Source organism: Neltuma alba, unplaced genomic scaffold (genome assembly GCF_004799145.2).
Source record: "Neltuma alba isolate B1F8T4 unplaced genomic scaffold, ASM479914v2 tig00011773_pilon, whole genome shotgun sequence".
In the NCBI taxonomy this organism is placed as follows: Eukaryota; Viridiplantae; Streptophyta; class Magnoliopsida; order Fabales; family Fabaceae; genus Neltuma; species Neltuma alba.
Window position 1 is genome coordinate 65,079 of NW_021636396.1, and position 144,179 is coordinate 209,257.

Genomic DNA, 144,179 nt, shown 5'->3' on the forward strand with positions numbered 1-144,179 from the left:
AAACGCCACATACTGAGCAGGTGGTCACGGAGCTTCTTATACCCAATCGGCCGTCCCAGAATCTTTAGCACTACTGAGTATTTCATACTTTCATCAAGTATTTTATGCACTCTTTGGGAGAAGTTTATGGAAGGGAACAGTCCACTTCTATCAATCATTATATTATTTTCATCAAGTTGAAGTTCGTCTTCATCTCGAGTTTCCCTGTCTCGATTCATGAGCTTGTCGCGGAAGGATGTGGCTAGTAGCTGCGACGTGGCGTCAGGTGCTCCGGTGCCTTCTGTTGTTCCCTCATGGCTACCGTTGTCGTTACAGGTATCAGCATCCATGCTTTCGCCTTCCTCCTTCGGTATGTGTTAACCGTCAAGTAGCATGTCTTCATTTGGTTCACTCTGGTAGGATGATCCTATCTTGACCTTCTTCGTGGATCTATTATCGTCGGGATGCGAAGGAGCTGCCTCCTTTTTAGAGAGTGCAAGAGGTAGAGCATGTTCCATTTCAAGTTCTGGGTACCTTTGCCAATATAGATTTTGAGCTTCCTCCTTATACATTGGGTTTTTAAGAATTAGCCAGACTCTTTTATTGTTTTGGTTGGCAAATGTCTCTTCAATGGTCAGCTCCTCTGTTTCAAAGTCCTTTCTTCTTCTTCTTCTCTCTCGCATAGTTCCAGTAAACCAAAGGGGTGATTCCAGTTCTAGCAAACCAAAAGGCTGATTCCAGTTCTAGCAAACCAAAAGGCTGATTCCAGTTCCAGATACTGAGCTAGAGAACACTAGCCGTTAAGTTCCAATGCTTCATCTCTCCTCCAGTGTTTGGCCCTCTTCCTCTTTATCATCTTCTTCTTCTTCAACTCTATGCATTTTAGTTTGAAATATTCTACCAGCTGCTTCTTGCTCATGCTCTTCTTTTCCTATCTTCTTCTTAGTCGGCCATCAAGCTGGAAGTTTCGTTCTTATGAAACTCCAGTGGTGTCTCCGTGCTAGTCCCATTGTGCCGTAATCTTCTCTTTCGCTGTTTCCAATCGTTCCCTTGGCCGCGGGTCCATCTAGTCCGTTTGTCTCAGCATCAAATGATAAGCATGTTTTTCCCCTTTTCTCAATTTGTTTTGTCCATCTGATTGATTTCTTGGTTTTTTCTCTTCTGGGTGGGTGTCTTTCGTTTCTTGGTTTGAAAGTGGCTTCCTGCCTTCAATATCATTATTCTATTGCCTTAGATAGCTAATGGACTCTTTAGTGTAGTTGGTTTTACTTTTGATTGTTTCGATCTGTTGAGCTATTTACTACACTTCGATACGAGATGATGACTTTTAGTTGAAACTTGGATTTGGAATTTACTTTCCTTAAATTTAAACATATGTGCATTTTGTCTTCAAAAAACATATATATGTGCATTTCATTTGTTAAATTACATTTAATAATAATTATTATTACGAGAAATTAATTTGGAGCCCTTATAGTTTGCCTTAATTTCAGTCACTAAAGTAAGTCTCCACATAAATGATGCCATTTTGATAGATACACACACACACACAAACATATATATATTTTAGAAGAACGATTTTATTTTAATTTAATTTAAAGAAAACATAAAACATGAAAATAAACAAGATTCAAAACGGAACACAACACAACTATATACATAAGCCATCAGTGAATGCCACATATATGGGTATACATATACATGTACATATATACATATATGTATATGGATAACTTGTATTCTCAGTTCCTGGATTTTGAATGTGTTGTCGTGGAGATGAATGAAAGATTTCATATATGCTGGCCAAAAAAAGAAAAAAACTCTTCTTCGCACTCCCCATAATTATGTGTTTTTTCTTATAATTTGTGTTTTAAAAATGTTATCATTTCCATTCTTATATTAAAGCACTCCTAAATTTACAAGTATTCATTAAAAAAGTTAAAAATAGTTCATTAAAAGGATTAAAAATTATTACTGGTTTTCAAAATTACTCTCCAAGTATTAAAATCAAGAAATCTTAATTACTTTTAATTTTGCTTTTACATAATATTTCTCTACAATGCAATTAATATGGATATTTGTGAAATAGGAAGAATTGAGTGCTATATATTTAGCGTCATTCACACGAACTCTCTTGCTCTCTAATTTACTCGGACAGACGTGTTGGATTCTCTTAGCTAGTCTGCCTTGTTCCGTGTTAACTTTAATGCCTACTAATGATGAATTCAAATTACCTCAAGGTATATGTATGTGTATACTGTATACATTCAAATTAAATCCATTGCAATTACGCTAGTAAATGTGTTCCTGATAAGCGCTATGTATGGCTTTTCATGATCAAATGTAGTTTTTTTAAGACTTGAAAGCTCTGCGGCTAACTAAGTTGTTTCTACCCTGTTTTGTTGTCTTGCCATGAAAAAATGTAGTTTTGCTTCTTTATTCTTTCTTGTTTTGCTCTTTCAAAAGCTCTTTTTTTTTAATGCTAAATGGAATAAGAAAGTTGTTTGAATGATTTTAATGTCGCTAAATACAATTTTTTTAATATTTACAACTAAATACTTCAAGAAAGTGAAACAAATAGAGAATTATCAGGACGAGTGCTATCAATATTGTGGCCACATAGGCCTTCAGAGCAAAGATGATGGTTTTTTCTATTGTGTGCGATGCTTTTCTCAAGCTTTAAAATGAGTGGTGAATCACCTCATTTGGATGTGTATACGAAGAGATATGAATTTTCAAAGTTAAGGAGGAGAATCTGGAAAGTCCAGATTTTACCAAACGAATAGTAATCTTAATCTAATAAACTGTACATTTTCAGTGAAGGTGAGTTCAGTTGAATATTTTTCCCTTAAAGAGCATAGAAAGAGATTTCTGTAGAATTTTGGAACACCTCCATACGATTTTTTTAGAATTAGTTATGATTTTTCAAAGCTGAACCTGTAATCTGAAAACTGGACAGTGAACAGTAATTTTCCGAAAATTAACGTCCAAATTAAAATTTTTAAGTGTAAGACCATCCAACATGGTTTGGAATGATTCTAAATGAATGCTAAGGTACTATATAAGTAAGGTGTGACACCCTAAGGGTCTTTTAGTGATTAGTGGCTGTAAAAATGTTTATGTCATCATCTGTGTAATGGTGAGAGCTTCAAGACATAGACAATAATGTGTCGCAACTGGTCTCATACTACTTGCATATAGCTTCGCTTGGGCTGACAGCTTATAGCAATCATCTATAAATTCATAGACACTACTGTGAAGTAGCTTTATCGCTGCACATGCATGAACACAAGGTACTACGCTCATTTGCCATGCTAAGCAAGTGTATTTGTGTGTCGTGAGATCAACAGTGACACAAATTATTTCAGTGGGAGATGTAGTATGAACTTCAACTTGGTTATCTCCATAATATACAATATGCTAATTCTCCGCTCTTGCTATTTTTCCTTGCAACTTGGACTCAATATTTGGCCCAATGCCATTTGTCCAATTTTCCATTGTCATTTTGCTTGTAATCATCTTCTTCGCTAATTTCTCCATATGCTTATGTATGAGAACCGACACATTATATTTCCTCTCCTTCAAAATCCAGGTATTAAACAACTCCGCAACATTAGTGGTGATATTATCTCATCGTTTAAACAAAAATTTGCTTAAAGTCCATTGATCTACATCTCCTTGAGTCTCAACCCAATCAGCTAATTGTGGATAAAATACTCTAAGTTTTCCCATTGCAGCAACATATTCATCCTCAATCCTTGTGTAGGTGATTCCATCCAGTATTTTCAATGCAACCTCCTTTGAAGTACTTGAAACTCGTCCCTTGCCTTAGTTAATTTTTAAATAATGTACACTAAAATTTTCTTTCACATGCCTGTAGCAAAAATCATGTCTCTCGTCACCAAACACTGTTTGCACAGCACCTATAATGGCATTATTTTGATATGAAACTATAGTTGTCTCCACTGATCTTGTAATGTCTTTGACATTATGGAGAAACCAAGTCCAATCATCATATGTCTCCCCACTGACTATAGCATATGCTAATAGAAACAATTCATTGTTCGCATCATATGCATTAGCTAAAATCAATATCCCCTATAAGGACCACTTAAATGACATCCGTCTATATAGAGTATATTTTGACACCCTTTGAAAAATCCATTAATTGAGTATTCATAAGCAATGAACATCATCTCAAATCTGTTACTAACCAACCCTTCTCATTGAGCAGTTGTGTTGGGATGAGTTTCAATAAGCCTTTCACAAATCCAAAGAATCACTATGTATAAATCCTGTGCATAACCATGTATTTCCCTCAATGCTCTTTCTCTACCCCTGTATGCTTGACTATAATTCAGTCACACTTCATATTCTCTGTATAAATCTCTTCTAATTTTATTGCATTCATATTCTCTGTAAAACTTAACATCATGATTGATGATGTTAAGTTTGACCTTCCAGAGTGAGATACAACCAAGCTGTCTTGTGTATAAAGCACATGCTCACTTCTTAATGTTTTTATTATTAAGAACTCAGAATCTTGTCTTTGTCCCATTGAGTATGCACCTATGTATCATGGGCATTCCTCTGCCATACACTTCACAATGATCTTTTGTTGATTGTTCTTCATAAATTTGTATGAAAACTTCTCAGAAATACTGTACCTATATAGTGCTTGCTTAAGAGCCACTGTATTAGGAAAAATTTATCCTTCTCCAATAACCAAATCCTTTTACTTTGTTGAATCTATATATACAATAAATAAAAATCAAAGCCAAGCTAAGCCATTTTCTTATTCACAATGGCTACTCACTCATTTTACTGTGCCATGAACAGTAATAGCTCTATGAACAGTACCAGCTCATGCATGGGGCTCGTGTACCTTTATTATGAGATTGCATGGATCCGTCAGATGAACTTTTTCCATTTTTAATTTTCTCTCTCCTGTTGGCTAAGAAAGTGCAAATATTGTTCACATCTGTCATATTTTCGGCCTCCATGAAGAGCGTTTCAGCTTCCTTTCTTTTTACTTTGCTTGTGTGTCAGGCTGTTAGTTTCTTGTATACTCATTACACGTCTACACCTACTCCACTTTAAATTTAAAATTCAAATTTTATTTGTTTCTTTTCCCTCTTATTTTCTTCTTTTCTTCACCAAACCTGACAAGGGAGAAGGGAAGAAGGGAGGAAATTTTCTACATAAGTAATATTTTCTGCATAGATGGGAAAGGATTTCACATAAAACCTTCTCCCTCACATTGCTGGAAAAGAGGAGAATTAGTGGTTGTGCCTAGCTCCTTCTTTCAATCTAAGGATGAGAAGAGGCCCAGACTTAGGATTGAAAGAGAGATCTCTTTCCTTCTTACACATCAGTTGTGCATCTTCGCTCTCCATAGGCTTCTCTTTATCTCTTTCTCTCTCACTATTGCTTTATTGTCTCTTCTTGTGGAATCAGTTATAGATGGAAAACGTGAGGATGGTCTTAGATGAGAAGCAGAAAAGGCAAGCCAAGAGGATTTTAGAGGCAATTGAAGTGGGGATGATGAAGAGGTTGAGGATGAAAGGAGAAGAGACAGCCAAGATTGGGAATTGAACTGAACTATGGAAGAGAAGTTGAAGTCCCCCTATGTGAGAATCAAATATCACGAGATTTGAAGCAGACCAACAAGGCCACGACCACTGCTCTCCACACAAATCTTCTGCTTGATTCCTATGGGTTTAGTTCTTCTGTTGTTAAATTGCTATTCTCACTTTGCTATATTCAGCTAACTTAATTTTTATGTTGTCATATGCTTGGTTCTTCTAGATTGAATTTTTTTTTGGGGGTAGAATATAGCTTATTCTAAAATATGCTTGCTTGATGGGTGTTTGTTAAAATACATGTGAGAAATTTTTGCGTGGGTGGTGCTTTTTTTTTTTTCTTTTGGTATATCCTCTCTATTCTGTTTTTCCACTTGACTAATATGGTGTAATAATTTGTAATCTTTGATATTTGGGAATAAAAGATTATTGAGTGAATGTAATAATTTGCTGTCAATGAAAAGGAGTCCCATGTAAATAGGGTCTCATTGGGTGATTGAAGATGAAGATTATTTTGATGGATGCATATTTTGTTGCTTTTTGTGGCTACCTGAAGCTGAATGATTGCTCACCTACGGGATGCTTTGTTTCTCATCCGCATCCCCTTGTGTATCATCTGTTCAATTTTAATATTCTGTTTGTGGTTGGATTTGAATCTAAAATAAGATGGCAATCAGGCCTGCCAAAGCTGCATTGAGTGAAAAACTTGATGAAGCTGATTTTAATTTGTGGTTGGTAAATGTGCACCATTATTTTTTGATTCATGTGTTTCTTAAAGTTGGTTATTGACCTTTTTATTTTTTGCAAATTGCACTCTACCAACTTAGCAGCTTTGCCGTTGAATAAGGAACAAGGAAGCTGAACAATGAGGTGGTTTTTACACAATGGTAAAAACTGTTCTAGACTGGCAACCTTTTATGTTTTTGAAAAATTATGCACAATCCACACGCATGGTGCAATTTGGACCATGAAATGGTGCATGTTTTTTCTTGGTTAACTTACCTGAATTATGTTTCATAAAAAAAAAAGACATATATGAATTTAACTGACACTTATTGGGTTTTTTCTTATTTGTGCACTTTTTGTGTATTGTTACTTTGTTAAATCTAAAACATAATATCATATCTCACCCATGTTTATATTTCCTCAGATATACTTGGTGAATAATGTTTACATTAATTGTACATAAATTATATGCAATTTTGTTTTGCTAAAGTTGATTTACATTTATTTAGAATTACTGATTTTGTTAGAGTTGTTTTAATTTGTTTATGATTATTGATTTTAGTAATGTTAATGCATCTGCGCGGGGTAAATGCTAGTTCATTTTCAGAATTGGGGTTGGCTTATTTCTGAACCACATGGTAATGATAGTGGGTCTTCACTAACCACATTGGGTGGAGACATGGATAATGCATCTGAAACTTTGAACAAGTCTTCCATCCTACATAACAGGACAGGTCATGGGGTTATTAATGACAACCTTCGATCACTGTAATAACAACTTATGCACAACAATTAACAATAGTCAACATTACTTCAAAATTTAAATAATACAACTCACACATGTTGCTATTCTATTGGAACATTCCTTATTAGTTGTGAATTTTGATCTCCATTTTCTCCTATATATACATGACCACTGTCACGATTGAAGTTAATCAAATGTTCCACTCCTTCATCATCTACAAGGTCCACAAATTTACACTCATCAAAGGTTACTGTGAATTTTATAACCATTCTATTACTTTCTTTTCCTACAATTGATACTACCATTATTCTAAACTAGCACCGGCTACCCCGTGCAACATTAGTTGTTGTGGCAAATTTTAAGTGCCTAGAGTGTGAGATATTAAATTGAACAACATATACAAACTTCTAAGATGAAATATTCCTCATCAATTACTTTTGCAAACATCTACAGGGTATGGCATACAATCCAATTAGACACACAAATTATGGAAGATTTCTTTGTAAACAACATTAGTTTTTGTGGCCTTCATGTTATTCCCATCTTCATCAATAATAATCTTCAAACTATCAATTGATTTTACTCTTGAAAGTACAACATATAGCTGGCCATGTGCAAAAACAGGCTTCGCAAAGGTAGACTCAACACAATCTCCATGGAAAAGGAAAGTTGTCTGCTTCTTCTCCCTATGAAATAACAACTTAATTATAAGTTCAATATGGTTATAGCATAGGAATAACAAAAGAGATGTTCTCTAAGTAGAGTAACCAAAACCTCCTGTCCTTAATGACAAACATTAGTTCCTTGGTGAAACAACCCCTCTATGGTTCTATTGATGGCTTTCCATAGGACTTCAATATCCCACAGACATTTGTTACCATTAAGAATATGACATTAACTCAACCTTCTTATCATAAAGCCATAAATTAACCAAATAACTTACCCACTAACTGTGTATTGGGATCACAGAGTCGAAGAGGCTGATCAGTAGCTCTTAAGACGAATGAACGGTCAGAGAAAGGCTCCCATGACTTGCATATGATTGTCTCAGGTCCAAACATAATATGGAAGCATTCGTGTAGTCCTTCACCTCCACTTCTCACAGTAAAACCAGTAATCCAATAACACCTATGCTCCCCAAGATGCCATAATAGCCTCTCTTGCACTTTCACATCCTTCACTCTTGCCATAATCCGCACCCTCTGTGCATAGAGAACACACGTCAGCTTCCACTTCACTAATACATAGTAATGCAGAAGGTGAGAGCAAAAAAAAATGATGATGGTTCACACTAAACATAATGGTACCTAATAGTCAAATAGTACAAGGTTGATAGAAACTGTTTCAAGGATAGGCCTCCTCCTTCTTTGTGTGAATTTAACAGAGGTCCTTGTGACTATGCGGTCCTCCTTCACAAACAGGGTACCATCACATGGACCAAGACGAAGTTCGGAGAGCAAAATAGATCTTCCACGAAAAACCTAGAAGGCAATAACATCAGACATGATAATAAACCAAATCCTACATCCTTTTATGTCAACAAAGACAATGGGATGAGAACTGAAAGGGAATGGACTGTATTTATAACCTGAGAATTGGTTATAAATGATGCTAAGAATAAGTAGTTGAATGAAAAACTGAGCAATAAATTGAGGAGTGAAGGTAACTATGATTGAGCATTTAATCCTATCACCAACCTTTACCTATGTCTGCCAACAGCCCAACACTATATATATAATGACTTAGCTCTATTGTCAAATAATAAATGCAGAAATATACCTTGGAATGTTTCTTTGATTGTTGGGGAATTTCTCCAATGGGTAATACTTGCCCTCTACTACAAACATGGGTGGAAGTGATAGAAAGAGAACACAGCCAGGAAGAAAGGCTTTCCACATTTGAAGGCTCAGTTTTGGCAAACAAATTCAAATATGCACAAGTACAACTCACACCCTTCATTACATTATGCTCATGAAGCTAGAGGATGTTAAATGGAGTTGGATCAACCCTTGTGAACAGTAAACTATGTATGTAGCCAACATAGAGCTGGCAATAGGGATCAGCTTGTTTGGAAGAAATTGATAAGTTATATTGATTCTTCATATGATGTGCCTTTCTTTATCATTCTTATCCTCACAGCACCTTTAACATACTGTGTTTCACCCTCCATATCATTAATAAATTGTCCTCCTATATGGAGGTAACAAAACAAATGCTTCTCACTTGATGTTGCCATCCTTCATATCAACTTGTCACAATCACTCAGTGATAACAAGTCATACAATTATATTAACAACCTTCGATATACCCATTAACAACACATTTAACCATCGCATTACAGGGCTTACAATAATAAAAATCTATTATTTACCATTCATTTTCATCAACATATATTAATAACATTCGATATACCCATTAACAACACATTTAACCATCGCATTACAGGGGTTACAACAATAAAAATCTGCTTCTTGCTCACGCTCCTCTTTTCCTATCTTCTTCTTAGTCGATCGTTAAGCTGGAAGCTTCGTTCTTATGAAACTCCAGTGGTGTCTCCGTGCTAGTCTTATCGTGCCGTAATCTTCTCTTCTGCTGTTTCCAACCGTTCTCTTGGCCGCGGGTCCATCTAGTCCGTTTATCTCAGCATCAACCGGTAACCATGTTTTTCCCCTTTTCTCAATTTGTTTTGTCCATCTGATTGATTTCTTGGTTTTTCTCTTTTGGGTGGGTGTCTTTGGTTTCTTTGTCTGAAAGTGGCTTCTTGCCTTCAATATCATTATTCCATTGCCTTAGATAGCTAATGCACTCTTTAGTGTAGTTGATTTTACTTTTGATTGTTTCGGTCTGTTGAGCTATTTATTACACTTTGATACGAGATGATGACTTTTAGTTGAAACTTGGATTCGGAATTTACTTTCCTTAAATTTAAATATATGTGCATTTTGTCATTGAAAAATATATATATGTGCATTTCATTTGTTAAATCACATTTAATAATAATAATTATTACGAGAAATTAATTTGGAGCCTTTATAGTTTGTCTTAATTTCAGTCACTAAAGTAAGTCTCCACATAAATGATGCCATTTTGATAGATACACACACACACACACAAACATATATATATTTTAGAAGAACAATTTTATTTTAATTTAAGTTAAAGAAAACAGAAAACATAAAAATAAACAAGATTCAAAATAGAACACAACACAACTATATACATAAGCCATCAGTGAATGCCACATATATGGGTATACATATACATGTACATATATATATGTATATGGATAACTTGTATTCTCCGTTCCCAGATTTTGAATGTGTTGCCGTGGAGATGAATGAAAGATTTCATATATGCTGGCCAAAAAAAAGAAAAAAACTCTTCTTCGCACTCCCCATAATGGTGTGTTTTTTCTTATAATTTGTGTTTTAAAAATGTTATCATTTCCATTCTTATATTAAAGCACTCCTAAATTTACAAGCATTCATTAAAAAAGTTAAAAATAGTTCATTAAAAGGATTAAAAATTATTACTGGTTTTCAAAATTACTCTCCAAGTATTAAAATCAAGAAATCTTAATTACTTTTAATTTTGCTTTTATATAATATTTCTCTACAATGCAATTAATATGGATATTTGTGAAATAGGAAGAATTGAGTGCTATATATTTAGCGTCATTCACACGAGCTCTCTTGCTCTCTAATTTACTCGGACAGACGTGTTGGATTCTCTTAGCTAGTTTGCCTTGTTCCGTGTTAACTTTAATGTCTACTAATGATGAATTCAAATTAGCTCAAGGTATATTTATGTGTATACTGTATACATTCAAATTAAATCCATTGCAATTACGCTAGTAAATGTGTTCCTGATAAGCACTATGTATGGTTTTTCATGATCAAATGTAGTTTGTTTTTAAGACCTGAAAGCTCTGCATCTAACTAAGTCGTTGCTACCTTGTTTTGTTGTCTTGCCATGAAAAAAATGTAGTTTTGCTTCTTTATTCTTTCTTGTTTTGCTCTTTCAAAAGCTCTTTTTTTTAATGCTAAATGGAATAAGTAAGTTGTTTGAATGATTTTAATGTCACTAAATACAATTTTTTTAGTATTTGCAGCTAAATACTTTAAAAAAGTGAAACAAATAGAGAATTATCAGGACGAGTGCTGTCAATATTGTGGCCACATAGGCCTTCAGAGCGGAGATGATGGTTTTTTCTATTGTGTGTGATGCTTTTCTCAATTGGAGGACTTAATTGAAACAGGTATGGCTGACGAGGATATGGCTCCTGGCAGCATCTACTCGGTCAGGCACCGCCATAAGCGTACTAATGTAATGGAAGTCATGCCTGTTTCTCAGCATGATCCCTTGTACGATTCCCAACCTCAATTGTTGAAGGCCCTGGGGTTGGAAGATTAGTTCCCTCAACAAAGAGATGACCCCTCGGTTCTCGATGATTTTGGATGTTCGAGTAATGCAAGAGCTCTAAGCTATGAAGATTACTACAATAGCGTGAGGTTCAAGTATCTAATAGGCTTGTAGATTATGTTGCAGCTTCAGTGCGAAACATTAGTAAAAGTGTTCAAGGTGAATTCTCATATATGTAATTTGGCTGCGGAATATTGGTTGAAGTATGTAGAGAAGACTAATATTTTCGGTTGTGACTTGGCTGATGTAGTTGTTCTTGAGTCTAAAATGTAACAAGTTGTAGATAATACTTATTTTTACTGCTACACTTAGATTGAGTGAAATAATTTCTTTAGTGATATCATAAGTGTGTGTCGCATTCTTGTGCAAGCTCTTTAAACCATTTAAACACCGTATCATGAACGATATGTTGTAGCACACTAATTCCAAACGATTGAATCCATATTTTTTTTAGGGTTTGGATCTCCAAACTTCTTTAGCTTAATAAGAATAAGACCATGCATACTCACCTATTATCTCATTGGTTGGGATGGAGGAAGCAAAATCTACTTTAGTTTTTAATGCATTCACATGTATACATGTACATAGCTACGCTATACACATGGGAGAGAAAGAGTAGTTGGATTGAACAGACTAAAATTTTGAGTATGGAAGTTGTTTGTTTTGTCGTGTGCATATAACAAATCTACTTTCCCTCTTTTTGTACAAGTGTCCCCAACATACAAAAACTCCCTTCTATTTAATAATGGCTATATTACATATATCTCATGTTGTTTTTTATTTCTATTTATGCCCTACCTGAAATAAGCTAAGTTTATCCATCAAGAATGGACTTATAGGCTTTTTCTAACCGTTTATGATCATTGATTATTAGAAGTACTGATCATTGGAGATAATATGCATATTTTGCAACTATATCAATTGCTTTCTAATTTTTGAGACTTCCCTATCATCGTGCATGTCTATGCTTCTCATTTTCATTGCTTATTTAGGGTCTGAAGACAATGTTCCAAAACTACATGTGAAACACAAAAGAGAATTTCACAATATCTTTGGTGAACGTGTTGTAATGATATGGTACAAATCTTTAAACAAGATGATTCCATTGGATAGTACTGTAGCAATTTTACTCTTCGCTTGTCACATAACTAATGAGGCAGTGTTGCATATAGACATCTCATAGTGGGCTGATGAAGGAAAACTTCCATATTTATCTACCTTTGTTGAAATCAAGCGCATGGGGCCATCTGACAGTTCATGTCCTATAGATTTATATCAAATGTTCAAACCTTCACGGTATGTTTTGCCACAAAAGATTGAGACTTTAGCTGCAACAATTGTTGATTCTATAGGCTTGGAGATGCCTCCTATGAACTTTTTTGAGATAGCTAGTCGATATATTCGATAGTTAAAGCTTCCTTATGAAAAGATTCTGCCTAAAGCAATGCTTATCTATGAATGGTCTTTGTCTCCCGGTTTATGGTTATCCACAAATCAGTCAAGGTTTCCAACTCGCTTATGTGTTCTTTCAATTATAATTGTAGCTATTCGGATGTTGTATAACATTAATGGTTTTGGATTTTGGGAGAGGAGTTTGTCCACTAATGCAGCTCCAAGTGATTCCAGAGACAAAAAATGTTTAATGGATTTAAATCTTGAGCGGGATCAACTTGAAGAGGAAGCTGCCAAGCTGCTTTGCCACCTTCATTCCTTGTACACTAGGGTTCTAAAACAATATGGTGTGAACTTCTTGAAGCTTTTTATTTCAGTTTTTTATTTCATAAGTTACGTATAAACAAAAGTATGCATTTAGTTTTCTAACAAATTAAGTTTAATTTTAAAAAAATCAAAAATGATTATATTAAAATATCATTATTTGATAACTTTTTGTCTACATTTAATGGTGTAGTGTAAATATTTTTGGGGTAATGTAACTAATATTGTTAGGGTTAGAAGATTCTTAACACTATTTTGTGTGAAATTAGTAGATGGAATGTGCACTTTTAGTTTATTTATATATGAACTTTCCTTTTATGGTAACTTTGTTAAAGAACTTGATGTTTTTGGGTATGTGGAGTCAGAGTATGTAAAGGACTTGCAAACATATCTCGAATATTGTGAGGATTTTGTCTTTGCTAGATTGGAACAACCTTTTGAAGACTACAAAGAGAACATGATGGTTAAAGATGGGGAGGTAAAATAAAAGCCTTAATATTCTTGTAAAGTTTATTTCCAACTTATTAATTTTGAAATAGATTCTCAAAAACTTAATGAGAGAAAGGTTTACTTTTGACAAATTACTAAGTTGAGAAAGCATTTCAAAATATTGGAATTGGTTCAGAATTTGAAACATAATTCATTGATTTTTCTCATTGATTTCAGGATTCATAGGTGTCAAAGGTGTCAGAACCCAAAACTGATGAGCAAAAATTTGCAGGAATCGAAGAAAATGAAGCTATCAAAATATTGAAATTGGACATGCAAGAGAAGGGAATTAATTACCTACCTCCAAGGATAAAACCAAGAAAATTCAATTACATTTACTATGGGAGAAAGAAGGATGATGGTATGTTGGCTTATATTGCTCATGCTGATTATTACATTTTACTTCGTGTTTGTGCTCAGCTTGCACAAGTGATATTCGGATCATGCATATGGCGGTAATAAAGTTTGAGAAAAGGTTGGATTGGATCGAAAAAAAGATTGAAAACATCTTGTCTTTTGAATCCACAAAGTGTGAGCACTGCTGTCACTGATTTGGGCGTTGCGAATTGATGTTTTTTTGGCTTTTATATTTATAGTGCTTTTATATGAATATTGCTAGTTGAAGCCCCCAAGTTAGTCTCGTTTTATAGTTTGTTTTTGGATTAAATGTGTTAGCATGGCTTTTGTTACTATTACTTGTTAGTCATGATAATGCTTATTAGCTTACCTTATTTTGATTACAACTTTATAATGTTTTCAAGGTAAAATTGTTTAATAAAATGGTTGTTTTATTATTTTGGTTCATGATAATATTGAATGGCAATTATGCTATATTGGCTTAATACAACATTTTTTTTGGGTTCTATGGATAATCTTGAAATGCTAGATTTGTGATTTATAATTTTTTTCCCCTTATTACTTTAGTTCACATATAGAGCTACGTATTTTGATATTAGACTTAAGATAACTAGTTATATGATTGACATTTTTAATATTTTCATATTCCCAAGTGACTGCATATGATTGGATCTTGTCTGGGAATAAAGATTTGACAATAGAATTTGCTTCATCAACCTCATAAGTTCAGATTTTGCTGATGAGTATTATCATAAACTATCAAGGAATAGAAAAGATGGAGATGACTAGTTTTTTCACCAAAAACAGTTTTTATTATTCAATAAATACATTACTTTATGTAGTTTATTTGTTGTAATTTAATCTTTCCGCTAATCTGAGTTTAGTTTTTTGATTTCAGGAATATTGGATGAACTTGAACTTTTGCCTTTATCACTTTTTTTTTAATATGTGTGTGTGTATATATGTATAATCGAAATGACATTAATACTAAATACATATACATAAGCCATAAAATAGAAAAAAATGGGGGAATACATAATGCTAGAAAATTATTAAAATAAAAAGGTCTGATTGGCTTTTGGGCGTGCTTTGAATGGCACAAATAGAGGTTGTGATTGGACATTGTGTAGGTTGTGACTGTATGCTGTGCATGTTGTCATTCGGTTAAGTGCGGGTTCTGATTGGCTTCTGTGCATATTGTGAATGTGTCAAACATAGGTTGTGATTAGCTACTTTGTAGGTTGTGACTGTATGCTATCTATGTTGTCTTTCGGTTAAATGTGGGTTCTGATTGGCTTCTGTGCATGTTGTGAATACACAAATGTAGGTTGTGATTGGATGTTGTGCATGTTGTGATTCAATTAAGAGTGGGTTGTGATTAGCTTCTGTGCATGTTGTGAATTGATCAAATGTAGGTTGTGATTGGTTACTGTGTAGGATGTATTGTATGCTGTGCATACTATTATTCGGTTAAGTGTGGGTTCTGATTGGCTTCTGTGCATGTTATCAATGGCTCAAATGTAGGTTGTGATTGACTACTATGTAGGTTGTCACTGTATGCTGTATACGCTATCATTCGGTTAAGTGTGGGTTTTGATTGGCTTCTATGCATGTTGTTAATGGCTCAAATATGGGTGGTGATTGGCTGATGTGTTGGTTGTGACTGTATGCGTAGCATGTTGTCATTGGTTAAGTATGGGTTGTGAATGGCTTCTGTGCATGTTGTGAATGGTAGAAATGTAGGTTGTCATTAGCTGCTGTGTAGGTTGTGATTGGCCTGTGTGTATATTGTCAGTGGCCTCTCTGCATGTTGTGATTGTTGTATAGCTAAGTTATTATTTATTTGATATACAGATTTATTGCTTACAACACTTTCCTTTGGGAAAAGAAAAGGTTTCAAAAAATGAGAATGCCATTATCTATTGGGATGAGGAAAAAGTAAAGGCAACAGTAAAATCATAAAAGAGTAGTGACAGAGGCTTATTACATGGTGTTATCAATGTCAGTGGGGCTTCATCTAGCGCATCTGATATAGAAATAAAGCTAACCTACTCGGTAAGTAAATAATGTCTTGCTGATTTTGGTGCTGTGTACAATTTAGAGTAATGCTTACTTTAATTATTGTTATTTTGCAGGAAATAAAGATAACGTATGAAAGGTTGGTGACCATGGTTGAAGGGTTGGTGTCAATAATTGGAGAAGAGTTGACTTCCTTGCAGTTGAGGTTAACAGATAAGAGTGACAAGGAGGATGTGGTGGAAGCAGTAAGTAGCAAAGATGATGAAGAGAACTCAAGTGAAGATGAAGATACTAGTGGAGATGGTAAAGGAAGCCCAAAAGGTTCAATACATGAGAAAGAACAGAGTAAACCTGAAAAAGATGATAAGGAAGAGGAAAAAAGTGGTCTGCTTGAAGAAGAAAGTAAATCTCAACATGAAGAGAAAGGAGAAGGGAGTGAACGAGAAAAAGATGATAAAGAAGAGGAGAAAAGTGCTCCGTTTAAAGAAGAGAGTCAATCTCAACATGAAGAGAAAGGAGAAGGGAGTGGCTCTGGATCATAGGATAATGGAGAAGAACAAACTGAAGACAAGTCTAGTGATGCAGCAACAGAAGAGGATAAGGGGGAAGGCAATGATGAGGAGGGAAAGGATGAAATGAACAAGAAATTATAATAGGAAATGGAAGTAAGAAGATCAACACGGGTGTAATCAAATCTCCCTGGTTAGAAGAGGTGAAAAATACCTGTGGCAAGAGAAAACTTGATGATAAAGAGGAATTATTCTGGATTTTGACAATAAGATGGGATAAAGATAAAGGTGGCAAGTAAGTGTTGGGACTGATTCTAATTGGGACAACTAGTCGGTAATAATTTTAGACATACAACTAAATTGTTGATTGTTTCTTTTGGTGTAGGTACATTATAGAGATATATGGGTACTTCTTGATACATGCTGAGCTTTGCTGCCTACAAGACAGGAAATGAATGAATGAAAGGGTAAGACAATTGTTTACATAGATACAGAAGTAGCAATGTCATTATGATTATGACTAATTATTTGTGTTTATGATATAGTTCATGTAACTATGGTGGCGAGAACTTTGGTGAGAGATGAGAAAGAGAACTACGATCGTGTCAGCAGGTACATATTTTCACCAGAGTTGATGCAAACAATGGTCGCTAATTCTCTTACGTGGAGCATGGGGAACCATGAACATGAAATCTTACCAAAGTACTTAGGATATAACATTAGAGGCTGTGACTTCATATTTGGCCCCACCCTTTTCAATTACCATTGGTTCTGTTATGTGCTGGATGTGAGAACCATGCGTTTTTATGCCCTTGATTCATTGGTCGATAATTTGACTATGTTGAGAATACAAAGAGAGGAAGAAGATGCAATCAAAACATGGGAAGAAACCAAAGAGGAAGCAAGGGTTTAGGAAAGGATAGATAGATCCTAAGCAATTCATGGCAAGAGGGATTATATGTACAACTTTTCATTCATTCTATTACTTGTTAATGTGTTATGGTTGCTTGTCTGCGTAACTGTCCTAGTTGTTAATGCCTGCTGATTACTTGTCATTGGCTACTATCAAGGTTGTTAATGCTTCCTCATAACTTGTTATTCACTACTGTCAAACCTATTTCTTTTTTTCTTTATTTTTTGTAGAAAGATTGTTTCTACCACGTACTTCATGGAGCGAAGTCAGCACTATTTAAGGAAGAGGACAAAATTGACAAGAATGTCATATGGACAAAAGTTCATGTGTAATCTAACACGTGAGTTGTTGTTGTGCACTGCAAGTTTGCGTGTTTGAGCTTTTAGGAGCTAGTGTTCATTTACTAAAGTATTGGTTTTTCCTTTGTAGGGACTCTTATGGGGTTCATGTTTTAAGTTGGCTACAAACATGAGACTGCACAAAGCATGGTGATGATGGCTACACAATGCCTAAGTACTCCCCTCAAGAAATCGATGACTTGAATGTTTGGTGCTTGTAGTGGCTCGTAACTCATTGGAACAACTTGCATGGTGATCAAGTGCTGTCTTTGCTACGAGGAAGCCCCCAAAGCAAGAGGAAGAAATAAACGACAAGCATAGATTATATTTAGTTTTTTTTTTCTAGTTGACAGCATAATGACACTTGAATGTAAAGTTCAGATTTCATTTTGTTATTTGACCATCTAATGATAGATGGATGTTAAGATATCTTAATGTGTATTGACATCGTTTACTAGTTATAAAATTTTTGTAATGACATTCATGTGCTTTAACAAGAAAGGAAATTTCTCTCTACCACATCTATTTACAACCTCAACGGGGGTTACTGACAACCCGAACACAAGGGGTTAAGAACCTAGGCAGTGCCCCTGACAACTCACTCTGTGGGGCACCACAGCTTCTAAATAGATTGTATGTCAACACATATAATGATTTTAACCAAAAAAATTGGGAGCATTTTCAAGTCATTAACAGCTTTAACTATCAGCAATAGGATTACACCAGATTTTTACTACATAAGTTTATTTACAACCTCAACTGGAGTTGTTCACAACCTAAACACAAGTAGTTAACAACATGGGCAATGCCCCTAACAACTATATATTAGTAACATAATTCAGACTGCCAATAACAACCTCCATGAAGTTTGGTGACAAGTCCATTATAACATATTCACAACTACATCAAAATACAGATATGATCTTATATCACATTACAACCAGATTTCATTTACCACTTGATATATATGTACAATGTAACTATATCAAATTGATAACCCATTCAAAAAAGCATACGAGTTGAGGTGTAGGTTATGACATTTACAAAACAATTCTGTCACAAGCATTCACAAAAAGGAATATAAACAAGCCACCAACAAAGCTCAACTTGGATGGGGGTTCTGATAAGTCTTCACAGTGTGGCTTGACTCATGGCATCTTTCGCAGTGATAAAGTTTTTTGTTTTGAAATTGAAATTCAATCCTTCTTTTCTTTGGCCTCCCTAAGGGTCTTTTAGTGATTGGTGGCTGTAAAAATGTTTATGTCATCATCTGTGTAATGGTGAGAGCTTCAAGACATGAACAATAATGTGTCACAACTGACCTCATACTACTTGCATATAACTTCTCTTAGGCTAACAGCTTATAGCAATCATCTACAAATTCCTAGACACCACTGTGAAGTAGCTTTTATCGCTGCACATACATGAACACAAAGTACTACGCTCATTTGCCATGCTAAGCAAGTGTATTTTTGTGTTGTGAGATCAACAGTGACACAAATTATTTCAGTAGGAGATGTAGTATGAACTTGAACTGGGTTATCTCCATAATATACACTATGCATATTCTCCGCTCTTGCTATTTTTTCTTGCAACTTGGACTCAATATTTGGCCCAATGCCATTTGTCCAATTTCTCATTGTCATTTTGCTTGTAATCATCTTCTTCACTAATTTCTCCATATGCTTATGTATGAGAACCGACACATTATATTTCTTCTCCTTCAAAATCCAGGTATTAAACGACTCCGCTACATTAGTGGTGATGTTATCTCATCGTTTAAACAGAAATTTGCTTAAAGCCCATTGATCTACATCTTGAGTCTCAACCCAATCAGTTCATTGTGGATAAAATAATCTAAATTTTCCCATTGCAGCAACATATTCATCCTCAATCCTTGCGTAGGCGATTCCGTCCAGTATTTTCAATGCGACCTCTTTTGAAGTACTTGAAACTCATCCCTTGCCTTAGTTAATTTTTAAATAATGTATACTAAAATTTTCTTTCACATGCCTGTAGCAAAAAGCATGTCTCTCGTTACCAAACACTGTTTGCACAACACCTATAATGGCATTATTTTGATATGAAACTATCGTTGTCTCCACTGATCTTGTGATGTCTTTGACATTATGGAGAAACTAAGTCCAATCATCATATATCTTCCCACTGACTATAGCATATGCTAATAGAAACAATCCATTGTTCGCATCATATGCATTAGCTAAAATCAATATCCCCCTAGAAGGACCACTTAGATAACATCCGTCTATATAGAGTATATTTTAACACCCTTTGAAAAATCCATTAATTGAGTATTCATAAGCAATGAACATCCTCTCAAATCTGTTACTAACCAACCCTTCTCATCGAGCAGTTGTGTTGGGATGAGTTTCAATAAGCCTTTCACAAATCCAAAGAATCACCATGTATGAATCCTATGCATAACCATGTATTTCCCTCAATGCTCTTTCTCTACCCCTGTATGCTTGACTATAATTCAGTCGCACTTCATGTTCTCTGTATAAATCTCTTCTAATTTCATTACACTCATATTCTCTGTAAAACTTAACATCATGATTGATGATGTTAAGTTTGACCTTCTAGAGTAAGATACAACCAAGCAATCCTGTGTATAAAGCACATGCTCACTTCTTAATGTTTTTATTATTAAGAACTTAGAATCTTGTCTTTGTCCCATTGAGTATGCACCTATGTATCATGGGCATCCCTCTGCCATGCACTTCATAATGATCTTTTGTTGATTGTTCTTCATAAATTTGTATGAAAACTTCTCAGAAATGTTGTACCTATATAGTGCTTGCTCAAGAGCCACTGTATTAGGAAAAATTTATCCTTCTCCAATAACCAAACCCTTTTACTTTGTTGAATTCATTTTCAGAATTGGGGTTGGCATCATTTCTGAACCACATGGTAATGATAGTGGGTCTTCACTAACCACATTGGGTGGAGACATGGATAATGCATCTGAAACTTTGAACAAGTCTTCCATCTTACATAATAGGACAGGCCATGGGGTTGTTAATGACAACCTTCGATCGCTGTAATAACAACTTATGCACAACAATTGACAATAGTCAACATTACTTTAAAATTTAAATAATACAACTCACACATGTCGCTCTTCTATTGGAACATTCCTTATTAGTTGTGAATTTTGATCTCCATTTTCTCCTATATATACATAACCACTGTCACCATTGAAGTTAATCAAATGTTCCACTCCTTCATCATCTACAAGGTCCACAAATTTACACTCATCAAATGTTACTGTGAATTTTATAACCATTCTATTACTTTCTTTTCCTACAATTGATACTACCATTATTCTAAACTAACACCGGCTACCCTGTGCAACATTAGTTGTTGTGGCAAATTTTAAGTGCCTAGAGTGTGAGACATTAAAGTAAACAACATATACAAACTTCTAAGATGAAATATTCCTCATCAATTACTTTTGCAAACATCTACAGGATATGGCATACCATCCAATTAGACACACAAATTATGGAAGATTTCTTTGTAAACAACATTAGTTTTTGTGGCCTTCATGTTATTCCCATCTTCATCAACAATAATCTTCAAACTATTAATTGATTTTACTCTTGAAAGTACAACATATAGCTGGCCATGTGCAAAAACAGGCTTCGTAAAGGTAGACTCAACACAATCTCCATGAACATGGAAAGTTGTCTGCTTCTTCTTCCTATGAAATAACAACTTAATTATAAGTTCAATATGGTTATAGCATAGGAATAACAACAGAGATGTTCTCTAAGTGGAGTGACCAAAACCTCCTGTCCTTAATGACAAACATTAGTTCCTTAGTGAAACAACCCCTCTATGGTTCTATTGATGGCTTCCCATAGGACTTCAATATCCCACAGACATTTATAACCATTAGTAATATGACATTAACTCAACCTTCTTATCATAAAGCCATAAATTAACCAAATAACTTACCCACTAATTGTGTATTGGGATCATAGAGTCAAAGAGGCTTATCAGTAGCTCTTAAGGCGAATGAACGGTCAGAGAAAGGCTCCCATGACTTGCATATGATTGTCTCAGGTCCAAACATAATATGGAAGCATTCGTGTAGTCCTTCACCTCCACTTCTCACAGTAAAACCAGTAATCTAATAACACCTACGCTCCCCAAGATGTCATAATAGCCTCTCTTGCACTTCCACATCCTTCACTCTTACCATAATCCACACCCTCTGTGCATAGAGAACACACGTCAACTTCCACTTCACTAATACGTAGTAATGTAGAAGGTGAGAACAAAAAAAAAATGATGATGGTTCACGCTAAACATAATGGTACCTAATAGTCAAATAGTACAAGGTTGATAGAAACTGTTTCAAGGATAGGCCTCCTCCTTCTCTGTGTGAATTTAACATAGGCCCTTGTGATTATGCAGTCCACCTTCACATATAGGGTACCATCACATGGACCAAGACGAAGTTCGGAGAGCAAAATAGGTCTTCCACGAAGAACCTAGAAGGCAATAACGTCAGACATGATAATAAACCAAATCTTACAACCTTATATGTCAACAAAGAGAATGGGATGAGAACTAAAAGGGAATTGACCATATTTATAACCTGAGAATTGGTTATAAATGATGCTAAGAATAGGTAGTTGAATGAAAAACTGAGCAATAAATTGAGGAGTGAAGGTAACTATGATTGAGCATTTAATCCTATCACCAACCTTTACCTATGTCTGCCAACAGCCCAACACTATATATATAATGACTTAGCTCTATTGCCAAATAATAAATGCAGAAATATACCTTGGAATGTTTCTTTGATTGTTGGGGAATTTCTCCAGTGGGTAATACTTGCCCTCTACTACAAACATGGGTGGAAGTGATAGAAAGAGAACATGGCTAGGAAGAAAGGCTTTCCACATTTGAAGGCTCAGTTTTGGCAAGCAAATTCAAATATGCACAAGTACAACTCACACCCGTCATTACATTATGCTCATGAAGCCAGAGGATGTTAAATGGAGTTGGATCAACCCTTGAGAACAGTAAACTATGTATGTAGCCAACATAGAGCTGACAATAGGGATCAGCTTGTTTGGAAGAAATTGATAAGTTATATTGATTCTTCGTATGATGTGCCTTTCTTTATCATTCTTATTCTCACACCACCTTCAACATACTGTGTTTCACCCTTCACATCATTAATAAATTGTCCTCCTATATGAAGGTAACAAAACAAATGCTTCTCACTTGATGTTGCCATCCTTCATTGATAACAAGTCATACAGTTATATTAACAACCTTTGATACACCCATTAACAACACATTTAACCATCCATTATAGGGGTTACAACAATAAAAATATGTTATTTTCCATTCATTTTCATCAACATATATTAATAACATTCGATATACCCATTAACAACACATTTAACCATCGTATTACATGGGTTACAACAATAAAAATCCGTTATTTTCCATTCATTTTCATCAGCAACACAGCATCAATGACTGAAAAGCAAAGCATTATTCATTGAAAAACAGAGCATTGCTTTATAACCCTATCCACACATAACAAAACCACACATAAGATGATTAAAACCACATATGACTAAAATGAGCCTCCCTTGATAGTTGTAGTGAGTTGAATCACATCCTTAATACCCACACACCCACAACCAATCAACGTTTCAAACCAATATTAAATTTGAGACTGGTTGTGTACAAAAGAAGAGAAATGTTGTCAATGATGAGACCTACAATGAAGATGAAGAAAAAATATGGCCTGCCTGCAATAATAGAGCACCAGCGCAGACCTCCATTTCTTCTTTCAAAAGGTTCTCTTCCTCGTGCATGCTAAAAACCCAGCGCACCAACTGAGCCAATCAGCTTCTCTTTGTCTTTTTTTTTCTTCCCTTTTTCAATCAGTCAGGGCGAGTAGGTAATTTCACAATTTTAATTTTTACCTCTAAGATCCCTGGGGACTTAGGAAGCATTTGGGGATTTCCTGGGACTTTTTCAGAATTAATTGTCTTCTATGATATCAGTGTGTAATTTTTCCTAGATTCATTGCAAAGGATATTAGACGGAAATACATTAGAAACCCAAAAACCACAAACTTAACTAAGAGGCTTGTGGGCTGGCCAACGCGTTTTTGTTTTAATGTTTACTTCCTGCTGTACAAAAAAATCTATCTTAAAAATAATATTTTTTGTTTACTAAAACAACTTCAAGATTCTTTTCTTCTGAGATTGATACGTTTATGATTTTTTTTCGTGGTCATAATCATTTAATGGTAAGCAACTTTAAAATTATATGAAATATGAGAACCAAGAAAAATTTAAATTTTTTTTAAGTCTGCTTTCAATTTGTTGCTTATTTGATATACACACAGTTTTTAAGAAGATAACAATATACACAATAATAAATAAAAGGTAAAACAGTGTAAAATATTTGGCCAAAAAAAGTACAGGACAAAAAAAAAAATCTTTCCGCCTTATTAATAGAATAGAACATAAGACCACATATGAAAATGTTGCAAGTAAAGCAAAGATAAACTGAAAAATATAAAAGATATAAAGATTTTTTAAAAGAGGATTAAAAATATGCTTGATTAATAAATAAAGACTTGATAATATCATATGCACGACCAATTGATATTTCAAAGGTTTTATAACCTAAAACAACTATATATAACAATAATATGAAATAATAAAACAACTACTACCTCCGATCATAATTATAAGAGCTATTTGACTAATTTGAGTAGATTAAGAAAACAAATTAAGTTAGTTATTTATAATAAATAGGTGTTGTCTTTCCTAAAATATCTTTACTAATTAAGGTTATTGGTTAGAATTACCATTATTAGAAGAATTATCTTGGAAAAAAATGAATAAATATTAGAAGTAAAGTGAATTGAGATCTTATATTTAGAACTAAAATGAAAGTCAAATGAGATCTTATATTAAGGACCGGAGGTAATATATATAACAACAATACGAAATAACGAAAACAATCAAATCACAATATAATTTCTTACACACATTGCATGAGTTAAAAATTAAACTGCATAAAGAACCATTGAAGATAGCCTCAAGCAATAATCCAACCCAGAATAATTGGTGGTCCAAATCCCACTGAAAATATGCAATACTTAGCTTGGTTCTGTACCAGTTCGTACGTAATTACAGATATGTGTGTGTATGAGATAGTTGTAAAAACAACATAAAAGGGAATCATTTATTTATCGTCGGAAAACTAAACCAGCCAAGACCTCCAAGTCCTCCAGTTCGCTAGCCATTTCTTGCAAAACCTCTAAAGGATAGCCATCCAGAAAAGAAAAATAGTCATCATCATCATCATGATCTTGAGGAGTAGGCATTAATGCAGAAACCAAATGGTTATTATTATAATAATCCTGATAAAGTTCTTCTTGATGCATAAGAAGCTTTTCATCATATGTTATTTTTCTTTCTTTATTCTGGTTCTTCAGAACATGACGACGATGAGGAACTCTCTTGTAAATCTTGCACAAGACAAAGTCACGTAACTACTCAAAATCACATAAAATTATAAAAGAACTTATTAGTTGGATTATTAAAATGGCAAGAAATAAACAGATCAGATCATAGATTATTATACGCGCAGTATATTAATTATGAACTAACCTTCATATTAGTGTTACTGATCGTTCTTTGATGAGGCAAGTCAACAAGTGAATATTCTTTCATGTTCCAGGTCGTCTTTGTTCCAGTGGGACTCTTTCCTTGGAAATATGTTAAGATCCTCCATTTTCCCACAATTCTCTTCTTTGAATAGATTGACTTGTTACTAACGCCATAATTTTTCCAATAGCCCTCATTTGTGGATCTCTTTGCCCTTGACCAAGTCAGGTATTTTCTTTCTCTTGGTGAGAAGAAATACCATGCTTTCTCATCCATGCCTTTGTAGTTTTCTGCAAGTTATATATGAGTGAAAAATGTTACACACACACACACACATATTTATATAAACAAGATAGAGAATTAAGTTTTTGGGGTTATTATTACCACATAGAATTGCAGGATCGTATTGATATATATCAACCTCTGGTATGATCAGATTTGGTGGCAGTGGTTCATTCTTGACCTTCTTCATCAGATACTTCACAATGAGTTCTTCTTCTGTGGGGCAAAATCTATACCCGGGCGGGAACTTTTTAATCCTTACAATTCCATTATCTATGATAGATAAAAACTGTTGGTTCTCATCACACTTCATGTACGTCTTCTGAAAACAATGGAAACAGCTAGTAGCTTAATGAACGATGTATATTTTCCACCAAGAAAAGATCAATAATATAGCCAACAAGAAGAAGAAGATGAAGGTAGAAGAAGACGAAATGATCAAGAAAAGGAAAGCCGTACCCGCAAGATTCGTTTGATGGGGCTAAGAAGAAGAATATGAGAGGTGGTTTTGTGGGTGCACGTAGCAATTGGAGGGTCAGACTTAAGAGTATATATAAATGCACGAGCTCTCTTCTCGTTCTATCTTTTTTCTTTTTGGGGAAGGGGGGTAATGCAATAGCAAGTTAGCTTTTAAACACGACACGTCAGCATCTTCATTCGTTTATTTATTAACATTGTTAAGAATAAATAATAACTGATTATTGATTATTTACATGACGTTTATATAGTAAGGAAATCAATGAAGCAGTGCACGTATGGAAATTATATAATTGACTGTGACTTGTGGGGCTGCTTTTTGGGCTGTTATCTAGCCATTTCTCTTTTTCGCCTTTGAATTTACCTTTTTTTTTAGCATATATTTTTTAATTAATGTCTCAATGATATTTTGATGTAAGAATCAAATCACTAAATCCACTTTGCAATCATTCTTTTTATCGTATAAATCTGCTCTGGCTCACTATTTTACCAAGAGGGCTGTGGAAGTTGCCCCTTCTAAGATTCCCAAGACAACATGAAAGTTGGAATTGCCGTGGGTTTAGGAAGACCACAACAGTTTAAAGGTACAGACGACTAGCTGACTTGCACAAACCTTCATTCATTTTCTTATCCCAAAAAAGAAATTGTTGTATTTGATGCCTTGAAACCTATTTTAGATATAGGCTTCCTTTGTTATGTTGGCATAGATGCTCTTAGGAAGGGAGGCAAGGTACCATTATGACTTGGATCCCTGATTTTGTGATTTGATATCTCTCTCACACACACATGCCACGCAATAGTGGTGTACTGCGATTGATGTGGCTGATTAAAGCTAACATTTGAACTAAGCATCTAAGTTCACAACAACTTTTAAGAAACTCATTTGTAAGTTGGGAATGATACGACTATACTTCTTTCTTAATTTATAGGGGTCTTGAATGTTACTATTCATGTAGCGCCAACCGATTTGTTTGTTGAGCTTAGGTCCAAAAGTCTTTGTACCACTTATTCAGACTTTGTAATATTTCTAATTGTTTGTAATTATCATTTTGTCTTGATATCAAAAAAAAAATTTGGGTTAAGATACAAATTTGCTCTGAAAATTCACTCACGAGCAACGTTGCCTAGAAAGTTTTTTTTTGAGTTTAAAGTTATCTTAAAAGTGTTAAAATTGAACTATAGATAGTATCTTTTGTATTGTGATATTTTTAATTCTCAATCCCAATAATTCAATTCCTTCTTAGTTCTTGAGATTGTTCTCGTTTGTTTCATGAACGTGATTAAAATGCAATAGGCAAATTGTTTTCCTCTTGATAATTTGATAATAATCTCTTACAAAAAATATATATAACTTCCCAAATCTTCATTTTTTCACAATCTTTATGTAATAGTTCAAGGCTTATTTTCTGCCTCATAACAACATATTTTTGAGACTTAGTTTATTCCCTGCCTCCTTGTTCCATAATTTCTTCTACATGAGACCTCCAACTCGAAGCTTGTAGGTCACCAACATTTAATCTCTAAACAGTTGGCTTAAAACTTGACAAATTTCTTCTTCTTCAAACTTTCAACAGTCTCCTTGAGACTCACATCCAAAGGAACAAATTCAATTCCCAAACTCTTTGCCTTCTCTTTTGAAATCTTATGCTTTGGCATAAAGGGTTTATCATCCACACACCTGACAATTTTGGAAAGTAAATAAAAATGAAATCAGTATGAGTCAAATGAATTGAATAAGAAGCTAGAAACCTTAGAAAAGTCAGAATTGCAATCCATGGTACATCTAATATCATCGAATTTGTCCAACTCAGCATAATGTTATGTATTTCTAAGCCACGTATGATGTATGAAAACATGTTTTCATTACCTAGTTTGACATGCTTATGGTTTAGGAAGCATTAAAACAATTTAGAATAATGCAGGACTCAATGAAAATCATAAAATATGTATGACAAATTCACTTCAGACTTGAAGTGACAGAAAAAGTTCAGTCTATATAAAAGAAGGATGGGCTGTTTCAGCTCAATGAATATTGGCATTCATGTGTGTGTGTGTACGCATTTGATACTGTATAATATACAAACTTACCTCTCTGGAAGTTTAAACTTTGGGTACAATTCATGCAAAATCTTCACAACATCTGCGTAGTGTGCTACCGTCTCAACCAAACAATATCTTCCATTAGCTAAAGGAATCTCAAATGCCTGAATATGGGCATTTGCAACATCTTTTACGTTGATCCATTCTAAAGCAAAATTTGGAAATGTTTGTGCACCTACATCAATCAAACAAGCAAGTGATCAGTCCATTTATGAAGCAACATCATTATAATCTTCCAAAGTGCTAATTCCCATATATTTGCCAATATAGCAACTTAAATATATCTCCGAATGATAATAAGAAACTGTGTAGACAGTGACTAGCTTGGTTTCTGTGAAACATGACAACTGTAGTTTTCAACGAGTTGTGTTCTACTGAGGTCAAATTCAAATTCCAAATAAATGGTTCACGTCACATCTTCTATAGGTTAAAATGGTTTATTGACTTCTTGATGGGAACCTCTCGACAGTTTCAATCCATGGTTTCCTTTGCCTCCTCAAACCCCTAAACTTTAATTCAGTATAGCCAGAAAAAAACTATTCAGTTGAAATTGCCAAGTAATCCAGATGCACACAGGCACACAACAGGATTCCTGTAAGGATGAATCATGCCAATAAATTAAATTTACCATTTATTAGGTTTAAAATTGCAGCGGCACTTGCATTAAGCGTAGGTTGCAAGAGTGGCCCTATTACCATTCCTGGGTTGATAGAAACCATGTCCATGTTGTTTTCTTTTACAAATTTCCAGGCAGCATCTTCAGCTAAAGTCTTGGAAAGTACATACCAGAGCTGAAAGAACAAAACAAAAGAGAGCAGAAAACTTGAAAGTCATTATAGATTATGGTGACAACGACAATCATCATAATTTCGAGCACTGAAATTTGGAATAAATGCACTGACGCTATTCCTCAGCAGCATTTGTCAAGTGCGTGCAAGGTTGAAAGTGTTATACTGCTATGACATGAACTTAGTAAGGAAAGCAGCTGAAGCAGTTTAGCAACTTTACTGGACCATCTCTACATCAGAATTATGAGTGCGAGCTCTCAAAATCACAGTCTTTGTTCAGAATCAAGTTATGAAGAAAAATTGATTGCATGACCATATATTGATGCGGATATCAAAACATGATTGCATATCTAAGTTGCAGACAGTCTGCAAACTAATAAAGAATCCAAAGATATAAAACTTTGACTAAATAAACCTTATTAAAGTGATTGTTATGGGGAGGCGGTAAACTTGATTTAATCTGATTGGCAACAAAGAAGATGGTTCTCAATCGAAAGTTCTAAATGACCATAAGCACTGTTGATAGATGGTTTTGAAGCATAAGTCTCAAATGACTATCTTCCTCCTCCTCCACATCTTCTTTGTTTCAAGTATGATTTTATTATGATCTTCTTTTAACATTTTGGTATACTTGTCAACCAACTTTCTTTCATCTATTTCTTCTGGAAAAAGAGTGCTTTTCATTTTATTTTAAATGTGACAATTCAGCAAATGTGAAGACACCACTGCCCACGGAGTCCACTTGACCAAGCAATGCAAAGACATGCAGAAAGCATTTTATAGTTAAAACTTGCTATCAAAATGTTATGCAGCATTTGCTACTATCATATATTCAATCCACACAAACTGCTGGTTTGAAAATCTTTGCTAAGTATAATAAAAGACTGTGCATACCTTAGATTCCTTACAGAATTCAGGATTTGAAAACCATGTCTCATCAACTACATCTTCAGGTTTTCTAGGCTTCCCAGTATACGTAACTGCAGCCATAGAAGATGTTAAAACAATTCTCTTCACAGATGGCGATTTCGCACATGATCTAAGAACATTGAGAGTTCCCTTGACCGCTGGGTCAATTAATTCGGTCTGAAATGAGTAAACCAATAATTAGAAGCTAGTAATAAGGCAACTGTTCTTTTGGATTAATAGTTTGATGACAAAACTAATTAGGGTAAGTTACTCTTTCCTTTCCGGGAGATGATTTAAATGCTCTCTCTTCTATAAAAATTTCTCTTACCAAAACTCCCCCCCCCCCCCGGGTAGACAATGTAATTGTAATTCAGGTGGTTGTCAAACTTGTGAGTTTTATTCACACTCGTGGAGAGCTAAAATAGCTCAAACCCAAATTGGACTTGTATATTACAAGCTAAATAGCTGATAAGAATTCATGTAACCAATAACTGGTCCAAGGAAGAAACAATAATAAGTAATATGACTGATCATGTGCATTACAAACATTGGCAGTAAAAGTTAACAGTTCAAAATAAAAAATGTTAAATGAAAAATGAGCCTAAAAGGCGAAGCCCTAAACTACACTTTCTTAGCCTCAACTATAAAGAATGACAGTAGTCATACCTCTCTTCAATTTTCTCGTTTGTAAACCATGTACATCATGGATAACACGAAATTAAGGCAGGGTAAAATGATACTCTGTTCTTTACAGTAGTCTTCTCAAAACCAAACCACAATGACCGGAAAAACAGCTCAATGTTTAATACGTGGGACAAATTGTTTCGAGTTATAATATTTGAAATACGATTTTTGAAGTGTAAAACCATTATGGTTAAACAATCCTTTATAAGTAATATAAAAGTACATTGAAAATAATACATGATACACAGGATGAAATTACCACAAAATTTATCATTAAGCTACTTCAAAATTAACAAATATAATTAACACTATAACATCAGTCTCACTGGATATTTTTTGCTCAAGTAGAGATTTTGCCATTTTTCAGCAATATCTATTCAGAGTAAATACATTGAAATGAATACTCAAAAGACTCGTTTTGGATTCATTTATCTTTATGGGGTAAAACTATATATATATATATATATATATATATATTTTGGTAAGTGAAAAATATTAGATTATCGATTAAAAAAGTTCTCGTATCAATAGTTGGATCCTAACACATGCCCGTATGAAGTATGAGTCACATCTTTACCAACTAGGTTAACATTCATTCACTTTGAACTATATTATCTTATTATGATATATATATATATATAGAGTATGTTTATATGTAAGTGCAAGAGCGTGTGTGGGTTTTTGTGGGGGCATGCACTTGTGCATGTGGGTCTGTGTGTCTCTTTAGTCTCCACTAACAGAATTAAAATGGCTGAGCCACATGGTGATGGTAGTTCTATGTTCCCTGTTTCTGAAACTCGTAGTTCTACTTGGTTCACAACCAACATTGACCAAGTAAACTACACATTGATCTGGTCTGGTTCTAATAATACCGCTGTATAGAATAATTGCATATATTCCAAAGCTTTGCCTAACGAGGAGTACAGAGTGAACTAATGCAGATATCTACTAGCTAATGACTAATGTTAAAACATGCTGAGGACAAAAAGGGGCGTGTCAATATGACAATCTATATAAATTTGAAAAATAAAAAATTAGCTTATCATCTTAAATAAATAAATAAATAAATAAACTTGTCCTCATATTAGAGGGCCTTTTGGGTATCAAAGCAAGAATTCCATTTTAATTTTTCATTTGGAAATGAAAAAGAAAAAAGAAAAAAGACCCCAATATATCACACCTTCACCCACAATCATAAAGAGATAATTAAATGGTTCTACAAACTAATTAAAGGATTAAAAATTTAGTTGCTGTAGGCAGACTGCATTCGATTATTTATCAATAGCTTTAGAATGGGATGAACCTGTGGATCTCTGACATTATGATAAAAGGGGGATGCAGTATGAAAGACGCCCTTACAACCCTCAACAACCTGGTCAAAGGAACCTTCCTCCAGAAGATTTGCTTTAACCAGGTTCAGTCTCTCCTTTGCACCATCAAGTTTACGCAAATGGTCTACCTTTCTTGGATCACCTGCATGGAAATACAACCATAACAGATTGATAACTCAAACTGCTATTGAATGGCACATAAGATAGCACTGGTTCATTTAAAAAATATAGAAAATTAGATGGCAATAAAAAAAATCTTTTACAAATTCATGGACCAAATCTTCCCTGATATCTGTCTGCATTTTATTCATTCATAACTACTGCATTAATATTTTTTTTCCCCAGTTGTGAGCACATACATTCACTTTCATGTTAAGATAGAAATGTTCTTGTTCACCGGGGAATAAAAGAAAAGAAAAGAAAAGAAATGTTCTTGAAAGCCAAAAGGATACGGCCGGAATTTTAATTGATGAACACAATGCCCACAGCAAAAGAAATATCAGAGCCATAGACCTGGAGTGATATGCTTGGTGTAAGCCAAAATAGAAGACATGGGGAGATAAACGAATGAAAATGATTAACATATCTAGCTGATGTGTTGTATATCTAGTTGCTCCTAAACTAGGTTTCAGGATTGTTAGAGGTAAACAGAGAGAGAAGAGGGAAAATAGAGTAAACAGTAAAAATGCATTCACTAGACACCCATTACAAACCTCAACACTCCGATTTACAGACTTAATATGACCCCAAATTACCCACACTACCCCTTTACCCCTAATTCCCATGTACCAAGGATCTAAATAATTCCAAGGTGTCTCAAGACAAACTGAGAGCTCCCAGCAATTATACCCTTTTGCTCCTAAGTAATTGAAATACTTTACTTTCTAAGTCAGATTCTTGCATAGTTTAAGATGGGATTCAACTCTATAGATCATGCCCTCATTCAAGACCATGGAGAAGCGTAATGCTACTTTGATCGCATAGTTTCTCTGAGGGGATTGACATAGGCCCAAAGACCTCTCACAGTACCCAAATACCACCCTCAGGGGCCTTCGTGTCCTTCTATGTTGGCTTACCTCTTTACCCTTTATTTCATTATATGTTGAGAATTGATTAGGCTTCATTCTGTGCTCCACTTCCTCTATATATTGCAGCTTCAATTTTGGAATAAAATAAAAAATTTCATATTGAAATTCTTCAGCTAATTGTTGATTACAAACCACATTGCGTCAGCTTTTTGACGAACTAAAAAGCAAGCCTTGCTAGTCCCTCTTATTACCCACAACTATTATTTCTTCACTTCTCAAAATCAAAACATCTTTATTTCTCTTCTCTTTTCCGCCTCATAAATCTTTAACACAACTTCTGGGGCAAACAGAGCCCACCTGCAATCCCCAATCGTAGCATGCCTTCCCTGTTATGCTATGCATGCCTTGCATGGCTCAGCTCCACTTGTCACATCTATTTGCATCACATGCCAGTCCACCTTTCCCGTACAATAAATGGAACTTCCTCAGTCTCAACATTCAATGTCCATAGTTACAAACTTTCCATTATCCCGTCAAAATGATTCCTCAATCATGAGTGATTTCTCTTCTATTTTTAAGCTCAGACAAAACCACCTTAAACCATTGAAGATCCTTTGTGTTTAACCTCTCAAGACAATTTGAAGCACTCCACCAAAGGAGGTAAAATAGAAGTAAGTTTACACCCACCTCTTTATTTCAGATGCAGGTCATTCTAACTAACGCTTCATTCTTCTCATGTTAGTCCTTTCATGAATGTTTCCAGAATACTCTGTAGATGCTCACACTTTTGTGTCCCCCAATTCAGGCAAAATTAATAAGACTTCGCCTCAATTATTCGCATTTCCATCTCAATTCAGCAAATTTTTGACGTTTTTATCTCTCCATGCAAACCCCGTTACCTTCCCCTAATATTTCCAATTGCCGAATTACCATTACAGAACATTACATTGGTTCCCCTTTAATGACTACCAATAAAAATTCCGAAAATACGCATAGAGAAGCTCAATTACAGAAAAGTCGCAACAAGAAATTCGAAACACAATAAAGCAATGAATACAAATTTGGGCAAACTAATGGAGATAAACGGGAGGATATATATAAAAGTCCAATCCCTCACCTGGGTCGCGAACAGTGGCCTTGACCGTGTAACCACGATGAAGGAGGAGCTTGACGAGCCAGGAAGCGATGTAGCCATTGGCACCAGTGACGCAGACGAGGGTTCCTTCGTTGCTGTTGTTGCCGCCGCCGCTGCTCATTCTCTCTCTTTCTCCTTCATCCCCTCTGCTTGAATTGGTAATCAAACCGTTTCGTGCTATTTTGCCGCATTTGACGTCCACCAATTCCTACGATTATTTCTGGCTTGACCATTCTTTTTTTCTTCATCAAGACAGAAATCAAATTGGTACTATTATATTTACCCAAGAGCTTTGAATTTATATGCATAGTTCTTAGAAGACCCATGCAACATTCATATCTCGCATTGCATTGCATGCATCCATGCAAGGCTTGGTTTGGCCGCATGCACAGCGCATTTTATTGAACAAATTATTGTATGTAAGATTAAATTATTCTGTAAAATCTAATTTCAAAATGATAATAATAACTAAATATTCAAAATATCATTAACAATATAAAAACTTAATAATATTAAAATTAAAAAAATAAAAACTTATAAAAAGATAAAACGAGTCGGTACATTTAAGCTCTCAGCCCTGTAAAGCCAATCTATTTAAACATGTTTCCCATTTGAAGAAAAAAAATTTTCAAACCCGGTCTACACACCTTTTGGGCTTGATAACTAAGCTCGACGTGTTTTTCCGGCTCTACATGTGCCCATTGGATTGCCCAAATTTTTTAAATTAAATTTTTCAAAGAAAAATTCCCCATAAAAATTGTTACTAATGACTGGATAAATCAATTTTATATATAGAAAGTATCAGTACTGTGAAAATATGCACATACAAAGTATCGATATTATAATTTAGGTCTTATTCACCAATAAAAGTTTTAATGAGGGACTTTTTCCTAGTTTTTTCTATCAACAATTTAGGTCTTATTGACAGATTGATAGTTAAAACAATATTTTTCTTTTAATTCTACATTTATTTATACAAATTTATTAATTTCCGGATGTTAATCACATATATAGAGATGGATAATGGGCTATCAAATTAATGTTTTAATTACCCCACAAAAACTATAGGGAGAATTTCAGTAAAATCTCACTAAAGAGACTTACAATGAAATTACTCTGCATTATTAAAAAACCAAAATAGAATTACATGGAGCTCCCGAAAGCTACTCGCTAGTGATTGAAGCGTTGCCACCGATCACCGAAGAAAAAATGTTTTAACAAGGTGAGCAAGGAAGGGTTTAAATCTATAACTCCTTAGCTTAATTACCAAATACTTATCCGGTCCTTAATATATGAGCTAATTAGGGAGTTAATGTTGATTATATATATAAGACTTCTTTCACATGTTTATCATTTTTTTTTCAAGCTAACCCTATTAATATTCTCCCAATAATAATAAAGTAGAAGAGAAAGGAAGGAAATTAAGGAAGCTCCTTAGCATGTTTTAGAAAAAATATATCATATTAACTAATTTAATTAATATTTTTAACCTACTTAAATTAGTTAATTACATCTTATATTAAATATCAAAAGAGTAATTTATTTACCACCAAGCCATAAAACCCCTCTAATTACATGTACACAAATTTATATATGTAGTAAACTTGGCTTCCAAACCACTTGCTTGCTACAGTGTCTTGTTAAAATTCTAACATAACTTGTCATTTCAGTCATGCTTGCTTGTCATAGACTCATAGTACCCTTTGCATACTCAGTCATGTTTACTTATTACAACATAAAGTGCACTTGTTAAAATTATAACAGGACTTGTTATTTTGGTTATGCTTACTTGTTAATTAGCTATGGAAACTTGTCATAACAATATATCCTTTGTATGTACATATATTTAATATTGTTCACTTGTTACACTGTGAAATCCACTTGTTAAATCTCCAACTGAATTTGTCGTTTCAATTATGCTTGTTATCAATTCTCTCTCTCTCTCTCCACACACACACACACACACACATATTCTTTTCACATCGTGCTCAATCTTTCTTAAACTCAATTCCCAAGAAGCGATGCTATAAACTAACTAGGGCGCTTTCTCATATATACACACTATATTTAATCCGATCCTTAATATAAAATCTACTTTGTAGCTCAGAGCTAGAATATATGAAGCTAGTGATGTATGTGGTGCATGAAGCCAAGCTTTAGGAGCTTGTTTAAGTCCATATATAAATTGCTTTCTTCAACATGCAAATAAGAGGTTTTATATATTCCAATAGCATCAATACAAAGCCGGTGGTTATGCTTGTTCTATAAAGACTTGTTCAGCGAGAGATCACCATTCACCCAATACATGAAGCACTATCACACCCAAAATTACAATAATAAACGAAAGAGACATTCATGCCAGCTTACTGGACATAGTTAAAACTAGAAAATAATCCACTTGCAAAGAAGAAGTGATCAATCTTGTTTGAGCATTCTCTCTAACTCCTTCACAAATCTCTCCATGGCTTCACCAGGTAAACATAAAAGTACTATTACACCTTCTTGTCCTTGAGCATTCTTATAAGGCATATAGAAGCTTCCAAAGCCATATGCTCTGGCCGCACCGCCATACATGGCCTTTCCCCACCCAAAATCGACGTCGCCAAAGCCGGATCGGGTCAAGTTTGACATACCATACAACCCTGCCCTCTTATAAGGAGGCCGTCCCTTAATTGCCATGAAATCTGCCAAAGAGTGCATGTACTCCTCACTCACTTCACCTTTCAACTTCTTCACCAACTCTAAAGCATATCCTAATGGGTTCCTTCGTAATTCCCCGGCAGTGGTCACGGCGATCGGCATGGCGATGGCATTGCCGTAATAACCGTCCGGCAAAGGAGGGTTGAATTTGGAACGAACATTCACAGCATATAATAGAGGAACTCTATCGTCATCATTAAATTGTAGAGCCATTGTACGACACCGCCATATAAATGCAGTGATGATTTCAAACTTAGTAGAACATTCACGAAGATGGTTAGGAATTTGAGTGCGAATCGAAGCAAGTTCATTAGGTCCAAAGAAAAAAGAACGTTGAATCATGTTGCGCATTGGGACAATAGTTTGTTTTGTGGTATTAGAGCCCCCTTCTTCTTCTTCGTATTCATCATGCATGCACGTTACCCGTGGTGGGTCCCTTGCGCTAAGAAGCTCCCTGCGCCAAACTGGTAAAGTCAAAGGCTTCCGCGCACCACGAGCGATCTCTCCTAACGCGCTCAGGAATTGAACTATACCAGCAGCATCACTCATGGTGTGATTAACACGTAGAGCGAAAATAAAACCATTGCACTTCAGGCGTGTTACCTATAGATTTGGAGAGTTGTTAAAATGTTGGGGGGGGGGGGAATAGGGTTAATAACATTTTTAATTCCTAAAATTTTATCTCATTGGTTTTAGTTTTGTAAATTTGAAAATAATATTTGGTGTGAAACTTCATTTCATTTTGATTTAAGTCCCCAAAATTTAACCTTATTTTGATTTTAGTCAAACGACAACCAATGGTTCAAAATTTCGGGGATCAAAGATCAGATTTTTAAAACTAAAAATAATATTAACTCTACAAAATATATAATTTGAATCTCATCGCAGCCAAAAGCATCACGGCACAAGTACTTACACTAGTTTCATGTTAAATGCAAACTCTCCTTTAAGAAAACAAAATGCTTAGCCTTACATGCTTAAAGTAATACTCCTCCGGTCCTTAATATAAGACCCATTTAACTAATTTGATTAGATTAAGGAAGTTAGGTAAGTTAGTTAATTATAAGAAATGTGACACGTTTTTCTTAAAATACCATAATCATCTTTTTTAATACCTCATTTTCCTCTTCTACTTGATTATGGTTGAAAGAGTATTTATAGGGGTAATTTAGAGAAAATTGATAAATATGAGAAATGGGTCCTATATTTAAGACCAAAACCAACTCACCAATTGGGTCCTATATTAAGGACCGGAGGAGTAATACTATTATCAGTAAAAGTTCTTAGCATTTTATAACATAACATATAAAAAATTTATATAACTTGATTTGTTTTGAAACACGTATACTTATATTTATATTTTTTTTCTTCAATACAACTGTAGATATTTGGTCATGCATCATAAAGTTTCTTTGTTGTAAAAAGTGCGGCAAATTTCTTATCTGAAAAGTTTTTTTTATGTATATCCAAGTCTATGGAAAATAAAAGACATGCAATCTCAAAACATGAAGGGCTAATTATACTATCCAAGATCCACTTTGTAATGTAATTTACGTTTTATACTAACATCTAATCTTTAGTTCTTCAAAAAGGAAGAAGTGGAGTGTTAAGAAGATCTGCATATATAACGTAAAGTTTAGGTCTACATATAACTTTCCCTTTATTTTAATATATGGGAAGTTCAAATTCTTTGGAACAGAGGTATTTCTTGGAATCAATGGCGGGAATTAGCATTATTATGTCGAGAGCCACGTTTTTTTCCCTGAGTTTTGCTATTTAAATATTATAAAAATATTATAATTTTCCTATTTCTTAATTTTATTAATCAGTGTTAATATATATGCACATACACACTAAAAAAAATTTAATTAATTGCTAACCATAGATCTGAATCTTTATTTTTTTTTTCCTTTTGGTTTCATTTTCGGGGGAAAAAAGATTTTGTTTCATGTTCTAAATCTTTTAACCTAATCAAAATACTAACTCTGATCCTTAATATAAAACTTCGTTTAACTTTTATTCTAGTCCTAAATATAAGACCTCAATCCACTTTGTCTTTTATATTCATGCAATTTTTTTCTTAGATAGTCCTTCTAATAATTAGAGTTTTAGTCAACACGCTTGATTAATAAGGATATTTTAAGAAAGACAACACATATTTATTACAAATAACTAACTTAACTTATTTTCTTAATCTCTCCAAATTAGTCAACTAGCTCTTATAATTAGGAGTGAATATAGTATAAAAAATAAAAAATAAAAATAGCACCCTCATGTCCTTAATATAGAACCCAATTGTTGAGTTGGTTTTGGTTCTAAATATAAGACCCATTTATCATATTTATCAATTTTCTCTAAATTACCCCTATGGATATTTCCTCAACCATAATTAAGTAGAAGAAGAAAAGGAGTATTAAGAAAGATGATTATGGTGTTTTAGGAAAAACGTGTCACATTTTTTATAATTAACTAACTTACCTAACTTTTTTAAGATAATCAAATTAGTTAAATAGGTCTTATATTAAGGACCGGAAGTGTATATTAGTTAATAAGATCCGATCAATTTGACTCAATGTATATATGTTGTCAATCCTTTTGATGTTTAAATGTTTAAAATCATGGTTTACAACATGAATGTTAAAAGTACTATGAGGCAAGCTCTCTCTCCAATAAATATTGAAAAACTTGGGGATCAATCCGTTAATGAAAAATTAATTGGTAAATAATTGCGTAAAGGAAGATAAGTTACACATAAGCAAAGTTAAGTTTGATTGGTTTGCATAAAATATTATTTGGACATAAGAGATAATTTGCAAATAAGAAATGTTCGATTGCATAAAGGAAAGATATCACACAAGAGAGGATGATTATAAAAGAAGATAGATTGAATATAAAGAAAGTTAATATGTACACACACAAAAATTAAGTTGCATAAAATCCTTAAAAATATTTGCCAATTAATTTATGGATTATACTGTCCGTTTTATTTGGATCATTGTCTCTTCTTTTTTTTTCCTCTCTCTCACTCTCTATCATTTTTCATTAACGGCTAAAAGAAATCATTTTGTAAAACAAAATCGTTTTTTGTGCAAGACGTAAACTATTCTTTTCCCAAGACTTAAATGTTATTAAAATAGATTTTAGATCTACTGTATTGTACACCTCCTGTACTTTATTAACCACTTAATAATAATTTTACACAAGTCAATAAGATTAGTTAGAATAAATTATTTCTAGTAAAATATCAAAATTATCCTCGATAAAAATTATTAGTTACAAGAATTTGGTTAATGAGTTAGACAGTTTATAGTCAGTTAGAGATACTGAGTAAAAAAAACTAATACTTTAGACAAAACATATTATATATCATAAAACATGTTGTAATTACTTTGTAATAAGGACTAGATTGAGGAAATCTCACTAGAAAATGAGCTAATAGAGTTAGAGATGGTAAGACAAATATGTTTCACGACGACAAAAAAAAAAATTTCACAGTTTACAAAAAATATGAATAACCGATTAATACGGATTTTATGTATCCCAAAATTTTTTTAAAAAAATGAATGCTTAGCCTTATATGCCTAATATACTTAAATCCAATAAATCAAAATAAGTAAATTTAAAGTAATAATGATGTTAGTAATAAGAGCTTATCTATAAGATTATCATAGAATAAATAATATATGAAAAATTTACAAACTTCTGATCTGAGAAGTTTTTAGGTAGATCCAAGTCGATTGTGGAAAATAAAAGACATGCAATATCAAAATATAGAAAGCTATTACCATATAAATGTGAGTGTTTGTGTGTGTGTGTGTCTATATATATATATATAGGTTGAAGAAGAAGAAATACCTGAATAAGGAGAAGTGGAGTGTTGAGAAGATCTAAGGTTCCTGGGACATCGTAAAGAAGCTCTTCAAAGCAAGGAAAAGGAGGATGAAGATCACCGAATTCCTCCAGAGTGACATCGGCGTCGGCCTCGATGAAAACGACCCCGTCGCCATTACAGTCCATCATGATCTTCCGGTTAGGCCCTTCCCGGAGTCTGCCGGCGAAGGGATAGTAAAACACCAGAGTCTCGGCCAATGCTTTTCTGATAACCTCAACAGGATCTCTTCCTCTCATCGAAGGATCGCCGCGATAGAACTGGATCACCGGCACATGGAACCGAAGGCTCCCTTGGTCGTCAATGTCCGACAAAAGCTTCACCTCGTGCGGCGTTGCTTTTGCCGGAGCTACCAGCTCTGGCTGACGCCGACGCACTGTGAATGAAAGACCTGACGGTGCCAATGCCATTATGGAATATGGATATAAATTAAAAGTCCAAGAAATTATTTATTTGGTTGGTTACAGAATAGCATGCGCTTATATATATAGGGCTGATAGGAATAGAAACTTCATGTGAATTAAAAATTTGAAAAGAAAATCAAAATACTTAAAAACATATTATACGACTATATCTAATTTAATACAATTTTAAAATGAGTAGTTGGAATGATGATGTTTTGTCATAAAAACACATTTAAAAAAGATCTCACAAACACAGAACCCGCATATTAGGGAACAATGTTAATTTTAAGACGTAAAAAAATTAAACAAATTGAATGTTCTTGTGTTGGGGGGAAAAAAATCTAATGAAGAAAGCTGTAAAAGAAATCTAGTTATTTTTCTTCGTATTCTGAGCGAACTAATTAATAAACCAAATTAATTATATAAATAACAAAGAGTTGTGATTGCATGAAGGCCACCAACTTTGAATTTGGGTGATAATTACTAAATTTTAACCACATTCAAATTTAAATTAATTAGATTTTTTTTTTATTATAACCAACATATCAATTATACCTTCCATAAAAAGGTTCGAATGGACTCTCAGTCTCTCACCATAATCATCTTCTTATTTTTGTTTGCTTCATCAAACAAATAATTGATGGTATTTTGATTAGGATCATGCATTGTTTAATACAAAAGTACTTAATGCTCTTAATTTGGACATTATGCCAAATTGAGATTATTATAAGCAGGCCAACTGTGATGAGCATAAGCCCAAAGGGAGAGCCCAATCCCAAAAGACTAGCCTATTGGGAGGGAGAGCCCCTTGAATTTATAAATCCCACAATACTTGTGAAATTCCTCAATGTGGGACTCATAACACCAACTCTCACATATATAGACTCTGATTAATCCAGCTTTAAATTAATACTATTTCTTATTCTTAGTATAATATTTAGTTAAAGATTCAATTTGGTTTTAAATATAAAGTTTCAATTCACTTTATTTTTAATATTTATGCATTTTGTCCCCAAATGATCCCTCCAAGTAATCCCTATAGTGATTATACGTGTTAAGGAGTATTTATCAACGGGTAATTTCACTACACTTGATTTGTATAAGTATTTTAGAGAATACAATATTTATATTTGTTATAAATAACTAATTGAATTAATTTTTTTTAATATCGCCAATTAGTTTTTCATCTCTTATACTAAGGACCACAACTGGTAGCATTCAATGATCAGTTTGAATTTGGGTTTTTCAAAGTTTGAACTATCTGATATGTAAGGGCCTCGAAAGATCAGAATCGAAGATATGCAAATCTATTCAAGGGTTTTTTTTATTGGAGATCACACACAATTTAAAGGTGCCATTATATGTTTGCATCAAAAGTTAGTTGCCAACTCTTGTACGTGTGTGTATAGCGTTATGTAATTATTTATAAGGCGTCTTTTTTTTGAAAAAAAAAAACACGATAGATTTTCCCTGTTTAAAATCTCATTATGAATTTGACGATATTTTAATATGTGCAGATCTAGCACTTAAATAGAAGTTATTTCTAAAATATCCATTTTTAAAAAATGAGTTTTTTATTTAAAAATTATTAGCTGAAAATTTTAAATCTTAAATGTGAAAAATATATTTGGACATTAATATAGATTTTACTGTTGTGATAAATGCCGTTGTGATTTGCAATGAACATTGAAACTAACGATGAAATTACGCATCTATTAATGAAATTAGGTTTAATATTATAATTTACTTATTGAACCATGATAATTTATTTTTTACCTCATGTCATAGACAACTAACTTTTGTTGGCCAAAAAAGACATTTTGGAGTAAAATATTCTTACCTCCCTTATATTTTGCCATAATAACACGGATCTATTATCTGTTTTGAGAATATACACTTAAGTCCAAATCATTAACTCCATTAAAAGTAAGGGTGGAAACAGGTTAGGTCAGGCCACACCTATTTTGTAGCCTATTGGCCTGAGGCTAGCCTGTAGCCTATTACAGGCTTATTTTTCAGCCTAAGCCTGGTCTGTATAAAGGCTTGGCCTAACCTGAAACCTGTTAAAAAACCTATATTTTTAAAAAATTCAAATTACTATTATATATGTTTTTTTAAAAAAGCATACATAATAATTAATTTGTTTAGTCTTGTCTTTCATTTAAATTTTAGTATTATAAGTACTATTTTAAATCTTAATTACAATTTACAAGGATATTATTGAAAACTAGTTGTAATTGCATGTTAAAATTTGGACCAAGACTATGTTTAAGTACACACAAAAAAAATTAAGACAAATAAATAAAGAGAAAAAACTATTAACTTTACAATGAATAAAGAAGGTTTTATAATTTAATTAACATAACACATAAGTTAATTAATTTATCATTCTTGAAACACAATTTTTCTTTCCTATTTTATTAATATTTTTAAGATTTAAAGATCACATTATTTATTGATATTATTATTTTAAATTATATTTTTATCTTTACTTGTCAACTAAACTTCAAAATCTAAGAAAGGATTAAGCTATTAACTATATATTAAAATTAAAAAATAAATTAAAAAAACACATTAACAATAGTACTATTAACTAATTTTTTTATATATTATAATTATAAATTTCTAATAGGCCTAAACCGGCCTAACAGGCTTTTTAGAGAACCTAAACATGACATGTTTAACTAAACGAGCCTTCAAACAAGTTTCAGCCTACCTCTTTTGGAAGTGAAGCCAAGCTAGGCCAGATTAGCCATAGGCCCCTAACAGGCCACCTAGCCTATTTTCACCTCTAGTTAAAAGTATTCTAAAAGATACTTTTTAAACTAAAATTTATATTAAAATATTTTTTATTTACTAATTTACCCTTCATAATACTAAATGCCTAAATTTTGGTTAACAATTTTTGAAAAATTTTAAATTTTTTCCTTTGCCTTAATTTTATTTTTCTATTTTTTGTAAATAGATTTTTTTAATGTTTTTATCATATTAGGATAGAAAATTAAGTAATTTAGTTAACGTAGATGTAAAAAATGAAAATTTGATTAATTTTTTAAGTAAATGTATAATTGACTAAATAAGTTATAAATTTTTCTAAAAAAATTTATTTAAAAATTCTAAATTATAAATTTAAATGATTTCTATAATCTCTCAAACTTAGATAACTTATATTATATGATGAAAAAATATGTATTCATTTTATTTTCTAGCCATTTAAAGAAACCTAAATAAATAAGTTTAATTATATGTGATGAAAGATTAAATTAAAATTATAAAATTTTATAATATAATCAAAATTAATAAATTTTGTTATATTTGAAAATTTTTGAAAATACATGTGTTAAAATTATTTTTTGTTATGTCAATTTTTTTGAAAAATATAAATGTTTAAATAACTTTTATGTTGAGCAGGGGTATTTTGGCCAATACAAAATTTTAAAAGTCAAACTTAATGGTCAACTAACGGTTGGATGAATAGAAATCAAAAAACAAATATACAATGGAGGTTGGTGTAATATATGTTTTAATTTCAAAACAAGTTTATATACATTTTCAAAAATAGAAGAGAGGTTTCTATAGTTTAGATCAAATAGATGGATGGTCAGTATATTTTACCCTAATTTTTTACAAATAATTGACAATTAAATGTTGCATAAATGACAACTTCATTATTTACATTTTTTATACTAAATGATTTGGAATTTGAGTTTTTTCAATACAAAAAATCATGTGAAAGATGTGCGAAGGGATAAAAATGAAAAAGTCGACGTTAAATCGGCAAGGAGGCAAATTAAAGGACACGATAATATCAATAAAATTCTAATGAAGTAAAGAAGGCAAAGAGTGAATTATTAAAACAAGGTCTCCAATAAGCAATATATAAAGTTTGTTCAAAAGTGATGATTTTTAGTCATTATGTTAGTAAAGATCATCGTTTTAAAAGTTCGGTTGAGTTAAATTATGTCTGTACAAGTATTCCTAGTGGAGTTATGGATTATGAAGTAATATAACACACAATATTCTATTAAATTAGTGCAATATGATTCTTTTCAACCATAAATTAATAGTAAGAATGGGCGAAGAAACATTTTTTGCTCTAAGGTTGACATAAAAATGATTTTTTTAAAAAAGAAAAAAATTAGGTCAAGTTACTTAAATCTATTAAAAATGGATAAAAGTATAGTGAGTTTGAAAAATTGTTTGCTATGCAAATTAATCTATAATTTTCTTTAAGAAGTCTATGATTCTTTTTTTTTTTTTTAAGAAAATCATTAGGAATTAAAAGTTTCCTTAACTGTTAAAGATTTTAAAAATATGTCAATTTTATTTTTCTCATTCATAGTTTGAGATTAAATTTATCATTTAAACTTGTAAAACAAAAAAAATCATTTAAATTAATTATTTGGATATTCTATTGTTTGTGGTCATAATTATTTTAAAAAATATTTAATTACCCATTATAAAGGGGCGCATGAGAAATTGCAACAATATTCTCTTTTCGTTAATTATTTTGCAATAATAAATTATTTTTGTATATAGTGCAATTAAAAAAAATGAGTAAAGACAAGAAATAACTGGCCCGTACTGGTTTCTTGGGCAAGATCTTCCTTGACTAATTCCTTATAAGTTTTCATTTAAATGTGATAACAAGAGAACAAGAACGATAATTCGTGAATAAAAACAGGAACAAGATTATCACAAGGCGCGCGCACACATATTGGAGTCGTTGGCAGGGAAAAAACAAAAAAAGACAAATCGGAGTTTTGTTAATGTTCATAAGATCATGCCATCTTTATTTTTATGACCGATTATTATTCCCAATTTTGCTTTGGCTGCTAGCTTTGTTAAATTCATAACTTTATTTCCCCCTAAAGATGCTGAATCAATTAAAATATTTTTCTCGGTTAAGTAGTGTTTAGTTGGGTTTGGTGATTTAAAAAGGGAAAATTATGAATGAGCTTTGTCGCAATAGAGGGACTTATTTATAAATATATTTTGCCAACGACTCCAATATATATGTCTATGCCTTGATGTGATAATCCTAAGTCATTGTTCTTGTTTTTATTCATGAATTATTGTTCTCTTACCATCACATTTATGTGAAACCTTAATTTATAAGAATTTAGTGGAGAGATCTTGTCCACGAAACCGTATGAGATTATTTCAATATAAATTGATATTGAAATACGACCATAATTATATTAATTAAACAACTTCTCAACGTCAAAATGCGATTCCAATTCTACAATCAGAAAATAAATGAAGAAACTATATGTGTCCTCATCAGGAATATAGAAGATCCACTGTGACCAAAATGATGTTTTAGTCCTTAGTATATATATGTCAACCCAAAAGCCAAGGGGAAATCAAGGATCATGCATTTCCTGATTAGGTTATACTAAACGAAGTAGAAATGTTCCCGACTTTGGATAAAACAAAAATTTTTTTCCCTAGTAATACTTTTTAGCCTCGCATAGATTAAGAGTTAAGGAGGAGAATCTAGGTTTTCTACAAATAAACTCATGTACTTTCTAGGGTTAAGATGCAAATATACCTTTGAATTTATATGAATGTGCACTTGACATCATAAACAAATCTTAAGTACAAAATGCACATGAAAATTTTAAAAAGTTATAAAAATGTTATGACTATTAACTATTGTAATGTTGACCGTTTGTTTGACCGAAGACTATGACGTGGATGATGATGTAGCTTAAAGAGTCTGATAAAAAAGAGTGAAAGAACAAATATACTAATGACATTTTGTCAAATGTGCGCCAAATACTATAAACAAACTTTGAATGCAAAAATACCTACAATCATTCCCAAAAAAAAAATTCCTAAAACGCTATAGTTATTTAATTATTAAGGATGACTGTCTAACTCAAATTGTTGACCAAATAAGGCAGCACAGACACCAAGTTAAGTTTTAGTCTTCATCAATGAGTAATTAGAGGAGAGGTAACAAGAGTAACTAAGAGAGAGAGAGAGAAAGTATCTTTGTTCTCTTAGAAAAAGAGAGAATTAGACAAGTGAAATGAAGGAGTAAGTTTCGTAGAGAATCTCAGCTTGTCTTCTTTTCAATGAAGGTGGTACAGTGATGAGAGAATGTTGTTTGAATCAAAGAGAAACTGAAACGCAATTGATTGGAAGGAGAAAGGAATTGCACTTGAAGGAGGGAGACTAAAATGCTAGCTGAGTGTCTATGTTGCCTTCTTTGGTATCAGAAGGTCAACTTTAATGAATTAAATAATTGCAGCATTTTAGGTTCTTTTCGAATGATTATGAGTATTTTTGCACCTAACGCTTGTTTATGGTGCTAGATGCACATTCGAAAAAAGTTTATAGGTATATTTATACCGTTACTTTTTTTCATCAGACCATCTGATGCAATTAAGGTGTTAAGTAGCCATTATATACAATCAAGTGACTTAGGCCTCATAAACAAATAACCATAAGATTATACGCACGTAGCAGAAATCAAGGTTCTAGATGATTGTGGTTTGTGGAGAACGTAAGAATTTTTCATTCAAAATTGTACAAGGAAAGGGTTTTACAGTTTATCTACTCAAAACTGTATATATGGAGAAAGTTTTATAATTTCTCCATTCAAAATTGTATCAAGAAGCTAGAGTTCACAATTTTTTTAGTTCAAAGTTGCAAGCGTTATTATAAATTTGTCCATCAAAATTGTCTTTGGGTTTGTTCTAGAGATTTCTTTTTAGTACTCTAAGGTCCCATTTGGTACAAAGTATTGAAAATGTGATATATGAATTAGAATTATAATTAAAAAAAATCATTAAAGAAGTCTATAACATGAGTAATTGCTTATTACATAGGATTAGGCAAAACCCATGAAGGTAGAATTGGAGAATACCATTTCTCCCATGGTATTCCTCAATCCCACATACATGGGTTTCTTTAATCCCATGTAATAAGTAATCTCTCATGTTAAATATTCTAAGATAGATTTTCTTAATACCAATCCCAATCCTAATCTCTATCTCTCATTTTTAATACTTTATACCAAATGGTACCACCTCAGGGATACCCATGTCTTAACCGTAATAGTCAATAGCGGCAAATTTTGATGGCTTTTGCTCCACACTATTTCTAATGCAATAAATGCTTGTGGTCATCCTATTTTTCTGCAACATCATGCACAGCGGCAAAGGTAAGGGTTGGTATAAAGCATCCGTGCTCCGTTTTGTGGTTGGATGCCAGACTTCAGCGTGGGATGGCTTTATTTCTGGGAATATTTATGTCTTAGATAGGTTTGGGTTGCATGTACTATTCCCTCTGCATCGGGCGAATGTGCTTTCTATTATTTGATCTTATAAAAGCCCAACGTTGCTTTTTATGTATCTTTGAATAACATTGTCCTTTTATAAAAAGAGCATTGCGTGTCGGTTTATTTGAGGAATCAAAACTACATCAAATTAAACATTTGTGTTGTTTTTATCATTTCCTTCTCTCATATGTAGTAACGAATTTCAATGATCATGAGCTAATCAAAATCAAACTCGTCATAAAAAATAAAAAAAATTTTAAAAAATACTTCTTGAATTTAAAAATTCCTAATCAGCCTTGTTTCTTACTGCTGAACCCATGAATGAAGGGTGGCAAACATATTAGGTAATTGTTATATATTGGGCTAAGTTATTTAATAGGCTCATTTGTTGACCTTGGACTAAGTCGTGGGAGCGTAACTTATCTACACTTGACCATAGGAGTGGAAGTAAGGTTGGCCCTTATTCTTAGTACAAGGACATGTGGTTTAACCTACTTTGGATTTGACATAACTTATTTAGGATGTTTGGATGAAACCAAATCATGGTTTAAAGAATAACTTCTGGAGAATAAATTTTTAGAAGAATAGGTTTTGTGAAGAATAAATTTTGTAAAAAAGTGATTATGATAAAATAAGAGTGTTTGGATAGTTGTTATCAGAAGCACTTTTTATATATGCAAATTATTTAAAAAGGCATAGGCTAATATGATAATTACATAAAAGATAGATTTTATAACATATTTTAATTTGAAGGAATAAAATTGTTAATAATATATTTTTCACCAACATAATTAATAATATATAAGACAATGTAATTAATAAATAATTAATATGTGTATACATATTTATAAAAAAATATAAGATTAAATATGTTTATAAAAAAAATAATTGAGGGGTATTAAAGTCATATTATCATTAAGATCTATTCTGACATGCATAATCATATTCTTTAATTTGAGCCAGAAGTAGAATAGATTCACTTCTTCTGAAACCATGGTTTTGAGCTCAAAATCATGGTTTGTTAATTTTTGCCCTGTTTGGCAAATTTGAAACCCAAATTATAGTTTGAGTTCCAAAACCATGGTTTCATCATATTAACAAACTGGCCCAAGCTCAGGCCTATCTAAGTAAATAAGCTGAGCTTATTTTTAGAAGGCCTAATCTACAAGTCTATAGGTCTTATCTATTTTTTTTTTTAATTTTCACTATTATTATAATTATATATATGATAAAAATCAATGTAATAAATTATTTTTCGAATTACCAATTCAGCCTTAACCGAACATTTCAGACATGTCATTATTTACCCATAAGTTCCACCTTGTCATTCATCAATTGCACATCTCTCCATTTCTTCTATTCAGTCGCTCAAGACGACAGTACTAGATCACTCGCTCTACCCTATGTAACACTTCACATAATTAACCATATACTAAATAAAAATCATATACTAAATAAACATACTTCATTAGCCCATAAGTATTTCTCCATACAAATCCTTAAGATAACTTAAATAACACAAAACATTGAAGTTTTATAGTTGTGCAAATAAAATATTACATAGCATGTGCTTGAAGAGCAGAGAAGCTCTCATGGCTCACTCTACCAGTGTTTTCCTTTGATTTCTACTAGATCCCTCATCTGAAAATGTTAATAGAAGGGATGAAATCTAACGTATCAGTAACTACTGAAATTCTCACATATACAAACAAACCATATATGATTAATAAAAATTTAGACATATGTATATATATTTATGTGTGGGTATTATAGATTTTTTTCATTCAGCTCATTTTTACTTTTAATTCAACGATATACTAATTTCAATTTGCAATATATCCCAAAAACAATATAATATGCAGCCTTCCTTATATCACCATCTATCTTTATACTGCTGACTAGAGCCATAGGCTAACACATAGTCGAAAAGAAACTAATCCATTTTACTAAATTATTTCAAGCTCACCAATACCTGAAATACATCCAACAAAAAATATAGAGCTCAAGTTCAGACTATGGCTTCTCTCTTTCAAAAGTAAAACTAAAGAAGCATCACATGTCTCATAGCTCTAATGAATTCCTGGCCAAAGAAAAACATTGAAGAAGAGGTTTTGACAAATGCCATCCACTGTGCACCGTAATGATATATCACGTGGTAATTGTATATCCATACATATCTTCTACTTTTAGCCTAATAATGTATATGTCATATTTTAGATAATGTTACATAAAAAAATACCTCTGCAAATATATTATTATTCTAAATAAGAGAACAATAAAATTTCAGTACAATTTAATAGTACAACTTAGTATATTATAATTTAATCAAAATATTCAAATATTAATTATAATTTATAGCAATAATCTTGAATTAAATAAAATAAAAGTAAATTTATTAAAACTCTATTTAGTTGGAAAAAAACTCAATATATATAGACATATAATTTAGTATAATTTAATTGGATCAAAAAGTATTTATCCTCAATTGTATAATCACACACAATTTATGTGTACATAAAAGAATTTTCAGAATTACCTACTACTCGTTAGTTTACAAATAATCACATAATGATGAATCTAAAATTTTAAACAAGAGTCTACAAAATTACACATAAATATTTATTAATATATAACTCAAAACTATTCTAAAATTATTTTAAAATTCTAAGACTATTTTCTAAACCAAAGTTATATAAACATATTAACTCTCATAGATCTAACTATATGTAATAGATACAGTATTATTTGGAAGTAAAAATTTTTCTTATAAGACAATATTTAAATTTAATTAAATAAATATATTTATTACCCAAAATCTAAATATTTCACATTAAAATCTCAATTATTCGTTATTGTCTCATTTAAAATTTTTTCTCAACCCAAATAACTCCTTTGACTTATAAATAAACTTTAATTTTATTTACTTTCATAAAATTCAATTAACAATTTAAGTTTCAAGCTTAAAAAAATTAATAGTATATCTTTAATCTATTCAATAAGGGTGTTCACAAGGTGCATCCTATCCCAGATGGGACTAGGACATCTCGTCTTTTTTTTCCCCCTTAAGTTTTGGGTTTGCGAAAAATGGTTGAAAATTCCTTCTTATTTCCTCTCTTTGGCCTTGAAACTATTGCCATAAGAAAATATGGACATAGAATTTCTAGGCCTTTAAAAAGCGACCAAAAAAATTAATTTGTTCCAGAATGCAATTGGACTACTCTGCGGTTGTTTTCCCCGCCTCTCCTTCAACATCAGCATTACCAAATGACAATAATTCTGTTTCAACTCTCAAACATCACATTTCATCCACATTTGTGGGATTTGTGCGCAAAAAAAAAAAAAAGATAAAAAATCTATTTAAAGTTTAAACCCCTAATATTTTAAACCATAGCACTAAACACTGTTAAATTTCATTGTCAAATCCAAGACAACCATTAGCCAATTTCAATCACAACACAAATAACAATTTAAGAGTCCAAGACAGCCATAAAACAATTGTATCAATCCATAACATTTAAGTCCAAACTGAAAAAATCACAACACAATTGTGTAAAATTTAAATCCATGACGTTAAGGCTAAATCAAGCCAACCACAAATCAATTTAACATTGTCATCCTTCATTTAAGATATTTGAAATTGAAGTTGCTAATTGTTCTTCTACAAAGAAACACAAGAAAAAGACCAATTTGTTGGTACTATTTTAACAAAGTTGAAAAAATAAATTAAATAAAAAAGAATAGATATTACCCATGTCAATATCGTTGAAGTTATCAGCATCAAGTTCTTTTAGTTTCGATGTAGATGGAGATAGCCAATTTTGTGCACAAAATTAGTGCCTCAGCCATCTTTAATGATAGGGAAATTCTAAATTCATCAATGACATGACTTCCTATACTAAATGCAGATTCTGAAGACACAGTAGATATAGGCAAGGCCAAGACATCACATGTAATCGATGAAAGGACTTTGTACTTTCCACCATGCCAAAATGTCAAAGTTAGGATGAAGCACGTTAACTAACTTAGCTTAAAGATACTTGTCCACTTCTGCATACTTATCTGTTATAGCCTCAATATGAGTTTGGGCAATAAATAGTTGCAGTAGAGGCCTAGATTCCAATAGAGCCATTTGATCTTGAGTTAAACCAACTGTGATAGTAAACACTTTCTTAATATCCCAAGCTAACAAGCATTTCTCTATTTTTGATACAATTGAATCACCCTTATGGTTTTTAATTACACAAAAATTCAATATTCGCTTTTGGTATGTCCATTCCTTATCACTCCAGTGAGCAATCAGGCACATAAATTTGGAGTTTTGACAAGAAGTCCACATATCTGCAGTAAAGGAAACACAAATTTTTATTCTTTTAAAATACATTTTCAGCTTCCTCCTTTCTTCAAGATACAATCTAAAGCAATCCCTAGTAATACTCACTCTTGATGGGACTTGAAAACGAGTTTTACCTTATTCATTATTTATTAAACCCATTACCTTCTACAACTTGAAAAAGCATTTTATCCAATATAATAAATAATGCAATATATTTTTTGCATTCATTTTAATTAAATACATGATGACTCAAAGTTTTGGAGGAACCTAGTTGAGAGCCTGACAATAAAGATTGTATCCTTTTATTAACTCAATTGTTGTTAGACAAAAGTTGTACTTTGCTCAGAGTTCTCCGTTAGTTCTGGTTAAAGGTAGCTTGTCAAAGTGATCCCAAACAACAAATTTCTGTCTCTTCCCTCTTGGTTCATCTCCTCCTTCACCCTTAATACTTGTTAAGCTTGTGTCTTTTTTCCTTTCACTAACAGGGGGTTTTCCTACAGTTCTATTTTCAGTTTCACCACAATCTTCTTGAGGGGTTTGGGTATTAGACATCTTTAAATTAAGCTTTTTTTTCTTTTGCATAAATAGAAAAAAGAGCACAAATAATTTACAATTCAAATTGGAACTCTTAGTAAAAGAAGGCAACTCATCTAGATAACTGATTTGCAAGTTCCAACTCACTTTTTTCCCCCTTTTTTTGGGTCTAAAACTTTTTTGCAGCTACGATCCATCCATAGTTAATTTGGTTACCAATCAATTTACCTCCTAGTGACAAAAGTGTATTATCTGAACACCCTTTGGCATTCAGCTCTAATTTTAACAGATATAATCGTGAGTATTACAAAGTGAAGAACAATTAGATCGGCTCAAGATATTCACTTATACATTGAATAGTTTCAGTCCTATGGGTGATATTTGGAAACAGAGTATAAGCATAGTGCTCGTTTTAGGTGTGGGTCCATGGATACTTGAACAAGAATATGGAAGACCAGAGAGAAAGCAAATGCCTGTGACCATGAAATGTCGTGAGATCTCTGAGATTAAATCTAAGTTGCGACTGCCGAGAAGTTGAGGCGATAGCGCGAGAGTGAGTATGATTCAGGTTTCAACCATGATGAGGGTGAGCGATGGGATTCTCAAAAGGGATGAGCACTTGAGAAGAAGCGTCTTAATTAACCGACGGCAAAGCTGTGATGCGCGACTCCAATGTCGGCAAAGCTATGATGCACGATGGCAGAGAGAGGGCTGCTATGTGAGGGGCTCTGCTGCGCACTGCAACTCGAACGTGAAGGTCTGGGTCGGGGAGGGAGTCGAAGGCGAGAAAGATGGGGTTAGGAGTTTAGGGCTATCTGGCGAAGGCAAGGTCTTACATAACTATTTTTAATATGTTGCAGATTTTTTTAAATTAATAATATTATATATCCCAGGGTTCAATATTTCATTCCGTCCCAGAATTGTCTTCTCTTGAAAATTTTTTTATCCTGTCTAGTCCCATCTTGAAGTGATCGGGACAGGCTCACTAGGATAGGATAAACTGAACACCCCTACTATTCAATATTCAAACTAATTGAAACTTCAATAATATTAAATAACCCAAATAAATTATTTAACTTAAATTTAATCGGTACAAACATTCTGTATGTCTTGAATAACAAATTTTTAATCAAAATATTAATTTATTCTCAAAAGAATCAATGAATCAATATAAACTGATTAAAATTCATTAATAATGTATCTTTAAATTTCTATAGTCATATATTGTCAAAACTTTCTAATTCATACCCAGATTGCAAAATTTTCTCTAAATATTATAATAATACTACCAATATAAAGCTTTAAATATATAAGAAATATTCATAGAAAAATTTTATAAAAAAAAGTATTTTTATATACCTAAATGATCTTCAAAGTTTATCTTATCCTTCTGAGGGCAGATACTCTATTCTCAGCTTCTTGTTCACTCTCTCTTCTCTCTTGCTCTCGCTCTCTCTTCTCTGCCTCTCATTCAACATGAAGAGAAGACAAGTGTTGTAGGTATTTAATATCCTCATATTTAATTCTCCTCCTCATTTTTTTTTCTGCCTACATCCTCTCTTATTTGTTTTCCAACCGTTCCTTCCCTTTTTTCTTTTTTCATTTAATAATCACAGCCCCCTTTCCCTACTCTCCTTGGAAAAAGGTGGATGATTTTTTTAATTAACTTGACTTCTTCTTTTTTAATTTTTATTATTATCTTTTATTATTATTTTTTAAAAATAGTATGTTACACCTTCGTTTGCATCATTCGCTGAAAATTAATAATTGCTATAAGTTTATTTTGATGATTTCATAATCTCAATAGAGGAAATGAAATAGGTAAAATCTATATTTACATACCACTTGTGTGCTTGGCTGATTTTAAAAAGTATATCTTCTTAGCCAATGAATAATTGGTTTTTCTTATTCTAGTTACTCATCAGATTACTATTGTCACTATATTTTCTTTTCTTTTCCTAAATAACTCTTGTATTTCAAGTGATAATGGATCATAAATAAAGGAAATGAATCCAATTACTAACAAAATACGTTTCTAACGGGTATTTAATATTCTCCTTAATGTTAATGACTTGATTCGTTTTGTAGGACCCATTCAATGAAGATAAAAAACATTACATTGACGTATTAGATTATTAGCTAATGTGATGACGATGAATTTTTAAGATTGTTTCTCTACTATTATACACAAATTATACCATCTGTATTACTCCTCCAGTCATTTTTAATTAATTTGATTAGGTTAAGAAACTTAGATAAGTTATTTAATTATGATAAATATGATTTTTTTAAATACCATAATCATCTTTCTTAATATCCTCCCTTCCTTTCCTCCTTGATTATGGTTGAGAAAGTATCAATAGAGATAATTTAGAAAAAATTGATAATTATGAGAAATAGGTCTTACATTTAAAACCAAGATTAACTCAATAATTAGGTCCTATATTAAAGACAGAAGAAGTATTATAAACGTGTAATTTTATTGAGTTTTTTTTAGATAATGGAATTTTGTGATTTTATGGTAAATTTAAATTAGATATATTTAAATAAGTAAATCATATGTAATTTTTTTATATTCTCAAAGTCTATTTAAGACATAACATAGCCTTTTTAAATAGGCTTTTCGAAGTTATATATGGCCTTGGAAGTATAGATTTTGAAGTTCATTTAAAAGCCAACATTTTTAATGTATCTCTAAAAAGCATATATTCTTCTCCTATTCATATGCTCGAGCCTTAGGTTTGGATGATTTTCTACTAAAATTCCTGTGGAGACCTTTGAGGACTTCAGACGATCAACTTTCCTCTTCTTGAATAAGGGAGGCCACATAAATCTACTTCATGGAGTCATCTACTTGCTTAATACGATTTGGAGGAAGAGATATAAGGTGTTGCATGAAGGTCTTTTAGTAATTCAAAAGATCAAGAATGTTAATTCCATTTCTAGCTTTGCTTTTGATGGTTCCAAGAATATTGACAAAGACATGTAGATTCAGTGCTGTTGAATCCCTTGATGGAGATAAAATAAGAGAAAGAAAGCCAAACAGTCAATGCATTAATTGAAATAGAAGTGCCTATATTTATAGGCTTACAAAGAAACAAATTCAAGATGAATTAAGGGACCCACTACTGCCTACTAAGCTAGATAATAGCAACTTATTTGGCCATAAAAAAAGATCTAGAATAAACCTAGATATTTGCTAATAACAACCCACTGCGTAACTGACTTGAAAAAATAGGAACAACTTAATTAATTAAAATATGGCTCCAATTTATGTGGTTCACCTCATATGTTTTCTGAATCATGCTTCAACATTCCCCCTTGATTCAAAAATGCACACACCAAGCACCCTTCTAAAATAAAAGAACTTCTCTATTTATAATGCCTTTGTCAGAATATTAGTTACTTACTCTTTGTGTTACAGTATTTCAATGTTATCTCCTCTTTTGCTACCAAGTCACAAATGAAATGATAGCGGATATCAATATGCTTAGTTCTACTGTAAAATGTTGGGTTCTTTATCATAGAGATAGTTGCTCTATTGTCATAAAATATCTCTGTTGGTCCCTCCTACTCTTGTTGAAGATTTGTTAATGTTCTTATGAGCCAGCTGCTGAAGTTGCTGCAATAAATTATGCTTTTGAGGGTGACAATGCTACTGTAACTTGCTTTTTTGAACTCCAAGTAATCACCCCTAAACCAAGGGTGAAAACACTTGTTGAAACACTTTGTCTATCATTCAATGAACTCGCCAATCATTTGTGTACCCACACAATCTAAGTTTGGAGATTTTAATTAAAGTACCAAATGCCATACTCCAAAGTTTTAGCAATGTAGTGTAGGACCCTTTTTGCTGCTCCAAAATGATTTTTTGAAGGTTATTGCATAAACCTGGAAATAACACTAACTGGGAATGCAATATCAGGTCTAGTATGAGTAAGATAAACCAAACCTCCAAGTAAACTTCTATACCTCATTGCATCTGCCATCTTCTTACTGTAATTTTTCATTTATATTCATAGGTGTACCTATTGGCTTGCAATTAGGCATGCCAAATTTATTGAGAAGGTCTCTAGTACATATTTCTTTTGTGAAAGAAATATTCGATCTTTAGCTTGATGAACTTCAAGGCCAAGGAAATAATGTAATAACCCCAATCTGATATCTCAAACTCATTCATCATTTGTGATTTAAATTCATCCACAAGAACAATAGAGGAACTAGTGTAAATGATATCATCAACATAAAGGCAAACAATGATGAAATCATTACTTTCCTCTTTTACTTATAAGGTGGGCTCTTTTTGCTTCTCATATACCACTTTTTCTAAAGATATCCATCAATCCTGAAGCACCAAGCTTGAGAAGCTTGCTTCAAATCATATAATGCCTTTTTCAGCTTATACACCTTTGTTTCACTTACCTCTTTTATAAAACCTTTTGACTATGCTACATAAACTTCTTCTTGTAAGTCTCCATTAAGGAATGCAGACTGTACATCAAACTAATAAACCAGCCATTGCAGCTATGTAGCTAATGCTAAAACTAGTCTCACAGTTTCAAACCGAGCTACTGGAGAAAAGGTTTCTTCAAAATCAACACCATATTGTTGTGCATAGCCTTTTGCCATAAGATGAGGTTTGTACTTTTGCAAGCTTCCATCTATAGCAAACTTTGTCTTGAGCACCCATTTTAAGCCAATTGCATTTTTGCCATCTAGTAAATCCACCATCTCCCACGTTCCATTCTTTTCAATGGATTTCATCTCCTCCACCATTGCTCTCTACAATTCTTCCTTTTCAACTTCTTCTTCATAATACAATAGATCTGAAATAGTAAGAGCAATTGATGAGTATATATGTCATCAACAAATTTCAGATTTGGCTTTTTGACTCTTGTTGATCTCCTTAATAGAATGGGCTCAGCTGAAACCTCTTTAAGAGATATAGATGAAGAGTTGCTGCTGCTTTATTTTGTCAATGGTGATGAGCTAACAGGAGACCTTGGTGGAATTTGCTTTTCTCCATAATTTAGAGGAACTTCAATGGGATCACAAAGCTACTATTGTACTTGCTTTTCATTCCAATTCTAGCTTGCATTTTTATCAAATATTACATCCCTTCTAGTTAAAATCTTGCCACTAAGAGGGTTATACAATCCATATGCTTTAGATTAAGTACAATAACCAATAAAAAATACATTTTGCATCTAGTTAAAAACTTGCCACTAAGAGGGTTATACAATCCATATGCTTTAGATTGAGTACAATAATGAATAAAAATACATTTTCCATCTAGTTAAAATCTTGCCACTAAGAGGGTTATACAATCTTATGCTTTAGATTGAGTACAATAACCAATAAAAATATTTGGCCTCCTTCTACACCGAGCTTCATATGGAATCTTATTCATGACAGCCCTTGTTGGTGAGAGATTCAACAAGTAGACAGATGTTGCAATAGCTTCCACCCAAAACAAATTTAAAAGTCTTTTTGCTTATAGCATGATTTATGCTATCTCTACAATGGTTTGATTCTTTCGTTCAACAACACCATTTTGTTTTAGAGTATAAGGAGTTGTTAACTCCCTGTGGATGCTATTTCTTCACAGAATAAATTGAATTCTTCAGACATGAACTCTCCTCCTCTATCTATGTGAAGAACTTTGATATGACTGCCACTTTAATTTTCCACCAAAGCTTTAAATTTCTGAAACTTTTCAAAAGTTTCTTACTTGTTTTTCAAAAAATACACCCAACTCATACGACTATAATCATTAATAAATAACAAGAAATAATGACTCCCAGCTAAGGACTTAGTTTGCATAGGTCTACATAAGTCAGCATGAATTAATTCTAAACATTTAGAAGCTCTCTAAGCTTTTCTAATAGGAAATGACTTCCTGGTTTGTTTTCCATAAATGCAACCCACACATAAATCAATAGAATCAATTTTTGGTAGTCCAAGAACTATACCTTTATCACTCAAAAATTTCAAGCCCTTAAGGTTAAGATGCCCATACCTCAAATGCGACAACCTTGAGTCTTCCTTTGCACTTGTAGCAAGAGTGACATTTGCTATATTGGTCATGTCTAACAGAAACATCTTGTTAGGAGTCATGCTGACATGAACTTCTTTACTTGACTTCTTATTAGTAATGACACATGCATTATCATCAAACAAAACAGGACATCTACTTGCCATTAGTTGTCCAAGCTCAACAGATTGTATCCTAAATCAGGTACAAATTGAACATTGTCCAACATTTTTATTTTTCCATTACTAGTGTCAATACTAATAGTGCCTTTGCCTTCAACTTGCATGTCCTTTTGTTTTCAAAGCTGCACCTTTAGTCTTTGTGACTCATCAAGCTCCTTAATTAAGGACGCGATCCCTATCATGTGATTCGAATAGCCACTGTCAACCAACCGTAAGTCACTTGGCTTATGGTTAGTGTCAATGCAAACCCTAAACATGTTATCCTCCTTATTCCCTACTATAAAGTTCATATTCTAATCTTTAACCTAGCAATTAGCTTGGATATATCCATATCTGTTACAATGATAACATTGAATATCACTTTTTGTGTTACTGTGCTCATTGGATTTCCTTCTTCTGCCTTTGCAGTTACCACGGTGATGACCTCAGCCACCACAAAATCCTCCCCTTCCATGACCTTTGCTTACTGGTCTATCATTTTCTTCCTGATTAGCAGCTGTCTCTTTCACTTGGAATGCCTTCTCCTCATTCCTTTCCACTAACTGGTTGATTCTTGCCTCATGAGCTTAAAGAGAACTCATTAGCTCATCTACTGAAAGAATTAACAAATCCTTGACTTCTTCCATGGCAGCTACAACATGATCAAACTTTGCAGTCAAACTCCTTAGTACTTTTGCAATGATCGTCTCATCAAAAATCTGTTCACTGTAAGATTGCATCTGACCAACTATTGCCATTGTTCTTGCCAAAAGCACAGTAATCAATTCATCATTAATAAAGTTTCAAAATCATGTCTTATTGATTGCAATTTCATAACAATGACCTTCGAATCACCTTGAAACTCCTTCTGCAGAATTGACCATGCTTCTTTTGATGTGGTTATTGATGCAGTCCATGAGAAAATAGTCTTATGGATTGTGTCACATCTTATTTTTAGACCATATTATATCTCGCTTAAAACTATTTGGAATCATTTCTTATGGTCTTAGGTTAGAAAAATTTGAACTTTAAAATTTCATAAATTCGGGTTACTACTTATGTAACCCTAATAAAGGCCAAATTTTGAAAAATCATAACTTGTCCTAAAAAAATTGAAATGAGGTGGTTTCAAGTTCTATTTAAAGCTCTTAATATGATCTTTAGAGGGGAAAAAATACTCACTAGTATCTACGCTTTACCAATTAACCCCAGAATTTACACAAAATAGTACTGTTCATATGGTTATTTTTTAATTTTTTAGAATTTATGCCTAACTTTGGATAAGCATAACTTTTTGCACAAGACTCAAAATTTGATGAAATACCACTTTTTTTAAAGATAAAAATATGATCTATAAGCTTGCCAAGTTTCAACCAAAAAATCAACCAATTACATAGAACTTCATTGGTGCCAAAATAAGGTATTTTTAGGATTATTTTATCCCTTTTTAATGCATTTTCTTAGTTTTTCTTCTCTTTTAACCCCATGAAACCATTCCATACACATGTCACATATTCAAATATGATTCCCTAAGCAATATATACATGCATATCAACTTTGGTCATTATTATAATATTCCAATATAATTCACAACAATTCATAATAATTCATACTTGATTATATAACATTGTTCCAAATGACATAATAATCAACTATCTCCCAAGACGATCTCCTTTCCTTTGTCCTTGCTTGGTCCAACCCCTAGGTAGTAGATATTTGAACATAAAAGAATGAGATTTCATAGGAAATCTCAATAACAATGAATCATAATTATCATGCTAATCCTACTATGTAAAAATGTGACATGTTATCATGAAGCTAGGAATTATCATGCGATATTTTATGTGCATTTCATTGTCATGGAAAGAGAGCAACCAATCAAGTCATTATACCATTTCACACCAAGGCACATTTGACATATAAATTCCACATATAATCACATAATTTGCTCAATCACATCATGGCAATATAAATCAAATAACACATACACATTTAAACAAATAAGAAAGCATTCAAATTATGAGTTCAATACTATCTCTTACTTAAGTATATATTTTGGCCTCTTTCAAGATTTGGTGCTCCTCTTTGTTTTGTTGCATAATGCTATCAATCCAAGCATAAACACATTTCATATTACCAATAATCCAAGCATAAATACCATTGTTCAACAATATACTCAATTAAACCCCTTTTTCTTTGATTTTCAGCATTAATGTTTCCTCTTTGTTTCAAGCAATCTCTTGGGCCATTCCTATACAATTTTTTATATAAAATCTAAATATCAAATCAGATTTAACAAAATCACACTCCTTTCCCTTCAAGTTGCTTTGGCCAAATAGGGTAAATTTAGCTTTCAAAATTTTTATTTTTAATTCCAATGATGTTAAACACTTTTTCTTGGTGTTTTCCTACACAAAAGTACCTTTTAAACTCATTAGAACATCAAATTGCATTGAAACAATTTCTAGCTGAAGAACTAGAAGTGGCCAAATAGTATGCATAAAACCCTAACTTTGGTTTTCTTCCAAAATTCAATCCAAACATCAATTAAACATGCTATTCCAAGCCCATATTCATGGTTTCTATTCTTTCCTAACTCATTCTTGACCTGACCAAAAATCAGCAGCATAGGGACTGGGATTTTGTCATGAAATTTCAATCAAAACAACTCTTAAATCTAACCAAATTAAAGCTTAGACATACCTTAATAGATCCTTGCTTGAAGCTTGATAATTTTTTCTTGCCTTGGAAGGTTTTAGATCCTATTTAATGTTGAGATTTCAATTGAACAGAATTTCTCCTCTTTTTCTCTATTTTGGTATAATTTCACTATTTTAGGAGGGTATTTATAGAGCTTACAAGCTGACCTTAACCCCCTCCAAATAGCCTCTTTTTCTATCACTTAAGGGGACATGTGTCTCTCTTCCTAACCCTTAAATTTCAGCTCATGCCAAGTGTCCCTTGTTCTTGATTTTTTTTAATGTATTTTGGGCTTAAATTGGGATTGAACCTTCTTGGCAACAAAGAACATGAGCTGTGCAAATTTGGTGGGCTTTCTTGGCCCAAGAGGAAATTGATTAGAAAGGAAGAGGAAATGTAGTTCAATCACAATTTATCAATTTCCCACTAAAACTCATAATATTAGTTGCTATTTCCAAAAATAGTTCTGGGCTTTCAAAAATTTATTTCTCTCCATTAAAAATTCTCTTTTAATATAGGAAGCTCTCCTAAAAATTTTCAGAATTTATTTCAACCTGTAACTAGTTATTTTGAATTTTCTTTAAAATCAAATTTTACCAATAAGATTTCGGCAATAAATATTCTAAAATTAATTTCTGCACTTTCAGGGCCTGGAATAATTTTATAAACTCAAATAAATTCTTAAATAATTATTTCATATTTTTTAACAAAATTATTAATGCCTCTAAATATTTAAAATAATTGTTTCAGCTAGTTTTTCATTGTTTTTCCCAAAAAAAAGTTCTATTTACAGAAAATTCTGTAATAATTCATTTTCATACTATTTTTACCCCTAGGACCTCAAATAAGGTTTAAAACCTCTAATTTACCTTTTTACTATTTTTCAGGAATTTTCTAGAATTTTTGTGTAATTTTTCATTTTGCCCTTCTTAGACTGATAATTTCAAAAATATCAATTCAGACCCAATCTGGATTTTATGTTATGCATGGCTTCATCAACCAGTCTACTTTTCTCATTAGCCTTTGACTTAATTTTTCAATCCCATTATCAGGGTTAAATTTTACAGGATATGGTAGACTACTTGTTGAAGAATGAATAGCACATTAGCATCTCTTTGCTTGGCTGCTTTCAACCTCTCCTCTTCTTTTTCAATGGGTTCTAACATGTTAATGAACCCATATTCCACCAAGTCCCACACCTCCTGCGATTTGAGCAAGGTCTTCACTTTGATGCTCCACCGCTCATATTTCTCTCCATTAAAAATTGGTAGGAGTGGTTGAGAAGAAGAAAAACCCATGAATGTTGCCATTTCAAAATCTACAAAGTCAAAATAAAAGAACTCTCTCTCTCTCTCTCTCTCTGGTGTTTCCCAAGACTGATTCAAAAGGCGTTTCTCTCAAAAACCCAATGGACCCAACCTCACTTTTCACTCTATTGCCCACAGGATCAAACGAAGCTCTAACGCGAACTTTGTTGAATCACGTGATAGAGATAAAATAAGAGAAAGAAAGCTAAACACTCAATGCATTAATTGAAACAAAAGTACCTATATTTATAGGCTTACAAAAAAACAAATTCAACATGAATTTAGGTACCCACTACTGCCCACTATGCTAGATAATAGCAACTTATTTGACTATAAGAAAACATCTAGAATAAACCTAGATATTTGCTAATAATAACCCACTATGTAACTGACTCGGAAAAGTAGGAACAACTTAATTAATTAAAATATGACTCCAATTTATACGGTTCACCCAGTACATTTTTTGAATCATGCTTCAACAAGTGCTCTGTTCCCTCTCAGTTGGTTTTACAATCTAATGGTAGGGATATTTTGATGTTTAAGTATAAAAGGCTTGGTAAACATTATTGGCATGGTATCATTTGACTTAATAGCAAGCGTGCGAAAGAAGTCCTCTATAACAATACAACACTAGCATGTCCTATCTTTCCCTCTACATGCCTTAGAGCATCTTTAGTCTAGATCCATTAATCTGCTCTACTAACTTTTGGAACCAACTCTGTACTGGGCGTTCACTATGTTAGAAAAAGATTAATACAAATTCCTTCAAACTTTGAGGAACCCCTCACTATTATCTGGTAGAAAATTCTCACATCTATTCATGTTTTTTTTTTAACTGTTGAAGTTATTTCCAAAGATTGTTTTGTAAATCTTAGTTCCTTTTCTGTTGGTTTGCTTACTATATATATTATATGTAACCTTTAAACTTGCTTCATTTTAATATATTTTATTTTGTCTTTGGTTAAAAAAAAAAAAAAAGGTCGTGTCACGCACTTTGAAGGGTTAGGCATAAGCCTAAAACCAATACCATATGTAGCTGTAGACTCAGCCTCAAGCAAAAGGCATTGGCCTTGTACTTCAAGGTTAGATCTATTTGACTAAAACTTAGCGGATTTCCACATCTGCTTAAATAACGGTCCGGTACTCCGGTGGCATGCAGGTCATATAAAGCCCATACGGACGTAATTAAAAAGAAAATTTGTATTAAAAAAAAATTTTTTCCCCTTCTCTCTTCACTCCCAAAAAATCCAGCATCTTGAATTTCTAGTTGTATTGCTTTAACCCACTTCTTGTCTTTTGCTGCTTCTTTAATTTATAATTTTACATGTATCATTTTAGTCATTTTGGAGCACTAATTTAAATTTTGTTATCGCATTGTATGTGTTTTTAGTAATTTCTCATTAGCTTTTGGGAGCAGCTTCACTCCGCCATCGTCCTTTACTCGAGATAGTGCCATTTTCACACTCAAAGTGGCATTAAAAGTTCAGTATCATAAAGTATTTTTTTTAAAGCATTTTTTAACCATACTGAATGTTCTTTTTTGAAAAAATAATATTCAATATTTTGAAGTATTTTTTTAGTAGGATAAGGTGTTCTAAAATAATTTTTAGTATACTTAGTACCTAAAAATATTTTTCCAAGAGTACCTAGTATTCTAAAATAATTTTTGGCACACTTCACATTTTAAAATATTTTTCCATCAGCGTCCAATATCCTAACGTAATTGTTACCTTAAAGTATTTTTGGAGCAACACTTAATGTCTTAAATTTTGGGTGGTTGCACAACAGAGAAAAATACGGTAGAATGTTGGATGTTACTAAAAAAATATTTTAGAATGTTACTGTATCAAAAATTAGTATAAAAAATTATTTTAAAATATTGGATGTTCTTGCTAAAAAAATATTTTAAAGTGCTGTGCGTATTAAAAATTATTTTAGTATTAAAAAATTACTTTATATTACTTGATGCCACTGACTTCGAGATTCTAGATGTTATTTAAAGGGGGCAAAAAAGATTCAATATCCACCATTTTACACTAAAAACAACACAGTAAAGGAGATGTGTTTGGAACCACAGTGGTGGTTCTCAAATTGACTTCTCTACTCGAAAAAGCTAAAAAAACTAATTTCATACTTAAAATATATGTTGGGAAAATGACAGTAAAAGAAGCTTAAAATTTCATATTCCCAAATCAGACACCTAAGAATATGAAATTACTGAGAAGGAAGTTACTCCTAATGGCGTATTTTGAAATTGGTAGAAATGACTGAAATACCTTTTAGTGAAATACAAGGCAACATTAATAGGGGAAAAAATGAAAGGTGGCGGGAGCTGAGCCAAAAACTCAACAAAGAGCCAATTGTTCTAAACACATCCAGACATGAGCAAAGGACTTGAATGAGCATTTTGGAGCCAGAAGTTAATTTTTGGATTAGCTTTTTAGAAACAATTTAGGGTGTGTTTGGATGAAACCAAACCATGGTTTGGAGAATAGATTCCGGAAAAAATAGATTTTGTGAAGAATAGATTTTGTGAAAAAGTAATTCTAAGAAGTGAGAGTGTTTGGATAGTTATTATCAGAAACACTTTTTATATGTACAAATTATTAAAAAAAGCATAAGTTAATATGATAATTACATAAAACATAGATTGTACGATATATTTTAATTTGAAGGAATAAAATTGTTAATAATATATTTTTTACCAACATAATTAATAATACATAAAATAATATAATTAATAAATAATTAATATGTGTATATTTATTTATAAGATATAAGATTAAATATGTTTATAAAAAATTAATTAAGGGGTGTTAAAGTCATATTATTGTTGAGATTTACTCTAATAGGCACAATCATACTCCCCAATTTAAACCAGAAGCAGAATGGATTCACTTCTCTTGAAACCATGGTTTTGGATTCCAAAACCATGATTTTGACCCAAACTATGGTTTCAGATAATTTGTGCTTGTTTGGGTTGTTTTTTCCCCAAACCATGGTTTGGCTTGCTATCCAAACAGGGCCTTAATAGTGTTGTCTCGATTTGAGTGAAAACGCTTTTTTAAATGCTGATTGCAGTTCCCAAACTCCGCCTAATACGATTGGGTTCTAGGGTTTTGCCTTTGCATGTTTACTCACACGTTCCCTGCCCTGACTAACTATGGTTTAAACAGGTTAAGTAACAATGATGCGTAATACTCTATTAATTAGCACAAGTGGCATAATCTAAGTGGTTACCTAGATATGGACCTAATTAATACCAACCTAGGGTTGGAAAATCCCGTTCGCTATGTGAGGTTAATAAGAATATTGTTATATTTGATTGTTACTAAGGTTCGAATCCTCACTGAAAGATATATTCACATTTAGTGCCCAATAATCCTTTAAATAGGATTGCTTCCAATAGAAGGATACCTATATATATAAAAAGAAAAGGACTATTAAGTTAATTTATGAAGAAATTTTTTGGTCCTATTTATAGGGTATGAAGATAAATTTTTCATATGAATATATAATTTTATTCTTCATTTATTATTATGTTGACTTTGTTCTCATAGGGTATAATCTACATAAGTTAAATAGGGATAAAATAGAAAAGTTATTGAATTATATTTTAAATGAGAGTTAATGAAGTTAAAGATTTTTTTTTTTTGTCTATGTGAAATATGTTGGAAATGATTTATAAATAATATTAGAAAAGTATCTGACTTTGACCCGGCCTGGTATTGATTATATGGTGCAATTATCAAGTTAATTTATGAAGGAATCAAGAAAGTCACTCACGAGAGATGCCCTCGAATTTTGTGAAGTATATCTAATTAAAAGGAAGCCTAAATAGAGGAATAATATTTCTACCATCAACAGGAAAAAGTTGAACGAACTTGCATATTGTTATTGTGACTTTTATTGGGCAACTAGTCCCACTATCTCGTGCGCGAATTCACTTCTTCTCTTGATCATTTTGCTAGTCCAAGCTTAATCATAACATGTACTAACTCCTGTTCTTAATACAAGAATTAAATAACTAATTTGAAAAAATTAAGAAAATTAGTTAGATTGATTAATTATAACAAATATGTGTTGATTTTTTTAAAATATCCTCTTTAATCATGTGCATTAAAACTATCCCTTAGTAGGAACCCCTTACAATCAATAGGCATATTTTATAAAAAACATTACAAATTATAATTATAAATTTGAGAAACAAAGTTGATTGAGGTCTTATATTTATGACTAAAATTCAATCTCCAATTATTAAGCACCAAAGGTAGTATATACTAATTAAGACTCTCTGTCTTAAACAAGGTGGGACTTTCCTTTCAACACTAGGAACAAAATTTTGAAATTCACGCTAAAAATTATTTTTTGATTGCATAACTTTTAGTGTTTGTTTGAACAGTGGTCCCTTAAAAAACCCTAACTTTGCTGTAACAGAGTGAAGCGAGAGAAAGAATCATAATTCAACAGTGGCAAGAGCCATCAATTTTGTTTCAATATATAGCAGTATATAACAAACTTCCAAAACATGTATTGCATGCCCCCTTGCAAAGTATTTGAACATATTAAGAACCATACCCAAAAGGAAGATTGAAGAAATTACAATACTAAATCAAAGAGATACTCATGCCTCACTAGTCACTATATATGGACGTAAATAGTTAAATACTACATCTAGTTCCAATTATAAAATATCGTTTATAGTCTATAAACAATGTCTTATAAATAGGACTGGGGTAGTATTATATTGTTTCACGCGACTCAACTCTTAAATCTAGGTACAGAGAATCCTATTATAGGGAAGAAGTGATCAATCTTGTTTTGAGTATTCTATCCCGCTCTTTCACAAATCTCTCCATGGTGTCACTAGGTAAACATGAAACTATTATTAGACCTTCTTGTCCTTTAGCGTTCTTATAAGGTAGATACATGATTCCTACTTCGTCTACCTTTGCCTAACCACCATACACCGCCTTTCCCCACCCAAAATCAACGTCACTGAATCCAGCTCGTCTCACGTCTGACACATTGCAAAACCCTTCGATCTTGAAACGGCGTCATCCCTTAGTTGCCATGAAATCTGCCAAAGAGTGCATATACTCCCTCACTTGCTTCACCTTTCATTTTCTTCACCAACTCTAAAGCATATCCCAACGAATTCCTTTGTAGTTTCCCGGCTGTGGTCACGGCCATTGGAAAGGAGATGACGTTTCCGTAGTAACCGTCCGGCAAAGGAGGGTTGAACTTGGCACGAGCATTCACCGCACATACGATTCGAACCTTATCATCATCATCAAATTGCAGAGCGATTGTACGGCATCGCCATAAGAATGCAGTGATGATTTCAAAACTAGAAGAAGAATAACGAAGATGATAAGGGATTTTGATGGCGAATGGAAGCAACTTCATTAGGTCCCAAGAAGAAAGAACGTTGAACCATGTTGTGTAAAGGAACGATGTTTTGTTCGATATCAGAGGCTTCTTCTTCATATTCAAATTCACCATGATCGCCAGACTGGTAGAGTTAAAGGCTGAGGCGCACCGCGAGCGATTTCGCCTAACGCCCTCATAAATTGAACCAATCCAGTGGCATCACTCATGGTGTGATTCAAACGCAAAGCGAAAGTAAAACCACCACATTTCAGGCGCGTTACCTATAGATTCGGAGAGCATGTAAAATATTTATTTCTGAATTATTTGGTACAAAATACTATGTCCGATACTTAATAGAACGCCTAATTGATTAATCTGGGGAGATTAAGAAAATTACTTGAGTTGATTATTTGTTATAAATAGATATTGTCTTTCTTAGAATGCCCTTGCTAATCATGTATATTAGTTAGAATTATCATTTGATAAAATATTTAATATGTGCAACTGCTACAAGATTACTTTAGAAAAAATAAATAAATATGAAAGACAAAATATATTGAAGTCTTATATTTAGGACCAAATTTAAAGTCAAATAAGCTTTTATAATAAGTAACGAGTAAGTGAATAGAATACTTATGTACAAACCATGTATGATCAAACGAAACAAACTTATAATACAGAAATTTGATAAATTGCTTTCTTTTTTTAATTTAAAATGTCTTTTCAGATTTAATGGGAAAAAAAGAAAATGTAAAATCCAGCTCAGTCACTTGTCCCAAACTCTTACCCAACTGACCATGCTGGTTCAACAGCTTATTAATCTAACTAGTCAACCCAGACTGAGTTTTAAATTTAATACCATGATTCTTATTGTTCATAATTTCAACCTAATTAAAATAGAGGAATTTCTCGGAATCAAGGACAGGATCTTGCATTATTTTGTCAAGCCCACATTTTTTCTATTTTTCCTATTTAAATCTTATATAAATACTTCGGAGCAAGTTGTAATAATATACTTTAAATAACTTAATATAGCCATAGAAATATGGATCTTTAATTTTTGTTCCATGCTCTAAATGCTTCAACCCACTTAAAGCATATTATATAATCCAAGAATTTTAATTAATTAATAAGACCCAATCGATAATTTGACTCTATATAATTGAGCTTTTTGGCTAGAGTTTAAATTTTAAAACAATAGTTTTCAAAGTACTCCTCCGGTCCTTAATATAAAATGTATTTAACTAATTTGATTAGATTAAGAAAGTTAAATAAGTTAGTTAATTATAAAAAATATGACATGTTTTTTTTAAAACACTATAATCATCTTTTTTAATATTCTCATTTTCTTTTTTACTTGATTATGATTGAGGAAGTATTTATAGAAGTAATTTAGAAAAAAAACTGATAAATATAAGGAATAGGTCTTATATTTAGAATCAAAATCAAACAATCAGGTCACACACACATATATATATTAAGGAACGGAGGAGTATAAGGCACGCTCTTCCCCAATAATTATAATAATTAGTGTCCTGAGCTCTCCGTTTTATTTGGATCACAAATCTTCTTTTGTTCCCCCACCCTCCTCCTCAATTTTAGTCAACGGCTAAAAGGAATCAAAATAATTTTTTGTGCACTTTTTTTTTTAAAATTAAAAGGTCAGATCAAACACTAACAGGCCGAGAGTATAAGCATTGAATTTGCGACATTTTACTTAAAAGAGGAACATCCTTTGGATTTTGTGTGCATCTATAGTACCTAACCAACAGCTGGAAATTATTAACAATATTAATACTAAAAGTTTGTTAAACAACTACTCCTCTGGTTCTAAATGTAAGACTCATTTTATAATGTAAGTTATACTATAAAATAAGTCTTATATTTAGGACTAGAAGAATATATTTTTCTCAATCAAACAAGTAATATAAAATTGTGTGTATCTTCTGTCGTTTTGAAATTAATATTTTGGCCATGTACCACGAAACGATAAATATATTATTGTCTTCATTTTCAATTTTGTATCTATTAGAATAAAAAATTATTTAAAACATAATAAAAATTCAAATTTTAAAAAAAGGATGTATCATTAAAAACAGGTAAAATCCTAATTAAATCCTGCTGAAATACTTAAATTTAAATTGAGACCTACACTTTTAGCAAATTCTTAATCAGGACATAAGACCTAATTAGGAATTGCTGAATATTGTTAAATAACTATAATGCCCCTCTTTAGTTAAAAATGAAAATTGATTATTTTATCCCTCTAAAGTGGTTCATCATCTCTTATTATTAATATTTAGACAAAAAAATATAAATAATTTTTTAGTGTTTGAAATTTTGTAATATAACTAAAATCTTCAAATATTTTCATAAAACATTTCAAATTATAATATAAGTAATCTTTAAATAAATATTTTTTTCAGGTTGTAAATATTTATTTTAAAATTTTAAAATATTTTAATTATAATAAAAATTTAATATTAAATCGTAATCATTTACGTTTTCAGTTGGATCCAACATTGTTTAAATAAATAAAACTAATGTAAATTATAAAAACTGAAAATAAAAAAATTTATTTAAACTTTACTTATACTTATAATTTTACTTATATTTGTAATTTAACATGTTTTATTAAAATATTTTTAATAGTGTAAGTTATATATACAAATTTCAAACATTGTAAAATTACTTATATGTTTTTTGGTCTAAAAAAATCATAAGAGATGAGGAATTACTTGAGAGAGGTATATTAAACAATTTTTTTTTTAATTGAAGAAGGGCATTATGGTTATTTAACAACATTTAGAAATCCCTAATTAGGTTTCATGGCCTAATTAAGAATTTGTTAAAAGTGCAGGCCTAAATCTGAATTTAGGTATTTCGGCTGGATTTAATTGAGATTCTCCCTTAAAAAAATTGCATATTAAAAATTTTAAATCTACATCATTTAGGTTAAGTTTTGAATAACTCGGATTTTATTACAGCGATGAGCAATGGTGAAATTGTATGAGAATCTGCCCAAGAAGCCTTTTTGGTTTTTTTTTTTTAAAAAAAAAATATCAGCGAACTTCTGATCTGAAAAGATTTTACACAGACCCAAGTCGACGGAACATAAAATACATGCAATATCAAAACCAAAACAGAGTAGGCTATTACCATCTGCATAATATACACACGCACAAACTCTAATCTTTATTTTTACCTCCAAATTTCGTTTGTAAACTATAAATAAAATATTATAATTAGGACAAGAGGAATATTGAAGAGGAAGAAGATACCTGAATAAGGAGAAGTGGAGTGTTAAGAATATCTGAAGTTCCTGGGACATTGTAAAGAAGCTCTTCAAAACATGGAAAAGGAGGATGAAGATCACCAAATTCCTCTAGAGTAACATCGGCATCAGCCTCGATAAAAATGACGCCATCGCCAGTACAGTCCACCGTGAGCTTCCGATTAGGCCCTTCCCCGAGCCTGCCGGCGAAGGGATAGTAGAACACCAGAGTGTCGGCTAAAGCTTTTCTGATAACCTCAACGGGATCTTTTCCTCTCATCGAAGGATTGCCACGATACAACTGGATCACCGGCATTTGGAACCGAAGAAGCATACCTTGGTCATCGATGTCCGACAAAAACTTCACCTCACACGGCGTGGCCTTCGCCGGACTGACCAGCTCCGGATGTCGCCGACGCACTGGGAATGAAAGATCTGGTGGCGCCATTATACAAGGAATATATAAATTAAAGCTCAGGAGATGATTTATTTGGGTGGTTGCTAAAGAGCATGCGAGCGTTCGTTTATAACGACGAGGGAGAGTATAGCACTATAGCAGCTTCATGTGAATAAATTTTTTAAATTATTAAATGACTTTTTTAAAAAAAGATTAAATTGTCTAATTTTATAGTTGATTGCGTGGTTCAACTGGTCATTATAGTAAGATAGCTATTTATTTATTTATAGCATGTTCCTATATATAAAAGACACTTAAAAGTTGTCTCTAGTTTTGTGTATTGATTTCCTATTTTACCCCTATTTATTTTGTCTCCAACTCATACTCTCTCCCCCTCCCACTTCTCTTTCTTTTAATAATTTAATTATTCTCTCTCATACTCTCTCTCCTTATTAATAGGGGCATTATTGGAAAAAAACATTATATTTTTTACACATTAATTGTCCTCAACTAATTTTAACTGTTTTTTTTATCAACGTAATTTGGTTATTTGTCTCTTATAATAAGGAACGGAGAGAGTAGTATTAACCAAGGGTTTTTCACCAATTTCAATGCCTAAATTGAATATATATATACACACACATATATTGCAGACGTGCAATGTTAAAACATATATACCATGATGGGTGAGATTAAAATGGAAGAAGGACACAAAACTGAAGAAAGTAGTGGGATAGCACCAAGCCTTTTTATTATTTTTCATGAGAATTAAACTGGTGAACATCTCATGAGATGTTTAGAATGCACGAGTTTCTACATGAGTGGTTTTCATATTAGTTCTGCGTGGTTTCCTGGATTGTTGTTGTTTAATTTTGAGATTGAATTTATCAAAGATGTTCCATTATGTAGGAAAAAGAGCGCAAAAGGGTTGATAGACGTAGATACAGTTGCAAATCTTCCTTTTTAGAGATATACAATGAGCAAATAACATATCTTCTAATCTAGGGCATTCAAGCACTAATTTGCAAAATCCAAAATTTTGTATTTGATTTGTTTCAGATTTAGTTCACATTCTACATGACCAAGTCTATAACATCCTATTCTCTTTGCAGCTCAGAGAAGGTACATAGAAGAGGGTATACGTTGAAAAACTTTCTGAACATAGTGTGGGAACTATACATGGGTGATGTTTCTCAAGCTTTTGTTACAGGTGGCGTTTGTTCAAGCGCGTACAATTACAAACCATCTTAAAATCATAGGTTGGTGCCTGACAATGTATGGCATGCTCTCATCATCCTAAATATTACCCCGCTCTTTAATAGAAGACCTAGCTAGCTGACCAAACAAGTATATGAGCATATACTCTTCTATTAGGTTAAACCAGACGAACGTGAGACCTTTTTCTTCTTTGTTTTTAAACTTATATGAAAATAGAGAACGAAAATAGATATTTTTATAGTAGTGCTAGTTGACTAACTTAAAAAAATTAAAGAAGTTAAAAAATTACTTGGTTATAGCATATATTATATAATTTCTCTAAAATATTTATGTATATCATGAAATTATATCACTAAAAAGAAAACATATGATTAGTGATGAAATTTAATGACAAAATTTTTATTTAGCAACGGAATTAGTGATAGATTAGCGATAGAATCGAATTAGTGACAAAATTTATTCTGATGCTAATTCTTTTATTACTAATTGGATTAGCAATGAAATTTCAATTCCATCGTTAATGCCTAGATAGATAAATAAGTGATTGCAGAAGACTATTTGGTGTAGTAGCACAAGATATCTCTTTGGTGGCACCAAGATTGGGAATCTATTACCAGCAATTTGATCAAGCTCTACGCTTGCCATCCAAATCCACAAAATAAAAAAGGGATAAATATGTGACTGGACTTTTTTTTCCCCCCAAAATACCTAATTCTTCAAACTAGGCGCATTATTCGCAATCAAATTATTTAGCATAGCTAATAAGAATTGGTCCAGTTAGTAAGGAATCAGCTTATAACCTATAAGATCATTAGTTCAAATTTTGCTGTTGATGCGAGGACATGTTGATCGATGGATGATCTGTAGGCACCTTTATAAACATTCTCTGAACTTGGAGACATGCCTTAATTCTGATGAGGCCTCGAGACTCACAAGTTTAATCTCATTTATAACTAAGAGGGTGATAAAGAAGAGAAACCAAGAGACAAGTACAAAGTGTTACCTTTTTAATTTATTAATAAAAAATCACGAGTTTTATCTTATTTGTAACAGTGTTGTTAGTGTCTACTTTTTAAAATAAAAACAATTATTAATTCTTATTTTCTAATGGTTTTTGCACCAATATAATTTCAATGCTTAAATTGATTAAACAAGTTTGAAGTTGAAGTTTTAATTTTGGTTTGATTGCCCACCCACGTTATAATGGATAAGAGGCTCAACAAATACTCTGTCTCAATATTCAAAGTTCAAATATATTTTTAAAAAATTAATAAATGTATTACTATAATAAGTGAATGATAAATTAATGTTTTGATGGTAAGGTGACAAGGCGAAATTTTGAGTGAGTAACCCCCAAAAAAAAACTAACCTAGATCTAAGTATCAAATGTCTCTTATAATAAGGAACGGAGGGAGTATTATATAAATATAAGATGTTAGTTAAACTTTCTCACAAGCCGAGAAAAATTAGTTAAGTCATTAAATGTGTTTTAAATTGATAAAAGTTACCTATTTTACATTTATTAAAGAATTATGTGATTAGAAAATTCTCTCATTTCTTCAACATTTAAAATTCTCTCCACTACTTGTAACAACTAAGAAGGGGTAACAGTGAAAAACTATCATTATAAGAGCTAGTTTTTCTCTTAATTTAGTCCTAAATATAAGATCTCAATCTACTTTATCTCTCATATTTATTTTTTTTCAAACTATCCTTACTTATATTCCATTAACTATAATTAAATACTACCACAATAATTCAAATAGATATTATTACATATAGAAAAATTCTACTTCCTCTCTCCGCTTCTCATTTCAACTACTGAATTAAAATTTGACTGGGTTAGTTCTAATATTTTATAAATACATGAATAAAATTTTAAATTATTAAAATAAATAAATAACTCAAATTGTTAAATTTTAACCAGAGAGATCAATCTGATTAGGTGCTGTTATGCCGAGGTTTGGTACAGCTGGAAGAATGGTGTGAGCGATCAGGTATTGCGTAGAGTTATTTTTTAAAATTGTATAAGGGTATTTTTGGAAAATGGGTGATAGTTTTTTACCATTAACTCACCTAACTAAATTCTTTAATCTTATCAAATTAGTTAACTAAGTTTTATAATTAAAACCGGATGTAATATTTTAAAGAAAAGGGGGTAGTAAAATAAAGACTAATTGATTGCCTCATTTTTGATAGGTGGCTTGTAAATAAATAGAAGTAAAGAAGAATTTGATAGGTTAGTGGTTATAAATATCTCCGGAAAACCCAATGGGTCCAAATTACAGGTGATAATATGAGCTAACTCAGGGGTTGTAGGGTAACCCATAGCGGGTTAGAGTTAGACAGTACAGGTTGAAAAGACCCTGTCTAAAAGCCAACCAGCCAATTATTATTTCTTTTTCTTTTAATTTTTTTAATTTTTAAATATTTTTCTTATACAATATAAAGAAAATATAATTCTTCAAATAATTGACAAAAACACCAAATAAATAATATAGGTATTTTTTTAATTGTTTAGATAGGATATAAAATATAATAATGTAATTATAATAATTAATAAAATTAAAAAAATAAATAGAGGTTGGCCTGCGGATTATGAGTTAGGCAGTACAAGCTAAAAACTTTTGTTTATTGATTAATTAACTTTTAGCCAATCCTAACCCAATTTCTTGTATCGGTTGGCGGGTTGGATAGCAATTACCAACTTCAGTCCAAATCTCATACCCCCCCACCTTGAAGAGGATTTGAGTGGTTGCCGCTAAATTACTGCTGGCGCTGTCCCTGTTCAGTGGACGGAGCACAATCTCTCGGCATTTTACGAACGCGCAACAGATTTCACACAGTAACTCAACAAGTTCACCCAAAAAATAAATAAATAAATTTCCAGCACCCAATTGCATGAAAAATCCCACAAAAACAAGCTTGAAATTGCTAAATTCAAGGTAATTTGATAACAATACTTTAATAAATATTAGCAATACCAAACTTACAAATAACAATATATTTTTGTAGTGATCTCTTATTTAAGATTTTGTAATTTTAAAATTCTTTTTTGTGGGATTCTCCCGAACACAAATCACTATCTTATGCTAAAAATAATACTCTCACATCTTAAATGTAAAAACTAGTAAAAGAGATTACTCTCCTTATTGAGTGTAGATATTGAGAGTTTTGCTTTAAGGAAGTAATATCCAAGGCAAATACTACCGCCGGTCAACAATATAAGAGTTATTTAATTAATTTGAGTAAATTAAGAATGTTAGTTATTTGTAATAAGTATGAGTTAAATTCTTTCAAGTATCTTTCTAATCATGACTACCTTTGGATACAAACTTCATTTGATATTTTAGATAATGAATTATAAATTCTAAAGATGAAGTGAATCTATGTCTCATATTTAAGAGTAAAAGCAATTATTAACTAATTTTTATATTAAGGATTGAAAGTAATATTACTTAAAAGTAGTATTATAGAAAACCAATATACTTCTTCAGTCCTTATATAAGGCCCATTTAACTAATTTGATTAGATTAAAGAAGTTAGGTAAGTTAGTTAATTATAAAAAAAAGTGACCATTTTTTCTAAAAACCATAATCATCTTCTTAATACCTCCTCCTCCCTTCTACTTGATTATGGTTGAGAGAGTATTATAAGGGTAATTTAGAAAAAATTGATAAATATAAGAAACGAGTCTTATATTTAGAATAAAAATCAACTCAAAAATTAGATTATATATTAAGCACAGAAAGAGTATATTATTAAAAACATAACTCATCTCGTAAATTTATTATCTAATTTCTATGTCTGGGACGTAGGTCCCATTGCCAAACTTGTCAACACCTGCACGCAAAGATGCACTTCCAATAGCAAAAATGAATGTAATACTATTCCACGTGTTGTCATTTGAACCAGTCGCCGTTTGCTAATCATGGAATGATTAAAGCAAGTTGTAATTAAAAATTAATATATTTTACTGAATGTATTAACATTTCCGACTACATATAAATAGTTGCATAATATGCTATTGAGTGTATTAGTATTACCATCCCATACGAATATATATGTGTGTATATATATATATGGTATGTTAGTTAATACTCCTTCTTTATTATAAGAGACATTTGATACTTATGACATGTTCCTATATATAAGAGACACTTACAAGTTGTCTCTACTTTTTTGTGTTGATTTACTATTTTACCCATATTTATTATCTCCAACTTACACTCTCTCCCTCCCACTTTTCTTTCTTTTAATAATTTAATTGTTCTCTCTCATGCTCTCTCTCCTTATTAATGAGGGCATTTTTGGAAAAAAATTATACTTTTTACACATTAATTGTTTTTAACTAATTTTAACTGTTTTTTTGATCAATGTACTTCGGTTATTTGTCTCTTATAATAAGGAACGGAGGGAGTAATAAAATCAAAGATTGAAAACGATTTTCATAGGAACCAACCAAAGATTTGGTTCAGCCACAAAAATATGTGATCAGGTTGGATCTTAAAATTGTGACAGCGAAAATCTTATTCGTACACTCCTTTTAATTCTTGTTACAAGACACTTCCAATTATCTTACCTAAACCAAAACGAAGTAATTATGTGAGTAAAGTTTTTCGAAAATGATTAAAAATCATATTTATCCACGTTTGAAACCATAAAATACATTGAGAGGGAAAAAATTGCACCATGCTTTAAAGAGAGACAATATTATAAAACGTAACTAATATCCTATTTGGTGACCTATAATCAGAAATAATTGTTCTTTTTCAAAAAAAAAAAAGCTTGATAATAGGGACAAGAGGGAATATTAGTTATCATCTATCGTGTCAATGGATAAACTTGTAAGACATCTCACAAATCATACACATTGATAAAGCTCGTAGAAAATGCAACAAAAGCCTTTTACACCAGAGGTACATAATTAAAACATGTTTCAAGGTTTCAACATTTACTTTTCTGGAGAAAGATCACAATTAAAAGTTGATCAAGTTCTTCTCTTTCAAGCTTTCCACTGTATCGCTGAGACACACTTCCAGGGGAATGAACTCAGTCCCCAAGGTCCTTGCCTTTTCTTTGGAAACTTGATACACTGGCATGAAGGGCTTGTCGTTCTCACACCTAATAAGTTATTGAGGAAGCAAGAAACAAATGCCAAGGTAATTAAGAATAAGAAGGGGGTGCAAATTATTTGGGTACACAAGTTCAGCCTCCAAGTCATCCACTTGTTCTGGTAGAACATATCTTTACGGGATACACGACTTTCATTTTCAATGAAGGTTCTAAAAATCTCCGAAGAGGGGAATGCAATTGGTCCAATGTGTTAGGGGAATTGTGAAAAGAAAAGTGAAAGAGAGAAATAGAGAATGAATAGAAAGAGTAATTTATATGTAGTGAATAATTTAGAAAATCAAAACATAAGAGAAGAAGATTGACAATTACCCTTATTTATAAGTCAAGGGTAATCCTAATCTTATCCTAATGAAATACTATCTTTGGTCCCTAATATCAGACCTATTTGACTAATTTGAAGAGATTAAAGAAATTCGTTAAGTTAGTTATTTATAATAACTAGGTGTTGTCTTTTCTAAAATACCCTTACTAATAATGTGTACAAGTTAGGATTATCATTTGATAGAAGCTTTAGCATGTGCAACCTACAATAACTACTTTGAAAAAAATAGATAAATATGAAAAACAAAATAGATTGGGGTCTTATATTTAAGATTAAATCAAAAGTCAAACAAGATCTTATATTAAGAATCAGAGATAGTATCTAATTCAAATCTTACAATAATATTAAATCCTATTTAAATCTAAATAAATCATAACACAATCCTAATAATTAACGAATCTAACAAAATCCCATCTAAATCCATAATTACATATTAGTGCTTGTGGAAGAGAGAGAGATAGAGAGAGAGGTTTCACCACGTGGAGATTCAGTTAACTTACTTCTGCGGGAGTGGTAATGTGGGATATAGCTCATGCAAAATCTTCACAATGTCAGAGTAGTGTGCTACTGTCTCAACCAAACAATACCTTCCGCTTGCTGAAGAAATCTCAAATGCCTGAATATGAGCATTTGCAACATCCTTCACATGAATCCAACCCAGAGAAAAATTTGGAAATGTTTGCGCACCTGCATCAAACAAGCCTGAGAATAGTCCAAGGAGAAAGATAAACAGTTTTCTCCTGGGGCCACAACAAGAAATTGTTTTACACATTCAAATCAGCTAGAACTCTCAAAATAGTAATAAACTAATACTACATCCGATTCAAAATATAAGATAAATTTTATTTATTTATGTTTATCAAGAAATTACTTAAAATCAGTTTAAAAAACAATAAATATGTAAGGTATGTGTTTTTTTTCCCCAAATATATCCTTATTAATGAAGAGAATAAATAAAAAATGCAATAAATGAATTAAAGAGGAAAGACAATATGTGTTAGCGGTAAAATTAGAAAAAGACTCATTAAATGTATGACAAAAGTGAATGTTATCTTCTCTTTTTTTTTAAAAAAAAAGAAGCCCCTTCAACGAAGTTTATCTTATACCTTGAACCAGAGGAAGTATATATTAACTTGAAGGGAAAACAAATTAAAAACTATAACTGTTTTGATATAAAGAAGTCACCTTCTATTCTTCAAAGCACTAAGCATCTAAGCGGGACTTTGCAAATCCTAGGACTTAAAACTCAGAGCCATCTTGCGTCTAATATGCATCCAGGAAAATATTTTGCGAAACAATGTATGTCTACAATTAGGTTGCAATAAATTTTGTGTATCATGATTGAATGAAAACCGTAAGAGTTTATAAGCTCTTCATTATGGAGAAACTTGGTAAATCTGCCCAAAATCAAAGGACCCACCTCAGGTAAAGTTTAAGAGATTAATCTATAAGCTGGGGATGTTAAATGTCTACTCCACAACTCCAGATAACATGTTAGAGATCTCACTTAAGTTTTACTACTGTATCCTTCCCAATATATAACCCTTCTATTTTGTTACATGTATCTTGGTTGCTACTGTTTTCTCATGATATATTAAATTTTGAATTAGATAAGTGGGACTGATCCGGAGTTATGCTCCCTACTCTTTATATGTACACTTTCTCTGTTGACAATGAAAATGGACATTCAGAGACTCTATCCCCCTGAATTTGTACTTCAAAATTCAAATCTGTAAAAGAAAATTTCTACAAAAGATGAAATCATGATTGTCGCTATCTTAATTTACTAATGTCAAGTGAAAAAGGATAATAGCAAAGAGCATTTCTGTTTTGGGTCTTATAATGGTACGCATCATGATTCCAAAAATACATATCAAATAAGTGAAAATAAAGTCTCTGATTAAAATCATCATGTCTCCCGTAATCCCTCTGTACAGATCAACACCTTGACACCAATTCTCTTTTCTATTAACTAGAGCTAGAACAAACATTTTAGTTGAAAGATCAGACAATACAGATGGGCATAAATAATGCGACAAAATTTATTTTTGTGCTCAATACAGCATGAACCTTATGAATCTATGGAAATTACTACCTTTAGTCCTTGCTATAAAAGCTATTTGGGATTTAGATTTGGTTCTAAATATAAGAGTTCAATCCACTTTGTCTCCCAAATTTATAATTCATTCTTTTAAGTATCCATATTGATCATAGATATTAAGAGGTTTCCATCTAAAGGTAGTCATGATTAAAAAAGATATTTTAGAGAAATCAACTCATATTCATTACAAATGCCTAACTTACTTAATTTTCTTAATCTATTCAAATTAGTTAAGTAGCCCTTATATTAAAAACCAGAGGTCATACCATTTATTAAATTTGATATTGCAGCAGAGCTTTCATTAAGTGATGGTTGCAAGAGTGGCCCAATCACCACTGCTGGGTTGAGAGCAACCAAGTCAATCTTGTTTTCTCTTGCAAATTTCCAGGCAGCATCTTCGGCCAAAGTCTTGGAAAGTGTATACCACATCTGAAAGCACAAAATAAACAGAGCAGGAAACTTGAAAGGCATTCTAAAATATTATTTGTGAGAAATACCATGTTAGAAAACGTTGGAAGCTGGAACATATACATTAACAATACTACTCAGCAGCAATTTTCTAAAGCATACAAGCTTCAGAGTAATGATCTGTTATCAAATAAACTAAGTGGGAGGATGGCTGAAGCAGTTTGGCAAGTTTAATGGGCACTCTCTGCATCACATTACAACTGATTTCAAGGGACTGTCCTTTGTCATAATTGAAACATGCAGCTTTCACTCAAAATAAAGTCACAAAAAATAGATGAGTCAAGAATTAGTTGTGTACTACATTCTGAATGATTTACAACCACTGGGGAGTGGGGACATCAATTAATAGGCCAAGAACCAAGAAGGAGAAATAGTATTCCTGGCACATGGCCCGAAAAAAAAAAAAGATGATAAGGAAGGATAAAACCTCATGGATATTTACAACATGAAGAAATCCCTGATGAGTGCACACAAAAAAGATAGGTAGATGATTACATAATGATCTTCAATTATGTATAAGAAATATGAAGAATTCCACAACATTGCCAATTTCTCAGCATTTGAAAAATAGGGCCTGTAAGCCTTTGAAAAAGCTCAGCATCTCAACCTTGATAGTATAATGAACTATAATACATACTTTAAATTCCCTACAGATATCTGGATTTGAGAACCAAGTCTCATCAACTACAACTTCAGGAGTTTTAGGCTTTCCATTATACACAACTGCAGCAGTGGAAGAAGTCAAAATAACTCGTTTCACGGATGGTGATTTTGTACATGATTTGAGAACATTAAGAGTTCCTTTGACTGCTGGATCAATTAATTCAGTCTGAAATGGGGGGGGGGGGGTGGACAGTAAGAATTTAGCAAGAGGAAAAAACCTTTTTAACCAGACAACGAGGCGGTAATTCAAAAGATTGTTAGCCTTTATGAATAATTTAAACTCGTGGGAGCTTAACAGATTCCAAAGCCAAAAATACAAAATCCTTAATGCCACATAGTCCATAGTCAATATAAATCTCTGTATATAACAGACAGATCTTGGGAAAACCTCAGCATTTCACTCTGAAGTAGTCAAGAATTCACTTTCTTTGGCTGTCAAGCATGCTAAGATATTCCAGATTGCACATTACTGACTATAATCCTTACAGTAAGCAAAATAAGTCGACCTTAGCCTTACAGCAAAAGGCCAAAGTTATATGGATAGCTTGGCTTCTAAAAGACATAACTTTAACTAAAGGTAAAGAACAGTAGCTCGCAGGGGCAGTCATGCCACTCTTTATTTTTACGGCCTCTTTATTTTTATGGCCTGTTACATTATGGATAGTGGGCACTGAGGGACCTAAGGCGTGATACCATTCTTACCGTAAGTTTAGCATAAATCCCCAGTTTGCCCAACAGCTAATGGAAAACTCACAATTGTGATACTAGTCTTAGAGTACATGTGAACTTACTAAGTTATCAATACAAGAGTTTGTTTTACTATTTGCCAAGGGAAGAGAAAGGAGCATGCCATTGAGAAGCGTCACTATGTGTTTATGTATTTGAAAAATTGGAAGCCTACTTTGTTGGACAAAATGCAATGTTGAAGTCTTTGTCTTCCTGTTATTGGACTTTTATTTCTATGCAGGAACAGACATCTAAAAATGGGTAGAAGATAATCAAAAGATGATAAAAATTGGTTTAGAGATACAGTAGACTTTCTACATTGATGTCAACCTGTGGATCTTTAACACTGAGAACAACAGGAGATGCCGTATGAAAGACGCCCTCACACCCCTCAACAGCCACGTCAAAGGAACCTTCTTCCATGAGATTTGCTTTAATCAGCTGCAGTCTCTCCTTTGCCCCATCAAGTTTGAGCAAGTGGTCTACTTTTACTGAATCATCTGCTAGGGGTTACAAACCATCACTAGTATTTAACTCAAAATGATAAGAAAGAGCAAAATAGAATTGATTTGTGCCAAACCCAGAGAGTAAAATTAAGGAATTGATGTATCTAGCAATCTGTGTTTTATCTTTGATTCGTGTCCATTTTAGGCATTTGCCTCCATTTCTCTCGAATTCACCTTCATACAACACACCTTAACATTTTATATTCTCCATGCATGCCCTGTTCTTGGATCATTCCTCCAATTTCCAACTACTCAAAACCATAACCAGAAATCGTGATACAACAAACTAGTGAAACAAGACATGAACTTATATCTCACATGCACCAGCAGAAACTTTAAATTCGGTTAATGTGAAGTGTAAAATAAATCCTTTCTCCTATCTCTTCGTTGATAAGTAGTAGTAGAAGAAGAAATCAACGAAGCAGAACTTCCTTCAGTATAAAAGAGAAAGTACTCACTTGGTTCACGAACAGTGGCCTTGACAGTATAACCACGAAGAAGAAGAAGCTTGACGATCCATGAAGCAATAAAGCCAGAAGCACCAGTGACGCATACAACCTTTCCTTTTCCTGTGTTGCTTTCCATTCTCTTTCGTTCTTCTTAATCCACTACTTGAGCATAAGCAAGTCTTCAGCTTGATCTTTATCTCCCGGCTTCGAATTGTACCCACTGTTTATAAAGAAAACCACAAGTCTGTGGAATTGTTGGCTTTAACGCATCATCTTCATCAAAGCGTCGATTGAGACCTTCAACTTATTGACAGGTGTGTTAAATTCATAGCTTACAGTGACAGGGGGAGACTAGGGTATGGGAAAGCCAAGGGGAGATCCAATGTCATGCATGCAGTCGGAATTTGAGCCTATAAGTTACAATAAGTGTAGCAGCGTAGGTGTACGGTTTCGTTTGCCAAAATTTGGGGTCTCATCAAACTATTTGGTTGAACTGAAAAGGTGGTGATTCAATTTCGGGAAGAAAATGGTTGTTGAAAACTATAGTTTAGTTGCTTCTGACATGTTAATCGGAATTCACAAGCAAAGGCAGTTAAGATAAAAAAAAAAAAAAAAAAACAAGCAAACGCAGTTGGCTTTAAATAAATACATACGAATACGATATAAGGATGCACGCGGAAAGGGCAAGCCATTTAATAAAGTCAACATAATAATAAGTAAAGGGTAAAATTGTATATCCACTTGTCATCAAAAAAAAAATTTGTATATACATATAAATTTTTTTCTCAATATCCTATAAATATGACCAAAAAATAATTTCTTTCTCTGTCATATAAATAGGACTAGAGAAGTACTTCCTTCCTTCATAATTATTGCCCCTCACAAAAAACACACAGGTATTTCATGGGGGGGGGAAGATATATGCTATGTAAGAATTATTTTTAGGTTAATATTTCACAAGAATTGTTTTTAGATGAGCCTAATACTTTAAAATATATTTTTTGATTCATCTAATGCCTTAAAATACTTTTCTAAATGCACCCAGTACTTTAGAGTATCTTGCATTGTAATGAATGGGCCTAAGAATGATATGGTTTGGGGTCTTGAGATAGCAAAGAATGGGCCAGAAGAAGTGACTATTGGGATGAAGTTAATGGGCTTACAGATTTGGGCTTACACGAAAGAAGTGGAGCATATATATGTGGCAAGAAGGGGTTTGGAGGGATTGAAGATTATTGTGGTGATTCCTCTATGTCGTTCTTCTCTCTTCCCTTTGGCCATTGTCTGTGTGATTATGGAGTTTCTTCTGTTCTTATTCCCTTCATATAGCCCTTGTAGCTTATCATCTTATCTATAATGCTTCTGGTTCTTATTTATCTCTTAGGGTCATAATTATAAGATTGGTTACAAATATATATATATATATATATATATGAGTATTGTGGTCTTTGATCTATCTTGCAATTATTTCTATTAACCTTTCATTATAAAGAGTGATCATAACAGCAATCTTCGTCTTAAAATTTTTTCTCAAGGATACTTTTACCATTAACGTATATTTTCAAAAGCAATTTTAACTTTGCTATGAATTATTATTAAGTAAATGTGTATCAAGCATCCTAAAGAATTTTTCAATAATTTTTAGGGTGTTAAACTCAACTTGAAAATGTACTTTAGGGTACTAAAAGAACCATAATATATTTTAGGGTGTTTAATGCAATTGAAAAAATATTTCAAAATAGAGTATAACACTTTAGAATGCAAGGCGCATTCAAAAAATATTTCAAGATATTAGATAAATCTAAACCCATTATTTTTTTCCTTTTTATTTTTTTCCTCTATTTAATGCTGCCGCACTATTTTAAATTTTAATTACTTCCATTTAATGTTACCCATCTTTTTAGATTATTATTGGAAACAAAAAAAAATAATTATACCATAACATTTGGAATGTGACATTAAAAAACTAATTATACCTTAAAAATAACAGGACTAGTATGCTTGTTTTTCTCCTAGTTGCTAAGGTTTCAATGTCATCCCACCTTTTAGATAGGGACATGCTTTTTGGAATATTGGCCATATGACCTTGTAGGTTTGTTATTTTGTTGTTTTATTAGTTTATAAGTGTAGGATTCATTATTTTGATTGTTTGAATATAACACCATCTAGCTTTTTGATTATTGCATGATGTTTCAGTCTTCTCTTATTACTAATCTAGTGTTTTCATGAAAGGGAAGAAAGAAGTGCCATGTACCTTGGAGTCCTCAATGGTTAATAGCACTAATATTGCTATTTTCCGTCATTTTCTCCATGTTTTGGAAACAATAATTAAGCTTTAGAGTAGTTTAGGTGGCCAAATTCCTTTGTGATCTGTCTTTAGTTGATTCAGAGGCTTTTCTTTGTCCCTTGTACTAATTGAAATGTGTTTATTAGCCTAAATGGAGGTTTGCTATTGGTTTGAGTTGGTTTGGAGCTAGTGGGAACTTTGAAGTTCCAAAAGTGGCATTTTTTGAGTTTGTGTGTCCCTAGAAGTTTAAACGACCTTGGATTTGGTTGATTTTGGTGTCCACGGTTTGGTCTTGTTTCAAACTTTATGTAGATGCTTGGACCATCTTGTTGAGAGCTGTATAGTTCAAATTATGACCTCCCAGATCTTGTCAAATTTATCAGCAAAAGCAATATCCTGCGGAAGTCATATTTGTCTCAGCAAAGCTATCTTTAGACATGATGAAATTGGTTGAATCTTTTTTCTTTTTTTGGAGAAAAACCAAATTATATATGTTAATCACAGAAGAAAAAGGAAAAATCGTAGAAAAAGACTGTCAAAATAGAAAAATTGAACACAAGGACCCATTGATAAAAATTATTGTCAAAACACATAAATTGTTGTCAAAACCCATACTAATATTGTCATAGGTCCCTATTTATAATTTTTTAATTTTGGCAGTCTTTTTTTTTGCGATTTTCCCCAAGAAAAAAAGATTAGAATACAATGATGAAGTTCTTAGACCAAAAGGAGCTCTCCAAATTGGCGAAGCTTGATGAATTGGCTTCCATATGAGAAGATACTTCACAGGCAGCTTGACTTTTTATATGGAATTTCAAATATCATAGGAGGATAGATTATTGGGCATACTGAATGATGATTGAGTAATATCTTAAATCCTACTTTTGCCTTGTACTCCCCGTCAAGAGATCTGCCCAGATGATTTTATGAGGGAAGGGGAATGCTCATAAAGTTGTTGGCTTCAATCCTTCTATAAAGGATTCAGATCATATTTTGGTTTTAGCAGCTGGTATTCCCAGATGAGGGGCTTGGACTGATCAAATCAGAGACTTCTTGGAAGTTAGCAGCAATCTCACTTACTATTTGGTAGTTGTTCCACCAAATTGTTTAATGATATATTACTTCTGCTTCCAATCTTCCATTTGGGATATTGGATGTTACTGATTGAGCACATGAGCATACTTCTTCCATATCTATGAGCTGGAACCTTGAAGAAGACACATTTTAAGTTGATATTATTCAGGCGATGACGACGACATGGTATGGGAGTAGTAAGGTGGCAACGGCATGGTGGCTGGTGGGCGGTGACATGGCTTGGCAAATAGCTAGTTTAATGAATCAAAGAGACCAAACTGGTTTAGTGGGAAGAAAAGTTGAAACTTATGGATGTTTTGGTTTACAGAAGGAGGGACTCAGCAACTTGCCATTATCTCATAACAAGAACTTAACTGATGTTCATACATAGAGTACTGGAGGAGTAGTGACATTTCAAGATGCAATTATGTTCATTCCTGTTCTTAATCTCTACTATGTCATTTGAAGGAAAGGAAACCTCAACATTAGTTAAAAAAAAATGGAGGGCTATGATTGAAGAATCCTGGTTGGCCAAAAAAAGAAGAGAAGCCTATATTTGTTGTAATTAATATGGGTAAACAAGAGAAAGAATCATCATCTAATAGTGGCATGAGCCCTTATTTTTCTTACCAATGAATTTTTTTCCAAAGTTGACGATCGAGGAAATTACAATACTAAAATGAAGAGAACACACAAGCCTCACCTCTTAAAACTGGGTCTTATATTCACATGTATTATAGAAAACCCACTTGTAAGGAAGAACTGATCAATCTTGTTCTGAGCATTCTATCTAACTCCTTCACAAATCTATCCATGGCTTCACCAGGTAAACATAAAGGTATTACTACACCTTCATGTCCTTGAGCATTCTTATATGGTATGTGGTAGCTTACCACTTCAGTTGCCCTTGCCGGTCCGCCATACACTGCCTTTCCCCACCCAAAATCAACATCATTGAACCCAGCTTGTGTCACATCTGACACCAAATACGACCCTACGTCCTTTATTGAAGGAGGTCGTCCCTTAATTGCCATGAAATCTGCCACATAGTGCATGTACTCCTCACTCACTTCACCTTTCAATTTCCTCACCAACTCTAAAGCATATCCCACTGGGTTCCTTCGTAGTTTCCCGACGGTGGTCACGGCCATCGAAAAGCGGACGACATTGCCATAATAACCGTCCGGCAAAGGAGGGTCGAATTTGGCATGAGCATCCACAACACATAATATACGAACTTTATCACCATCATTATAAGTTTGAAGAGCCATTATACGACGCTTCCATAAGAATGCAGTGATGATTTCAAAATTGGAAGAAGAACCACGTAGATGATAAGGGATTTGAGCACGACTTGAAGCAACTTCATTAGGTCCATAGAAGAAGGAACGATGGACCATGTTGTCTGAGGGGATGATGCATTCTTTGGTACTAGTGGCTTCCTCATAGTCATGAAGCATGCACATTATACGCGGTGGGTCTCTTGCGTTTAGAAGCTCCCTATACCAAATTGGTGGAGTCAAAGGCTGACGCGCACCGCGAGCGATTTCTCGTAACGCGCTCTTAAATTGAACCAGACCAATAGCATCACTCATTGTGTGATTCAAGCATAGTGCGAAAATAAAACCTTTACATTTCAAGCGTGTTACCCATAGATTGAGAGTTGTCAATGCTTATTTTTTTTAAAAATTGGCACAAAAATATATTTATTCCTATTTTATTTTATAAGACACAAATACTAAAAGTGGGTTAAAATTAGTCAAAGATAATACATAAGAAAGAGTGTATAGATAGGTGGCGAAAAAAGAAAGAGTGCTGCTGATATAAGGGGTTTAACTTTTTAAATATGATGATTTATCATTGAAATGGAATATGAACTGGATGACCGGAGTTTGGAACCGAAGCCTCCTTGGTGGTCTACGTCCGACCGGCTGACGCCGACACACTCTGAATGAAAGAGCTGATGGTGCCATTATGGAAGAGATGATTTGATTGGTTGCTAAAGGGCATCCATGCGTTTATATACAAAGGAATACATCTACTATAGTATTAGCTGCTTCATGTGAATAAAAAAGTTTGAAAATTTTTTCATTTACAATTTTTTATAACTAAATGGTTTGAAAATTTTGTTTTGGAAGACAAGATCCCGTGAAAAAAGTGGGAAAACAAAAAGCCTAGCTAATTACATGTGCAAGCTTGAAAACAGTTTTTGGATTATACTACCTCCAGTATGTAATATAAGAACTAGATTATGCGTGAAAACCGGTGAACCGAACACTTGTTTGGTATGATTTGCGATCGAACCCAACTCAGTCTAAGCTGGTGCAACTGGGAAAACTTGAGTAACCCGCTGAATTACGTTGGTGGGCTAGCCGGATTATGTTTTCGCTATTCTCCTTCCCATTTCCCGCTCACTAGACGGTTGTTGGGGATGCTTCACCCACTTGGGACTAGTTTCTATACGGCCAGAAGCCATGGATGCTGCCGGAGGTTTAAGGGCAAAGCGTGTTATTCGGGGAAGGTTAGGAAGGAGAGAGAACCTGTCAGTTATGTGTGAAATTGAAAACTGAATAGTGCATAGTGAGGAGGGAAGACTCATGAATTAATCCTGCGGGTCAAAATAAAAAACTTATAGCACTGAGAGAATGCAAAAGAAAAGAATAAAATAAAAAAAGAAAAGAAAAACTTGCGTCACGTTTTATATTTATTTGTAAAAATCCTTACAAATACATTTTAATAACTCAAATTTTTATTTAAATTATTATATTTGTCAAATTTTTAATCAGGTTATATGACTCAGAGAGGGATTTTAAAATTTTATGAAATGACTTTAATACCTCTTTCATTAGAAACCTAGAGATATGAGAATTTTTATCATTCTCATGTTGCGTAAGAACTCTGACGTTTACATTGCAAAGTTAGAAAATCGATCAAGTAAGCAATGGTGAGTTAGGTTTTATATTAAATCTTCCTCCTTTATTACAAGTGTATTATGAAGATAAAATGTTGTTAACTTAGAATTGAAATGTCTTAACTGTAAAATGAAATATGTTACTTTTTAAGGTTGTATTGTAATCAAGTTTTATTTAAAGACTTATTGCAAGTATGTTATGCATATGTAAAACTGTTAATTTAGAATTGAAACTTGTTAACTACGTAATTGAAAGCGTTAATTTTTATGATTGTATTGTGATTAAGTTTTACTGCAAGCGTGTTATTGGGACAAAAAGTTGTTAATTTAATTAGAATTAAAATGTGTTAACTATGAATTGGAACATGTGATCAAGTTTTATTCAAAAACTTGTTGCAAGTGTGTTATGGAGATAGCAAGTTATTAATTTAGAATTGAAATGTGTCAATGGTGAAATTGAACCTGTTAATTTTGAAGATACTACTGTGATCAAGTTTTATTTAAAAACTTGTTGCAAGTGTGTTATGGATACATTAAGCTGTTAATTTAGAACTGAAATTTATTAATTGCATAACTAAACTTCTTAATTTTTAAAGCTGTATTGTAATAAAATTTTATTAAAGACTTCCTATAAGTGTGTTAAAAAGATAGAAAGTTGTTAATTTAGAATTAAAATGTGTTAATTATAAAATAAAATATGTTAATTATAAAATAAAATATGTTAATTTAGAATTCTCTTTTAGTTTTTAATTAAAGAGGCATTACAGTCATTTCATAAAATTTTAAAATTTCTCTTCAGGCTATGTGGCTTGATAAGACCTAAATAAGGATTTGAGTTATTTAACTGTCTTTTTAAGGAATTTTTCCTATTTTTTCCAACAACAAGATTTTATATTATTTTTTCTAATTAAATATGAATATTTTTATATTATTTAATTATATTATATTATTTGAATTATTTTTGGTATATTTTAAACTACTAATAATCCTTAAATCACAACTGCTTATAAGTAGAGGTAAAGACGGGTTTTGGTAGGTAAGTTGTTATAAATATCTTTGGTGAACCAAATGGGTCCAAATCTCATATCCCTCTATCTCGAGGGGGATTTGAATGGTTGCTCTGTCCCTATAGTCCATTTAGAATGACTTATAAGGAGTTTTTTAATCTTAATTTACAAATACAAGATAAATATGTGAGAAGAGTCTTGTGTTGATTTATGTGAAATGTGCTTCTAGTCATGACTCCAAACAAGGTCTTAGTGGATAAAGTTTTACAAATTTCCAGCACCCAACTACACAAGAAACACAAATCACTGTCTCACGCTAAAAATAATACCCTCTCACATCTTAAATGTAAGCACTAATTCAAGCTGGTTTGGGTGCTCATCTTACCCAAGCTCTTCCTTTCTGGACTATTTAGACTTAATTTGGACGGCAGATTTAATATTTTTAATTAATTGTTGTTAAATAAAGTAATCATTTTTTGTTAAAAAAAGTTTATAGTTAAGAGAATATTTTTATTTTAGATTATAAACCTGTTAAAATAATTACTTTTTACGAAATAAAATTATAAATAAATTAAATCTAGACTTTTCTAATCACATTTGTATGGTCCAGATAAAATGAGCTTTGAATGCTCATCTTAAAAATGAACATCCAAACTGCTTTTTGAATTGGTAAAAGAGATTATTTTGGTCCTAAATGTATAACCACAATTTGCTTCCCCCCTCCCCCCAAATTAATAATATTTTTTTCCATACTCTCCCATCGATATTAAGAGAGTTTTGCATTAAAGGAGTAGTATCCAAAGCAAATACTACTTAAAAAGTAATATTTTAGAAAAATCAATATATATTATTATAAATACTAGGGCTAATACAATTTTTGGTCTTTTAAGTTTGTCTTCATTTTGGTTTTGATTCCTCAAATTTCATACTATAGGTTTTAATTTCTCAAGTTTCTTTTTATTTAAAATATTGGTTTCTATAACTCAATAAAAACCTAGGTTATTTTGCTTCTTGAAGGACTAAAACCTATAGTTTAAAATAAGGGAATAAAATCAACATGACGGTAAATTTGAGAGACCAAAATTTATATTAATCCAAATAACTATCTTAATTAACCTTTGCAAATTTCTTATCTAATTGGATGTAGGTCCCCTGCTGCCAAATTTGTCAACACCTGCATCCACGCAAAGATGCTTTCTCCAATAGCGACGAACACTACCCGTCTCTCACGAGGGAATGACTAATGACTTTTACCTTATGACAGGAGAAAATACGAACAAAAATATATCTTTTGCTGTTTAAAATAGTTAAAGAAAATCAAAAGGATAAAGAAAGAAAGTGGATGAGAAAAAGAAACCTCAGGCTTAAATATTTTCTACTGTTGAATTTTTGGGTGTGGATCTGCTCTTGATTGGTTGGATTATTTGATGGATATTAAAAGAATATTCCAATCAAACATCTAAGCATGATTATGATGTTTTAACTCATTCAAAAATCTTGAATCAAATCCAATTAGTTACAATATGAGTTACATTAATTTATATTGTAAGATTAAATATATATATATATTAGAGATATATACTTAGAATTAATTAAGGTTGATTCTGGATTTAAATTCAAATTCATAATCTTGCTAGTTAAGAGATATTTGAATATTTAAATTCAAATTCAAACTGATAGACTTAGTGAATCTTTTGCTTTCCTAAAATATCCGTGGCCAATACCATAAATAGAGACCTCCATTCATCAGTTCAGCTCACTTCTCTCTCTTGTGTGGTGCTCTACTGTGCCACTCAAGTTTAGGCTCTAGTAATCTAAACTTTGTGTGACTATCGTATGATCACCATAAATATGAATCTTCTATGGTTTGAACTCTTGACCTCCTCTTTCTGCGTCCCTTCTTCTTGCCCATTGAGTTGAAATGAATTTAGTAATAATTATTGTAAAATCAAATATATATATATATATATAATAGTAATAAAATATTGAAATAAACTTTTAGTGGTGACTTTTAGCCACCACAAAAATGTAGCTGTCGAAAATGTCCTTCAGCGGCGATAAAAAGTCACCACTAAAGGCTATTAGATTAAATATTATTAAATAATAATACTATTATTAAATATTTATATTTAATTTCTAATTTAATTAAAATATTTATTTATAATATCCATTTTGTATAAAAAATATAATTTTTTGGCCAAAATATAAAAAATATAATTCATACAATATTATTTGTTATTTTTTCTAATTATTTAAGTTATTATATTATTTATTTTAATATTTATATTTATAGTTACAAAATATGACAATAGTATATAAAAAATAGTAAGTTCAATTATAAATTTTATCATGATTATTTAATTCTCTTATACACATAGTTATAATATCTCATTTTCATACACATTCATTCCTTCCTCTTTCCCTCTCTCTTACTCTCACACACAGCATATTATCTGTCTAACCCTCTTTTTCTCTCTAACACAACATGTAAAATACTTTATTTTGTCATAACAAATCATATTAATGAACAAAATTATTGTTAATAAAAAAACTCAAAATGATAATAATGAGTTAAAATAGACTTTAACGGCGATATAAAGTCGCCACTGAAACTACCCTTTAGCGATAACAAAAAATGTCGCCGTTGAAAGGTGCTTTCAGCGGCGACTCTACAAGCTCTTTTAGCATCGACATTAGGAGTTGCCACTGAAAGTCTCACTTTTAAAAATTGACCCTTAGTGGTGACTTTAAAAATTTGCCGCTAAAAGTACACTTTTAAAGGCGATGGTAAGATTTTCAACAGTGACTTTTAATGTCCCCATTGAAAGTCACATTTTCAGCGGAGACATTTTGTGTCACTGTTGAAAGTCGTCACTGGAAGTCTTTTTTTTTTTTTGGTAGTGTAACTAACTCAACTCGTAAATTTGTCATCTAATTTCCATGTCTAAGATGTGGGTCCTATTGCCAAATTTGTCAACACCTCCATGCAAAGATGCATTCTCTAATAGTAATAATGAATCACTACTACAGAATGATAAATACTTGACGGTTATTTAAAAAACCATCAAATAAGAAGATACGCCAAAGAGGGAAACAACACTTGACGATTGTTCAAATACTTGACGGTTATAGGGAACAACCATCAATTATTGTTCACCTGAGGAATACTTGACGGTTTTTCAGTAAAACCATCAAATATTAGGGATTTTAAAAGGGAATACTTGACGGTTATTACACATAACCATCAAATATTTTACGTAACTATTTGACGGTTATATGTAACAACCATCAAGTATTCCCTTTTAAAATCCCTAATTTGTTTATTTCAGCGAAACTCCATTTCAAATTTTTTTTAGATGTTTCTCTCTTGCGTGCTCTCCCTAGACGTTTGAACAATCAAATCTCCCTTCCCCACCTAATTTTTGCACATTCCCTATTCATTTTTTAGTTTTCCTCCATCATGCTTGCGTTTTCTGCCCTACTCTTGCTTTTTATCACTCGTGCTTTCATTTTTCGGCTATGTTTTCTTCTTCCCTCTTGGCTGTCACTGGTGGTTACATTCAGTTCTGCTTGTTGGTCCAAGTTGGTTGCCTTTCTTCTTCGTCTTTAGAGTTTAATGGTGGAATGGCTTTTTTTCTGGTTCAATTATTGTGTTCTTTCATTTTTTTTTTTACTTCATTTTCTTGTTGCTCTTTGGATGTTCTGAGTTGGTGTGGTTTGTGGGTTGAATGGAACTACTGATTTCTGTGAGTGGATCCTTATCGTTTATAGTTTTGAATGGTAATTTTGCTCTATGTTTGTATTGCTTTGATTGTTTGATCTAACTATTAATAGTGAATGGTAACAATATAACGAAAAAGAATAGGGAAAGAGAATAAGAAATGAAAGGAAAATGGCATTATGTTAGATAGTTTTAGGTTATTTAGATTTAATTAAACTTGCATGAATGGTAGTTTTAGGTGTTAGATATTCTAAATTGAATTTGCCCAAGGCAAAAGGCCCAAGAAGTGCTCATTCTAAGCTGTCATACTACTGATTTTTTTTCCAATTACAATAGGACATGATTGAATTTAGATTGCATTGTTTCTAAATTCAATGAAATTTGTTTTTAGTTTGAAGAATTATTCAGTGGCTTTATTTTTGTTTCATGAATGTTGCTATTAGTTATGATATTGCCTTGCTGCAAGTTTGCTTTTTGGTCAATTTTTTTGAAGTTAATATAGTTCAAATAGTCGGCATAAAGCCTAGGAAATGCTCATTTTTAAGTTGTTATGCTGCTAATTTTTTTTTTCAAATGTAATGGCACATGATTTAATTTATTTCAATTACTAGTTGTTAATAACTAGAATTACTACTTGCTAATAGTTGAAATAGCATAATTAAAATTAAAGAGGGTAACATGTGACTAGTTGTGAATCATTGATCCCCTATCTTTGTTTAATTCACTCAACATGCTTGACTGCTGATCACATTTTTCTCAAAATGTTTAATGTTAGATAGAGACCATAGATAAGAAATGGATGTCTGCCAACCGCTTATCAAAGGAATATTAGAACGGTATAGAATATTTTGTTAAGTTTACTGTTAGGCATGCCAATAATAGCAATAGCATTATTTGCCCTTGTGTTAAGTGTTGCCTTCTTAAGAAGGTTCCACCATCCGTTTATGAGAGCCACTTAATTATTTATAGAATTAATTAAAGAGCATTGGACAAAACATGAGGAGATAAGAGATTTGGGCAATAATAATCGGGGGTAAAGTGAAAGCTGTGGATAAACTAATTTTGACACAAGTACATATGAAGCTGACCATCTTAAAGATATGGCTAACATGATTAAAGACGAGCTCGAGAATTGTCCAGAAATGTTTGAGAAATCAAAGAGTGACGCAGAGACACCTATGTATGAAGGCTGTACTGAGTTTACAAAATTGTCTATAGTTATGAAATTGTATAACTTGAAGGCAAGAAATGGTTGGAGTGACATAAGCTTCATAAAATTGCTTTTGCTTCTAAAACAAATGCTACCAAAGGAAAATAAGCTTCCAAGAAAAATGTATTACGCAAAATAGGTGTTGTGCTCTGTCAGTCTAAGCTATGAGAAGATACATGTTTGCCTCAATGAATGTATTTTGTTTAGGAAGGAATATAAGTCACTAACTGAGTGTCCTAAGTGTAATGCCTCACGCTACCAAGAGAACGGAAAAAGTCTGAAGAAGGCATTATGATATTTTTCCCATAATACCAAGATTCATATGCTTGTATAGTAGTGAAGAAGATGTAAGAAATCTAAGGTGACATACGGATGAAATGATTAAAGATGACATGATTTAGCATCCTGCTAATTCTCTAGAATGGAAGAAGTTTGACATTAAGTATCCTAAATTTAAGGAAGAAGAGAGGAATCTACGCCTTGCATTGGTTACTGACGGAATGAACCCATATGGCATCAAAGCAATTCCCACAGTACATGGCCAGTGATTTTTTTTTAATATAACCTTCCTCTATGGCTATGCATAAAGCACAAGTATTTTATGATATCTATGATAATCTCTGGGCCAAAGCAACTAGGGAACGATACTGATATATACCTAATTCCACTAATTGAAGACTTAAAGCTATGTGGGATAGTGGGGTTGATATATATGATGCGTATAAGAAAAAAATATTTAAGTTGAGAGCCATATTGTTTGGCACAATCAACGACTTCCTTGCATACAGTAATCTGCCAGGACATAGCATTAAAGGGTAACTTGGATGTCCTATTTGTGAAAAAGGCACGGATTCAATAAGGTTGAAACATAGTATGAAAAATTCCTATATGGGATACTGTAAATGATTGCATCATGATCGTCCTCATTGTCATTTTAAAAAGTATTTTAATAGGAATTTAGAAGAAGGTAAGTCACCTACATCATTGACTGGGGAGGATGTTTTTTATAAGGTGAAAGATATAGAGTGCGAATTTACAAAACCTTTTGCAAGGCATATTAGGACAAGTAGGTGGAAGAAGAAGCCCATTTTCTTTGTGTTGCCATATTGGAAGACCCTAGATATGAGGTATGCATATCAAGAAAAATATATATGAAAGTGTTTTTGGCACGTTACTCCATATTTTAGGGAAGACGAAGGATGGCATAAAAGCGAGGTTAAATATGATTGAGATAGGGATAAGGGACGAATTAGCACCAGAGGATAAGGGAACTTATACATTTCTTCATCCGGCTGCTCACACACTATCCAAAAAGGAGAAAACTAGTTTTTGTGAGTTTCTGGCTACAGTAAAAATATCGAAAGGTTACTATCTTCTAACATTAGCAACCTTGTTTCAATTAAGGATTTGAAGCTGAAGGGTTTAAAATCTCATGATTGCCATGTGTTGATAGAAAACTTTATTTTGGTGGCAATACAAGCTATTTTACTTGATAAGGTGTGAACTGTGCTCACAAAATTATGTTTCCTCTTTAAGTCTCTATACAGCAAAGTGATTAATCCCAATAAATTGTCGAGGTTGCAAATCTGAATCATAGTGACATTGTGCAAGCTTGAAATTTATTTTTCTCTTGTATTTTTTGACATCATGGTCCACCTAATCGTTCACTTAGTTAGAGAGGTGCAACTGTGTAGCCTAGTTTATTTAAGATGGATGCACCCGGTTGAGCGTTATGTGACAACCGTTCTTTTAAAACCCATTTAGATCAAAATTTTCAATTTATTCGAACGATTAACCATGATAGAAAAGAAGAAACCTTAAAATTTTAAAATCGCTATCATGGTTAAAAGAAATAAACTTATATTACGAGCCACATCAATCGTTAACTTGGGCCTTGGACTTTCAAAGTCCAGAAATATCATTCAACCGTTAGCCCAAACCAAACTTATACTTTCAAACACACGAACTGATAAAACATTTTAATATAAATCATAGAGCCCATTAGTCAAAAGTCAACACTATCAAATGAGTGTAATACGCAAAGTCTTAAATATCTCTGGCCTTCCAATGACCTCCCATATCAGATAGTAGTAATTAAAAATATTAGTTTATAGCATTAGAGTATATGAGCCCTATGTGGCAATATATAACAAGTCAACACATAAAACAAAAGCAGGGAGACTATACAAGCTACAACAGCACACTATGCCTCCGGAGCCTTCCCTGATGGGCCACTACTTGAACTATCACCTGAAGATAGTAAAAACCACGGGGTGAGACAAACGCCTCAGTAACCAATTTTCTAACTCATCATACATACTAACATGTGCTCGTGAGGTGTCAAGTGGGATAATTATTAAATTTCAATATATATATCAGTGAAAATACAAATATGTATATTCAAATACTCTCAATCATCCAAACCCTCATTACCGGGGTTAACACACAAGCCACATAAGTCTATCCCTCACTATAGGAGATCAAACCGACCTATAGGCCTATCCCACACTTTGGGGAACGATCAAATAGTCACTAAGGTCCATCCCTTATTATAGGCCTATCCCACACTTTGGGAAACGATCAAATAGTCACTAAGGTCCATCCCTTATTATAGGCCTATCCCACACTTTGAGGGATGAATAAAAAGCCACAAAGGTCTATCCCTTACTCTAGAGACGAAGGAAGGAGCCAACCAATGTGCACTAATGGTGGCCTTACCACGTGGTAGGATAGCGCTCAATTCAAAATCCAAATAACAACCAACCATTCACAATATAACAAAAATGTCTCAATCTTTTCCCAGTATAATCCATAAGATATAAATCATATATCTTTTCCAAACTTCTCAATCACAATTCCAAAAAATCCCACAAGACAATTTTCATAGCTCAAAAGATATAATTTATCTACTCGAGTTTCAAATAACAAATTATTATACCAAAATAGCAAAATACTCACAAACAACATATTAGCACATATAACAAGTGAAAAGTGGTTACCTCTCGCCAAAGCAATACTAAGGATTACCACAAGGTCAATCCTTTGCTCAACTAATAATTAATCTACACAATTAATATAACCACATATTAATATAAACTGATTAATTAATTAATTAATTAAACTTCTCTATATTATTTAAATTTCTAATTTAATTAAATTTTTACTCTAAATTCCCGCAACTCTCATAACTCAAAAATTATTAAGTATTTTAGAAACAACTTAAAATTTCTAACAACCCAAATTATTTATTTACCACCTCCAAATTATTTACCTTAATAAAAAGGATTTTCCATAATTTCTAAATATAAAATTATTATTTTCTAAATTCTAAAAACTCTCTTTTTCAGTTTAAACCTCAAAATCAAACTCTCAAAATTTTAATAATACTTCAAATATTTATAACTAAATAATCTAATCAAAACTTTAATGGTATAACTACCATATATATATATTTCCATAAATAATAAACTTTTTAGCTACAATAATTATTTTAAAATCTCCAGTCACCCAATAAATAAAACTAAACCGATTAAAATTGTAATAATATTTCAAACAACCCAAATAAATTACTTAACTTGAATTTAATCGGTAAAAATATGATATATCCCATAAATAACAGATTTTCAACTAAATAATTTGATTTAAATACTAAAACTAATAAATAAACAAATTTAAACCAATTAAAACTAACAACTCATTTACTTCTAAATTTCTATGCTAATCTTTTATTAAAACTCAATACTTGTATCATATATAAGTCTCAAAATTTTCTCCAACCACTACAGTAATAATGTAAATAGGAAGCTCAAAATATACAGGAAATATTCATAAAGAAAGTTTAATAAAAAGAAGTAATTTTATGTAGCTAAAATATCTTCAAAGCTTGTCCTCTCCTTTACCGGTATGCTCCTCTCTCTCACGCACACTCCAACCCTCTCTCTCTCTTTTTTCTTCTTGCGCCTGCCTAGGGGGGGATGAATTGCTGGGGGTGTATTTAACACCCCCTGCACATTTATTGGGGGGGGGATTTTCAAACTTAACCCCAACCCCCACCGGTCCCCCCCAATATTTCGGTGGAAAGTTGGACTTTTTTTTTTAAATATTATAATAAAATATTATTATATTATATAATATTATATTATTTTTCAATTATTTTTTTTGAATTTTTTTTATTAGGATATTACACGTTACATAAAAACATTGAAAGGGCATGTAAAAAATCGAAGTTGTCCAAAGGGTTGTGTTATAGAATGATATATTTGTGAAGAGGCTGTTGAATTTTCTATCCAATACTTAAAAAATGCGAGTCATATTAGGATTCCAGTATCTTACCATGAGGAAAGAATAGGTGGAGAAGGGATTATGGGGAGAAAAGTTGTTACTATCTCAAACTAACAGTGAGAGCAAGCACATCTATATGTATTGCACAACTCTGAAGAGATTGAGGACTATGTGGACAAGCATTTTGATGAACTTAAAAGGGATAATCCTGATAAACTTAAAAGGTGGTATGCCAAAGCACACGATAAACAATTTATATCGTGGTTGAAAGAGCAAGTGCATGGCAATTATAATATTGATCCCAATTCAATTTCTGAAAAAATAAAGTTCTTAGCAAATAGACCAAGCAAACATGTAATGGCTTTCACAAGCTACCTTATCAATAGATTCACTTTCTATACTAAAGAGCAAGATGATCAGAGTAAAATGCAAAAGATTAAAGTATATATATGGTCCTTTAACTTTGTACAAGATTTTAATTTGGTCCCTTAACTTTAAAAAATATACTTTTAGTCCTTTAACTCTAAATTTTTTTTAAATGATGATATTAAGATCTTAAATATTAATAAAATATTCTCAAATGCTAACATATTAAATTTAATTTTCAAAACATCCATGATTGTTACAAAAAATATCATTGGAGCCTAATGATTTTAGGGTTAAAGGATCAACTATATGCTTTTTAAAGTTAAAGGACTAAATTGAAACCTCGTACAAAGTTAAAGAACTAAATGTATACTTTAGCCAATGCAAAATAGTGATATAAACCTTGTAGCTAATATCATGCATATATCAAGTGCTAAAAATAAAAATCCCATCTATGGAAATATGTCATACTTTGGGTGGTTGAGCATATTCGAGAGCTAGATTATATTGGATTTAGGGTTGCAGTACTTAGTAGCAACTGGGTGGACAATAATGCATTGAGGGTTGATGACTTAAGATTCATACAATTGAACTTGAATAAGGAAGGGTATAAAGACAAGTTTTGGCTTCTCAAGCTAGACAAGTTTTTTATGCTCCAAATTCTACTACAAAAGGATAGTCTATTGTCTTGTTGACCAATAAAATAAATGAAGAGATGGGATATAAAGACAATGAATTTGATGATGATCCATTTCAAGGGACATCACTTGAAGATCTTTTGAATGAAAATCAATCCATATACATCAAGCATGATCACAATGAAGGAATATGGATTTCAAAGAAAAAGAAAGTGCTGCATAAGAAGATAAAAAAGTTTAAATTAAGAATATACAAAAAGCTAAAAGTAAAAAGAGAAAAAGAGCTAGTTGATTATGTAAATTCTTTTTATTATTGTTTGAGTTAATTTTTACTTGATTTCATTATGTTTGATTCATTCATGTTACTAATGACTTTATTTTATTCACTCATTTAATGCTATGTGTTTTAATTTATTATCAATGGTGGATGGTAGTAGATCTTGTACTAATAATTCATCTCAACCCACCAATGCCACTGAACACGAGCAGCACTTGCAGGAAGAGGCACAACGTATACAGAGAGAGCTCTGTGTCATAAAAGAAGTGATTAAAGCGAGATCAAAGGGGAAAAAGTTTGTTGTGCAGTGGAATAAGAAAGGACAAGCTGTGAAATCAAATAAGTTTATTAGCTTATTGGCACTGTGGCAAGAAGCATTGTGCTGATCACTATGCAACACTAGAGGAAGGTCGACCACGCAGTATGGGATGCTATTTGGCATGATGTATTGGTAAGATATTATTATGATAGGTCAAATTTACTTTTTCCACATGATACTTCAAACTAATAGTTTGATTTCTATGTTTTGCAGTCAGGATTTGACATTGATGAGAGGAAAAAGAAGTATGTTTTGGGGAAGGCTTGGACAGTAGTACGCTCAATTCACTATTTCGTTACAAAGAAATACTTGAAAGATCCTTTCTTAGCTAACGAGTCCAAGGTTCCTCTCCTGATGTGGGAAGTGGTCAAACAAGAGCATTGGGCAGCTTTTGTTCAGTCACGTCGCGAAAAGCAATTTTAGGTAACATTTATTCTCCATTCTAAAATGAATTGCATTTACTATTTAATGTGTTCACATAAATCTTCTTTGTTTTCATAGGAATTAAGCACCCAAAATAAGGAGAGGGTGAAGAAGAATGAATATCCCTATCAGAAAGGGCGCTTGTGGTATGTCAGCCCCGAGAAAGAAGTGACAGAAAAGGAAGGATAAAAAATTACTGCATCCCATCAAATGCTGCGGTATTGGCCAGGCAAAATAAAGACGGACAAATTGATAATCCTCACGCGAAGAAGATCGTCAATAGGATGGTAAGTTTTAATGTGCATTCTTGTTTAATTAGTATCTTAAAGTGACAATACTAACAATATTTGTTGCATAGGAAACTATGTCCCAAGAGGTTTCCCAAGAAAGAAGCAATCCATCAAACGATCAAGATATGTTGAGGATGGCATTGGGGACTCCTGATCACCCCGGTTGTCTTAGGGGTGTTAGCTTCGGAGCCATGAAGCAAGCTTATTTTAGGGCTAGGCAAAATGTGCCCTTTTCAGTTGAGTTTATGGAGTTGAAGGAGGAAACGGGTTGGTTAAAGGAGCAGGTCAAAGCCTAAGTGCTCCTAATTGAGCAATTGTTTAAGAGCCAAGCACCATAGCCAGCTTTGAATCTCAGCCTCAGCGGAAAGGACAGCTACACATTCCCCTCTCTACCTAAGGTATAATACTGCTTGTCTTTAGATGTCCAGTGTATGACAAATAGCCCTAAACATCACACCGTCACCCCAGGCTACATGTTCAACTTGCCGGGGGAGACCATGATTCATAATACGCCTCTCCCTACTAATCATGTAAAGTTATAGTTGAACACTGCTATAGATGGCAACTACGCCCTTCCTGTGCCCACCCCAGATGTATAGACAATAGCCCAAGCAGTGAGTAGCTTTGTTGCTTGGCCTGGACGTCTTATTTTGTTAGAACAGCCTAAAAAGGTGTATATATGTTGAAACCTTCAGCTAATTTAAAACAATGTATAAATTCTATTTTATTGCTAACTATATATTTGTTAGTCTAAGGGGAAGAAGAACCTGTTGAGAAATCAGTCATTGTCATGTTCACAGAAGAAGCCCTCTGAGCCTACTCTTGTAGTGTCATCAAGATATAGAATGTCTTGAGGAATATGCAATTGGGGCAAGATTAGAACACGGCCACTACTTGATGATTCCTTTCAACTTTGAGCTAGAGGTTTATGGTAGACCCGCATATGAGTACGTTACAAATGAGGTACTAAAAGAAATTCTGTCTCATGAAATGGCTAGCACGAATGCCTATAACTTTTATATAAAGTATTTCTCAAGACATGATTAAATACTTAATTACTTATAACATTTATTATATTGATATTTTTGTTTGGACAATTAGGTGCCTTTACAAGAATTTTGTTGTTCCTGGTGACCTTGATGAAAGGTTCAGATTCATCAGTCCCCATACCTTTGCCGGCCACAGCCCTAATATGAAGCAAGACTTATTGAGGGATTTGGTAAATATCTTCATTTCAAGGGCTGTAAAGAACAAGGACACTTTCTTTTGGCACCTTACTACCAAGGGTAAGTATACTAAATTTTCTTTAATTTTTTTATCATATAATAGTTTCTAATTGTTCTCATTGTCTTTATTGTATTTAGGGGACACTGGATGCTTATTGTGGTCAATCCCTTCAAGGCAAAAATTTTGGTGTTTTGATTCTCTTAATGGGGATCCAGCCAATCAACCATTTATGCAATCACTATTTAACAGGTATCTTGAATGTGCTTTATCACATTGAATTTAATTTCTTTTTTCTATCTAATTTTTGACAATTATTAACTTTTAATTTCATTATATTCTCAAAGCTCTATGGTTGTTCTGCACGAATCAAGGCTTAACATGCCCCCCGATCAAAGGCGACCTATTCGATTCCATGTTCCCATGGAAAAAAAAAAGTGAAGGTATTCATCACCATTAACTATTCAACTAAATATAGTTTATCATCAGATCATCATTAATATATTTTCCTTCACCTCTCTTTACAGTGCCCACTATAACCAAACAAAAGCACAGATTGTGGATATTGTGCCATGAAGTTCATGAAAGAGATATTTATGCACAATGCTAACACAATCCCTATTACCGTAACATGTATTTATTCAAAGCTCAATTTATACTTACGTTAATTATACATTTATACCTAACATCATCAAATTCTTTGTTTTTTTATACAATACTTTGCAGATACATATTGCACGTGATATTCATCCAGTCAGATGAAAGAAATTATGGAAGAATTGGTAATGGCATTGTACCATCAGTGTGCATAGAATAGATAGACAAGAAGATTGGTATTTGTCTTCTTTTTTTTTTTTTTTTTTATTTCTCACAGTTCAATGATGCTTTTGGTTTAGGTACTTGGACAATTTTGTTATAGTTTTTGTAAATAGCCAATTTTGATTTTGGTTTAGTACTTGACAAATTTTGTCTTAGTTTCTCTTGTCCAAGTTTCCTTTTTGTATAGTACATATTTCTATTTCTAATTTGCTGGTTGGATTGATGTGTGTGTGTGTGTGTGATATTGCTCTATTACTGCCTTTTGTATTCAAAACGCAAGGACCGCTAAAAAGAAGCCACCTCATTTTAAAAGAAAAAAAGTGCATAATACTTTATGATTATTCAATATAACTGTCAAGCATTCTACATATATTTTACGGTTATATTTAATAGCCGTCAAATATACATAATACTTGACAGTTACAGATAATAACCGTCAAGTATGAGGAAAACATACTTGACGGTTTCTATAAATAATCGTCGAGTATATCTAACACATACTTTATAGTGTCAAGTATTAGGTATAATACTTGATGGTTTTTAAATCAAAACCGTCAAGTATTGTGTCAAATATTTGATAATTATTAATCGTCAAATATTAGAGAAGCAAATATTTGATGCCTCCATATTTGATGGTTATAAACAGTCAAGTATGACTAAAAATAACCGCCAAGTATTTATATTTTTGTAGTAGTGAATATAATAATATTCCACCTAATGTCATTTGAATCAATCGCCGTTTACTAATCATGGAATGATCAAAGCAAGTTGTAGTTAAAAACTAATATATTTTATTGAATGTATTAACATATTATCCGACTATATATAACTTGTTGTATAATATGCTATTGAATGCATTAGTATACATTACCATACCATACGACTATATATATACTCTTCCGATCCTTAGTATAAGACCCATTTAACTAGTTTGATTAGATTAAGAAAGTTAGTTAAATTAGTTAATTATAAAAAAAGTGAGACATTTTTCCTAAAACACCATAATCATCTTTCTTAATACCCCTCTCCCTTTTCTACTTGATTATGATTGAGGGAATATCTATAGGAGTAATTTAGAGAAAATTAATAAATATGATAAATGAGTCTTATATTTAAGACCAAAACCAACTCAAGAATTAAATCTTATATTAAGGACAAGAGGAGTATATGGTATGTTAGTATAAAATCAAAGCTTGAAAACTATTTTCATACGAACCAACCAGTTAAAGATTTGGTTCAGCCACAAAAATATTTGATCAGGTTGGCTCTTAAAGTTGTGACAGCAAAAATCATATTTGTACACTCCTTTTAATTCTTATACACTTCCAATTATCTTACCCACACTAAAACGAAGTAATTAAGTGAGTATTTCGAAAATGATATAAGAAATCATATTTATCCACATTTGAAACCGTAAAATACATTTTGAGAAGAAGAAAAAATTGCATCAAACTTTAAATAGGCACAATATTATAAAACGTAACTAATATCATATTTGGTGACCTATAATCAGAAATAATTGTTCTTTTTTAAAAAAATGCTTTATAATAGGGACAAGAGGGAACATTAGTTATCATCTATCATGTCAATGGATAAGCTTGTAAGACATCTCACAAACTGACACACATTGATAAAGCTCGTAGAAAATTCAACAAAAGCCTTTTACACCAGAGGTACATATTTAAAACATGTTTCAAGTTTTCAACACTCCCTTCCTTGGAGAAAGATCACAATTAAAAATTGATCAAGTTCTTCTCTTTCAAGCTTTCCACTGTATCCCTGAGACTCACCTCCAGGGGAATAAACTCAATCCCCAAGGTCCTTGCCTTTTCTTTGGAAACTTGATACACTGGCATGAAGGGCTTGTCGTTCTCACATCTAACAAGTTATTGAGGAAGCAAGAAATGAGGTGAGAAAAAAATTTCAAACAAATAGGCAAATGCCAAGGCAATTCAGAATAAGAAGTGGGTGCAAATTATTTGAGTACACAAGTTCAATCTCCAAGTCATCCACTTGTTTTGGAAGAACAAATCTTTACGATACACAAGTTTCATTTGCAGTGCAGGTTCTAAAAATCTCTGAAGAGGTGAATGCAATGAGTCCACTATGTGTCAGGAATTGTGAAAAGAAAGGTGAGAGAGAAAAATAGAGAATGAATATAAAGAGTAACATATTATATTCTTCTGGTCCTAAATATAAAACCTACTTTATAGTATAATCTACACTACAAAATAGATCTTATATTTAGGACTGAAAGAGTAGTGAATAATTTAGGAAATCAAAACATTAGAGATTAAGATTGACGATTATCCTTATTTTCAAGTCAAGGGTAATCCTAATCTTATCCCAATCAAATATCTAATTCAAATCTTACTAATAATATGAAATCCCATTTAAATCTAAATAAAACATAATACAATCCTAATAATCAGCGAATCTAACAAAATCTTATCTAAATCCATAATTACATATCAGTGAGTGTGGAAGAGAGAGAGAAAGAGAGAGAGGTTTCAGGACGTGGAGATTCAATTAACTTACTTCTGTGGGAGTGGTAATGTTGGATATAGCTCATGCAAAATCTTCACAATGTCAGAGTAGTGTGCTACTGTCTCAACCAAACAATACCTTCCGCTGGCTGAAGAAATCTCAAATGCTTGAATATGAGCATTTGCAACATCCTTCACATGAATCCAGCCCAAAGATAAATTTCGAAATGTTTGCGCACCTGCATCAAACGAGCTTGAGAATAGTCCAAGGAGAAAAATAAACAGTTTTCTCTTGAGGCCACGACAAGAAATTGTTTTGCACATTCAAATCAGCTAGAACTCTCAAAATAATAATAAATTAATAAATAATTAATCAGCTTATTGTTGAAGAAATTCAATGACAGTACCACATATAGGTCAAATTTGAAGGAAAAACAAATCAAAAACTATAACTGTCTTAATGTAAAGTTTGCCACCCAGAACTTCTAAAGCAATAAGCAGGACTCTGCAAAGGCCTAGGAGTTAAACTCAGCCATCTTGAGTTTAATATGTATCCAAGAAAATATTTGGTGAAACTATGGCTATAATTAAGGAGTGTTTGTTTCAGCTTCTTTGTAGCACTTTCATATAAATTGAAACAAAACTCCTTTCATATATTTATCTTTCACACCTTAAAATCACTTCAAAAAAGCTAATCCAAACACCCTCTTATTATTGGAAAAACATTTGCGCACAATGATTGAATAAAAACAATTGAAGTTCATAAGCTCCTGCTCCTCATTATGGAAAAACTTGATAAAGAGCATTCTTGAACTATAACTTACACGACTATCCAAAATCAAAGGACCCACCTAAGACTAAAAGATTAATTTGTAAGCAAGGGAATAGTCTACTCCACAACTTCAGAGAAAGTGTTAAGAGATCTCACTTGAGTTTTACTGTATCCTTTCAACTAGCATTACTCCTTCCTGACATATATATACACATATCACTTCTGTTTTGTTTCCTGTATCTTGGTTGATATTAGTTTTTATGATATTTTAACTTAAATTTTGAATTAGCTAAGTGGGATTGGTTGGGAGTTACGTTCCCTACTTTTGTACACCTTCTCTGTTGGCAACGAAAATAGACACTAAGAGACTCAATTTCTATGAATTTGTACTTCAAATCTGTACAAGAAAATTTCTTCTTTTATTTGAAAAAAATGAAATTATGATTGCTGCTGTCTTAATTTGCTAATTCAAGTGAAAAAGGACAATAGTAAAGAGCATTACAGTTTTGGATCTTATGTAGCATAATGGTTTGCATCGTGATTCCAAAAACACACATCAAATAAGTCACCATAAAGTCTCTGATTAAAATCATCATGCTCCCATAATCTCTTTGCACACATCAACATCTTGACACCAATTCTCTTTTCCATTTAGAGCCAGAGCAAACATTTTAGTTGAAAGATCAGACAATACAGATGAAGATAAATACTGTGACAATTTATTTTTGTGCTCCATACAGCATGGACGTTATGAATCTATGAAAATTACCATTTATTAAATTTGATATTGCAGCAGAGCTTTCATTAAGTGATGGTTGCAAGAGTGGCCCAATCACCACAGCTGGGTTGAGAGCAACCAAGTCAATCTTGTGTTCTTTTGCAAATTTCCAGGCAGCATCTTCAGCCAAAGTCTTGGAAAGTGTATACCAGATCTGAAAGCACAAAATAAAAATAGCGAAAACTTGAAAGGCATTATAAAATATTATTTGTGAGAAATATCATGTTAAAAACGCTGGAAGTTGGAACGTATACATTAGCAACACTACTCAGCAGCAATTTTCTAGAGCATACAAGTTTCAGAGTAATGATCTGTTATCAAATAAACAGATTAGGAAAATGGCTGAAGCAATTTCGCAAGTTTAATGGGCAATCTCTGCATCACATCACAACTGATTTCAAGGGACTGTCTTTTGTCATAATTAAAACATGCAGCTTTCATAGAGAATAAAGTCACAAAAAATAAATGAACCGAGAACTAGTTGTATACTACATTGTGACTGATTTACAACCACTGGGGACATCCATTCATAGACCCAGAAAGCAGAAGGAGAAATAATATCGCTGGTACATGGCAAAAAAAAAAAAATTTAAAAAAGTAAAAAACAAAAAACACAGGATAAGGAAGGATAAAAACTCATGGACATTTAAAACATAAAGAAATCCCTGATGAGTGCAAAGAAAGAGTTAGCTAGATGATTATACAATGAAAGAGAAATACCCCTAATAACCTTAAATTATGTAAGTGAAGTATGAAGAATTCCACAACATCCTTGCCAATTTCTCACAACTGTAATGAATTATTGGAGTATAGCTAAGTCAAATGGGGCCTGTAAGCCTTTGAAAAAGCTCAGCATCTCAACCTGGATAGTATAGTGAATTATATATAATACATACCTTATATTCCCTACAGATATCTGGATTTGAAAACCAAGTCTCATCAACTACAACTTCAGGAGTTTTAGGCTTTCCATTATATTCAACTGCAGCAGTGGAAGAAGTTAAAATAACTCGTTTCACAGATGGTGATTTTGCACATGATTTGAGAACATTAAGAGTTCCTTTGACTGCTGGATCAATTAATTCAGCCTGAAATGCACCAAAAAAAAAAAAAAAAAGGCAACAGTAAGAATTTAGTAAGAAAACCTATTTAACCAGACAATAAAATGGCGATTTAAAAGATTGTCAGCCTTGTGACTAATTTAAACTCGTGGGAGCTTAATAGATTCCAAAGCCAAAAATACAAAATCCTTTATATTAGAAGTTCATGGTTGAGAAAAATCTCTAACTGAGATTCGGGAGAATCTCAAAGCATGTCACTCTGAATTAGTCAACAATTCACTTTCTTTGGATGTCAATCTTGCTAAAATATGCCATGTTGTAGTTTACTGACTATAAGTCCCTGCAGTAATAAAATAAGCCAATCTTAAATGAGCCTTACAGCCAAAGGCCTATGTTATAGCCACTTCTTTGCTTCTAAAAGACGTTATTTCAAGTGGTAAAGAGCAGTAGCTAGGAGGGACAGATATGCCACTATTTTAATGGCCTCTTACATAATGGATAATGGGCACTGAGGCATCCAAGGCATGATGTTATGGTTCTATAATATGAACCAGGCAAGATTGAGAAGGGAAGAATAGGGAAAGAGAGGAAAGAACCAGAAAGATAGGGAAAACAAAGAAGAGAGAAACAGGGAGACGAGATGTACTAAGTAATACGCTGGATTAATCCACCGATATCATCAGCAACAATTCAGGTCTGATATTACACCCTTATATAGATAACGAAAATAACAGAAACAATGACTAAACTAACGCCTAGTTTACAACTAAGCAAATTACCAAGCTACCCTTAACTAAAAACACAACATTCCAATGACACAACACATGATACTCTATTCTCACAGTAAGTTTAGCATAAATCTCCAGTTTGCCCAACAGTTTTCAGATTAATGAAATAAAACTCCAAAGTCTTTTTTTTTTTTTTTTTTTGGCAGATCGAAAGGAAAACTCCAAAAATGATAATACTTACAGTCTTAGATTACATGTGAACTTACTAGGTCATCAATACGAGATATTGTTTTACTGTTTGCCAAGGCACAAAAAGGGAGCAAGCTATTGAGAAAGGTCACTATGTCTTGTGTATTTGGGAAAGTGGAAGCCTACTTTGTTGGACAAAATGAAATGTTGAAGCTTTTGTCTTCCTGTTATTGGACTTTTTATTTCTATGCAGAAATAGTCATCTAACAGTGGGCATAAGATAATCAAAAGATGATAAAAATTGGTACAGAGATTCTTTAATCAAAAGATGAAGTAGAGTGGCTATATTGATGTCAACCTGTGGATCTTTGACATTGAGAGCAACAGGAGATGCAGTATGAAAGACGCCCTCGCACTCCTCAACAGCCACGTCAAAGGAACCTTCTTCCATGAGATTTGCTTTAATCAGCTGCAGTCTCTCCTTTGCCCCATCAAGTTTGAGCAAGTGGTCTACTTTTACTGAATCATCTGCAAGGAGTTACAAACCATCACTAATATGTATCTCAAAATGATAAGAAACAACAAAATAGAATTGATTTCCGTCAAACTTAAAAAGCAAAATTAAGGAATTGACGTATCTAGCAATCTGTGTATTTCCCTCCATTTCTCTCCTATTCATCTTCAGCCAACACACCCGTACATTTTTTTATTATCTATGCATGCCCTGTTCTTGGATCATTCCTTCAATTTCCAATTACTCAAAACCATAACCAGAAATCGTGATACAACAAAGTAGAGAAAAAAGAAATGAACTTATATCTCACATGCACCGGCAAACACTTTAAATTTGGTTCATGTGAAGTGTAAAATAAATCCTTACTCCCATCTCTTCGTTAACAAGAAGAGGAAGAAGAAGAAATCAACGAAACAGAATTTCCTTCAGTATAAAAGAGAAAGTACTCACTTGGGTCGCGAACAGTGGCCTTGACAGCATAACCACGAAGAAGAAGAAGCTTGACGACCCATGAAGCAATAAAGCCAGAAGCACCAGTGACGCATACAACCTTTCCCTTTCCTGTGTTGCTTTCCATTCTCTTTCGTTCTTACTAAACCACTGCTTGAACTTAGGAAAAGTCTTCAGCTTGATTTTTACCTCCCGGCTTTGAATTGTACCCATTGTTTATAAAGAAGACCCCAAGTCTGTGAAATGGTTGGCTTTAACGCATCATCTTCTTCGAAGCGTCGATTGAGACATACAACTAGTTGACGGTCTTAACTCGTAGCGCACAATTACAGGTGTAGATTAAGGCATGGGAGAGCCAAGGGGAACTCCAGTTTCATGCATGTGATCGGCATTTGAGGCCATAAGTTACAATAAATGAGATCAGCAGCGTAGGTTTTTGGTTTCCTTCGTCAAAATTTGTGTTTGTGGTCTCCTCAAAATAGTTGGTTGAACTGATAAGGCGGTGATTCATTTCGGGAAGAAGACAACCAATCATTGTTGGTTTTAATGAGGAGCAAAGCAGTTGGTTTTAAAATACAGCATAGTTGCTTGCTTCACACATGAATCAATCAGGGGCAAAGCAGTTGATTTTAATAAATATACACGAGGATACTGCCATACAGAGAAGCTGAATGGGCAAGAAATTTTGGACCGCAAATATGATTGAAAAGACTACGTATGCCAAAGGAAGTACTTTGTACTCGGGAAAAACAAAAAACAAAAAGAAGTACTTCCTTCCTTTTTAATAGCGATTTTAGGGAGTTCTAGCTAGCTAATCATGTCAGATGAGTTTAAAACTGTTTTTTGGTACGAAAGAGCTATTATGAAATCTCAAATCAGAAACATTATTACTAGAACAACACGTAATAATAAGTTTCAGAATCATAAATAACAATTATTCACCTGTTATTAAATTTATTAGTAATTATTTTTTTAAGAATTTCATTGTAATTCTCTCTCTCTCGCTCTTTTTCTTTTAAAGTTTTTCTAAGGTTTTCCAAACATCCGTTTATTCTTATAAGAGGAGGTGAAGAAATTCTTAGTATTTTTTCACAAGAGCTTTTGATTATTTCAATAAGTATTAATTTTTTTTCATATATGTCCATATTTAATAAAAGTAGTAAGAGAATAGAAATTAATATGATGTTGGAATTTAATATAGTTAATTAAGAGTAATATTGGAAATCACTTAAATTTTATCACAAATTTAATATCTTTAACTATTTTGATTACTATGTGTTAATTAGTTAGTGAGTTTTTATAATAAAAATTAGAGATAAGGCTGTAGATCTCATGAAAAAAAGACACACGTAGCTCCAATAAAAAGCAAAATATAACAAGAGCATTATTGAAAATAAATAATAATCATACCTAAAAAGTTGAAATACCCCTATCATATGTTTATAAGTTGTTTCCATGTTCCAATATTTTATCCGAATTAAAAAAAAACTTCAAATCTCATTAATTTTGTATCGAAATTAAACAATTTTTTTTAATTTTAACCCTATTTAATATATATACTTTCTATCTATTCTTTTGATCCTATTTATAAAGTACAGATAAATGTTCTGTCCTATTTGTAAGACATTATTAAATTTTTAGTATGAATATACTATTTTATTTTTCATTTATTACGTGTCATGTATATTAAACATAGGTAAAGTTAGAAAGTTATTAAATTTCAAAACAAAGTTAATAAGATTTAAGATTTTGCTTAGTTTTGGTGAAATATGCTAGAATGGACTCATAAATAGAACCAGGGGCACTTATAAATAATACAGAAGAATATATTTTGGGACTAATTGAAAATCTTAGTAAATAGAAGTAAATAAGAATAGAGGAAGTATGATTTGAACAGTGTTGAAAAAAAATAACAGGACTATTATGCTTGTTTTTCTCCTAATTACTAAGATTTCAATCTCATCCCGCCTTTTAACCTTTGTCCCAAGTGGAGGCACTAGACGCACCAAGGAGAAGGAGGGTAAGCAGTCACTCCCTCACTAATAGTGATATGCTTTTTGGAATATTGGCCACATGCCCTTGTAGGGTTTGTTATTTTCTTTGTCTCTTGTACTAATTGAATTGTGTCTATTAGCTTAAACGGATATTTGTCATTTTCCAAATCTGGGGTGTTCATGAAAGGGAAGAAAGAAGTTCCATGTACCTTGGATTTCTCAATGATTAATGACATCAATGTTCCTATGTTACTCCATTTTCTCCACGTTTTGGAAATGGTAATTAAGCTTTGAACTTCAGGTGGCCAAATTCGTATGTGACCCGTCTTGGGTTGGTCTAGAGGCTTTTCTTTGTCCCTTGTACTAACTGAAACGTGTCTATTAGCTTAAATGGAAGTTTGTTATTGGTGCGAGGTGGTCAGGAGCTTGTGGGAGTTTTGAAGTTCTCAAAAGTGGCATTTACGGTCAGGCCCTGTCCTAGATTCTTGAATCATATTGTTTAGAATTGTTTAGCTCATATTATGACCTCCCAAGGCTTGTCAAATTTATCAGCAAAAACAATATTCAGCAAAGAGTCATATTTGCCTCGGCAAAGCTATCCCTAGCCGTGATGAAATCCTTCTCAAGTTAAGGGAGTGAAAAGGGTTTTCAAATTGGTTCAATCTTAGCTTTTTTTTTTTTTTATTAGAGGAAAACAACTAACATATATATATTACCTAAAAAGAAAGAGATGAAATTACATTACTGGAGTTCTTAGACCAAGAGGAGGAACTTAAGTTAAATAGAGTCATCATTAGTGAGGAGGACATCAAACTGAGAAAAGAAACGTAGTAATGCTGATATATCCATGGCAAGACAATTGTTGGAGCTGCTGAGGAAGGACTTCGCAGTGATCACTCTCTTCTCAATGCACGTCAATTTGATTGCCTTTTCTGGAACATTGTAATCTGATTTGTATACAAGAATCCACCATAGTGCCTTTCTGAAACATGCAAGATAAAATTGTGGGGTTCTCGGAATGGATTTCCACCATTTAACATTCAACAGGATATCACATTCATATTGCGTTAGGATCCAACATCTTAATGAGTTTATGTTCTTGATTTTATGAATCCAAATGGTCCAACCATCACAAGAGCTTAGATTATTGGGCAAACTGAATGATGATTGATTATTACCTTAAACGCTGCTTTTGCCTTGTAATTTTCATCACGAAATCCACCCCAGGAGATTTTGTCAACTTGGTTGGTTAAGGGAAGGGGAATGCCCATAATGTTGTTGGCATCGACCCTTCTATAATGCATCTCATAAGATTTTGGTTCCAGTAGCTGCCATTCCCTGATGAGGGCATTGGAATGATCAAATCAGAGACTTCTTGGAAGGAGTAAGTTAGGGGCAATCTCATTTACAATTTGAAAGTTGTTCGACAAAATGGGGTTGGTTAATGATATATTACTTCCGGTTTCAACTTTCCATTTGAGATTGGAAGCTACTAATTCAGCACAAGTATATTTCTTTTCATATCCATGAGGTAGAGAGACTTATCTCAAACCTAAGAAGCCTTTAAAGGCCTTGCCTGTTAAAATTAGTACTCCTCCGGTCCTTATTATAAGACCCAATTTGACTTTTTATTTGGTCCTAATTATAAGACCCAATCCATTTTGTCTCTTATATTTATGTATTTTTTTCCAAGATAATCCTTCTAATAATGATAGTTTTGGCCAATATACTTAATTAGCAAGGATATTTTAGGAATGACAATACTTATTTATTATAAATAACCAACTTAACTTACTTCCTTAATCTCTTCAAATAAGTCAATTGGGTCTTATAATTAGGACCGGAGGAGTATTACGTATTAGGGTCTGTTTGGCTCAATGAGAGGAAAAGAAAGGGAGGAATTTTAATAAAAGAAAGAGGAGGGAAAGAGAGTAGAAAGATTTTAATATTACCTTGTTTTGATTTATAAAAAACAAAAAAAAAAGGGAAGGGAGGAGTTTTAATATTACCTTATTTGGTCTATAAGGAGAGGGAAGGAAAAAATATTTTAACATAGACAATTTTACTCTTATTTTATTTAAGATTATTTTTTCAAATTTTATAGGATGTTTAATAAAATAGAATTGTAAATAACATTTAATATATTGAGCAATACTTATACCAAAATTCTAATATACTCTAAAGCGTGAAGTATTATTAAAAAAAGATTGAAGTAATGTTCAGCCACAACTTGCACTGTATCTTTTCTTTGAATGAATTATTTGATCATGTAAAGGAAAGAGTAGCATCTGGAGATAAGAAAAAAGAGATTTAGAATAGTATAGGAATATTAAAAATAAATATAGACATAATGATCACAACATAACAAAATATTATCCTTTCTCTCCAAATTCTCCCAATTTTGGAGGGGAGGGGAGGGAAAATTTTAATTAAAATTGTTAAAATTTTTCCTCCCCTCTTAAAATTTGTGTTTTAACAAAGAAAGGAAAATGATTAAAATCCTTCTCTCTCCCTCCCTTCCCCTCCAAATCGCTCATATCAAAGGCACCCTTGGGGTATTATATCTCACGTATAATTGTGTAATTGTATTTTGTGGCTTTTAACCCCATTTGACGTACATGCGACGTGTGAAATGAGAAGTCACCAAAAGACATAGAATACATAATTAAGGACACACTTCCTTCCTCGTACATTTTTTGACCAGCAACCTTCCTCGTACATATTATGAGACTTCTTGTCCCTGCCTATGCCGATCATTGAGTAGAATCCTCACTAGTACAAGTAAACCGAAGTTATTTCCAACGAAGTCCTATTTTAATATAAGCCTAGTATCATAAATATTGCTTTCTGTATCATTGAATATAAGCAATGGGGTTGTTTACACCCAGGACACAGACCTAAGCAAGCTTAAGCACATCAACATAATTTCTTTTGAGAGAGAGAGATATCACAGTTAGAAGTTAATGAAGTTCTTCTCTTTCAAGCTTTCTACAGTCTCCTTGAGACTCAGCTCCAATGGAATGAAGTCAATTCCCAAGGTCATTGCCTTCTCTTTAGAAACTTGATACTTTGGCATGGAGGGCTTATCGTCCGCACACCTAAAAAGTGGGAACGAACACATGAAATCAGAAAAATATACTTGACCTAAAATAAATATATAGCTGGATGCAAAGAAGCTGAGAGGGCAAACCATTTTGGCTGTTAAATATGATTGAATGACAAGAAGCATCAGTCATTAAACCAGTTCACCAAGACGAGAGAAGGGGGGGGGGGGGAGCCATCAAGTCTAGGGAACAAGTAATTATCATCATCATCCAGTATGTTCATGTTTTACACAGTGAGGATGATCAGAATGTAAATGGAAACTGATTGGAAAAGCCAAAAGATAAGAATAAGCAAAATAAGAGATGATGAGATGCTCCAGTTGTCTCTGAAAGCCGTTTATTTTGCTTCAAGTAATGGGCAATTTTTAGTTCTTCATGCAAAAGAGTTTGTCTCAGACACAATTCAGAAGAAACAAGGATAATTGTATGCGTGAGGTTTTAAGAAATAAAGCTATAAATTCATAAGTTAATTCATTCATGAAATTATAACGATAATAATAGTAAGTAACTAACTTCTCAGGAAGTTGTAATGTTGGGAACAATTCATGTAAAATTTTCACGTGTTCTGAGTAGTGTGCAACTCTCTCAACCAAAATATATCTTCCGCTAGCTGAAGGAATCTCAAAGGCTTGAATATGGGCATTAGCAACATCTTTCACATTGACCCATGCTGCACTATAGTTCGGAAATGTCTGACCTGCATCAAATAAGTGAAGGATGAGGAAAGCAACCCCAAAATTATTAATCAATTGATTAAAAAAAAGATATTTAATGACAAAAGGAAAATTTGTAATTTAACGATACAATAGGTCACAAGTCAAAATGGTCGTGCCAGAAAGAATCCCAAAGACCCCCTACAACTGTTAAAACCATAACTAAAAATTGGATGTAAAATAAAAGCCAATAACAGATAAATAGGAAAAAAAAACTCAATATAAGACTGCATACATTAAAGATAAAACTGACATCTTTCAATTCCCTCAAACAAATTACTTTCGTGTGTAAAATATGAAATAAAATAATGATATTTTCTTATTGTCTTGCCACTGTCAGGTCAACAGCAATATTGAAGCTAAACTTTTCCCAAAAAATAAAAAAGGAAAATGTGGGGTCTGTAATCTAGCATAATGGTAAGCATTGAGATTCAAATGCTAATACTTTGCAAGTCAACTTTGGTCTTTGATCAAAATCAGTATTGCAAAATTTCAGGTAAAACATACATTAAATGAAGTGGCCAGCAAATAAGAAGGATTTTCACATATACTGTGGCAGCCCCTCTCCTTTTTCTTTTATAATAATTTGGCGGATAAACTTTTTGCAGATAGAGACGAAGTACTGATACTCTTGAGAATAATGATTAACGATAACTGAGTTTAGAGCATCTGTGTAATATTAAACTCCATATCCTCAGATGATAATGATCTAAGACTCACTCTAGATAAACGTAAACTCCAAATCCATCGGAGTTCCATTTCAGTAGGTTTCTCAACACCCATAACCCTCATTTTCTTATTTCAATGAACATAACACATTAGTCCACTTCAACATTTTTGACACGAGTTCCCTTTTCATTTGACTATACCAACGAAAGTAGCTCAGTTGAAAACATCAAGTAATCCACCAGATCATGACAGTATTTCTGCAAAGTGCAAACCTAATGAGCACATAAAAATTACCTTTTATAAGCTTAAATATAATAGCACAAGTTTCATTAAGTGACGGTTGCAAGAGTGGCCCTATCACAAATGCCGGGTTGAGAACAACCAGGTCAATACCATTTTCTTTCACATATTTCCAGGCAGCTTCTTCAGCCAAAATCTTGGAAACATGATACCAGCGCTGAAAGAACAGAATATAACGCTGTAGGAAACTTGAAGCAGAATGCCGAATACTAAATGATTACAAACTTGTGTTACAACAATTGGCAACATAAGAAATAATTCAGAAACAAAAGTCCTAAATGGTACAGGATACTTTCTTATTTTGACTTTTCCTTTGTCTTCAAAATGAAGTTTAGTTTAAACTGAAATCTCATTCTAATAATTTTCCTTATATTATATGCTTAATTATTCATAGTGCTTAATATACCTGTTTTGCTAAGGCGGTAAAATGATATTGCATTCAGCACATAGCATAGCATGAGCTACATGGAAACGTAGTAACAATTTAAGAGATTAAAAGAATAATAGATAATAACCACTATACATACATACATACATATATATATATATATATTTATATAAACCAAGTTCACATTTAAAAAAGCCTCACAACAACATGATGATCATCTATCAATCACAGCATCAAGTAGTTAAATCACACAAGGCATCAACATTTCACAAAGTATTTAAGTCTAAGCTTTATCCTTTTATTCATCAAATCTAACATCATCAAGAAACCCTTCAATTTACTCTTCATCTTCCCTCATCATTAGTGGATGTCATTTTCTTGTGCTTCTGAGTTCTGACATGGTCAGTGAGTGCTGAATCATCCCACAATGAAAAAGTGCTAAAATAATCGTTGTCTTATCCATATTAGTACCAGAAGCATGACCTATAGCTATATAAACGTATATTTTGTAGCCCGGGAGACAAAAGAGAGTTGCAATACCACACAAGTGGTATAGGGCCAGAATAACTTCCAAGCTACTCTCATTTATCTCCCTCTAACAGACTCGCAATTTCATCATTTTTAGTTAAAATTTGTCCCACAACTCAATAGAATAGAAGAAACCACTGCCCACGGACTCCACTTCTCTAATTAATTAATTATGAAATCATACTGTTCGATTGGCCAATGTAATGGCAAGAGAAAAACTTGGTATCCAAATCTAAGAAGAATTGACAACTATTATAAAATAAGAAACCTGAATGAATCACAAACTTCATTTATCAGTATAACATATTGACACTTACCTTCATACCCCTGCAGATATCTGGACTTGAAAACCATGTCTCATCAACTACAACATCAGGAGTTAGCGGTTTTCCAGTATGTGTAACTGCTGCAAAGGAAGATGTTAAAACAGCTCGTTTTGCATTTGATGATTTTGCACACGACCTAAGAACATTGAGAGTTCCCTCGACTGCTGGGTCAATAAGTTCAGTCTGAAATGAGGATAGAGTCCGTAAATGAAGCAATAATCAAAATAAGGAGACCCGTAATGGGCCTGCAATGTAAAAGCATAAGCTAGAGCCATTTCTCTGTTTCAGAAATGTGTTAGTTCAACAAAATAGACAAAGTAGAGCAAGCAAAGATATGCTTGTGTTCAATTTTCCACCCTCTTACATACTTAAAGGACAACAGGTAAGTGGGCATGATTCTGTTATGTAATCATAGAAGAATAAATTATTTGGGTGCAGGAGTGGTTGCTAATCCTGTAAGCCGTGTGGGTTAATAATGGATCACTAGTTCAATAAGGCCGAAGGGTAGTTTAGGCAATCTGTAGTTAGTTAGCTGTTAGGTTGTCTTTAAATAGAATCCTAACCTCTGTACTTGGAGTTGATCATCTAATGAATTCTCATGCGTATGACTCTATTTCCCTCCTTTCTCTCTAGTCCTCTTCCCTTCTTTGTCTCTCTGACTTTCCTTTCCCTCTCTCTCCCTCTATCTTCTACAAACCCACATTAGTGGTATCAAAGCCGACCTTTCCTGGCCTGCATGCCCTCCACACAATCCCAGACACAAAAGATGAAGAACCAAATGGACAAACGACTCAAGATCGTTGAACAAGAATTGGGCGAACTTTAAGAACTGAAGGTACACCAAGATGGATTGCTAAATGTGAGCGATTTTTCTGTCTCAATGAAATGCCGGTAGATAGACAAGTCTTAATGGCAAGCATTAATTTGGAGGAGAAAGCATATATCTGGCATTTAGCCTTTGAAGACGATTACAGTGATTGTGTCATTCCTTAGGATACTTACAAGGCAGTGCTAAAGATCGGTTTTGGAGAGCTATTCAAAGCACCCATGGTTGAACTCAAACGTTTGCATCAAACCAACATGCTAGAAGCTTATGATGATGAGTTCAACTCCTTGCATTATAAACTTCATCTTTCAGAGAAGCACGCTGTCCAAGCGTACATTGAAGGGCTTCAACCTGACTTTGCTCGTCAGGTTCGAATCTTGCGTCCCCAGACTATGGAAGAGGCTCGAAGCATTGTGCAGGCCCATGATCTGAATTTGCGCACCAACTCAGAAGGGAAATTAGCCCTTAGACGACAGAGTGGTGATGTGTTGCAGGGTCAAGACAAGTGGCGCTCCATCAAAACAAACTCCTTTTTGAGTGGGTCCCAAATATCTGGTGACAAGAGTGTCTTCGGTCAAACCCACTTCATCGATGGTCAAAACTGCTTCTTTTTCCTCAGTTTCTGTTGGTTCTTGTGCAAGCTCATTCCGACCCAACTCTAAAGGGCCACGTAAATTGTCTCCTGAAGAAGTCAACAACTACAGGGCCAACAATTTATGTTTCTATTGCCACCAGACGTTTTTGAAGGGCCATAACTGTTCCCAATGGCAACGATTGCAACCTCAATTGATTGAGCTGCCAAAGACGATAGGAAGGGTATAGCTCACAACCTTGATATTTTTGAGAGTGAAGAATGCCTCCAAATCTCTCTCCATGCCATCCAAGGAACTATTGGGGTATCGATCAATGAGGGCGCAACTCATGATTATTTGGACTCTAGTTTAGCAAGGAAACTGTGTTGGATGGGGGAGACACTGTTATACCTGAAGCTAGGATTTTAGGGGGGGCTAGACTTTAAATCTGTGGGTGATGGTGGAATTTTAAGTAGCGCATGAAGGGGAAAGAGTTTCAATGGGATTTGAGGATTATGGACATTAGGACATATGATATTGGTCTCAGTTTGAGATAGTTAAAAGGAGTTGCTCATCATGCCTCTTGAATTATAACAAGATGTCTATGACTTTCTGGTATGGTGACGATTTGTGCACTTTGCAACCTATGTCACAGGGAAGTTGCAGAATTGTCGACAAGCTAGATAATCAATTAGAGGAAGGGAGCCAAATCTTCTTACTGCAAGCTATTAAGGAGGAAGAAGTTACAGTTTCTGGGAGTATGCATAACGAAAATAATGATGCCGGGATAGGTGCAAGGAAATTGCTCAAGGAATTTGCTGATTTTTTGCAGAACCTACTTCTCTTCCTCCCCTAAGAAAGGGTCACAATCACTCTATTGTGTTACATGAGGGGTCTGATCTGGTTAATTTAAGGCCCTATCGTTATCTAGCAACATAAAAAGATGAAATAGAGAGGCAAGTCAAGAATTACTAGGTAATGGAGTTATTCAGGAGAGTGCATTGCCATTTGCTTCGCCTATCGTGTTAGTGAAAAAGAAGGAGGGGTCGTGGCGTATGTGCATCAATTATAGAGAGTTAGGTAAGAGAGCGGTTAAGAACAAATACCCTATTCCCCTGGTAGAAGTTACTTGATGAACTAAAGACAGTTAGGTGGTTTACAAAGCTGGATCTGCATGCAGGATACCACCAGATCAGAATAGAACCTAAAGATACATCCAAAACTGCTTTCCAAACTCACTCAGGACACTATGAGTGGTTGGTAACGAACCAATGCCTCTACAAGTTTCCAAGGTGCTATGAACAGCATCTTCCGGGACTCCTTAAGGAAGTTTGTATTGGTATTTTTTGACGACATCCTCATATACAGTCCTACTATGTACCTACATATTTAGCACTTAAGGCAAGTGTTGGAAATATTGAGGAAAAACCACCATTTTGTGAAGATGAGTAAGTGTTGTTTTGCTGCCACCCAGGTAGAATATTTGGGGCATATTGTTAGTGATGGAAAAGTAGCCACCGATCCTAAAAAGATTCAGGCTGTGTTAGAATGGCCAGAACCTACTACAGTGAAGTAATTGAGGTCATTCTTGGGGCTGGCAGGTTATTATCGGCATTTTATTAAGGCTTATGGTCAAATTGCAAGACCCTTAAATGACCTGCTTAAGAATAATTTTTCTTGGTCTGAATTAGCTGCTGCCACATTCAGGAAATTGAAGGAAACCTTGGTAGCAGCCCTCGTTTTAATGCTTCCAGATTTTACGAAGGTTTTTGTGGTTGAAACAAATGCTTGTGGAAGTGGCATTGGGGCAGTGTTGATGCATCAAGGCCAACTAGTGGCATATTTTAGCAAAGCGTTAGCACCTAGACATCAGGGTTTATCTATATATGAGAAAGAATTATTGGCTGTGGTGCAAGTTATTGAACATTGACATCAATATCTTGAAGGGAGGCAATTTATCATCAGGACAGGTCAACAAAGTTTAAAATATCTACTTGATCAAAAGCTTAAAACTTCATTTCAAATGTACTGGATTTCCAAACTCATGGGTTATGATTATGAGATCCATATAAGAAGGGGAATACTAACGTTGCAGCCGACGCGTTACCTCAGATGCTAAAGCAAGAAATTTTTCAAATTACTCTCGCTACTTGTTTAGAAGAACTCTCAGAAGAAATTAAACATAGCTGGCAGCAAGATGAAGATTTACAAGCCCTTATTATCCAGCTACAACAACAAGAGGATATGGCTGGAAATTATTCTTGGGATGGTGAATTTTTGAGGAAAAGTGGCAGATTGGTGATAGGCAATAACAATTGATTAAACAAAAAAATCCTAGAATGGCTTCATGCCACTCATTTGGATGGTCACTCAGGGATTCATGCCACTTACTAGCATGTCAAGTCTTATTTTGGTGGAAAAACTTATTTGCTAAAGTTAAAGAGTTTATTAAAAATTGTGATACTTGTGCTAGGTATAATTATGAATCTGTGGCTTATCCCGGTTTGTGACAGCCTCTTCCAGTGCCTAGTAGAGTATGGGAGAGTGTAACAATGGATTTTATTGAAGGGCTCACTAAGTCGTGTGGGAAAGATACAACTTGGGTGGTGGCAGATAGATTAAGTATCCTCGTTTTCTTCCACTTTCTCACCCCTTCTCGGCTTCTACTTTGGCTCAACATTTTCTGGATAATACTTGCAAACCCCATGGTGCTCCTATGGAAATAATAAGTGATCGGGACTACCTCTTTATCAGTAACTTTTGGAGGGAATTCCTTAAGGTGCTGGCCATTGATCAAAAATTGACTTCCTCTTATCATCCACAAACGAATGGTCAGTTTGAGGTTCTAAATCGCTGCCTAGAAACTTATCTATGGTGCATGTGCTGGGAAAAGCCTAGAGATTGGTGCAAATGGCTAGCAATGGATGAATGGTGGTATAACACCACTTACCACACACCAACTAAGGCTACCCCCCATGAATTGCTATATGGTCAAAAGCCTCCCATTCCATACCCTACTTACCTAGAGATGCGATTGTGGTGGTTGTGGATAGGTCATTTACAGCAAGGAAGGAAGCTTTATTAATAGCTAAACGCCACCTACACCAGGCTATTAACATTATGAAGCAAGGGGCTGATTTGCATCGGACTGATCGGGAATTTCAGATTGGTCAATGGGTTTTCCTAAAGCTCCAGCCCTACTGTCAAATTTCTGCAGCGTCAAGGAGCTCTTAGAAGTTGGCTCCTAGGTACTTTGGTTCCTATAGGATTATACAGAAAATAGGGCCTGTCACTTACAAGCTAGAACTCCTTGCTGATTGAAGAATACATGATGTATTCCATATCTCCTTATTAAAACTGTGCCCTGACCCTAAGGTTAAGCAGCACCATCCTCCTCTTAATTGGTCTGAACAGATTCTGAATAAACGGCTTGGTAGGAAAAAAGGATGAGTTATCACTGAGGTTTTCGTCAAGTGGAAACAGCTCCCAGAAGGAGAAGCTACTTGGGTGCCCTTGTACCAATTGCAGCGGCAACATCCCACTTTTCAAGAACAGAACCTTTGAGGACAAGGGTTTTTGAAGGGGGGCATTGTTATGTAATCATAGAAGAATAAATGATTTGGGTCCAGGAGTGGTTGCTAATCCTATAAGCCACATGGGTTAATAATGGATCACTAGTTCAATAAGGCCGAAGGGTAGTTTAGGCAGTCTGTAGATAGTTAGCTATTAGGTTGTCTTTAAATACAATCCTAACCTCTGTACTTATGAGTTGATCATCTAATGAATTCTCATGCGCATGATTCAGTTTCCCTCTTTTCTCTCTAATCCTCTTCCTTCCCTGTCTCTCTGACTTTCCTTTCCCTCTCTCTCCTTCTATCTTCTACAAACCCACATTAGATTCTTTATTATCTACAGTAATTTTGCATAAATTTCACAAGATATGTAAATTTTTAAGTCTATGAGGAAATGGTGAACTCATTTGACTATAAGAACTTGTGTTATTATTTGCCAAAGGCAGAGGAGGAAGCAAGTTTTTGGAAAGGTTCAACATAGTAGTCAATATGTAATTTAAAAATTAACTGCCTGCTTTAAAGACAAAATCAAATATTAAACGTTTTGCCTTCTACTCTTCTAGCATAGGCCTTATGATTTCGAAGAAGGAATAACTTCTTAATTTCTCAAGCAACAATGCAAAAAGAAGGCAACTACACTGTAACACATCTCCCAAGCTAAATAGATTCTTCAAACAATTTAAAATTCAGGAAATAAAGTGCTTTGATAAAGTAAGAGAACAGCCAATTATCTTTCAACAAATAGAAAATGATATAAACCTGCGGGTCTATGGGATCAAAATAACAGGGAGATGCGGTATGAAAGACACCCTCACACCCTTCAACAGCTTGGTCAAAGGAACCTTCTTCCTGGAGATCTGCTTTAATCAGGCGCAGTCTCTCCTTTGCACCATCAAGCTTAAGCAAGTGATCTACCTTTCTTGGATCATCTGTGATGAATTACAAAGCACCAAAAATTGGTAACCCAAGAATATACACTATATAAAACAACAAAATATAATTGGCTCCTTTGTGGTCATAGATTGGAACATATTTAAGATGAACTCACTTGGGTCACGGACAGTCCCCTTGACAGTGTAACCACGAAGAAGAAGGAACTTGACGAGCCATGAAGCAATATAGCCAGAAGCACCAGTGACACACACCACCTTTCCTTCACCTACGTTGCTGCCCATACTCTCTCGACCTTTCCTTCAATTTGGTAAAGTCAAACACTCAATAGATTCATTTTATCTATTAAATGTATGCCATATGTCCAACTTTTTCCACATCCATGTACATTCTTTTTGACTCTAGCGTGTTTTGTCTTAGTTGGCGGCGGCGCTTTGACTTCCAAAATGCTTAAGTCATAGCTTGGAGAGACACTAGGAACAGAGGAGCGAATATTCCGTTTCTCTGTCCGTTACTTAAACTCACCTCGTCCCCATTCACTAATCTGGTTTTCCACGAACTTAACCCGTCTTTCCGAGCCGATCGAGCAATCCTTTGGGGATTCTTCGGGCAGCATCACGAGTGCCAGAGAGAGAAAATCAGCGCACCGAAGAACCACATCCACCATGGATCCCTGAGTCCAACACATCTCCGGCCAGTGACATATTAATTGGGTGATTCTTCTCAACATTTCTACACAATCTTCACTTGCATTTTTCTGGTTTGTTGCAGTATATGGGGGTAATCCGCTGGAAGAGGATCCCCTCTTCCCTTTGTCTCCATCCCCACCATTGGCGATGGGGGCAGAGTTTGAAGCCGGCCTTTGATATATGTATTGTAAGTGGCAACTTAATTTTGCCGGGAAAAAAAATAAGTCTAGGCTCTAGGGCCCTTTTGCTCATTAACTAAAAAACTTCAATATTTATAAATATTTCATAAAATAATTTTTAATTTCTTACTAAAGTTTTCAATTGTTTGTGGTAAATGTTAATAAATTGAATTTATGTATTTTTTAATTATTTAATATGATGGTAACAGCTTTATAAAATATAAATTTCAACTGTTAAAAATTTAATATAAGACAGGGAATAGCTTTATAAATTATGCTACCAGCCCACACAGGAATATAAAACATAACTCATAACTAGTCAATATCAAACTTAACATTACTCATCAAATTTTATAAGATTATTAACAATTTAACATATATAAAACGCTCAAGAAAATAACTAGTCAAGTGTTTGAGGATGTTCTTGACAAAAATTATAAATATCATTTTGCAAAATAATTAATCTCTTTAATTGCTTTAATCTGCAAGTTATGTAATGAAGCTTGTGCCAGAGTACCATTGTTGAATTATTAGGGTCTAACGTTGATGTTATTTTAAGGTTCATTTTTATTAAATTTGTGTACATTAATTACAGATTAGAACCCACTCATCCAGTGTTTAGTATTACCTTGGATTCCCCCCCCCCCCACCCCAAAAAAAAAAAAAAACCAACACAGGTGACCTTTCCCTTCCACACTAAAAGTGAAACTTCCACCATCTATTCTCTACGTTTAATCAAAAGAGCAATTGTAATTTGGTAAATCTTCATTCAATCAAATTTCAGTAATATGATGATGCCTTTAAAAATAAGGGAAAATAATTTTGTAAATATCTATATTTTTCCTTTTTTTTTTCTTTGATACTACCTCTAATTCTTAATATATGAGCTGGTTTGACTTTCAATTTGATTCTAAATATAACAGCCTAATCTATTTTTCCTCTTATATTTATCTATTTATCTTAAACTTAGTTTTTGTAATAATTACATATGTTAAAGATTTTATCAAATAATAATTTTAACTTATACACATGATTAATAAAAGTATTTGAGGAAAGACAATACATATTTATTACAAATAATTAATTTAACAAACTGACAATACTTATTTATTACAAATAATTAATTTAACAAGTTTTTTAATCTATTCAAATTAACCAACTAGTTCTTATATTAAAAGGTTGTTTGAAAATATATAAGTGCTTTTAAAAAGCACTTTTCTGCAAAGCGAAACAAACTTATATACATATTTATTTCATGTACTATAAAAGCAATTTTAAAACCATAATTTAGTTTTCATCCAAATACCTCCTAAGAACTTGAGATATTATCTATATAATTTTTTTCTTTTGATTAAATTATTTAACTTTACCCTATTAGCGTTGATAGTCCTTATCATTAGCCATTGATGCTAAAAGAGCGAAATTTAAGAATTTAATTAAGAGAGAAAATACGTATAGGTACTAAATTAAAATTTAAGAAAAAACTATAGGTATCTCCAAAATGATTTTTTTCCCCCAAGATAATTATCAACCTTGATGGCAAAATATACACACACACACACCCAGCCTTGCCGGATATGCAAATGTCATTTTCCCACTGAAAGATGTCTTCTACTCAGTAATCAATACAGAACAAAGGGTAGCCACAGGTGAGAAAGAACACACAATTAGAGACTCACTTCCTCAGACATGTTTTTGGGACTCATTGCCTGCCTATCATTGAATATAAGCCTCATAAGTACAAGTGAACAGAAGTTATTTCCTGTGAAATACTATTTCAATACATGCCTTGCATCCTAATTGGTCAATTACTGCTTTCTGTATCATTGAATACATGCAATGGAGTTGTTTGCATCCAAGAAAGTCTTAAAGCATGCTTAAGCTTATCAACGTTTATTTATCTACATAGTTTTTGAGAGAGATCACAGTTAAAAGTTAATGAAGTTCTTCTCTTTCAAGCTTTCTATAGTCTCCTTCAGACTCACATCCAATGGGGTAAATTCAATTCCCAAGGTCAGTGCCTTCTTTTTAGAAAATTGATGCTTTGGCATAAAGGGCTTATCGTCCGCACACCTAACAAGTGAAAGACAAAGACATGAAATCAGAAACAAAAGACTCGGCCTTAAAAATATGTGACGTTATAAAGAAGCTGAGAGAGCAAGCCATTTTGGTCAACAAATATGATTGAATAACTGTTCAAAAAAAATAGTACTTCCTGGTCCCTACCTTAAAGGAAAACACACGCGGGTCAAAGAGAAAACAAAACCTATGTACTATAAGAATATTTTGCGTTTCTTGTATTCATCTCTTTTACTGTATATATCCCTATACCTTGTACACATGAGATTTTGAATCAATGAAATCAATCATTTTTCCCACATGAACGGTAACAACCAAACGCCATTATTATCAGTTTACCAAGTAAAACAAAAAAAAAAAAAAAAAGCCAATCATCTTCAAGTCTCTTCATGTATAGCACAGTAAGAATGATCAGAATATACAATGGTGACTGACATGAACTCCTTCGGAAGGCTAAAAGAAAAGAATCAAGAATAATACGAGATGAAGCAAAGCAATGTTCTTGCTACCGCTGAAAGCCATTTAGTTCGCTACGAGTAATGAGCAATTTTCAGTTCTTCAGGCAGAAGAGCTGGCCTTGGACATAAGTCAGAAGAAGCAAATTATATACGTGAGGTTCTCAGTAACAAAGCTAAAAATTCAAGGGTTAATACATCCTTGAAATTATAATAATAATAATCAACTTACTTCTCAGGAAGTTGTAATGTTGGGAACAGCTCATGTAAAATCTTCACGAGTTCTGAGTAGTGTACAACTCTCTCAACCAAAATATATCTTCCGTTAGCTGAAGGAATCTCAAAGGCCTGAATATGGGCATTTGCAACATCTTTCACATTGACCCATCCTACACTATAGTTTGGATATGTTTGGCCTTCATCAAACAAGTAAGGGATGAGGAGCAACATATCAATTCTTGTCCAGGGATGAAAACAAAATATTTAATGCGCATCCAAATCAACAGCTACTTAAAAAAAAGAATAAATTAAAAAGTTAATCAAACATTAAAAAGTTAATCAAACGTATTAGATTGATATATTAGAAATTTAATGACAACACAATATTAAAGAAAAAGGTTTTCAGACTATAACTTGGTTTCTTTGTAAGATAAAACCATAGTTCTCAACTGGCACTTGGATGTTCACTTGTCTTCTTTTTCTTCTTCTTTTGATAGGAAGTTCACTTGTCTTCTGTAGACATACAAATTGGGAGTTCACAAAAAGTCTCCTTCACAATTACAGGATACAATTGTGTAACAATTTGAGTCCATGGCCTCATTGTGGTTTTTCCCCTTTCCAGCCTGACACTAATTTGTGATGCTTGATATGTTAAAAATATTAAATCATCCTTTAGCTCCAAAACTTAATGCAGAAGTTAAAACATCTGAAATAAGATGCAAAGATCACCAAATTTTTAAGGGTTAACGGGCAATTATACTCTCAAACTATTCTTGCAGGAGCACTGAGCATCTTAAACAATCAACTAGTGTAATGCCCTCCTTAAACTTAGAAAAATGTTGCAAATTACCCCCCGCCGTTTCAAGAGGGTAAACGCCTGCTAAATGAGCAGACTGGGGCCCACAAGGATAAGAGAAGGAGCATACTGAGGCTAACACTTTCTAAGAAAATAAAAGGAGAAAATGCAGAGTCTCTAATCTAGCATAATGTCAAGCATTGTTAATCCATGTAATACTTAGTAAACCAATTTAGGTCTTGAAAATCTTCAGAAAAACAAAAATCGAATGAGGAGGCTTCCAAACAAGCAGTCCCACACTATTGTGGTAGACCCTCTCCGTTTTGTTTACAATAATCTGCCAACAGAGATAAAATAAAATATAAATTCTTAACAACGATGACTTAGAAATAGGAAGTAAGTCCCTATACTCTCTTCAGTCCTAAATATAAGATCTAATTAATTAATTCACATAAATCAAGGAAATTAGATGAGTTAATTATTTGTAAAAATACACGCTATTTTTCTTAAATAACTCCTTTTAATCATAAATTGCAATTATCCCACCCAAAGAACTTAAATACAAAAGGTCCCTTGAATCATAAAATTATTCTAAAGTCCCAAGAGACTTTTTTGCAATAAATTTTATTGTTTAATTACCAAATTATTTTTTTTTCTTTTTAAGTTTGCATGACATGAAAGAGCAATGGTGACAACTTAGGGTGTAAGGATTGACAAAGGTTGGTTTGACAACTTAGGGTGTGATATGAGAAAATGTTTGTAACAGCCGTGATAGTTGTCAACAACTGCTCTTTTAGTTGTCAATGCAAACTTAAAAAAAAAAAAGGTAATCTGGTAATTAAACAAATAAGATTTATACAAAAAGTCTCTTGAGACTTCAGAATAATTCATAATTTCAAGGGACTTTTTTGTATTTAATTCTTAGGTGGGACCTATTGCAATCTCCGTTTAATCATTTATATGGATTATTATGAACACACTTATATACCATACATGAATCTAACTATAGGGTTGTTTGGGAAAAAGTAATAAACATTGAAGGCAAAGGGGATTTTTTTCACTGAAGAGACAAGGGGATGAGGCCTTTCATTTAAAGACCAAAATAAGTCCTTCAGTTAGCCCGTACATTAAAGGACACAGAGGGAATAATAATAAACTCTATGACCTCGGATACAATGATCTCAGACTCATGCTAGATAAACATAAACTCCAAGTCCATTAGGAGCTGTACTTCTATAGAATTTCTCCAAAACCATAACTAGCATTTTCTTATTCCGAGGTTCACAAGTCCACTTCAACATTTTAACACAAATTCTTTTCAATTGACCATAACAAGAAAAGTAGTTCAGTTTAATACAACAAGTAATCTAGGTGCATACAGATCACAGAATAGGATTTCCATAGGGTGTGAACCTTGTGAGTGTATAAAAATACCTTTACGAGTTTAGATATAATAGCAGAACTTTCATTGAGTAATGGTTGCAAGAGTGGCCCAATCACATATGTTGGGTTGAGAGCAATTAGGTCAACGGTGTTTTCCTTTGCAAATTTCCAGGCAGCTTCTTCAGCCAAAGTCTTGGAAAGACCATACCAGCGCTGAAAGAACAGAATACAAAACAGTAGGAAACTTATACAAGAATGTAAAATATTGAATGGTTACAAACTTGTCTTACAACAATTGGCAACAAGGGGAATAATTTTGAAACAAAAGTCCTAGATGGTCATGAATAAAGCATATTTTTACTTTTATTTTGTCTTCAACATGAAGTTTAGTTTATGCTTAGTAAGAAATTCGCCTGAATTGGTTTTCCATATAGTGAAGGCAACAAACCTGCCTCCTTTAGCTAGATAATCTCGGGTAAATCTTGTAAATTAATTCAGATAAGATTTAAGCAAAATAGAATAAAATAGATAAATAGTTAAGAAAATAAATATCACATCCTGCAGGGGGCACCAAACACAGCCTTCATTGGGCTAGGTTTGCCCTGCAAAGCCCATGAGAGTTGGGCTTTAGTGCATCGCTCCTCAACATTAGACCTCATCCCAATATTTTTCTTTTATTGTACCCATAGTTATTCGTAGCCTTAATGCACTTGTTTTGCTAAGGCTGTGAAATGATATTGCGTCTAGTACATAGCATAGCACGAGCTGAATGGAAAGCCGGAGCAGCAATTTTGAGATATTCAAAATAAAATAGATGATAACCAATATATAAAGAAACCAAACTCATATTTAAAAGAGCCTCATTACAGCATAACAAACAACAACAAAGCCTATCCACTAAGTAGTGTCAGCTATATGGATCGCATGTGACGCCATTGAGCTTTATCAACAACAACAAAGCATAATAAGCATCTAAATTTCACAATCATAAAAGACATCAACATTTCACTAAGATTTAAAGCGTAAACTTTATTCTAGGATAATAAAGAAACTGATTCCTTTTCTTCATGAAACCTAACATCATCCTAGCAATCATTATTGAGCAATCCTTCAATTTCCTCTGCAACTTGTGAGGTTCCAATTTTTTTCAACAGTCATATCAAAGGCACAAGAGAAGGGTTTTGTCTTTTTCTTATGTTTCTGACACAGTCAGTGAATGCTAAATTATCCAATAAGGAAAAGTTGCTTAAATTACGGTGCTATACAAATGTTATCTTGTAGCCCAGGAGACATAAGAATGTAGCAATGCTACATAGTGGCATAGGGCCAGGATAACTGCCAAGCTACTCTCTTTTATCTTACTCTACTAGAAAAGCAATATCTTCATTTTTAGTTTAGATGTGTCCCCCAACTCAACAAAGTGGAAGCAACCACCGTCCATGGAGTCCACTTTTCTCATTAAAAAAAACAAAATCATGCTTTTCTGATTAGCCAATGTAGCACTACCACATGCAAATAGCATAAATAGAAAACTTGATATCCCAACTCTGTGCAGACTTGACAAACAAAAAATATCCAATATCCAACCTGCATGACTTACAAACTTATTTGGTCTGTATAATATAATAGCACTTACCTTAATATCCCTGCAAACATCTGGACTTGAAAACCATGTCTCATCAACCAAAACGTCAGCAGATAGAGGTTTTCCATTAAATACAACTGCTGCAGTGGAAGATGTTAAAACAACTCGTTTCACATTTGATGATTTTGCACACGATTTAGAACATTGAGAGTTCCCTTGACTGCTGGGTCAATAAGTTCAGTCTGAAATGAGGAGAGAGCTGGTAAATTAAACAACAATCAAAACAAGGAGGCCAATAAGGGGCCTCAGCTGTAAGAGCCTAAGCTTCAGTCAATTCTCTGGTTCAGCAAATTATTACTTCAGTTAAATAGGCGAAGGGAAGCAAGTGAAGTTATGCCTGTCTTGAGTTTATCCTTTTAACCATATCCAAATGCTTCAAGGATAACAGGTAATTGGGCATGATACTCCATTCTTTATAGTTTACACTATTTTTTCTATAAATTTCACAAAGCTTGTTTATTTTAAGTCTAAGAGGAAATACTGAACTCATTAGACTAAAACAACTAGATTGCATTATTATTTGCCGAAGGCAGAGAAAGGAGCAAGGTTTTGGAAAAGATTCAAAATGATATTTGATAAGTAACTCATTAATTGCCTGACTATAAAACAAAATGAAATATTAAATGTTATAAGGCCTTATGATTTCTAAAAAGGAATATCTTGTTAATTTCTCAAGCAACAACGCATAGAAAACAACTCCACTGTAATACATCTGCCAAGCTAAATAGATTCTTCAAAGAATTTAAAGCCTTAGGAAATAAATTGCTTTGCCGAAGGATGATTACATTCAATTATCTATTAGCAATTAGAAAATGATCTAAACCTGCGGGTCTATGGAATCAGTAAAACAGGGAGATGCAGTATGAAAGACCCCCTCACACCCCTCAACGGCTTGGTCAAAGGAACCTTCTTCCAGGAGATCTGCTTTAATCAGTCGCAATCTCTCCTTCGCACCATCAAGCTTAAGCAAGTGATCTACCTTTCTTGGATCATCTGTAACGAGTAACAAACCATCACAAATTCGTAATCCATGCCTGCTGACTATAAATTAAATCTGGATATGAATTTTCTGAACATTTTGATATAAAAAGAAAAACGGGGGAAACAAGAGAACGAAAAACAGAGACAACAAAACAATTTTATGGTGATAGATTGGACAATATTAATACGCACTCACTTGGGTCGCGAACAGTCCCCTTGACAGTGTAACCACGAAGAAGAAGGAACTTGACGAGCCATGAAGCAATGTAGCCAGAAGCACCAGTGACGCACACCACCTTTCCTTCTCTTACGGTGCTGCTCATACTCTCTCGATCTTCCGAATAATTCTGTTAAACACTGAGCAGTTTCACCTTATGTATTCAGTGTTCGCTGTGGGCCCTTCTTTTTCCGATTTCAACAAGCTTTCCCTGCGGCTTCATCCAGGCTTGGATTTCCAACAACGAGTGACGGGAATAAAATGTCGACGGCTTTTTTGATATATTATACACTGTTAAAAAAATTTTAAAAAAACCTAAAATGCTATGGTTTTAAAAGTATTTATTAGTATGGCAAAAAAAAAGTATTTATTAGTATTTACAATTAAAATTATTCTTGGAAAGAACTATTCTTAAATTGTACACAAGTTGTTCTTTTTTTTTTTTTTTGAGCTATACATAAGCTGTTCTTATTAAGAATGATTTGTATATTATCTGATAAAACTAAAATCGTTATTCGCCTGAAAATGAAATCGTTCACGTTAAAAACTATTTTACTTTTTGACCATAACACTCCCGCGTGCATGCGAGAATCTCTCATCCATTTTCTTCCCAATATAAATATTCACTTCTCTCACTTGTCAACTCAACTCTTCCTTTCCATGCAAACCCTTTGTATATTTACATGTTTAGCTTTTGTTTCCTACTTCCTCTTCTTTCATCCCGAAGTTCTCTCTTCTTCTTCTTCCACTTCGTGGTTCACTTGCTTCATTTTTATTTTTCTCTTGATCTATTATTTCTTCATTCTTGCTTCCAAACACTTGACAAGCTTTTTTACTGATATTGTGGGTATGTTGTTTCTCTTCTTTGTTTTTTTTTTTAATTTGCAGTTGTAATATAGAATTTGATTTTTCATCCTCACTACCCTTGATGAGCTAATATTTCATTATTCTAATTTTCAGGAAGTGAGTGGTAGGTTCAACGATCTAGAATATTTGTGCTCTTTCTAAGCTAAGTGCCTCTTATTTTGATAGTAAAACTATCATCTACTATATTGTTTTAAGATGTTAAGATTTTAATATAAGCTCCAATCTTTTTTAAGTATATGATTATTATTTTTTTCCTATGAAAGTATACTTCTTCAAGAGTTTAAATTTGGTAAGATAAAAGTAAAAAATAATTATATATATATAGCCCTCAATATCAAATCTGTGGTACAATGATAAGTAAGAAGTTGGTAGGAAAAAAAAAAAGTTTACCCACTTCAAGTTAACTATTGCTTTGTATATTTTTTAGGTAAAAAAAGGGTATAAGTAATGCAAAATTGAAATGAATGAAAAACACTCATAATTTCTTCTCTTCATTTTGCCTTTTCCCTATTTGCTATGTTGTATTTTTGAATCGATGATGATGTGCTTTGAATCAAAGATTTTCCTACTCATAACTGTATTGGATGAAATAGGTTTGACAGATAACCATGACCAATTCCTTTTAACTGGGTTGATCATAACTTCCCTTTACTTGAATATTCTTTAAAAAAAATTAGAGAAAAAATCTTTATTTTTGAACCCTTCATTTCAACCTAATTATTTTGGCCCAAAAGATTTTAACCAAATTAAATTTTTAGTTTCATGCAATAAATTGACATTTATTAAATTAAATTTTACAAAAATAATGAAATAGTAAATACATATTATAATGTATAAATAATATATGTATGCGTAAAATTTAAAAAATCTTCATGATATGTTATTTATTAAAATAATATTACAAGAAAGAATTTTAATATTAAAAAGATATCTGTTTAGCATGTTTTATATAATGCAACAATATATTAATTAATACCTAATATAACTAAAATTATAGAAGTAGCAAAAGAAACAACAACAACAACAACAAGCCTTATCCCACTAGGTGGGGTCGGCTATATGAATCATACAACGCCATCGTGCTCTGTCAACAAATCAGTCTTTAGATATGTTGTTGACTAGTAAGTCTCGCTCAATGACCTCATTCAGCATTCTTCTCAGTCTTCCTCTGCCTTTTTTTATGGGACTCCATATTGTCTAATCTACCCTTCTTACCGGGGCCTCCAATGGCCTTCTCTGCACATGTCCAAACCATCTTAAACGATTTTCAACCATTTTCTCTTGAATAGGCGCCACACCAACTCTTACTCTAATATTTTCATTTCGAATCTTATCTTTTCTTGTATGACCACATATCCATTTCAACATCTTCATTTCTACTACCCCAACTTTGTACTCTTATTTTCCCTTTATCGCCCAGCATTCACTACCGTACAACATAGCTGGTCTTATAGCAGTCCGATAAAATTTTCCCTTAAGCTTCTTAAGTATCTTCTTATCTCAAATAACTCTGGTAGCCTTCCTCCACTTCAACCAACTGGCTTGTATTCCATGAGAAACGTCTCCATCAATTTCACCATCCTCATATATAATGGATCCAAGTTATTTAAACTTTGATACTTGAGAAATGATTTGATCCTCCATTTTCACCTCCAAATCACCATTGCTTTAATTTGCCTCCTTCCAAAATTGCAATGCATATATTCTGTTTTGTTTCTATTCAAGCAAAAACCTTTCGACTCCAAAATCCTTATCCATAACTCCAATATAGAGTTAATCTCTTCTTTTGACTCTGCCATAAAAACTATATCATCTGCGAAGAGCATGGACTTAGGGATTCTTTCTTAGATAGGCTCAGTTAGAACATCCAGAACAACATCGAATAAATAAGGGCTTAAAGCAGATCCTTGATGTAGGCCAATCTTAATGGGGAAGTCATGTGCCTCACATCCAAGCGTTCTTACACTAGTAATTACCCCCTCATACATATCTTGTATGACTTTGATATAAGCGACCCATACACCTTTCTTTTCCAAAGCCTTCTAAAGTACTTCTCTTGGCACAAGATCATAAGCTTTTTCCAATTCAACAAAAACTATATGTAAATTCCTTTTTTTTACTCATATATCTTTCCATTAACCCTCTTAGAAAATAGATTGCTTTAGTTGTGGATCTCCCTAGCATAAATCCAAATTGGTTCTCCAAAATAGAAGTCTCCAACCTCAACCTATGTTTGATCACTTTTTCCCACAACTTCATTGTATGACTCATAAGTTTTATCCCTCTATAGTTTGCACCGTTTTGAATGTCTCCGTTATTTTTGTAAATAGGAACTAAAATGCTTCTCCTCCAATCATCCGGCATATTCTTGGAGCATAAAATTTCATTAAAAACTTTGGTTAGCCAGAATTCACCTTCCTTATCCAAATATTTCCAAACTTCAATAGGAATACCATCAGGCCCAACGGTTTTACTATTATCCATTTTCTTGAGAGCTACCTTAACCTCTCCGATACAGATCTTGCGGTAAAAAGCCAAATTCCGATCATCTTCGCTAATTAGCAAATCCTATAAGTCCTGAGTCTCACATTCGCTTCCCTCATTAAACAACTTGTAAAAGTAAGCCTCCTATCTATGCTTAATATCATCATCAATAACTAGCACTTTACCATCTTCATCCTTTATACACTTCACTTGGTCTATATCTCTCTTTTTCCTCTCCTTTTGCTTCGCAATCTTGTAAATTTTTCCCCCACCTTTGTTCCTAACTCCTGATAAAATCCTTAATAGGCTTTAGTACATGCATCGCTCACTGCTCTCTTCGTCTCTTTTTTAGCCAAACGATATTTTTTCCAATTTTCTACACTATTGCAGAAATGTATGTCCTTAAAACAATCTCTTTTCTGTCTGACTTTCTCTTGCATACTCTTATCCCACCACCAAGTCTCTTTATCTCTCTGAACACAACCTTTGGATTCTCCTAAAATTGCTTTAGCTACCATACGAACCCTTGTAGCAATCTCTTCCCACATCATGTTCACATTTCTCTACAACTCCCCGATCTCTTCCTCCAAAAGAGTCCTTTTGAATAACTCCTGCTTCTCACCCTTTAACTGCCACCACTTAACCTCGGGTTTTACCACTTGATGATACTTTTGTCTCGAACAAGTAGCAGAAGAAACAAAAGGAAAAAAATCTCTATTTCTTAAACTTATTTTTTTTATTTTAATTACAAAGAAATAATTTATGAAAATTGGTTAAAAAAAGAATCTAAAAATTACTAAATCTAAAATTAAGTTTGTTTGCTATACTTTAACATATTTTGCCAATAGTAGCAACAACACATTTTTTATAGTAATTCATGATTTGGGATTATACAGTTTTTATTGTGTTTTGTCCCCTAGATATGGATTCCATTGTGTCTTTGGTTAATAAATCTTGATTTTGTAAAAAGTAATGGTACAGTGGAGTTAACTTATTTGTATGATTTAATTTTGCTTGACTAATGATTAGGAAGTAGAATGGATCATAGAAAGGAGTTCGTGTGTGTATTCGCAAATAAACGAATTTTTAATGACCCAGCCGTTATAACATTTGAGTCTAATAATGTAAAAATTATCAAAGTTAACGAAAATATTACCTTGGGCAAATTAAAGCAAGTTATTGGATGACAGTTACGATTTTCTCCCCGTCAAAACATGACAAATTTAGTATATAGATATCCTACATGCATAAATCTACCACAATACCAAGCATGCAATTTGGAAGATGATGCAAATATAAAGTAAATGTGGCAAGTGACTAGAATATTTTTAACTCAATTAACATGTGCAAAGTTGTATGCTAACATGTGTGATTTACTAATGGCCATGTTGAGTCACAACCCATAGGTGATTATGTAGAAAATATGTTCCCATCAAATAGCAGTGGGGTGAACATTATGGAACAAGAATCTATGTTTAGTGATCGCATGAAAAATTTCTAACCATTTGAACCTCCCATAGATGGTGGGAACAATGAACCATCATGTTCTCTTCCTCACATAGAAGATATCATAAATGAATCTAAAGATGAAAACGAATATGATTCTTATTTAAATGGTGGTAGTAAGGGTGATAATGGTGACAACGACAATGTATATGATGAGATGAACAAGCAAAATCAGGTTGTAAATGCTTCCTTGTCACAAATTCATGTTAAGTCGGGCACAACTCTTGAGTTTGGTGAATTAGAATATATTCTGAATATTAGTGACAATGAAGAGTTAAATGTTGAAAAAAAATATTTAGCAATGTCCAAATTCTAAAATGTACAGTCAAGCTATATTCTGCTCGAGTTCATCATACATTCAAGGTCTATTATTCATGTAAAAAGTATGAAGAATATCATTGTGTTAACTATGAAGAAAATTACAATTGGAGAGTGAGGCTTGTAAAAAGGAAAGCATAAACTATTGGCAAATTGCAAAATATGTGAGGCGTCATGCATGCTTGAGCACATCCTTAACTCAAGACCATCCAAAATTGGACACAAATGTTATATCATCTTGCATTGTGGCAATGGTAACTGACAAGCAAGATGTGAAAATGTCACAAATTATTGAGAGAATACAATTAACATTTGGTTATACTGTGTCATATAGAAAGGCATGGAAGGCAAAACAATTAGCAATTGCAATTGCTTTTGGGAATTGGGAGATCTCATATTCCTTACTTCCAAAGTGGTTAGCTACAGTTTAACACTTCATGCCTGGGTCATACATATATTTTTCAAATAAACAATGCTCTTAAGTCAGTACAAATGGTTAACCAATTAAAATGTTTCATCGTATTTTTTGGGCATTCAAGCCATCAATAAAGGCATTTTCGTATTTAAAGCCCATTATACAAGTTGATGGAATATTCTTATATGAAAAATACAAGGGCACATTGCTTATAGCAATATCATAAGATGGCGACCACAATGTTGTGCTACTTGTATATGTTATTGTTGAAGGGGAAACAAGATCTGCTTAGACGTCGTTTTTACACCTTGTACAACAATGTGTTGTAAAAGATAGAACAAGAGTTTGCTTAATTTCATATAGACATCGTTCAATTTTGGCTGTTGTTCCTCAAATCCCGGTTGGATGGCAACCACCATATGCATATCATGTTTTTTATCTACGACATATGGCTTCAAATCTTCACAAAGCACATGGAAAAAATTAATTAAAAAAGAAGTTTATAAATATCGGTGAGACAAAATCCTTGTCCACTTGTTGTGTCTTTACTTCAATATAGGAGCTTTCTGGATAAAATGACCAATGACGAGATAATGTGGCAACCATATGAATCTCCTGATGTGTGCCAATTGATTCCTAAGTATTTTTTGGCAACACCCAAAATTTGGCGTGCTTCAGTTCCTTTGATATGTTTTAATATTATTAGAATGACATCATCCTAATCATGTACTATGGCAATTTGGTTGTCAGCAACCAATTCCTTCCACACCTGTTCATTTTGGAAATTAGCACACGGTGCAATTACAAGGTAGAACAACTACAAATTGGATTAACTAATACTCAAACTTCATTCAAGTATGGGATAGATGGCCACATGCAATTGTTAACGCTCCTATAGCACTTGATGGACTTGATCGAACATCTTAGTACGTGCAATGGTATTGGAGACATATAAGACGATGGATTTAACATATCAGTGGTGATACAGGTTGCGTAATAAGTTTTTAATCTTTTTCCACAATTACTATCATTTTCTTTTACACAAAAAGTGTTATTACGTTATATCTTATTGTTTATTTCAGTCTGACATAACAAATAAGTTATACAGGTAATCAATTAATTCTTGTTCAACATGCTCTAGTTATATTGATTATTGAGACAAGGTTACTCGCAACCAACATAATATTTTACTTGCACTTAGAGAACATTTACTTGCACTTAGAGAACAATGTATTAGTATGAACCCCCAGTCTACTCCACGAACAATTGAGCTGCTTTGGCCACAAATTTCTCATGATAGACTGAGCAAGCGACGCGGCAGTTACTTGTCTACCCAACCTATAATTGAAAACAAAAATGCAGGGGAACAAGAACCTCTAATTTTTACCCAGGCTTGTGACATATCACCCTCACCATCATCTCTCTTCACCTCTCTCGATTTTACACAACTTAAGTCTCATTACGTGGCACTCTCATCATCATCCCCTTCCAACTTAGCCAATCCTTCTCAATTTTAATTGGTCATAACTTTGTTAGATAATCCTACACTACTTTCAACTAAATACAATGTTTCTATTTTTGAACATGCTGGATCATCAAATAAAGCATTTGTTACTCCTCGACAATCTATAAATTTAAATGAATCACCTTGGTTTGATTTAAGCACGCCAACTACACAGACAAACGAAACACTTGAATCTCAAGAAGTTGACATATAACAATAACAGCCACAACATATGAGAAGGAGGGCAAGATGTGATACTGAAAGTCACTATCAGTAAAATGGATAATTTTTTCCTTATAAACTTAATTTTTATTTATTATTTTTTATAATAAAATATTTATTCTTTTTTTTTTAATTAATATACATCTTATCCTCATTTCACAATTAGTTTTAATATTATTATGTAATTATCAATACTTTTCTTTCATTATTTAGTTATGATTTTGCATTCAAATTATTGATAGATCATTATACTAATCATTCCATTTTCATTTATTAGGAGAGAAGGTGAGAAGTCGTTCATCAGAAAAATGACTTTGAAAATTGTTCACTTGAAGCATGATTTTAAATATAGCATACGGCTAAATACTTTTGAAACTGTAGCATTTTGGATTGTTTTTTAGTGTATGTAGCATACCAGGAAAAAAAAAGAGTCGGACATCAACCTAAAACCTATAATATTAAATACTCCTCTAATTCTACTTATAAGGTAAAAAAAAAATTTTAATCCTATTTATAAGATAGAAAGAGAAGCTTTTGACATAAATATATAATTTTACACTTCATTTATTATTGTGTTAATTTTGTTCTCATGAAATATAATATATATTAAATAGAGATAAAATTAGAAAGTTATTGAATTTTAAATGAAAGTTAACGAAATTTAAAATTTTTTTTATCTGTGTGAAACATGTTGAAAGTGACTTGTAAATAAAATTAAAGGAGTAAAAATCAACTTCTAGCCGGCTTATTTTCACTACCAGCTCCCCACTCAAAATGCTCTTCTGTGGAACAGTAGCAGCTTATGAACCATAGTGGCTTTTTTTTTTTGGTTTGTTTTTGGGCCCCTGTTGCGTGTTTTTTTTTTTTAATTTTATCTTTAAAACTTTCTTATCTCATATTTGGTTTTTATATCCATTTCTGTTTGCAATTCTCAACGATAAGAACTTTCCTTTGTTGTTTTATGTTGCTTGACATTAATATTGCAATCGGTATACATGTTAATGAAGATGGACCCATTATCCTATTTTTCTCTTAAGAGGGTTTGACCTTTAAAAAATTTTGATTTTTTACCGTTAGGATTGTCTTGAGATTCTATTCTATTATTTCTGATTGGATTGAGTCTTGGGGCAAAAATATTACCATTATAAGGTTAAAACAAAGACCATACACCTACATATAAAGACCATCGAAATCCTAACCATTATTTTGTTATTATTTAACGTTTTTGAAAAGATCAAATTGTTAATTAAGAGATCACGACCCAACTTTTTTCCACATCATTTGTATCAAGCGAAAAAAAAGAAGAAGAAGACAAATCTAATGCCATAGTATAATCTTTTCTAATTATATTATGGTCATTATTTTGCCGAATGATTTTTTTATAAAATGCAAACCAGTTTTTATTGACATAAAAAATAAAATTTTTTTATAAGTTTAACCAAATATGCATTTATAATGTTCAACATTCAAATTTTATAAATTCTTAACGTCCTTACATATTGCACAAGAAAAGTAAAATGATTGAATACATATTTCATAATAGATTAATTAGATAAAATTTAATGGTTATGATTATTATACATCATTGTGGGGATTGAAATTCAATTATGTGCCTTTGATAGCTGCTATTGATTATTAATGAAATAGGATGATATTGGTTTTTGAAAAATCAACTCAACATCTTACAATTCGAGTGGATTGGAACATGCGATAGGCAGTATTATTTTTTATCAACATGATATAATTATTGTTTCCGTATGTACTACTTCTAATTCTTAATATGAGAACTAGTTGACTAATTTAAATAAATTAAAAAAATTATTTAAGTTAGTTATTTATAATAAATAAGTATTGCTTCTCTTAAAACATCCTTACTAGTTATTAATCAAGTGCATTGGTTAAAATTATCATTATTACAAAGATTATTTTAAAAAATAGATAAATATGAAAAATAAAGTGGATTAGGATCTTTTATTTATGATCAAAATAAAAATCAAATAAATTTTTATATTAACTACTAGAGATAGCACTATTTATGAATTGTCAAATGCAGCAACAACAATATCTTCATCTTTATCAACATAATGTAACTGCCAAGCTGCTTTATGTCATCTTATTCTACCAGAAAAGCAATATCTTCTTTTTAGAAGGTATTTGGATGTTTTTAAAAATAATTTTTAAATCAAAATAAAATTTTTCTCACGTATTTATTTTATATACTGTAAAATTATTTTTAAAATTATAATTTAATTTTCATCTTTACGTAAATATATCCCGCAGCTCAATAGAATGGAAGCAACCACCGTCTATGGAGTCCG

General features: G+C 32.9%; 6 protein-coding genes and 2 pseudogenes across 7 annotated transcripts; all 8 read right to left on the reverse strand.

The window, feature by feature from the left end:
- Positions 1-22,141: 22,141 nt before the first annotated feature.
- LOC114717735 (NAC domain-containing protein 41-like) lies at positions 22,142-26,069 on the reverse strand. Its single transcript, XM_028902933.1, has 4 exons — positions 25,859-26,069; positions 25,478-25,764; positions 25,084-25,359; positions 22,142-22,315 (listed from the first exon to the last, which is right to left on the reverse strand). The coding sequence occupies exons 1-4, from the start codon at positions 26,067-26,069 to the stop codon at positions 22,142-22,144; spliced, it is 948 nt and encodes a 315-aa protein (XP_028758766.1).
- Positions 26,070-27,766: 1,697 nt separating this feature from the next.
- Positions 27,767-37,457, reverse strand: LOC114717751 (cinnamoyl-CoA reductase 1-like). The gene is made up of 7 exons (XM_028902948.1): positions 37,442-37,457; positions 34,191-34,295; positions 32,018-32,187; positions 30,016-30,207; positions 28,962-29,124; positions 28,322-28,508; positions 27,767-27,911 (listed from the first exon to the last, which is right to left on the reverse strand). The coding sequence occupies exons 1-7, from the start codon at positions 37,455-37,457 to the stop codon at positions 27,767-27,769; spliced, it is 978 nt and encodes a 325-aa protein (XP_028758781.1).
- Positions 37,458-40,544: 3,087 nt separating this feature from the next.
- Positions 40,545-41,207, reverse strand: LOC114717736 (benzyl alcohol O-benzoyltransferase-like). The gene is made up of 2 exons (XM_028902934.1): positions 40,764-41,207; positions 40,545-40,562 (listed from the first exon to the last, which is right to left on the reverse strand). The coding sequence occupies exons 1-2, from the start codon at positions 41,205-41,207 to the stop codon at positions 40,545-40,547; spliced, it is 462 nt and encodes a 153-aa protein (XP_028758767.1).
- Positions 41,208-55,484: 14,277 nt separating this feature from the next.
- Positions 55,485-112,517, reverse strand: LOC114717748 (tetraketide alpha-pyrone reductase 1). Of its 2 annotated transcripts, XM_028902945.1 has the most exons (8): positions 112,020-112,517; positions 111,414-111,583; positions 109,974-110,165; positions 109,069-109,231; positions 107,580-107,766; positions 78,782-78,947; positions 75,889-75,894; positions 55,485-55,498 (listed from the first exon to the last, which is right to left on the reverse strand). In XM_028902945.1, the coding sequence occupies exons 1-6, from the start codon at positions 112,144-112,146 to the stop codon at positions 78,803-78,805; spliced, it is 984 nt and encodes a 327-aa protein (XP_028758778.1). In that variant the 5' UTR covers positions 112,147-112,517; the 3' UTR covers positions 55,485-55,498; positions 75,889-75,894; positions 78,782-78,802. The 2 variants fall into 2 exon arrangements, with proteins under 2 accessions (XP_028758778.1, XP_028758777.1); XM_028902944.1 differs by lacking the exons at positions 55,485-55,498; positions 75,889-75,894; positions 78,782-78,947 and adding an exon at positions 106,495-106,919 and having other exon boundaries at positions 112,020-112,506.
- Positions 68,355-72,656, reverse strand: LOC114717737 (benzyl alcohol O-benzoyltransferase-like; annotated as a pseudogene).
- LOC114717752 (tetraketide alpha-pyrone reductase 1-like) lies at positions 79,778-84,420 on the reverse strand. The gene is made up of 5 exons (XM_028902949.1): positions 84,204-84,420; positions 83,570-83,739; positions 82,488-82,679; positions 81,649-81,811; positions 79,778-79,968 (listed from the first exon to the last, which is right to left on the reverse strand). The coding sequence occupies exons 1-5, from the start codon at positions 84,328-84,330 to the stop codon at positions 79,778-79,780; spliced, it is 843 nt and encodes a 280-aa protein (XP_028758782.1). The 5' UTR covers positions 84,331-84,420.
- A 4,059-nt stretch (positions 112,518-116,576) lies between the features above and the next one.
- Positions 116,577-126,691, reverse strand: LOC114717750 (cinnamoyl-CoA reductase 1-like). The gene is made up of 7 exons (XM_028902947.1): positions 126,060-126,691; positions 125,771-125,940; positions 120,033-120,224; positions 118,794-118,956; positions 117,631-117,814; positions 116,722-117,111; positions 116,577-116,693 (listed from the first exon to the last, which is right to left on the reverse strand). The coding sequence occupies exons 1-6, from the start codon at positions 126,184-126,186 to the stop codon at positions 116,967-116,969; spliced, it is 981 nt and encodes a 326-aa protein (XP_028758780.1). The 5' UTR covers positions 126,187-126,691; the 3' UTR covers positions 116,577-116,693; positions 116,722-116,966.
- Positions 126,692-128,462: 1,771 nt separating this feature from the next.
- LOC114717753 (tetraketide alpha-pyrone reductase 1-like) lies at positions 128,463-134,651 on the reverse strand (annotated as a pseudogene).
- Between the last annotated feature and the right edge of the window lie 9,528 nt (positions 134,652-144,179).

Bases quoted from the DNA above. Each gene is read 5' to 3' on its own strand.
- LOC114717752 (XM_028902949.1), bottom strand. From the start codon at position 84,330: ATGGAAAGCAACACAGGAAAAGGAAAGGTTGTATGCGTCACTGGTGCT. The intron at 83,740-84,203 runs GTGAGTACTTTC...AACCCCTAGCAG, and splicing joins GGCCACTGTTCGTGAACCAA to ATGATTCAGTAAAAGTAGAC. The intron at 81,812-82,487 runs GTATGTATTATA...TTGTGCTTTCAG, and splicing joins ATATCTGTAGGGAATTTAAA to ATGTGGTATACACTTTCCAA.
- LOC114717735 (XM_028902933.1), bottom strand. From the start codon at position 26,069: ATGAAGTGTGATGAGAACCAACAGTTTTTATCTATCATAGATAATGGA. The intron at 25,765-25,858 runs GTAATAATAACC...TATAACTTGCAG, and splicing joins CGATCCTGCAATTCTATGTG to AAAACTACAAAGGCATGGAT. The intron at 22,316-25,083 runs GTCTTGGCTGGT...ATTGCCTTCTAG, and splicing joins GCGAACTGGAGGACTTGGAG to GTTCTTCGTGGAAGACCTAT.
- LOC114717736 (XM_028902934.1), bottom strand. From the start codon at position 41,207: ATGGCATTGGCACCGTCAGGTCTTTCATTCACAGTGCGTCGGCGTCAG.
- LOC114717748 (XM_028902945.1), bottom strand. From the start codon at position 112,146: ATGGAAAGCAACACAGGAAAGGGAAAGGTTGTATGCGTCACTGGTGCT. The intron at 107,767-109,068 runs GTAATTTTCATA...CGTTTGATGCAG, and splicing joins AATATCAAATTTAATAAATG to GTGCGCAAACATTTCGAAAT. The intron at 78,948-107,579 runs GTAAGTTAATTG...ATAACTTATTAG, and splicing joins ACATTACCACTCCCACAGAA to GTGTGAGAACGACAAGCCCT.
- LOC114717750 (XM_028902947.1), bottom strand. From the start codon at position 126,186: ATGGGCAGCAACGTAGGTGAAGGAAAGGTGGTGTGTGTCACTGGTGCT. The intron at 117,815-118,793 runs GTAATTTTTATG...TATTTGATGCAG, and splicing joins TATATTTAAGCTTATAAAAG to GTCAGACATTTCCGAACTAT. The intron at 117,112-117,630 runs GTTAGTTACTTA...CCCACTTTTTAG, and splicing joins ACATTACAACTTCCTGAGAA to GTGTGCGGACGATAAGCCCT.
- LOC114717751 (XM_028902948.1), bottom strand. The intron at 32,188-34,190 runs GTGAGGGATTGG...ATTTCCATGCAG, and splicing joins GGCCACTGTTCGCGACCCAG to GTGATCCAAGAAAGGTAGAC. The intron at 28,509-28,961 runs GTAAATTTAATT...TGATTGATGTAG, and splicing joins AATTTTAAACCTAATAAATG to GTGCACAAACATTTCCAAAT.